The sequence below is a fragment of the Simochromis diagramma genome, unplaced genomic scaffold, assembly GCF_900408965.1.
Source record: "Simochromis diagramma unplaced genomic scaffold, fSimDia1.1 OVJJ01000302.1, whole genome shotgun sequence".
In the NCBI taxonomy this organism is placed as follows: Eukaryota; Metazoa; Chordata; class Actinopteri; order Cichliformes; family Cichlidae; genus Simochromis; species Simochromis diagramma.
The window spans coordinates 1491512-1634641 of NW_024386792.1; the positions used below are offsets into that span (position 1 = coordinate 1491512).

Below are 143130 nucleotides of genomic sequence, written 5' to 3' on the forward strand. Positions count from 1 at the left end.
GAAAACTAAACAAACATGAGTTTGCTGACGCTCATGTGCTGATCTTTAATTTGTTGTTCTACTTGGATTTATGTAATGAATTCAAAAGTGCCTCCAGTGGGGGCGTGAGCTTTTCTGTGCATGCAGAAAAAATGTTAAAGAAATGGGAGGAGCAAGTTTCCAGTTTACACAGCAATGTGATTTATTTATATCAGCATCAGAAATATAAAGTGGAACAGTAATAACACATTTCGCAGCCCTGCGGTCTAGTGATCAGAGGTGGTCATTTTCTTTATGTATTGGAGCTTTTTTTTTGTTTTTTTTCATCATGAAACTTCAGATTTAGAGATGACCGAGCAGAGCAGCAGAGCACCTATTTTCCTCAGCTGTGAAAACAAAAGACAAGTCCTATTCTCAGAGAATCACATCAGAGTACAAATACATCCTTGGGCAACGAATGCTACAGTAAGACAGGCTTGTTGCAGTGGAGTCGGCGTGTGTCAGTAACGAAATACAACAGATAAAAATGACTCACTCCAAACTTTATAAAGTCACGTAACTTTTAAGCAGCGCTACAAAACTTGTAACGTGACGAAGGTGTTGCTGTACAGAGCTGACAGGACACTTTATAATGGAAACTAATGTTACTATGGTAACCATTCCTTAAATGCAGAAGCTGTGGTGACGAGAGCGAACAAGCATTCAAACTCACAAGCAGCTCTGCTGCTGTAAGCTGTTGTCATGTAATGTAAAGGGCACCCATTGTAAAGCTTAAAATGATTGGTTGTGGAAGCATCATCTTTCCATGAGGTCATCAAACAGTTGGAGTTTTCAGTTTGTTTGTTTTTTTAAAGAGTGGACATTTCCATGACTCAGCTTTGGTTAGAAATGAAGTGGACACTTTTCTTTTTTTGTCAGTGTAGTCTGAAAAAGGTTACATTTACAGGAGGGCAATCTTTCAAAGATCTCAAAGGAGTCTAAAAGTGTCAGTTAAGGGTTTTCCAAAATGTTCAAACACATCCACTTGTTTTTTCATACATCAAATACATTTTAATGTAACTGCTCCAGACAGACATTAAGTTCAGAAGTCACTATTTTAGTGCTGAAAATGTGAGATTTCTAATTTATTTAGAAAACAAACAGCTGGTTCAGATGGTTGGACAAAAACAAGCATCGCAAATGATTCCTTTGGTTTGATGGGCTTGAAGATTACTTCTGATTTTTGCTACTGGTGGGATTTAAAATTCCTGAAAACATGTGTTAATAGCAACTATCACAGCCCTAAATAACTCTGATACTGTAACAGGAGGATCTATATTTAGGTGGCGTCAGGCCACACACACAGTGGTTTGTCACACTGGGCCTATTGTGTCATCAGTCCATCAGCTTCATTTGCATGACAGGGAACAGGAAGACACTCGCAGCATGTCCACACCCTGCAGGTCGACCCTTGCTTTTTAAACATCTGTGCGTGCACACATGATTTATTCTCTTACTCTTTATGTTTTTATGAAATATAAACATATGAATGGTCAGAAAACATCTTTACATTATTTACTAAGTGACCAGCAGAGTTTCACTTTGATGTGATGGAAGGCAGTAAAGTTTCTACTCTCCTTTTACAATCAAGGAGCTTCTACTGGTGATTGATCGGCTACATTAAGCTTTAAGGCAATGCACTGTTGAGAGTGTTGTTTCCATCAAGGCAATGGCACAATGTATTCTAAAAGGCAAGTGGTGCAAAGTGGTCGGCGGTGCTGCACTTACATGATGTTTACATTACTTTTTATTTTCTGAAACATGAAGAACTTCCAACATCTGAAAAGCAAAGACCGTCGTTTGTCAGCTCCTGCTGCTGTACTGAAGATTTTTACTGAATCCTTAAAAGCTCATCAAACCATCTGAATTTACAAACAGCTAATACTTCATTTGGAGAAACATTTGGTTTGGTTGCACTACAGAAATAAACTATATTAGTGCACACCTCAGAAATCTCAGTTTGTGTTTCCATGTCCAAGCAGCTCCTGTCAGTGTAATCTGTAGCTGGTAGTTTTGTCCATATAGTGCATATCCTATAACATTATATCATCTTAGCATGTTTATGTTCAATTTGTGTGATGTAGAAGAAAATGTATAACCTCTGCCAGCTGTTTTTGTTCACACTGGTGCAACAAAGTATCTAATCTATTTTGAGTTTGTTATTCGTGAACCATACTTTTGTCCTAGAGTCATTTTTGACTGAACGAAGAGAAAATGCAGTCGCAGCCTGAGAAACTCTCTGAACATCTTATTCTGAGTGTTTTTAAATGCTTGAAATTGTTTCCAAGAATTTAAGGAAAAACCTTCAGTACAGCGAATCTTTCTTTTTTTTTTTAATAATAAATTTATCACTGGGGATAAATTTAAATGAGCCTGTTTCTGCATCGTGATGATACTCATGACAGCAACAAACTAGATCCAGGCTGAATTACAACCACGGGCTTACTGTTGTAATTGAACAAGCCTAGAGAAAATATGAGACGACAATGTTCACAGTAGAAAAATTAGATCAGACTCTAAAAACATGACTGATGATGGCATCAGTGTCTTTGTGTTTCTGTTGCGCTCGGTGGTTTTCTTTCACAGCGTTAGCGTTTTTTTCATGTATTAGCTGAAACAGGAAACATTTCCCACGTGCATGTCTACTCCAAAATATTATGGAGGAGTCCTAACACATTTACAAACTACTGATACAGTACGAGAAGTACCACGGTTGGTATACACACTGGCATAATATGTGTGACTTTTATATATTGTTGTAACATTAATACAGTATACCAGGAATTTCTTAAAAAGTGACATTGCAGTTATTTTTTTGTAAAACTGATCTGATTTTGTCTACATCATCATCATCATGCAGAACCAAATGAACAAGTCTACTTTTTCTGCTGGTGCAAGGCCACTGCGATCGTTCTGAGGTATCAAGCAAAAAGAATCACAAAGCAAACGGAGCACTGTTAGTCTACAGGAAGAAGCAGCAAAGTGAAAAAGACACCGTGACAGCAGCGAGGTGAGGTACAACAAATCTCGTAACCCTGAATGAAACAGACGCTGAAAGTCGGTCTCAAATCTGTCAGAGCTAATTAGCAGCTTTATGTAGTCGTGTCTGACGTCAACAGCGTCACAGACACCAAAACATACTGAACGCAGACAGCTAAGCAGGCAAAGAGGCTGCAGTGTAAAAGCACCAATTCGCCACTTGTCAGTTTAGATTTCTTCCAACCCTTAGAAACAAAAACAAAAAACAAGAAGAGGAAATGAGGAACGTGTGCACTTCATTGCATCTTGCTCTTTGTGATTCATAAACCTGATACAGAGCCAGCTACAGAGGGATTCTTACACAGTGAGAAAGCTTAACATGCTTTTGTTTGATATGTGATATGAGTGGATAACTCTAGACGAGCAGAGCGAACGCGAGTTCACGCCGAAGCAGGTAAAAAAAACAAAAAAACCCAAAAAAAACAAAACAAGTCCTTTCTTCCTGCTTCCTGTTATCCTGCAGTCAGGTTTTTGTTTTGTTTTGTTTTGTTTTTACTTCCAGCTCGGCTTCCTGCTTCTGCTGGATGTCATCAAGTCTCTGGGCTGCACAGACTTTTCAGAGAAGCTGCTAGATTTACGAACGTTCTCACGTGCTACAGGGGGAGGCGGGGTCTCGCTACGGTAGGTGCTGCAGCTTGTTGCCTTCACGCTTTGCACCCGCCGCAGGCTTGTTGCCTGTGGCCGCTCGTCACTGGTGTGACCTGCGTGTGATGCCCGGGTCGGCTTTTGTCGACCCAGGAGGGAGGGGCTGCGAGACGGGGTGGAAGGGACCGACGGAGGGCCCAGCTCTTTCCTGGTCCTGGAAGACGAGGCCACAGTATTGCGGGCGAAGCTGGGGACTCCAGAAGTGTTTTTTGCACTGTGTGTGTGTGAGCTGCTGTTCTCAGGAGATGTCTGAGCTTGAGCTTGAGCCTGAGCTTGAGCTTGAGCGAGGGCTCTCATAGTAGAGCGGCACATCTTCTCCTCGGGCGCCGGCTTGGGAATGTTCCTCACGGGTTTGGCGCTTGGCTTGTGGATTGAAGCTTTCCTAGGCATTGAATCACGTGCCCATCTAGAAACGCTGCCCGTGAGACCACCTCCCTTCTGGGCTTTTGACTCATCAGGAGGCAAACTGGAGTGCCGAGGAGGTCTCGTTGTCTTCTCGCTCCTTCCTCTTGCCGGAGTGCTCTGGTCACGGGGAGGCCGCCGTGTCTCCCCGCTATCGTGAACTGCAGGTTTCTCTGCTCGCCTGCTGCTACCTGTCCTGGTCAGCTTGGTAATAGGGATGACTTTCCGCATACCCTGGTTATCGTTGTTGGCCAGCGTTCGCACACCATGGCCTCCACTGGTTTTGGTTGCTTTGCTGCCTTTGCTCTTTGTAGGCGCTGGCTTTCGGCTGCTTCGTTGTGCATCTTTCCCCGCAGTCTGTTTTCCTTCAGCGGTGTCGCAGCTCTCCGTGTCCCACTCTTCTGTGGTAGTAGATGGAGCCATAGATGCTGCATCCACAGATTTGGGGGCTGAGAGCTCATTAGTTGAAGCAGACTGGTCGTTGGGAGATGTGGATTGCGGGTCTTGCCGACTCTCCTGATCTTTGCTGCGGTCAGCTGTTTGGAAATGAAGTCCTTCTTTTGTAGACGAGGATTCCACCTCAGAGCAATCCAAGGTGACAGAGATGTCCGTTTCTGTGCAGTCCATTATATAAAACATTGGCTTCTTGTTGGATACAGAGGTATCTAGTGGAAGAGGGGTATCACAGGTTGTGGATGAAACTGTGCTGTAGTCCTCTTCGGCTTTCTCTCTCTGAGGAGAGACCCCAGCCTGAGTTGGAGGAACTATTGTATCTTCCCATACTACCTTTAGATTTCCCCCCCTTTCCAAAAATGTATCATGTGAAAGGTTGTCCAGATTCTTGGGTGGTGACTGTCTCCCTATTTCCAGATCCGTCACCACAACGTCCCCCCGGTTGACAAAGTGCATGTGATTGCTGTTATTGTTTGGACTGATTAGGTCAAAAGCCTGAGGACCTCTGACTAAAGTATGCTTCTCCACACTAACACTCATGTGGCCAGTAATTGCTGCGTTGGGAATATGGGCAGGCTTCTGAAAGACACAAAAGGGCCGAGGCAGAGCGCTGCTCTCTGACACAGATGAGTAATTGTTGTTGTTGTTGTCCCCGTTATCGTTTAGCTCAGAGGAAGAAAACTTGGCGTGTGAGACGATCGGCTCAGTTTCTGAATGCGGAGACGTTGCTTTTCTTTCACGGCCCAGTTCCCGGTTATTGTCCTGGCCTAACATCCAGGGGGCCATCCTCCGCTGGATAGGACGGCCTAACCGAGGTAGGCTGTTAAATTTTGAAAAGTCAGAGGCGTTCCCTGTGCTTCCGAACAGCTCCAAGTATCCCTGGAGTTCACGATCTGCTATGGAGGTCATGGTGTGCCGGTGTCGGCGTGCGCTGGCAGAACGTTCCAGCGGGCAGTGTGGACTCTGAGACCTCTGGAAAAACTCCAGGAGGCCCTCCTTGGTGAGCATTTCCACGTCGTTCTCGCTGCTGCTGCGACCAAATCCGCCGGTCTGATCCCCGCTCAACCACGCAAAACGCTTTTCCTCCAGTTCTTTGAGACGACGCTGTCTGGCTGCTTCCTTCAACTCCCGGTCCGTGTTGTCCTGATGGAAACAGAAATGTAAGGAAGGAGAATTTTGAGAATCAGGAACATGAATGATGGTGACATCCAACTCACTTATTTTTGAGTTTAACAGCGGGTCACCATGAACAATTACCACACATGTAGAAGACAAGTAAGAAATGACAACATCATATGAGATTATAATAACCCAGAATTATTGCTTCACTCAAGCAGACCTTAACAGCTTTCTTGAATTTGATGCAGAAGTCCTGAAAGATCCGGAAGCCCTCGTCCAGCTTGAATGTGTCCTTGTCTTCACAAAAGAAATCGATGAGAGTACTTCCCTCTTTACGCAGATCCAACCTGCGTCTCTTTAAGTCCTGAAGTGTCAGTGCTGCACTCTAAGACAAGAGACCGAGCACACATGCACACTTTTTATTCATAACGCATCATCCACTTTTACACAAGTCATTATCTATAGCACTTAAGTCAGCAGCTTCACAAATGTAGAGCGGGCTGGATCCAACTTTCTGTACATGTGTCTGTGTACACAATGTATTACATAACTAACTGCTGCTGCTTCACCTGCAGGAAGGGCTCCAGCTGCTGCAGCAGCTCCTGGTCTCCTTGAACTTTCTCTTCCAGGGATTTGATTCGGACATACAAGGAGGAAAACTCCTCCTCAATGTTTTCCACTGAAATTCTACATGAACACAGAAAGATATTTAAAACACACTTGTACTTGTTATTACATAAAAACTGACGGACAGTTCTGAGTGTAAGCAGTCTTCCTTATATTGCTTAAAAAAACACCCCAAAAAACCAAAAAAACCATGTGACATTAATTTGATGAATGCACTTCCAAACTGTTGAAAATGTAGACCGCAGGGAGAAATGCTTTCAGGGTCTCTATCCTGAGGGCAGGAGGGAGGAGTAATTCTCTGCGGTGCAGTATCTGCACTGACAGCACACAGAGATGACCTTGTGAAGCTGACAGAGCCTGAGACTGTGCTGTGAATATAACTCCTGTTCTACACCTAAATTAGATGTCAGCCTGGTTAATGAGGCTGTGCTTGGCCGTATCAATAAAATACTACGGCAATCGTCGTCTTCAGCGCCTCATTATGTTTCCCATCAGAAAATTTGGCTGTTTAATAAATGTGATGGTGGTTAATTTGGAAATCATTTCATTTTACAGAGGCTTTAAAGAAAACTGATGTCTGCTGTGTAACTGACTGTTACAAACTGACACTTATGCTCTCACAGTCCTTAACTCACCCTGCTTCAGACTGCATGCACTTGGAGAATAAACAGCTTTTATACGAGTCCATTATCACCTCTGCATGACTGCAAAACTGATAATGGACTCCTACATTTCTCACTGGCAAGGATTTGATTCCCTTCGATTACCTGGCTGCACTCTGGACATCTTGAAGCTTCTCAGGAAACTTGAGCAACTTCTCGTCCTTTTTCTTCGCCTCCTGCATGGAGAGAGACATCGCACAGTCAACATCTAAATGTCTGATTTTGTACAAGATAAAGTGGCGTAGTTGTTGTGATGAAGGACCAATATCTGTATGGTGATGTAACTGCTTGGCGAGCAGTTCTTGGCTCTGTGCTGTTTCCTGTCACCATCTGCTGTCCACTTGCTCTCCTGCAGCTTCAGTGGTCAAACAGTTTTCTCATCACTGCTGTAAAACACTGATTTGAATTTCTTTATGACAGACTTTCCTACAGTGTTTGTACAGTAAATGCATCTTTGCTTATTGTGAGGTTAATCCAGCTTTTTTCAGTTCTGCTATTGTCTTGTTAATACAACCATAAACCTGTTAATATAACCATTTATCATTTTTAAGATAAATGCACAGAGTAGAGGTTTGACACAGTGCAAAAAAAACAATTAATTCAACACCTGAGACCTGGTAATCGGCCACCAGTTGGAGATGATTTGAGCTTTGTGACATGCTGGAAGCAGAAGATGGTACACTGTGCTCATAAAGGTAGGATAGTGTCAGCATCAATACTCAGGTAAGCTGTGGTGTTTAACTGTTGCTCAGTTAGCATTATGGAGCCCGAAGTGTGCCAGGAAAATATCCCTCACAGCATTACACCAACAGCCAGAAGCACAGGACAGATACATGCCTTCATGTCGTTTTAGCTGACAGGAGTGGTGCCCAGTGATGCTCTTCTGCTGGTGTAGCCCATCAGCTCCAATGTTCAATGTGCTGTGTGTTCAGAGATGCTCTCCTGCACATCTTGGTTATCTGCCTTTCTATCATCTTAAAGCAGTCTGGCCGTTCTTCTCTGGCCTCTAGCATCCACAAGGCATTTTCACCCTGCTGCTGGTCATCTCCTCTTTTTGCACACCCTTCTCTGTGAACCCGCACTCGACACGTGACCGTGTCTATATACCTAAATGCAATGAATTGCTGCCACGTCATTTGCTGACCTGTGCGAACGGTCGAACAGCTGTACCTACTAAAGTGGCCAGTGAGTGTAAGCGGTAATGTAATTCCATGCTCAAGTGGTTCTGAAACCAGGACTGAATCCACATTACAAACATCTGCAGTGTCTACAGGTGTTTTGTGTGTACGCTACTACAGCGTCACTGACCATGGCCACAAAATGCAGCAGGTTCATCCCCGGCTTGTTGGCTTTGGTGTCAGCCAGTGAAAGGAGGGATGACAGCTTGAATCCCACAGCGTTCCCTGCATAGCCACCCTGAGAACAGAAGGATATTTTACACAGAGAAATGAACAATATCATAGAATCACAGCTGGAAATAACGTGAAACAATAAGACTCTGCCCGAGTGATACAGTGGTCCCTCGTTTAACGCAGGTGTTACGTTCCAAAAATAACCCGCGATAGGTGAAATCTGCGAAGTAGCCAACTTTATTTTTTTTAAATTATTATAGATATTTTAAGGCTGTAAAACCCCTCACTACACACTTTAGACACTTTTCTCAGACAAGCATGAACATTTTAACACTTTTCTCTCTTGTTTAAACAAGTTCAAACCTTCGTAGAAAAACAGGTCCAGTATAGAATGAATTGTTTGTTGGGGGAGAAAACTGACAAACATACAGTGCAGCACTTCAGAGTCACACTGCTAGCGATCGAAGATTTATGTAAATTTGACAAGCTGAACGCATTCTGTACTGTACAGGAGACATGGCACGAGATTGCCTGACAATGGTCTACAGCCAATCAGGATGCAGAACACAATGCGCTGTGAGGAAAAAGAAAAAAGCATGCAAAATTGCACCAAAAAAAATTCTGTGAAACAGCGAGACTGCGAAAGGTGAACCGCGTTATAGCGAAGGACCACTGTACAGCTTTCTTCTCTGAGCAGTGATTTTGTTTTGGTTTCCAACAAATACTGACAAAAGGTTTTATTATTTATTTATTTGGAAAAATACATAAAAAAATAAAATAAAAAACTCAGGACTGAAACGAAACATCTTGCGTGTTCAGAGGCAGCAGAGATGTGTTCGCGTATACGAACGTAACCCGAGAAGCTCTTACCGCGTTCATGATGTTTCCTGCCTGCAGCACCAGATGCAGGATGGCATGAAGCTCCTCACAGCTCATCAGCTCTTTAAGGAGATATCAATATAAACTCAATTAGAGACTCCAGAGAAGATGTATGACAAACCATCTCGTTTTCATTTATCACTACCATACAGGAAATCTATCAGCAGTAATGTGTCCTTGTGTGATTCAGTCATAAACCTAAAATTACTTACAATTACCACTTTAAAGTAAAAGGGTAAATGTTAGCACATTGAAAAGTTTTAATTAAATTTTGTCATAAAAGTTCCAGGTAATTATTCCACACAGTGTTTAAGTGATAGCCCTGCAATGCAGTGAAAAGGTCACAGTACTGTAGATGAGGGTCTTAAGAAAAATCCAATACAGCACAAAGACGCAAGACAGTGTGACTCAGCTAAAATGGCAACCTGGTTCAACCAGTGGCTGAAAATAGAATAATTAAAAAGGTTTCTAGATCATTTTATCAATATGGTGATTTTACAGTAAATCACAAATTCAACAGTACATGTCAGCTTTAGCTCCAGAAGAAAAAAAAAAGAAAAGATATAATATTAGTGTGCACATTCATGAGATAAACTGTAATAACCTTTTGGATCACAGTGATCCCTTATTAAGTGCTACCATTAGGTCACAAGATCCAGCACGTTGTTATATAACCCATACAAAACAAATACTCTTTCCATCAGCTGAGCTTTGTCTCAGTGCTAATAAGTAAAAAAAAAAAAAAACATGATAAATACTACATAATGTGGTCAGTGCCAGACTTGCAGCAACCTCCACCACTGAAATTTTAAGTGTCAAAACTGCAGTTCCTCAAGTGGCCACTTGAGGCTGGAAACATCCCCAAAGAGTCCTACAGTATGTTAAAATATCCACGTTCAAAGCTGAAATAAACATGTTCATGGTACAAGAACTTCTCCCTCTTTATGACAACTGTAAAGAGGGTGGTTTTTTTGTTTTTTTTAAACATGAACAAAATTCCTCCAGAAAAGTTGGGACACTGGTGAATTGCAAATTACAAAAAACCTCATATGTTATTCACAATAGAACACAAAAAACATTGCGTGTATAAACGCAGCCACAGCTTGTTTAACTTTGACTGAAAGGTCTGAGAAAGCACAGCGGCCTTTCTTCATCGTGTTCACGTGTGAGGTTGGAACTCTAACTGTATGGAAGGATGTTGCAAGTGAAGTTTAGCATGCCATTTAACATTACAGTAAATGATAGATTATAGCACGATGCTACCCAAGCTAGCAATACATTTAACAGAGTACAGCTGGCTTAAAAAAAATAAATAAAAAACAAGCGAAATGACCAAACTAGCCAAACTCAGGTCTTTCAAATGGTAGTCCATGGCATAACAGGTCACACTGTGGTGACTATATAAAGTTATTTTTTATTTATTCATTTTTTAATAAATCAACACTGTGAGTAACTAATATGTATAGAGCTGCTCGACTCTTTTAAGTTACATTTCAATGAAACTGCATTTTTTTTGGTCATGAGTGTCCTCACGTCAAGATGAGATCGTCCTGCTTTCTGTGTGTGTGCAAATGTGTTAGAGCCAGTGTGTTATTATTACGTTTAGTCGCAACACGGACGACATCAATCTCATGGCCCATCGCAGCACAACAAGGGAGGAACTCTTCCTGGAGGACCATGGCCTCAATCCGAACCTCGAACCTGTCAGAGACGGAGTTCAGAGTTTAAATCTGAGAAAAGATTAGACTCTCTTGCTCAACACTGAGATCCTTAAGAAAAGACAAATTGTTATTATAATGCAGCAGGCTGAGAGAAATGCCTCCTGCTTCCCCCTGGAGAGTACCTTAACACTCCATCTTGCTGCTGAGTGGCAGTAAAACTTGACGACTTTTAGCACCTTAACATCCTCATAATATTTTCACATCATCATTTCAATTATAGCACGAACCAAAAACGACTTCTGACTAATTTCACTGGACAAATGCTCCATTTCAGCCCAATCAGTCCGCATTAGTTCTCCATAATAATCCCTGCAGGGACTGCATCCTCTGAATGACACTAATACCATTTTAATGCGCTATCACACAGTGCTGCTGGACAAAAAGGAAATTCAAAGGAAGTTACTCAGTCCCCGTTCAGAAAAAATGGAAACATGCTTTCAGTTGAATGAACTGAAAATATTATGTAATAAGACCCTTTATACGTGTGGATGGGCCGTTTTATCATCCTTTTTTACAAAGCTGACAAATGTGCACATTCCCCAGTCGTATTAATATTATTGAAAATGAACACTTGATAGATTAAATACAAGTCAGAGAGCAGCCGTAAACTCTTTAGAGAGTCGGCACAAAATCATGAAACTCTGCACTCAGTTTTGAGTCTTTATCTTCCACTGACTGTCAAACTGCTGACTTGACATTTCTTTTTAATGGAAACTGGATTATATACATGCCCATTGAAACCAACTCACCGTGGCACCTGGATCAAGAGGTACATAAAGGAATCGACCAGTGTCAGCTTGTCTGGATCTCCTTTGAATGCCTGCAGCTTCTTAATCTGCAGAGAAAATAAAGAGGAACAGGAAGCTCAGCAGGGCGCTTTCAATCCACGTAAACTGCCTTTTATCATTAGCTGTGCTCTGTGATTCAAAATCTTAATGCTATTCATACTTGGCTAAAAATCACAGGCAAGTACACAAACACGGACCTCCTCTGCGTCGGGCAGGAGCTTCAGCAGGTCTTTGAGCAGCTCCGCTCCATAAATCTTTCCTTCTCCTTTTCGTATGTCTTCGACAATGGAGCGGTTGGACCTGAAAGACAGTTTGTTTCTGTAAAGTTCAGAGATAAATTGCACAGGTGCTTCCTTTAATGCTTGCCCTCCTCTGTTTACAAAGGCACAAAACACAGCTTTTGCAGAGAGCATTAGGCGTCTCTGCCTGGCTTTCTTATTAGCAATATAAATAAAAGAGAAATCTGTTTTCACAAACCCTTTAGGGCACAACTGGTCTACTTTCATGTTTGAGGCTTTAAAATGACTGAAAAGACAATATTAAGTAAGCTGACACTTAGATGTGATTCAAACACTTTAACAAACGCCAGCCTTCAAAAGGTATCCAATACATGTTTATTTAACTCGTGATATGGCAATTTATTTTATTAGGTTAAATTACCAGGTTTTATTTTCTGAATTTCTTGCAATGTTAGGATGAGAACGTGGAAAAAGGAATTATTTGCTCCATGTGATTATTCAGGTTGAGCGGTTTGACGACAAGTTTGAGCGACGAGGCCGACATGGTTTGGACATGTGCAGACGATGGAAAGGGGATATACTGGACAAAGGGTGTTGAAGATGGAGCTGCCAGGTAGGAGGAACAGACGAAGAACACAGAGGAGACTGATGGATGCTGGTGTGATAGGGGAGGATGTTAGGGGTGGGGTGAGATGCTGTGGAGACCCCGAATCAGGCGGGGAGACAAAGATAGGATTTTTTTTTTTTTAAGTAACGAACCCAGCAAAGGTTCAAAGCCTCGTTGAAGCCTATAAAGAACTTTTCAGTGTAATAAAAAAAAAAAAAATGAGACATTTATTTATCTATTTGTTTTTCACAAAGATAATATTAGACTGTTTGTGGAAATTCCCACAAACCCTTTAATAGCCATGAGAGGATAAACAGCTGGTTCATTGTTCCAACACCAGGAAGGGTACACTTTTTCCCTCCTGATCAACGATGGGAATTTCATTTCCAGTTCTGTGGTGTAGACCTGTGCAGGTAGGCTGATGACTCTGAGTGTGAATCTACTGAAGTTGGAACACCGCCCCCCCCCCCCCCCCCCTTATTTTTTTAAACAAGGGGGGAACCACTTGGTGGTATTTTCAACAAAAAGACAATTTCTAATCAATCACAGTCAGAATGCTTTATTAATTCCTAAGAAAATTATGTGGTTACAGTTGCTCCATGATAACAAGGACAGTAAAAGACTGAACTATTTTAAATACTACAACATATTACAAACATAAGAAATCACTCTAATATATGCAATATACTAATATACATATACTATGTTTTTGGGGCTGTCACATTCTCCAGCACAGCAAGAAATGAAATTTGCTTATACTCTTGTTTATGCCTCAGGCTACCGTCTACTGATATCAGTGACAGGATCCAAATATTTCTAATGTAACAGGTGTATTAAAAAAAGAAAGAAGAAGAAGAAAAAAAAAAAAGCTCTTAGCTGACTGGGGTGGAAATCATTAAATGCTACAACAAGCTGTAAAAGTAATTCACTTTATGTTTGAGGTTTCGAGTTTTCAGCTGTTTTATAGTAAAGTGCTGCGTAAAGTGCATCTTATGACATAATTGGCTCAAATGCATTGCAGCAGAAGATTAATGCATAGTCCTTAAAATAAAAAGCAACAAAAACAAAAGTAAACGCTGACTGTAATGAGGTCACTGCTCCTACTCTGTCTTGACTCAGTGCAATGGCTCGCAGTCAAATGTCATTAAAATCCTGTGGAGAGCCATGCAAATAGACCTTCAGGCAAACAGATACCTAACACACTTTTTGCTCTCTATTCTAGACAAGTTATGCAACGCAATCCCGAGTCTGGTCAAACTCACTTTGAAACTTCCCGAACCAAATAATTTAGAACAATGGATGCCTAAGAAGGCTTATTAGACTACCTGGCACAGATTTGGACCCGTTCCTTAGTTATGAAAGTTAAACTGATTGAAAATGAGAACGTGTCCATGATAATGATAGCATCTGATCTGAACTGTCCTTAGCAACAGCATGAAGAGCTGATGAGAGGCGTGCTTGGAAAAGCCACGAGGGAAAATAAAAGACAATCTCTAATTTAGTTAAAGTCAAACAACCGTTCGTGGGATTTTTTGTTGGTTGGTCACAGTAAACTCTTTGGTTATGGTAAACCTCACTGCTCTTCTAATGATGGTCATTTAATCCTCTACCTTAAGTAGCTCTGTACTTGACAAAATTAAACACTGCCTGTAACATAGAGCAAGAAAGGTTTTACTAAAACTACGTCACCACTGCCACTAAAGTGATGCTCAAAGTTTCAGTGTGTGTGTGTGTGTGTGTGTGTGTGTGTGTGTGTGTGTGTGTGTGTGTGTGTGTGTGTGTGTGTGTGTGAGCGAGCAAATGGAAGCACGATATGTCTTAAAATGATGCATGTTCTGAGTGTAAAAGTCATTACAATGGTTTGTTTTTACACTTATTTACACAACTTCCCAACAAATTTCAGAAATGGGTTTGTACTTTTCATGTCTTACTGACCATTCAAAGCACTTCAGACTAAAAGTCAGATTTTAACTTTGCATTCATACACTGGTTTATTCTATGGCTCAGGGGTCTCAAACTTAAATTATCTGGGGGCCACTGCTGGCACTGTCATGTCATTGGAGGGTCTCTTTAGTGTTCAAGAGGCACAAAAACAAACAAACAAACAAACAAGAAAACACCCATAAATATTTCCAAAAATCTAGCGTTTGCTTTTTTTTTTTTTACTGAATAATACAATATTGTAAAATAAGACAAAACTGAAAAAGTGAGCACAAATCTTTTTTCCTCATTCTTAACTGAAGCCTTTTGGTGAACTTACAAAAACACAGATTTCAAATCAATATACGTCAATATAATCAATGGTAACAGTTGGGAAACTTACTTCTTAAACTGCTTGAGGAAAATGCCCACGTTCATCCCCCTCTTTGAGTCAAGGATGTTGACCTGAGGAAAGGAAAGGAAAAAAAAAAAAAAAAAAAAAAAAAAAAACACACAAGACACTACGATAAAATAAAACTGTTGAAGCTCTAGTTAAAATACAGCCAAACAAACACACCCACTCCTGGGTGTTGTTGGTTGTCTCTATGTGAGGTTCAAACCTCCTTCAGAAGCTTGTACGACTCACACAGAAAACACGTGACTGTGCAGCACATACATTTTTAAAAAATGACCCCTGAGGCCCAATTACTACTTTTAAATAGCAACTGGGCACTTTTGTGGTTTGAACTAAAGATGTCTATGTTACGTTAACCAGTATTGGACATGGTTGGAGACACTGGGAGTGGATGGAGTTCATACTTGCAATAATTTAACATCTCATTCAATAGAAAAATCAAATCTAGTTAATTCATGCCTGAACCTTAATCACCACCTTAATGTCTGCAGTCTAAACTCACCATTAATTGTCAGAAGTTCAGTATTTTAAGCGCCCGTCTTAAACCTTCATGACAGTCACTCACCTCGTCTTTCTTGGTCTCCTTAAAGGAGCGTGATCGGGATATGCGAGTTGATGTTGCAGTTGATGCTGCTGACCCACGGAGGCCCGTCCCCGCATCCTCCTGCTGCCCAAACAGCTCCTCCACAGAGCGAACATCGATCTGGTACTGCTGCTGCCGCACCGCCAGCGTCCAGATGTTCGGCTTCCCGCGCACCTTCTCCTCTGGGATAGGCTTCCAGTAGAAGCTGCGGACCCGGCGCTTTTTCCTCCCATTGTGGTTGGATGATGTGTTTGCCAGGGGCGGAGGGGGCGGCGGTGCCCCAGGAGGTGGGGGCGGGAGGGGAGGAGGGGGCGGCACTTCATTCTGGGTGGTGTCAGAAAGCAAGGTGGGTTGACCGTGCCCAGACATAGAAGAAGGGTCTGAGGTAGTGATGGAGGAAGTGGTGCAGCTGCTCCCCTCGCTGCTACAGCTCTCTGGCTCATTTGTTGTGGATGTACAACTCATAACAAGCATCGCAAGGTTGAGCAGTCAGCATACAGTCTCTGTGCTGACACAAACTAAACAAATATGTGATCTGTATCTCCTGAATTTCCAGAGAACATCAGCTCGCTGCAGCGCTGGTTGGTGTCTCCTAATCTAGTCACTATGAACAGGCTGCATCCTGTGATTCATCTCCGTCACTCAGCTGGTCATCCATCGCCCTAAGTGGGGCCTTTGAAAGACACCTCCCAGAGGTAGTGGGCAGGGGGGGAATGATGGCCATGGAGCTACAAGAGCAACACAAATGACACAGGACAGGATTATACAGAGGTACCCATGCACACCATCGTCATCGACTATCTGGAATTTGAGGAAATTAAACAAGGGCATGACAGAACAAAGACGAGGGGGACCCAGTGAAGGAAACTGCAAATCCTGTTCTTTTCCATTTTTGAAGGGCTTTGAAGTCAAGCTGTGGGGTGTATAATGATTACAGACATGACACACACCCCTTAGGTTCTGTTACACAATTTCTTTTTGTTTTTTTAAAAACAGCCCTCATCTATGCAGCCACCAAGACAATACCGATATGCACTGTATCCCAAAAGTGACGGTTGAAGTCACACCTGAACATGAGACACAAATAACTATTTAAATACATTTTATTCAACATGAAAATACAGTTCATTTTAAAAATCCAGTAAGAGTTCGTCTAAGTCTGAGAAACAAATGGTTAAAAGTGGATTTTGTCAGACAACTCTGCAAGCTAATCTCGGAAAACAGTTTTCACATCAAGTATTTTTTTTAGAAAAAAAAAACCTTGGCTTGTAAACCTCCCATCAGTCCTACATTTTCTGCCAGTTTCTTTGTCTTAAAGACAAATTAGACTCTGTCATCATTAAACTGAGAATCTGTCACATTTGCAGGAGAGCCTGTGTTTAATAAAAGCCTCGCTATATGGCGACAGTGGATTGATAATGAAAATGAGAGGATGCAATATTTCTTTATCTCACCTTAAATTTCTGTAGGACATTCTGCACTGGCTGGTGCACAGCAGTAAGGACATTTTAAGTTTGTTGACGCTGCATCTCTGGAAGTAGAGTATTAGTCATCTCCTATGAAGTTTTAGAATTTACATTGTTTTACAGAGTTAATGTCACCATCACAGCCAATGTCTGTGAGAGACTCCTGTGAGGTATATGGGCTCAGCTCCCTCACTATCTACCCTTCACACTGGACTTCTTACTGGCTGCACCATTTTGTTAATAAATGATGTTCATTTAAAAGTAAACTGGTGTTGTGTTCCTCCTTGCCTTGCAGCCTTTCGAGCCGTAACGGTTATACATTATTATACATTATACATTTATTTATTAATAAATGAATTATTAAAAACACAACTGCTTACCACACACACACAGTACTTTTGAATATAGCACAGATATTTGTGAAACATTAAATTCTTTATACGTCTCGCTCTTGAACACTTTAGAAAATCATCCTCATTGAACACTCTCTGAAATGAGTGATCAAATGATAATTTGTGGACACTAAGAACCACTACTTAGGCCAGAAGGAAGGGAAGTGCTTGAGGTTCCTGAATGGCTGCACTCGCTGCAGCTCTCAGTTGGAGGTAAACTGTGTTAAGTTTCAGGAGAACACATCACTCAGTGCTGGAGCTGACGTGGCTACAGTGATCTGATACTCCTCTTTATAAAAGGGTAGTTGAACAGAGGATCTGACAGAAAACAGCAGATGAACAAGATGTATGGTGGCCATGAGGAGGAGGGTACATTATTTTCTTCAAAGTGCTGGAAACAATGTGATTTCAGAGAAAATGAACTGCTGTGATAACAAATTTCTGGTATCGAAATTTGGTCCATGTGGTCTCCTTCTGCTGGTTTCTAGAATTAACGCTTTGCCTCTTACACAATCGTAACATCTTAAATGGTAGTCTGCCATTGGTTCGCAGCCTTGTCAACATGATACTGATGAGGTTATAACTAATTAATAAAGCCTGCGTCACTAATAGCTTCATGTTGCCAACATTGGCTTGCACGTTCAGGTGCCCTGTCCTCAGAACTGGACCACACCATCAGTCATCTTTAATTCATCAGATGGTGAGAACATCTGACCTCACACCAACTCCCCACAGTCTGCGGTGAGGAGAAATGGCTACTGCTAACACGTGCTGCTTTAGGATCTGTTTACAGTGTTCGCTGTCATATCAGCTTTAAAGAAGCACTTGATTTCTTTCTTGTGAAACATTAGATGAGAAGATCAATAGCTTGCATGTCTGTTAATAACAGGGCTCCAGCTAGGCATCATTAGCTTGATGCTAGAAACGGGACTGCAGAATGATCGAGATTCATTGTAAACCATCATGTGTTCAAAATCCAGACCGTGGAACACCAAAACCTTCTTTAATACACGCTCATCACTCAGCCAGTGTCAAGACAACCTGCTGGAGTTTAAACCATGGATTTACACATAATGGTCTGGTTTGAAGAGTCTTTATTTCTGCTCCAACATTCATGCCAAGGTCATAAACACATGAAAACATGGATCCAACTTACACTGTATGAACAGTTCAGGCTGAAGGTGATTGGGGATATTTTTTGGCCCACCTTGGGCTCATAAACACCAACTGGTCATCATTTAAAACACCACAGCCTACCTGAGTCTTGTTGCTCATCATGTTCATCTCTTTATGACCACAGCGTACCCTTCTTCTAACGGCTGCTTCCAGCTGAATAATAAACCATATCACAAAGCTCAGTTTAACTCAAACTGATTCTTGAACATGAAAACGAGTTCACTGTACTCAAACGGCCTCTATAATCACCACATCTTGATCAGAGCACCTTAGGGATGTGGTGGAAATCTGCAACAACTGCGTGATGCTATCATGTCAACCAAAATCTCTGTGGAACGTTTGCAGCAACTTGTTAAATCTATGCCATGATTCAACTTCTAAAAGCATAAAGAGATCCAACCTGATACTTTCTAGGTGTACGTAGCAAAGTGATTTGTGAGTGTAGGTCAGTCACAACAAATTTAAAGATCAGAGCTCAGGTTCACAGGTTAACAGTGAGCTCTGACTAAAGCTATAAGACACTTATGAGTATTACTGTACACCTGGCAGCAGTGTAGCTAGGAAACAGTTTACTCAAGCTATAAACTGTAAGCTATAAAAACTTGGAAACACCATAAAGACAACAAACATCTGTTATTTCACAACTGACACTTTACAGATTGTTTACTTAATCCCTGCAACACCACTGCATCACATTATGGTGTCTTTATGGACTAGACAAATGAGACATAAAGTGATGCTGACAAGGAAGCTCGGGAGGTGCTTTTCACATAAAAAAGTCTAAGTTATTAAAAAAGATGAATCTTCTGCTGGCACTAACCGTGTGTCTAATAGATTCTAAATATATAAAATATAAAGCCAAGAGATGATGAGCCTTCTATATGGACGGGCTTTTTGTGCTTAATTATTTAAATGAATTAAAGTTTAAAAAGTTTTAATAAAGGTGGACTTTTTTCACCTAAAAGCCAAACTAGCAGTTTTTCATTGGTTCCAGTCATGTGTGTGATATCTCCATGCGCCAAACCATTCCTCTAAAACTGAGTCCAAACGTTCCTGTCAGCTTTAATGTACATTAGTTCTGTGTCTCTAAAGCGAATGACCCAGTGTCAGTGACTGGTTTGTGGCATTTCACATTCATTTAATTAAATTTCACACTGCATGAGGAAAAACCACCAACAATAGGGCAGTAACCAATGTCATCTGTCTAACGTGATTCACAGAGGAGGAAAAACATCAGTCAGTAACACGACACTGGGAAGGCCTGAGGGAATGAAATCAGACGGGCGGTTGCCAGGCTCAACACATCCACCTGCTGCCACGAGCTTCATCTAAAACATCCACCTGCTGTCGACCCGGGGGCAATCTCGCTCCAATCACTCTTCATTGGTGACAGCAAACACCACACCCTCTATGATTAACTGACCATCTACCTCTAACACAAACCAAGCTGACAACAGTCACGTTGTTATGAGCAGTTCGCCTGTCTTCTACAGCAGAAGGCTGTAGATCCTTAGCCTCCCAAAATATATCACTGTTACTGATCCAAAATATATCACTGCTACTGATCCAATGAGAACCACAGAAGCATCTGTACCAACTCTACCGGTTGTCCGAACCTGACAAGTCTGCATGTCTTTTGAGCAAAAATCTCTCCAAATTGGAATTTTCTTGTGTTTTCTTCTATGAGGTGAAATAACAGATAACAAGTTTATGAACTGAAGACACAAAAAAAACAAAAACAAACTTTAACGTGAGATAAGAGAACTCAGGAGAAAAAAAAAATCCCCTCTAGACTTACTAAACTTTTACACTGAGAAGAGAGTTGAACAGAAAAACAAGTTGTTGTGTCTTTTATGCCTTTGGGGACACTCAGTGAGAGGTGAAAGCAAAAATCAGGGAATAAAGAAACACAGAAACTTAACTAGGCTTGACCCAAAGACTGAGCTCACAAACAACAAAACACCAGATGATATCATGAAGTTATACAGTTCTCTCCCTAAAGTTTACCAAAAGAGTGAAGCATAAGTCAAGTGTGAAATGCATTTATATATCATCTTTAAAAGCTACTCCTCACTCCCTCTGTTCCTCCAACATCAAAGTGTGGAGTAGACCAGTAAGCCTTCAGTCACACAGGTATAGAGATGAGTTGGTGATCTCCCTGGCAACCTCTGGTCATTAGAGGAAAATGTGTATTCCCTGACTGGTTGGCGAATGGATGCTGGCTGTCCCTTTGTGACAGCCAGCATCCATTCACCAACCAGTCAGGGGTTGGTGAATGGATGCTTTTGAGGATGGTACACCATCCTCCAAAATAAAAGTCAGGTCATACTACTGCAATCAACAGATTTTAAAAAGGCAAAACTTTTACTTTGAACGCAAATATTCTTTGTTTCCAGTTCATGTCAAACTCTTCAGTTTCACTACAGCAAGTTGTCACTAACTGGTCTCTAGGCCTTTGTGCTTGGCAGCTAATGGAGACTTAAGGATGCGTGCACAGGACAGGCAACCTCTTTATCCAAACCAAAAAAACTGACAGAAATTAATTTAAATTTGAGGTGCCTCCCATCTTTGACATGTGCTGAAGAATGAATTACATCTAATGATAATTAGCTACACCATGCCATGCAGCTTCTTTAAGCTGTTTCAGCTGAAAGCCCATTACTGCATGAATTTATGCAGTAATGGGCTCTTTTGTCTGTTGTGCATTTGCCATTTGTGTATTTCAGCCTTACATAACTCCATGCAAAGCATTTTTTCTCCCTTCTATTCTGTAAGGATTCTAATTGGAGGTAACTGTCACCAAGTTTCCAGGGTGCCACCAAGTACAAAACAAACACAATCCACTCAAACTCTCAAATGAGTGACAGTGAAGGTCAAGGAGCCACCGCATGCTATAATGATCCCCTGTTGCTAGCTTCAAGTTCAATTTCCTGAGGGTGAGCGCGGCCCTGCAGAGCGCAAGTCTTTTACTCACACCGTAGGGGCACAGAGGCGCATTCACATGGGATTTGGTCAATTCTGCTTCGTCATCATTTCCATGGGAACGCTCGTTAGCAGAAGCTGGCTTATGCAGAGCGCAGTAGGGCGATGCTGTCGGACCTCTTTGTTTCCGACTATCTGGATCCTAACTTCACCAAACAGCAGTGGTGATGGGCTGCCAGTGATGGGATTTCAGTAGCAATTACTATCATTATTCCGTCCAGTCTATAAAATGACAAAATAAAAGGTACGGAATGTGCTTACTTTAATCAACAGGCCAAGATGAAAAGACACTGAATTTGAATAAAACAAAAATAGCAGCTTTACTTTATCTTAATGTTTACTGATCTCTCCGAGTGCTTTCTACCTCCGTGAGCAGTCTGGCCTCTTTTCAGAGCACAGGAAACTGCACTGCATGTTAACTCCAGTCTCATGTAAAAAGTAATCCTTACTTTCCTCTGGTGAGAAACAAATTGCATAAAAAAAACCTAAACATGACCCTTCTCTTGCCATCAAACTGGGCAAAGCTATGATAATGCTAGCTTGAAGCTTCGTAGTTGTCTCTGCCACACTTCTTTGCTCTACAACGTCTCAGCCTCTTTTTGGTCCCTGGAGGTAAATTATTAATTAATTTTCAATAGCAAAACAGCAATTAATATAAACAAATATACACACATTGAATTCACTGCTTGTTCTGCGTGCTTCTATAGCAAGCATCTGTTTTTATCTTGTAGCTGAAAAGGACATAGTGTTTATTTTGAAACTCACGATGCTGGCTTATCGCTCTGATTTCCATGCGTCGCTTGCAATAAGGAGGACACAGACCAGAGTGGGAGTTAAGCATGCTGTAGCAACAGCACACAGGAACATAGCTTGCACAAACACACAGTGACGAGGCAACTATTGCTCGGATACCAAGCACAAAAGAGCTGTCAAAACTTCTCGTTTCACACACAGACAATATGAAAAGACACCGTTTAGAACAGAAACAGCCAAGCGACCGCAGCTCTGGATTTTGAAGGTGACTGACTGCAGCAGCATCAGTGATGTAGTCAAGCAATAAAAAAAATAAATAAATAAAAAAACCTTGCTCCGTCTCATAAATCACATGAAGCCACCGGTCTCATCCTCAAACAAAAGGGTGGCATATCAAATAAACTGTGCAGTGTGTCTCGTCTTTATATTAATTGCTCTTCTTGAAGTTTGTTGTAAAGATAAAATATGAAATATCGGATGAATAGCCAGACCTTTGTGACCTCGTGCCTGGTTGCATAACACACAAATGAACCACCTCCCATGTCACCAGAATAAATTAACTGGCATACACTGAACAAGGAACCTATTATTCAGGAAATCCTGGATTTATCAAATATTTTCACAGATTGCCTGCTTGTACCTCAACGTCTACATTTTCTAAGTAAGCCTCAGAATCTGACTGAGTAAATTATTTATACCACCGTGAATAAAGTAAGTTCTCTTCCAGTCTAGCTGCTGCTGTCCTGAGCATCTCAAAGATGCTGACCCAGAGTCAGCTCACCTGGGTAAACTAATGGTTTAGTGACATATTAATAACAAAAGAAGCAACATGTACAGAACTGAAATGCTATTTAATTCATTTACAAGCATTTAGTCTTATTAATCAACCATTATTAAATCAGTTAAAAGAAATAATCACCCCAAAACTGATGTGAATAAGTTGGGTGATGTATGGGTGCCTGAAACAAACAACAACGTGTTACAGAGTCTGCACAGTGGATTAACATAGCTCAAACAGAACGCAGCACTTTCCTCTCAAATCTGAAACAAGCGGTTTGGAGGAGATTATTTCACAGTTCAATTTGTCTAGAGAGTAGTTAGGCCAAGGTACCGCGTGGCACCTCATGCCATGTGAGGCTAAACCCACAACACTGCTGAACTTGGATCGCACCAGTGCAAGTGAATCTGCTTCAGGTCAGAATATTAACCTACTGCTGCTCACCAGTAAGCTTATGTTGCCATTTTATCTACTCCATCCCATCTCTAGATATGCAACTTTACTGACGTGAAGAAGCAGGGAATGGGGAGAATGTTTCTTAAGCCCACAGTGAACCTCAGTCTTCTAAACCGATGAAAAACACCTGCTCAATCCTCAGTGTTGGTTTAATCCTTAAAGGAAACGTCCTGGATGCTCCCATTAACGTGACACAAAGCTGGCATACAATTGACTCATGGTGTAATATCACTGCAATTTTTAACATTCTGCAATATGCTGTGTATTGCAGGAATGCAAATTACGATTTGTCACCTTAAAGTTAAAAATTTCAATATGTATTTTATCTAATAACATAAAATGATCTCAGTCAGATATTTTTTGCTACAAAATGAACGATTTCACTAAAACCTGCCATAAATGTTGCAGTAAGACAGAGTAAGTCTGATATCAGCTTGCAATTGAATGGAGTCAAGTTGGCAATTACATTGAATCTGTTTCTGATAATACAGCAAGACAGCTGTTTGCAGAAAGGTTGCCTGCTATTAGCTGAGGTGAGCCCTCTTATTCATAGTATTCTCAGATAAATATATATTTCATTTTATAAAATATTCATATTTAAAGTCATTGTATTGATGCAATATCGGCACTAGTAAACATCCTTTTTTTCCCCATCCTGTCTCTACTCACATTTGAGCACCAAGAAAAGCTGTTGGTTACAGGTTATTGTAATGTTCATCTTGTGTCTTTCTGTAACCGTACCAAAACCAGCAACAGCTCATTCTTACAAAGGGCACACCTACAGGGACAATGAATTGGTTGTAGTTAGCAAGTGCTATCAGTGTGAATGAACCTGAAACAACAGCTTTGTGGGTTTCTGGGTTATTAAATACAGTCAGGAAAGAACAAAACACTTAGTGAGCTAGTTGTAGCACATAAAGTTCTGATTAATGATCACTTCAAGAGTTATGACATTGTGCTTTGCTGCTACACAGTTAAGTTTAATGAGTCATATAAAGAAGCTGCAAGCTCACATCAATGAATGAGCTCCTTTTTCTAGGAAAAATGGCTCTTGTAATTTCAGAGCTTTTCACTAATACGCTGTATGTTAAAGATGGGGGAAATGCACTTGAAAGCAGATTTTTTTACCAGTGTTTTTTTAAACATAGAACCTTTGCTGACAATCTGTGTCAAATGAAAAATTGATACTAAATATAGTGAAATGTAATTTTTTTCACATAAGCACACTGCAGAGGTCTAACACACAAATGCTACATCCAGAAAATAAACAAAAGATTTCTTTAAGTAGTCTTCAGGAAAAGTTCTCCAGGCTTCTTGAAGGACTTCTGAAGCTCTTATTTGGATGTTGGCTGCCTTTTGTTCTGTTCTCTGTCAATATGTTCACTGCTTCAGTAATGGTGAGGAAGCCAACCCATGACTGATGGCGTTCCACTGTGTGTTTTTATATCCAGGTATGTGTTTACTGTATTGGCAGTGTATTTGGGATGAGCTGTAGCTCAGGAGGTGGAGCAGGTCATCTACTTACCGGAAGGTTAGTGGTTCAATACCTGGCTCTTCCAGTCTGCATGTCAAGTTTCCTTGGGCAAGATACTAACCCCAAATTGCTCTCCGATACATCCATCGGAGTATGACTGTGTATGAATGTTAGCTAGGAAGCACTAAAAGCTTAGAAGAAAGTGCTTGTGTGAATGGGTGAATGTGGCATGTTGTATAGAGCGCTTTGAGTGCTCTGCTAAATAATAATCAGTCCATTTACCATTGTCACGCTGAAAGCTGAAAAAGTTGATGCTTCTCACACAGTATTACATGGTGGATCTAAATCTGATGATACATTTTTGTGTTTTTGTGAAAGGCTGCTAGCAACAAAGTTCTTAAACTATTCTTTGTCTACTATATGTAAACACAACACTTGTCAATCCCTTCGGTTTGGAGCCTTTTTCATGCTTGAATGATTCATAGGTCAGTGTTAAGTGGCTTAATAGCCACAAAAAACATTCCTATGAAAATGTCACATTTAAGAACTGGACTGAAAATTGGTGAAAAAGCTGTCAATGTCCAAAGGAAAACTTCACAAAGCGTGGAGAGCTGTTGCTAAAGACCTTTCTATAAAAAAATAAAATAAAATAAAGTCTGACTCCTTGAAAGCAAAACAGAAAGAAACACGGGTCTTCAAGACTTTTGTACTTCAACACTGGCTATCCGACTTAGGCAGCTGCTTTATTATATCAAATAACAGTAACAGTGAGTTGACCAAAAGTCAGGCAAATGTAATATTATAGTTAAGACACATTATTAAATCATGTTGGTGAAATAGTTTTTGAGCCTGGCACTGAGGAAAAGAAGTGTACTGACCATTTGTTTTTTAGGAATCATGAATGAAATGTTTGATTTGTAAGAGGGACTCTGTTTTATTTTTGTCTTCTAAAAACTACTTAGTCAGTGAATGTGTTTTTCAATCCGGCTTCATTTCCTTTGCCAGCAGCCAAAATAATCTTCTTTGTAATTATTGACAAATCTATCTCAAACAGATCAGTCATGGACAACAATAGAAAAGCCTCCCTGCATGTTTAAAGCCTTTGTTTTCATTGTCTCTGCTGCACTGAGAAACAGCGCTAGCCTGGTGACAGCTAGGAGAAATGATTTTGCACTTTAAAGCTGTAAATGGGTGAAACACAAGGATTGCCAACAGCGTCACGAATTATATTACAGCTTACATCAACTCCAAATCACTTCGTGGCTGAAGACAACAGCCTAGTATAAATATATCTTAACTTTGGATGCCAAACCTCAAATTAACCTTGTAACTGTCTTCCCTTCACTGTGCCTTACTGTGTACCACAAACACCTACAGCAGCCCAAAACACAACATATCCCCCTAGCTTAGCACAAATCTGCTAATAGCAGCCTGCCACTGAAACGAGGTTTTCAGATTTTAAAGATTAAAGCTGCCAGTTGCAGAGCACGCGAGGTGCCTCTGTCAATTACTGTTTAAGCAGGCTTCAGTTAAGACCAATATGAATGAGTATCCTGGCTGTGGAACTGGTGGTACCACACCTGTCAGCTAACCTGCAACTCCGGAGGGAATTCATTTAATCATATAACCAGCAGTAATACCAGTGCTAAATCTCAAACAAACAAAAAAAAATCTGTGCCAATCCTCTTAATAACCAGCCAAGCAGAACATGTTTGGACCAACACCTCATTTAGTATGTGTACCAGAGCGTTCGACACATCAGACTCAAACTTAGCACCATTTCTACTACTGCTGAAATTAATAATGGACTCAGTGATTAATTTGCAGCACTGTTGATATTTCGGATTAAGTATTTGTGCTATTTGTACAAAGGCTTTTTAAAAAGATCTACTTGGGTAATAGATGTTTTCTTGAGCTAAATTTCATCTTCAGGCAATTTAGTGAGTGGACAAAAAGTTAAACTAAAAAAAACAAAAAAACAAACAAAAAAAAAAGATAAGCAGCCATCTCCACGGTTAATTTGTGCAACTTACACCATACCATCATCTATATGAATGACTAAAAGTCTTGGTGACTACTGTAAAACAAGCTGTAAAACAGCACATATTGACTCACAAGTCAAATCTGATTTAAAAACGAGGCTCAAAAAAGCTGTTCTCTCAATTTTATATTTATTCTATACGATTACAGATTCATTAATGTTACACACAAAATCAGCATCTGTCCCCATTGCACCATGGCACTGAACAAATGCTGTGCTCATTCACACGATGGACAGTGATACCCAAGAAAAAGATCTTTGCTACAATAACTGAAACTGTCATGAACCTCAGCTGCCATGCTGGCTTGGATGATGCGAGTCCTTGTTCACCAGTTATAAGTTGATGATTGGGTCTGAGGGAGCAACTTTGGCATTAAAAAAAGTCTACTTCGTATTTCAATATGACTTTCATGTCATTGCTTTACAATATCTCTGGTTATAATTAATAGGACTGGCATGACACCACTGAGATATTTCACTATACCCGAGCCTTTCTCCACATTGACTCACTATAGTAAAAAAAGGACAGCGGCCTCCTTGTGCAATCCCTTCCGATCACAGGGCGATTGCACAGGTCGTCAAGTGGGAGGCAACCCGTCTCCAAACAGTTGGAGTCACTCTTAAACAGATAGGTGAAGATTTGCAAATAAGTGCAGTCTAATTTATAAATGCAGACAAGTTGCTAATGAGGGCAACTTGCCTGCAACATGTCTCTTTGCATCGGTGGACTTAGTTGTTGGTTGTATTCTGCTTTTATTCCAATATAAAACCAAGCTCCAAAGTCATCTTGCAGTTAAACCCCAGCCCTGCAGCAACCACGTCACTATTTATGAAGGAATTTCTGCTTCAAATCTGTGAGGTTCTGGCTGCAGTCTGCATGCAAGTATTTAATTTCTGTTTTTCTGTTAGTTTTGCAATAAATGGCAATGTAGATGCAATGATTTCTTTACAAACAGAACAGACAGTTTGTCAGCTGGTCAGAGCTAACAGAAAAATGGGTGTCGTTCTGTTAAATATAACACAAACTCACTGCCTTTACTGTATCATGCTGATCGTGCTTATGTCATTCCTGAAGGCTCAGAAAACACCATGTACACCACAGTATTTTAGTTCTGTAGTACTTTGTAGGATTTGTATTTTTACTAGAAAATAAAGCCTTAATGATGACAAAGCATGGCCAAAGCTTCCAATTTTCCAGAACAACAACACACATCCTATCACAAAACAAGCCCCGAATCTAACCTAATAAAAAATACAGAAGGAAGAGAAACCCAGGTGAAACCAAAACCTACTCAGGCGGGATAGTGACACTAATGGAGGGATGAGATGGCACGGGATACACCGTCTGTGAGGCTGCAGATTTAAAAAAAAAAAAAAAAAAAAAGGCGAGAAGAGCTTTATTCATCTCGCGTTTGTTCTTTTGTTAACAGGTGTTCAGTGTCTGGCCTGCAGCAGGCAACCGCCTGTCTATCTTCTCTGGCTCTGGGCTCCAGTTGTTGCTTCAGCAATATGAGGCTCGTGCCAAGATCGGCTTTAAGCAAATCTCGCTGCACCGCTTGGCTTCACTGACTGCCACAGAAGCTTAAGCATTAATCACATTATTTTGTGTATGATTTTGGAGGAAACTAGGCCTTAACAAACACATCCTGAGTGAGAATCGGGTGTACAAAAGGTGACAAATAAAGCAGGTGTTCAGGTCACCATAGAGACAACGGTAGGTTTTAACATGAAGGGAATGCAAACATGTTTACACGGCAGTGAGGAAAGTGTTTACCCAGGGGCACCAAGACACTTGAGCTGGCTTCATTAGGATACATTTTAATACCTGGGAAAGACTACCCACAGGTACACATGCATACGGCTGACATTACCCACTCTGAACACTTAGAGGCGCACTGTGAAAGGCGTGGCACTCTTCCTTGCCTTTAATTTCATTTTGAGCTCTTTTCCTGTATTAGACAGCTCATAGCTGACAGATTTGGGCATGTTTGGGACCCAAGTTGCCACCAACTATTCAGCCCCCTCTCCTGCTCCCACACAAATAAATCAAACCCCCTTAAATATCTTCCTCCTCGGGCTGACGTCAGAGCATTGAGTTTTCCATGTTACTCTCTGCCTCCACAGCAACCCGGGGGGCGACCCACCCCCCCTTGACCTGACCCAAGGAGACACCCCCCCTTTTTCCCCTCCCTCTGAAGGGTATTGTTCCCAGCACTTGAATGGACTCCACTAACTCATCTGGGCATGGATAGCAGTGTACAAAAGCCAAGGAAAGCAGGGGCTGAGACAAAACCAGCACTGACTTACATGTTGGATTAGCTTGTGCTGGTGAAACACTTGTTTTTACTCCAGTAGTAACACACTCTATATGCATATAAGCTATAATCAATATATTTGTACTTTGGCACAAAGTTTCAGGAAATGCAAAAGCCCCAAAGGAGCACTACACACTAATCATATTTGTTTACATTTTAATTTTGTGATAGGTTACTTCCTGATTTTAATTAAAAATCATGAGTATTTTACACTCTTGTATAAAGAAACTTTTCAAATAGTTTAAATGGAGAACTTTAACTACTTTTCTTTAAGGAGGAAAAATGAAATGTAATGTAGCAAGCATTTCTAAGTATTTTTTGTTTATTTATTTTTTTAAACTGATGCTGTCAAGTCCTACAGAGAAATACTGAGATACACAGTCATGACGTTTATGCACAGCAAAGCAACAGATTCTGGGCTTGAACTACACCAAATCACCAAAATGATGTAATTTTGGACCTGGACTGCATTGCAGAACACCTCGACTGTCACCTCAGAGAAAACCCCCACAAAGGAGCAGGAAGGTTAAACGCTCATCGCCTCACTAAAATGCTTCCTCACGGTGCAACGACTCTCCACACCTGAGTTACACACCGCACATTCACAAACACATAACACATACACACACAGAGCGTGATGATGCGGCGGTTACCGTCCCGCTTGACTCACCGGACGGACGACAGGGCTCCGACGCCGTTGGTGTTAGCGAATGATACTTTTCAGAGGAGAAAATCTTGCGTGGTCTTCTCGGGCTGTCAGCCCTGTCAGGTGAGCTGCTGGCCGAGCTGCGGGTCAATGCGAAGCTCCACGGCAGCGGCGGCAGACTGTAGCGCTGCTCTCAGCTTCCTCGTACGTGATTGGGCCAGGTGGAACGGGCGCATGCACGTGCCGCTCACCCTCCTCGCGCGCGCTAGCGTGTGAGCACTGGTGCAATCACAAGGCGGCAAACAGCGCTGAAGGTGGGCTAGGTGAGGAGCTGGGTATAAGTGGGTATGTTTAATTAGGCGTGAGCACAGGTGGAGCGTAACATGTATTTATGTAACATTAAACCTCCCCGCGTTTGGCACTGTGTTATTCTTATTTACTTGTAAGTAAAGCCAGGATCAGTGTTGGTGATACTTTTAACCTATAAAGGCAGCTTATGTAGGGGAGATCTGTGTGTCATGATTCATAAGATGAATCATCATTAATTTGTAAACCCTGAACACGTTTTAATGACCACAAAATCACCAGTGGTGATATATACCTATAAAAATAATTAGTTAACACAACAAAACCACGTTTCAGTTTTTGGTGTATTTTGAAACGTGTTTTTTTCTTCTTTTTTCGGGGGGAGACCTGGAGTGTAAAAGTGCCTGTCTCTAAACTCTGGCTCAGCTTCTGTTTTTAGCGTGTTATTTAAATAAAATAGACATGACAGTCAACAAAAAACGGTAGAGACATTTTTCATAGTTCATGTTTAAAACCAGGGTTGGTATCGATACTGTCAACATTTGGATCAATCTGCACACCTGTAACACTATCTTTAATTCAAAGCTTTTGTTATTTAGCTGCCTATGATTTATTTGTTTTTGTTTTTTGTATTTACACTATGAATACTTTAGACCAGGGGTAGGCAACCTTTGAGTGCCATTTAAAATTTCCTCAGAAGTCAGTGTGCCATATGATTGCATTAGCAATAAATTTAATAATGCTCTATATGAACAGTTACGCAATATATAGAACCACTTTATAGAATTATATTTGTTTGCAGATGTTGGCAGCTATCAGCGAATAGTTATCAGCTGTTTTGAAACAAAAAAAGACACTTTTTATCCATAACAAGAACTCCATGACAGCAAATGAACTGTACAACAGAAAATACAAATGCTATTTATGGTCTCCTCACAACAATGATAAGAGAAATAAACTGGGCCAATATGGCATGTTTGTTAATATTCAACCCAACCCTTCAACTCATTCATGTCACCTAAAAGGTAAATCTGTTTCTCCATCACCTGTTCAGCTCTGATGATTCAGTAAGGACATCTCCTGGTTTCATCTGCATGTTTCCCTCTCACCAGATAACCAAACCGACATCATGACCAGCAGGTTTTGCAGCTGTGGCTCCAGCAAACATCAGCTACTAAAAAGAAATATTAAATAAATTCTAAAAACACCTGATCAAACTTAAACGTGCTGCTGTTGTTTAGCGCTACATCCGGCGGTTTCCTCTTTCTGGCGCAAAGTGGGCGATAAACAAACAAGAGGGAAAAGCCGATCAGCTGATCATTGATCAGTTTCACGATTGAAGTAGCAACAGGAGAGAGAGAGAGGGGAGAGAATGAGAGAAGAAGAGGCAGCTGTGCCGAGTAACAGAATAAATCCACCTTTGTGTCTTTTTCCATTCTAGCTGAAGTACGGGACAAACTGTGTCCCTTCTCAGCTCAACATCAAACGCGTAATTTAGGTAATTTACGGGACGGTTGGCAACTCTACTAACTAACCTTATTAATAAAATAAAGTTCACTATCAGTAACATCAAAGCACAAACCCAGCTGTATAGAAACTCCGTCATGCTAGCTAGTACGCAGTATGAGTTATTGTAACTCTGTAAAAAGGCAGCATAACGAAAATAAACTCCACCTAAACTTGGTTTATATCTGACCCAGATAGACTGCAGGTCATAACTTCTTACCTGAAGTTCAGTTCACCTGACACTCAGACCGGCGGCCGCCTCGGGTCTCTCCTCTTGCCTCCCCTTTCTCTCATCCACCTGCTGGCCTCCACCACTTATTAATGTTACTGAATCTGTGGAAGCTCCGCCATAGCCACCACCAAACAACTGAGTTAGTTTTTTACACACCGACCAGCATCTGACCAATCCACCACTTTCATTGTTTATACGGTTACAAAAAATAAATAAATAAAAATCATCGGGCCACCGACCAAATGCCCGGTATGCCCGATGGCCAGTCCACCCTTCGGGTGTCAACTGTGACACGCGTGCCTCGGGTTGCCGACCCCTGCTTTAGACACTTCACACAACACATCTTCTCTAAAGGAAAACTTGAAAAATTAACATGTTGCTAGTTTACCCTAAAAAAAAAAAAACTGCGTTATTTTAGCAAGTCGAAATTTTGAGAAACCTAACTTAAACTTTTCAGAAATAAGCTAATCATTTCAATTTCAATCAATTTGTTTTTTGTTTTTTTACTTCATTAATTATTTGTTATTTCAGCTACTAAACAAGCGGTTCCCATTTCAGGTATTTCAGAAGTGGTGGTGGGGGTGTAAGTTTCTTTAAAGGCGGACTCCCCCATATGTACCTCACAGTGGTTTGATCCACTGCCTGCCATTCCCTAACTCCTCCTAAGTTTGCAAAGGTTGTGTGACACGCTGTTATTATAACGCTCAGTAAAATTAAACGTAGCTACCGTTGGAACCACACAACATTTTACTAGCTTCGTTACGTCACCGATAGGTCCTGTGCTTTAATGTAGATACTTCATTAGTATGGGACTATGTATTTGTGGAAAGAGGCAGGCACATTAAAATTTGTAAATTTGTTATAAGTTATTGAATTTAGATTTTTTTTTTTTTTGGGTGGGTGGGGGGAGGGTGATATTTTGATAAATCTGATATCAAACAATTACAACATTATTTAACTTCCATCCAACCCGACCCTGTCCCAGTAGTCATAGGTAAGAAGTGCATATCATAGCCACCCCTATGGTGGATGTGACATACGTGTTTAGACTGCGGGAGCTCACACAGACTCGAGGAGAATGTGCAAACTTTACACAGTCAGGCCTCAGCTGAAACCCAGAATCTTCTGCACTATTCCATTTAATTCAATCTAAGGGAATTTCCCAATTATTTCAACAGTTTCACATTTCAAATGCTCTCAAAATACCAAGATTCTGTTTAGCTAAAAAAAAAAAAAATTATGTAAAATGCATTTTAAAATGATTAATTAGTTCCTACTTTGTGAAAGTCAAAAACGTGAATGAGATTCCTTTTTTTCCCCCAGCAATGGAAAACATTTACCTCATGCCCCCGACATCCCCAACCCAAGACTTCATTTGTTGGCGTGGGACACTGAAAGGCCTCATTTGTGCCTGCAGATAAAACATGTCACTGATTTTGTGATGAACATCCTCAAAGCTTTTCCCCGAGGATTAACCGGATCCTGCCAAATGTATAATTGTGGGTGTGGTGGGCTCATCATTGTGAAAACCTACAGAGGGATCTGAAAGCACATGGAGTTAAGTAAACGCAGACAAGTCCCAGTGAAATGGCTCCACGCTCTAGAACTGCTGGGTAAACTACATCAATCTGAATCCATATGTCAACAGAATGCAGCAGGCTGATGTATCACAGGAGCCTGTGTGAAAAGGAAAGGTGGAGAAAAAAAAAAAAAAAAAAAACCCCAAAAAGAGCATAAATAACCCGTAAGGATATATTTTCACCGGCAGGTCAAAAGTAGCCTGCTTTTCTTTGTTGGCCCCTGGTGGTGACTTTCGATACAAGCTGCTACCATTACCCCAATTACAGCATCAACACTGAACTCTGGAGACACTTTTTTTTTATTTTTCTTTTTTTAATGTTTTATTTTCCCCCCAAAAAGGTTACACAACATTCAGAATCCTTTTAACTCAACATTTGTTAATGTTTCATTATTACAAAGGTAGATGCCCACTGTGACACGGTGCTACCACAGTAGCACACCATTATGCAGGTCTTTAGGAAAACAACGCCAAAAGGCAGCATTTTTGTCATACTAAAAATCAAATAGAGATTAAAAATATATAGCCATCTATTTTAAGGAACAGATTGTTGTACAAGATTCACGCTCTCACACTGCTATAGCGAGCCACAGGAGAAGTACAAATCCACAAAGTGAGGACCACACTAGCAGACAGAGCGTCCCCTTTGGAATAATCATACTTTCGCACAGCCCATCGAAGGAAACCGTACGCAGCCTATGCAAAAGAATGCTGGTGTTTAAATTTACAAAAGACAATATCTCTCAAGTTAATTGCATTTTGGTTTAAAACGTACATGTCACACACTTCTAACAAGTTTTTGATCTCAATTTCAGAAATGTGCACGTGTGCAATATGGATAAGTATGTTTGAGAACAGCACGTCTTCACTAAGGTACTGGAGTTTTCCTTTTATTTGTGCTGCGTTTAAACGTGTAAAATTGTACAGGATCCATCTCCGAGGGTGGAAGGTGCTCGTTTGCTCCATTCTCTGAACACTGGTAGCGACCGCACCTGCTTTTAACAAGAAGACCAGACAGCATGGATTTGAGGAGAACCAATTCAAGAAATCAAGGCACATCTATTGACATAAGGCTGATCCTTCATTTTATCAACACTTTTACCCATTCAACCGCGAGCCCTGAATGTAGACAAAACAACAACAATAAAACCCCCAGAAGTCCTAAAAACAGAGGGATTGTGTAAACGTCATCTGAACTGCCATCTCTTTGCACGGAGTGTTTCAAACATTTGGGAAAACTTTGGTTTTTGCACAAATGTGGGGATGGACAGCCATCTAGCTCATCCAGAGGAAGAAGTCAGTTACAGTAGCTTAGCATAAAATTCACAATCAGAAACATGGCTGCCTGGTTTTACCTCTGCACAAGCACACCTTGATTTCATACACTTTGGCTTTTTGTATTCATGAACTTTAGAGGTATTAGGAGGCAGGTTCCTTTCTAACCAGTGGAAAGAGTAAAGCTACCCTTGTGTCTAGTTTTTATCCTAAGCTAACCGGCTGCTGGCTTTAAACTGAGAGGACAGAGCAGATCTTACATGAGCCTCGGCAAGAAAGCAAATTCCCAAAATATCAAACTACCACTTTAATCAGAGTTTGTGGGTAAAATTGATCAATTCATTAAAGGATTTGCATTTAAAAAAAAAAAAAGCTTCCTGCTTATCTTTTGCAAAGCATTCATCGGCTGATAAGAGCAGTATAAAGAATGTGAGTAAAACGGCAGTTGTTTTGATCCCATAGCTGCCCCACTTTACAAAGCCAACATGTCCACTGTGCTGGGATACAACAATCATACGCTGGAATACAAAAGGCCATGTAGAGTTTCCAAACGCGTTTACTGCAGCAACATCTGTTTGACACATCTGTCAAACAGTGCAAAAGTGCGTGTTTCAATGATCTGAAATAACCAAGAAGAAGGAAAACGATTTAACAAAGACAAATGGAATGTGGGAGGTTTTTTTTTTCCGTTTTTGCATTATTTTCATTTACAGTTCTCAAAGTTCGAAAAGCAGCGAGAATAGCATTAAAGAGGGAAGAAAGCTCCTGTAGTTTCTCTGTAAATTTGACATGTCCTGTCAAATGGAGCCGAAAAGGAATGATTAGTGCTCTTCCAGCCAAGATGGACTGTCCTCGCCTGGCATTTTCAACTTGATGTGGAACTGCTTGAGTGTCTGTTCCAGCTGCTGTTGATTTCCAGCATAGTATGCAGCGATGGCATTGTGGAACAGGATGAGCTGATTATGCAGAACTTTCACCTGAGACAACAGGAACAAAAAAAGCGACACAATTAGCTGAAAGTTAACACGTGGGCAGTGATATGTAGAGCGAGCTAGCATCTTTTTTTTTTCAACATTATGTTTATTACAGTTTTACATATATACATATATAAAGTACATACACAAACAAATTTACACAAACGAAACACAAGGTACATTCAATGAAAGCACTTGAGTCCATGAGATCTCTGACAGATTTTAAAGAATAATTTTCAGATTGCAGCATATGGTTGTGGTCCTGTACAGGGAATAGCTAGGCTGTCCCTGTCTCACACAGTAAACCAGATAGATCTTTATTCCCAATATACTGGATGTAGCGCCCCCAAATTTTCTGGAAAATTTCTTGTTTATCTTTTAGAGTATATGTAATTTTCTCTAATGGTAAACATAAAGACAATTCTTTGAACCAATGTGAAATACTTGGTTTGCCAAGACTCCTCCACGTTAGAGCTATCACTCTCTTTGCTTGTAGTATTCCCATGTTTATGAAGATTTTTTCAAAATGATCTATGTTACACCCTACAGGACATAATCCCAGTAGGAAAAGTTTGGGATCCAGCACAAGTTTAATTGACAAAATCTCCTTTATCATTGCTCCAACCTCTTCCCAAAACTCCTTTATTTTTGGACATGACCATAAACAGTGGAGCAATGTGCCCTTATCTTCTTCACATCTATTACAGATATCAGGGAATCTGCATATTAAATTTGTTAAGTTTTTCTGGTGTTATGTACACTCTCATCAACCAATTAAATTGTAGCAATTTTAGACGTGTGTTCCCTGTCTGTGTTTGGGCTAGCTTACATGCTCTACTCCATTGTTCCACTGTCAAGTCCTCCTGTAAGTCATACCTCCAAGCTTCAAGCTTAGCAGCAGATGAATCAGGAGAGGATGTCATCATCAAGTTATATAATTCAGATATCATCCCTCTACCAGTGGGGTTTTTGGTTAGGATTTTCTCTAATGTGGACAGCGGGGGAATATGTGTAAAATCATTATGATAAGACCTGATAAAACTCCTAAACTGTAGGTATTTGAAAAAGTGCTTTCGGGGAATATTAAATTTAGAGATTAGTTGTTCAAAACTTAAAAGTCTTCCATCACCCCCGAAAGCATCCTTCACCAGTCCCAGCCCCGAGTCTGCCCACATTTTAAAACCACCGTCCGCCCTACCCGGGGCAAAATAATTGTTGCCCCAAATCGGGCTAAAAACAGAGAGGGGAGATTTTACGTTTAAATATCTTTGAGTGACATGTAAGATATAAATCATGTTTTTAACTATAGGATTAAGCGTAATGTCTTTGAGTTTATTATATTTATCAGAGTATACATATGTAGGAAGTGGAAGCCTAAGAGAGAGAGACTCAATAGTTCTCCATGCGGGGGGCTTTTCTGCAGCATAATAGAACATTATAGTTCTTAACTGGGCTGCCCAGTAATACCAAACCATGTTAGGACATTGCAGCCCTCCTGCATCAAAGGGCAAGTACAAAAGTGATAAGCGAAGTCTGGGACGCTTGTTATTCCATAAAAACTGATTAAACAGTTTTCTTATTTTAAGGAAAAAGTCTGAGGGGGGTGGCAAGGGGATATTCTGAAACAGATACAGAAGCTTAGGGAGCATGTTCATCTTTAGTATATTTATTCTACCAATCAGTGAAATTTGGAGACTCGACCATCTCTCCACTGATTTGGATATGTCAGTCATAATTGGACTATAATTATGATTCACCACCTCTTCCAATTTCGGGACAATCTGAATACCTAGATAAGTAAACTGATTCACATTTCTAAAATGGCAGGTGTATTTAGGTGGATTCATCCTTTCTTCTGAGTTCAAAAGCATTATAGAAGATTTTGATTTATTGATTTTATAACCAGAAATATGTCCAAATTTTCCAATTAGGTCTAAAATGGCTGGAATAGATTTTCCCAGATTTTTAAGAAAGAGGATCACATCGTCAGCATAAAGAGCTATTCGATGGTCGAGCCCTCCGATCTCTATACCCGTGATCACACCGTGTTCTCTTACAGCAATAGCAAGTGGTTCAATTGCAATTAGCGAGCTAGCATCTAACCAACCTTGTTCTCCTCCAGGAACTTCAGCTTAACGGAGACGTCGTTTCGCATCCTCTCATATTTCTCGCGGTAGGTCTGAAACTGCTGCTGAGACACCTCGATCTTCGGCACGGTGTTGGCATCACGCGGCCCCAGATTCAGCTCCTCCAGATCCGTACGGTATGCATCATACTCAACCCTAGGAGTGTTTAAATATATAAACCACATCAGAAAAACGCAAACTGCGTCAACTGAATCAACAATAATTTTTGTACAAAAAAAAAAAAAAAAAAAAAAAAAAAAATGTTTTACATTAGTGCATCGTAAATGTATTATTAAATATTGCCCTGATGTAAAAGCTGTCCTTGAGTCTGTTTGTCCGCAACCTCAACAACCTGAATCTCCGGCAGCAGCTTAAACACAATTCAATTTGTCCACAATTAAAACTGTCCATTTTAATTAAAATGGTAATTCATCAAATTAAACACAACAACTTATATGTCTGAACTTTAGAGAAAGACGTTTCCGTGGGCGTCCAGCCAAAGCCTTGTGTCTCACAATTAAATAAAAGTCTGTTTGGTGCAGAAGTAGAACTAAGCCTGTGTGCGCATTACCTTGCAGCTTCATACTGTTTGATATTGATCATGGTGTCTTCGATTGTTTTGTCCACGAGCGTGTTCACACTGGAGATGAAGAAGTTGATGGCAGCCAGCAGCGTCTCTCCGTTTTTGGACAACAGCTTTTGGGTTTCAGCGTTGTATCCAAACTCCTCCTGAAAAGAACAGGCACAATTATTTGTGTTTATTGCACCAATATATAAAAAACAATGAATCTGGCTAAAATTTAAACACACGGGTTTAAGCTGTGACCTTCCACAAATTTAATCGACTAACACACAAGCTTATTTTGAAAAATGCCCACTTAAGGCATCGTGAAAGTTCAATTAACTTAATTAAAGTTCAGCATTACACAATGCAATAAAGAGCTCTGATTTCACTTTTTTCAAATGACCCCAAACCGCAGCCTCTAAAGATGAATTATCACCACCATAACCAAATACAACAAGCTTCACGCATTCACCAACTTCGGTTTCCACGCCGCCCACGCGGCGGTGTGGCAATAACCCTCAGCCTTTTAGGGCTGAGGGGTAAAAGCTAAATTCAGCTGTGGCAAACTGCTGGCAAACAACCAACTTCTTTGCAACTGATTTCAACCAGTGACCGAAAGCAACCTGAAAAAAGAAGCACTGGTTTCAGACGAGGGAATACACATTGTTCCCTAGCAACCAGTGTATCACATCCAATAATGGTGGACAACTCTTAACCTCCTAGGACCTGGCATCCACATATTTGGACACCACATTTTGGGTTATTTAGACCAAAATACTCAATTTTGCTCTACAAGCGCCTGATATCCACTTACGAGGACATTATACTGCTACTGTTCTATCGAAATTTTAAACAAATATCCTCACATGTGGCTCTCATTTTTCTTAGAAACAAAAATAGGGGCTCAGAGTAGAGCAGCTGCTGCTCCACATCGAAAGGAGCCAGCTGAGGTGGTTCGGGCATCTGGCAAGGATGCCCCCTGGGCGCCTCCTGGGCGAGGTGTTCCAGGCATGTCCCACCGGGAGGAGGCCCCGGGGCAGACCCAGGACACGCTGGAGAGATTATATCTCTCGGCTGGCCTGGGAACGCCTTGGTATTCCCCCGGACAAGCTGGAGGAGGTGGCTGGGGAGAGGGAGGTCTGGACCTCTTTGCTTAGGCTGCTACCCCCGCGACCCGACCTCGGATAAGCGGATGAAGATGGATGGATGGATGGATGGACAAAAATATAGGTTAAAAAAAACAAACAAAAAAAAACTTTGGTAATTCTTTGTTTTTACATTCATCTGGTCCCAATATGCCCAAATATCGAAGAGAAACTAAAAACGCATGCCGTGGAAGAGTTCGGGTCTTAGGAGGTTAACTAATGTGTGCATGCTGTCACATAAGATACCTCTAAATACTAGAAAGTAAAACAACAAATATGACCTAAAAGAATCACAATTTGTTTAATAACTGGGGTTCTGAACCTCTCTTTGTTAACTCAGTCTCTAATGCAGCGGGCATTTGATGTGTTTTTGTACTTCTGCACAAAAAGACATAAGAGGATAATGGCTGATCAAGGTCTATAGAAAATAAATGAATGAATGAATACATAAATAAATATTTCAAGAAAGCAACAGTACTGCTGCAGAAAACCTTTACTGCCCACTGCTACTGTTTACTTCTAACTGGATCTCTAATCATCAGAGCTTCAAACTTCATACAAAAAAATGGCATGAAAACTAAAGGCTACTCAGTTCATATCAGGTCTGACGCTGTCCCATAGCGTTCTGAAAGAGACCAAAGTGAAATGGGATCCAATCTTGCCGATCAAGTTTTCTGATCAGTGTTTTATAAGCTGCAGATTCAACAATACAAAACAGACGCAGCAGGATAGGAGGAGCAAGCAGAAAAACATATTAATGGCTTTCCTGCCTCACTGAAGACATGCAAATTACAGCGCCAATGCAACATAGACAGGTTGTGCTGCTGTAACGTCACAGAAGGACTTATTGTGATGTCAGTAAGATATGGCTCTAGATGATCTATATCTCACTCATAGCAGATATTCATTTAAAAAAACAAATTAATTAAAATCACACACACAAAACCAATCTGCTTGTGTACTGAAAGCATCTTTAAAATTAAACTCATAACCTCTGGACAAGGTTATATGTTGAGCATGAGCTGCTATGGTGATCTAGACACTCTGAAGCAGAACCACCTTCACGACACTGAAAATTTTGGCTTCATGTTTGACATACCTCAAAAACCCAAAGAAAGCTCAGAGCCCTCAGATGGATCACAAGCCAATAGCTTCTGTAGGATTTTTTTTTTTTTTTTTAAACTGTATTAAATTCAGTCTGGCGGTTTTCAGATTTTATGGGGACTCACGTGGAGTTCCGGTGTCTTGAGGCTGAGGTCGGCGAAGGCATCTCCCAGCTGCCTCTGTGTCTGCATGATCTGGGAGAGCTGACTGGCCAGCATCTGAGCCAGCTTGATCACATGCTGGTACTTTCTCTTGTTGTCACGGAGGACTTCGATTTGGGCCTCTAGCTCCAGGTCCACGGTCCGCGAGCCTCGGCCCAGCTTTTCTGACAGGATCTGCCTGGTACACTGTGGAGGACAGCAGGATTGTTGAAACAAAACAAGCAAATAATAGAGAAACAGAAATTTAAACATAAGAACAGGGACAGCTGGGAGTTTCTACTTAAGAGTGGAGTCACAATAACGTCTAAAGTGACAGAATGTCGATCACTCTCCTAACATCCCAGTTTACAAATGGAAGAAGAAGAAGAAGCAGGTTAGAAAAAGGACATAATAATAAATCAATTAAAGAGAGGTTTACTTTATATGTGTTGATGCTCCACTTCCTCACTAGGTCCAGTTTTTCCATCGCTGGATTCTTTAAGTCTTCTGAAAGCACCACCGCTCCGCTCTTTGGCTGTGCTGTCATCGAGCCTGGAGAGTTGAAAGTTATTCACTTAGCAAGGTGATATCTATGAACAGCCCAGCTGAAATTAACTCTACAGCATTAAAATATTGTAAATGACAGGAGCTTCATTTTGTTTTGGGTCTAGAGAAATGCTGAAAGATACGGAGCTCCAGAGCTGATGAAACTGTAGAAGGTGGTCATCATCTGAAGGTAAAAAAAAAAGGTCAGCTACAGTAGCTTTAAGTGATAGTTTTAAAATCAAATGTCAAAGCAGTGAAGAAAGTTTTGATTTATTCCATTTTCTCTCATCTGACCGCCTTTCAAAAACATGATGGCAGCTTTGAGGCTCCGTAAAGACATGCCGGGTGCCACATTACGCGAGGACAAAGGCTGCATGCAGGAAAACCCACTGAGATTAAATTTGCAGGCAGTTTTTTTCTCCAAGCCAAGCAAATGTAAAGGTATCAAGAAGTTAAATCTAGACATTCTGAGATGTAGACCTCAGTAAAAGGACTCTAAAGGGTATTTAAATGCTCACCGATTGCCAGTGCAAAGCATAACACTACTTATGTTAGCCCGGTCTTATGCAAAGGCAAAGTTTGAAGAGCCAACAAACAGGAAGGGAGAGGAAAGGTTTGATTTGCAACGAAGCACAGCCTGTAGGAATAAAGAGCAGGTAAGGACCTGGTGAGAACCAAAGGCGGTAAAGTAGATTGTGGTTAATTTTGCGTAGAAAATGGTGTTGCTTCATCTGATTCATACACCATCGCTTCGAGGTACCTTTCTCAGCCTGACTATCGCTGGAAGAGCGCGCCAGGCGGCTGGCAACAGCCGAGCTGGGAGCTACAGGTGACATGGGAGATGTGGGCAGGCTTGCTGACCCTGGGAGATAGAGTTATCATTAGTGCGTTACCTTTTTTCCAGCACAAGTATAAGGGGGACTTTCTCACTGGTGTTTATTTCCTGTGCCCCCCCCCAAGCTCTCCCCGCGCTGTAGGTGAACGTGCTTGTGAACAAAAGCCTACCTCAGCCAGTGTAAATAACATGGAAAATAGCCATGGCAACATGGCGGTGAATGGGCTCTAGCAGCTCTACGCACTATGGGGAGATTTTTATTTGCATTTGTAACAAGGACATGATGATAAAACGCAGACGGGGCGATACGATGTGAAGATCACAGCAAACTCATTAAATTCAATTAGATGTCCAGCTTTAGAAATTCAAATTTCTACCTTTTATATTTCAGAGAGATTAAAAAAAACAAAAAAACAAAAGTGGGGCAGTGGGAACATGGACAGATGGGTGGTTTGTAAACTCAGAATGTTGCAAACAAAATCCAATAATGTAACAAGCTGACAAAGCCTGACAACACACTGACAGAGATGCTGCTTCATAAAACCTCTGAATATTGAGGAAACGGTCCACAAAGCAACAGGCGTAAAACTGGGGAGAGTACGGCTCACCTTTGTATGGTCCTGATTCAATGATGCCCTCCGTGGTTGAGGCAAAGTTGCTTGATGTAACACAAGTCTCTGAAAGGTTTATGGCCCCTGGGCCACTGGGATAAGAGTCCTATGGGAGGAAACAAAACAAAGATAAAATAGTTTAAGTGGACCTGACAGACACAAACATATAAAAACATATCTGGACTTGATTTCTTAGGGACTGGAAGCTTCCTTCTGCAGTCTGAAACCATCCTCCTGGGGATCCGTAGAGAGATGGCTTTTACTGAAATACAATCTCAAGACTATCAGCTATCCCCTGATAACAGTTTAGCTCTCTCTAAGCATCTTTTAGTTGCCTTCCTGACCAGCAAGCAGAACAGGAAGTCTTTGCGTGGAAGCTACAGATGATTGGTGGGTGTCCCCAAAGGCTTAATCAGAAGAAGGTCTTATGGGTGCGCACATTAACAACTGATTTAGTGAAGCTAAATTTATGAGTCACTTGTGAAATACAGCTATGGTCGAGAAGAGAGAAAACCTCCACTGTGGTTTATCAAGCTGTTTAAATCTTTTATACCATCTAAAGTTTTAATGTAATATATTTTTGCCCACTAACAGTGCAGACACACAAGGTGGCACGCAACAATTTGTGAAACATTCACCACTCCTAACAAATTAACCTCACACTCAAGAAAGCTCGAACAGCCGTGCCCAGGATCAATTCATCTCGTTCAGCACTGAATCGTTGTGTTTAAGTTCAGGAGAGTTATGACCATGTGGTCACCAGCAACCATGACCATAAAAAAAAACAAAACAAAAAACATGGAGCGTTATGGTTTTCCTGTCACCATTACACATATTGAGGCCTTCCTAAAGCGAGAGCCAATCAAAAGGACCACTCCCTCCATGACTATCACCATCTACACCACAGGTCTCCAGCTCCAATCCTCAAGAGCTACTGTGCTGCAGCTTTTAGATGCATCCTTGTTCCAGCAGACCTGAATCAAGTGAATGGCTCATTACCAGGACTTTGCCAAACTTGATGGCATGCTGAAGAGGTAATTCAACCATTTGATTCAGCTGTCAAGGACAGTAGCTCTCGAAGACTGGAGCTGGAGACCCCTGATCTACACTATAGGTATATGAAGCCATATGGTGCGACCTGACATGCACCTCCCCAGATATCTGGCTATCCCGCTTAATACTTGTCACACACTAACAAAGGACTTGGTCACTTGTGTAGACGCTGCAGGCTCTACATTGATTTATCACAGCAGGATTCAAGTGGCATGGAACACATGTATCAAACGTTTTTATCATTTTACGAATAAGTAATAGAAGAATATTTATTTCATTCCTCCATTCACATTCAAGTTAAATCAAGTCAGATGAAACCAGGTAAGAACCTTCCGGCAATTTATCAGTTCCTGCCTCAGCAAGTTATTTTATCAGGATTAAACATTTTAAAGTTCCACACATGCTTGTGGTTACACCATAGACAGTTAAAAAAAAAAAAAAAAAAAAAATCTGAACACAGCTGTCTGACTGGAAAAAGGCCAACGTGGAAGTGCTTAAAAACTTGCACTCTATCTGAAGACCACCAGATGGCGATAGCTGTGGTTGCAAAAAGACTTCCAGTCCTATAGAAGTATATGGGAAAATGGCTCTTTCCCAAACTCTAAACACTTTGTTACTGAACTCACTCGTTAGTCACTCATTCTTGTGTCATACTGACTAAAAAAAAAAAAAAAAAATTGTTAAACTTGGTCATATTATATGTGAAAAAGAAGATTAGCTGGGGTATTTTCTGCTCGCTCATGGGCTTGTCAATCATAAGTTATTAGCCAATGATGAAGTGGTTTCACAGCCAGACCTGCCCCATCTCATCACATCTGATGTCTCGCGACCAAGATGGTAACTGAGGAAACACTCGTTTGAGGTTTCAAAACAGAATTTCAGAGAACCGCAGGTGACATCACGGTAGCTATGTCCATCTTTTATACTGTCTGTGAGCTGAACAGACTTGGCAGTGTGACTGTGAGCTATAAGGAGCAATCAGCTGGAATCACTGCCAACTCTCAGACTGATGAGAAAGAAATGTGTCTGGGGTCTGTATGTGATTGGTGGAAAGTGCTTTTCTTTACTGTACCATTACATCACTGCTTGACTGCCTTAAATTAATTTACCCCCAAACATCTGCCACTTAGAGCTGCTCCAAAGTGTACAGTTGATGCTCTTTTTTTAGAAATCGTGGCAAACTAAATATCAATTGACTGTAAAAGTTGTTAAAAATAGCAAATACATCCCTTTATACAAGTTTCCCTTGTTTTGTGACACATACTCTTCATAGATATTTGCACAGTTTTTAAGGTTTAATGAAACTAAGCTTATCTCTTACCCTGCTGAATACAGACTCGGGGCTCTGCTCTAGTTCTCCATTGCTGGTGACGGGGATCTCCGCCGCTGTGCTTCTGTGGGACTCCTCGGCCATTGTGCTCTCCTGCAATAAGGATGGTTAAATGAAGCAGGTTTTTTCTTAAGGAAAAAAGAGGAGACTGGATATCATAGACTGTAAATAAGAGAGGTATCGTCGAGGGCTTAAAATGAAGCTAGTGCCGAGGAGCTGCGTCCTTCAAATGGGCAGCAGGGGGCGACTCATCGTCTGGTTGAAAATAAGTTTAATATACAGAAGTCAATAGGAAGAAAAAAAAATCCCCCTATTTCTCACTGGATTTATAATTTTAAGTAAACATCTTCCAAGTGTGTTATAGTCTAAATGGCCAACAGCATGTTCATTTTGTAATTTTATGTACTCATAGCCAAGATCCAAGAACACAGCAGTTGTTGCAGGTTATATAGTTGTAAGAGTTTCAAGTGAAGTTTAGTGGGGCTTTTTCTGTAACTTTAGCACTTTTGTTCACATTCAGTGACATATAAATAACATAATTTGACGATTAAACTGCTTTTTTAATATTTAACCTCAACAAATACTTAACATGGTCAGTTTGACTATTCTACATTAACATACCTAAACCATGCTGCATCACCACAACACTGATCAACCCGTCCTCCTCTCATAGTTTTCTTCACTGATTATCAAGACAGGATGAAAAGATTTCATTTACGATTAGATTTAAGATCATTGCTTTGATTGATTTCAGCACCGATCAGGATATGAAGTTTTTGTGCAACAACAACTGGCATCAGCTTTCCACACTCCCCTATTTCACAACATTACTTCTTAAAGCTACACAGAATAGGATGCATCATCAGTGGTCTTCCACATCTCCTAATATCTGCCACTGCAATGCCTTAAACAGACAATACCCAAATTTTGTGGCTATGTCCACGTGAGCATTAGCTCACCCTATCCAGCTGGAATAAGCATCGAACAAAACTCTCAATTCTCACAATAATCATGTGGCAGTACTCATTTTATTCGCCATGAAAAATAGAAATCGTAGCCTTAATCATGATGCAGTGACACATTAGCTTGTTTAGCTCAACCTCGGAGCAAACCGCAGGGTGGAGACAGTTTATGGCTACATCAGTTTGGTTTAAGCTATAATAATCTGCCTGCAATTGGAGGATGAAGATACAGCTGTGCTAGTTTTAGTACTTTTTTATGGCCTAATCACTGTGGACCTGAAAACTGGGACACTGACCTAATCACTATGACATTCTGTATGGAAGCTTTTGTGAGGCCTGTGAATGTTAGTGTGTGGGGGGAAAAGCATTTAAAGTGAGGTGTTTTTATAATCAGTACAGGGGAATTTGCATCTTTGAGCAAGATAGTTTATTTATGAATCTTGACCCCTTTCTAAATAATGCAAGTAGTATCCAGATCAGCTGGTAAGAGGAGCCGGTTCCTGTCTTAACAGGCTGAGTGGTTTCACTGTGAGAACTTAACGGTAAGTTTATATTGACCCCTACAGCATTTTCTCTCTCATCAACCCACACACACACAATACTTCACAATAAGAAAGGGAATGTTTGGTACATTTATCAAAAAATATAACACTGAAATATCCTATGACAGGGTATCTGGGAGCCACTATAGCCTCAACACTATTTGAAAGTCATCCTACAAACTTGGCATGTGTTTTTGGACACACAGCCATTTTTAGGTCTCTTCAGAGATGCCGCCACCACCAAGTTTCAGCGTAGGGGTCGTATTAATGAGGTGATGGTAGGTGTCAGGTTTTTCTCCACACACGTCTTTAGGAATTGTGTAGATATTTCCCTCTTTGGTTCCTCAGGACAGAGGATTTTGCTTCTCCTTGTTAAGATCTGCTTACCGGTATGCGTCTCCCAGCAGGCTCGATCGGTGACTGCTGCACCATTTTCCCCCCCTCTATTCGAACTTTGTTCACAATGGACCAAAACAGACTAGACTGGATTCTTGGATACCTGTTCGACTGAGGCCCTCTGTCTAGAATTACTTCTTTTGACCTGTTTTTACAAAGACTGTTGGTGTTTCCAAACTTCTTCTGTTTGAGAATGATAGAAGCCAACATCCTCTGCACACCTTCTGCCCTCAGGTCTGTGCTTTGACACAATCATAACCAAAGGACTAGTGCCAACTGTCTGAACTTCATGGCTCAGGTTTCACTCTAACATATACCGTCACCTGTGAGAACTTCCAGCTCTAATTATGACTTGTGAATTCGACTGCAGCTTGTAATGCAACTAAATAAGATATACTGGAAGCTGCAGTGAGCCATTTTTACTTACAACAGCTATGGTGTGTAAACCACTTTATACCATTCTCAAATACTTTGCAAAGCCATAGATTTGGCATTTTGCTTTGATCACATTTTGTCTCAAGGGGAACATTTGATGTAAAATAGTTTAGTGTGTTTGAGTGAATGGAAATCAAAATAGTTGATCAAAAACAGAATCGTCTGCTTCACTTATTGATCCACAGTATAACACATTAAAAACAGGATGGGATGTGCGATAAAGACACTGCTTTGCTGGCTGCACCATGTGATCGGCACATTAATACTTAAAGGCCATAGGAAACCTGCAGGCAGGCAGGCAGCACAGATAAGCACTGCTCTGCTTATCCAACTACCAGCTGCAGGTAAGACTGGCTCCACTCAGGTTCAAACCATTTGCCTGAAAAAGGTACATCTCCCATAACAAAGAGAACAAGAACATGTGTAAATAAATTTGCTGACTAGTTCTGTTATTGGTGCTTTTAGCAGCAAATTCTAGCTGTCCCTCCATCCAGATTAATGACTCTTTTTATACAAAAACACCCAAAACAAAACATAAAGAGACGATTCACAGAACAACAAATTATCAGGGGCCTTGAGGCAAAAATGATCACACCCACAGTCTGCAGAAAAACTGGCTAACAGTGTTATTCCACTGGCTGCAAATGAGTCAGGCGTGCGAATGGACAAGGTATGGCATGTCATAGGTTGCCATTCCCTACGGTTCAGTAACCTGGATTCAGATCAAGATGATGTAAGAGGGAGAGATGGATAATAACAATAAGCTTACTGTCCAATTAGCTGTGTCAGCCTTAGAAGGAAAGAGTCACGTCTTGCAAACTACAGAAGAACGTGACACATTAGCGTTGCGCAATGTTGTGCTCAAACTGCAAACAAAAACACCCCACCACCAAAAAAAATAAGCAAAACCTGAAATGTGTCTACGTCAAAAGTATGCAGGGTGACTAAAGGAAAATGGGAAGAACAATTAAAATTTCTGATATGAAATTCTTGGGATGCCACATTCAATGCTGGCGCTGAGCCTGAAACTGAACACAAAACAACAACCTAAGGAGTCACATTCCAGAAACAAGAAATGTGGGATTGCCTGTGAACGTTCAGTCAGGACTCCAAATCTCTCTAGCCAACCATGTGACCGGCATGTGCAGAACTCAAGAGACGTAAGAATGCCCAACTTAGCAAAAAAAGTGGAGGAAACTGTATCATTCGCACATTAACCTTCAGTTAACAGTTAATCGAAATAAGGCAAAATATGCATAGATTCATACTTACCAGCCAGCAGGGGATAACCATGACAAATCAGCACTTTGTAACACATGTATATTTGCAATAATACAAAGTAATAAACAGAAATTCATTTCTTTTCTTAGCAATCACTTTGCTGTAAGCCAAAAGAGCAGAGTGCACGAGGCTTTGAGGATCCTCAAACACATTACAAAGCAACACTTGGTAACTAGTGAGAAAACCAAGCGCACCACCAACAGAGAGAAAACCAGCTAATTTGTAACTCCTGCAAAGCAAGTGGAAGATGAAACAAAGCAAACGTAAAAAGAGGGAAACAAACACAATCACTCTACACAATAACGCAGTTTCTTGTTTTTGATTACTTCTAATAAAGCTCCGCAACAATATTTAACCTGATTATATAGGAAGAATACCGCCACCGCAACAGCAAATAAAGGACAAAATGGCAACATGAGCGAGAGCACAGAGAGGAAGTGCCAGGACAGGTCGATTGTTCAGAGTGAAGGTAAATGTCACCTTTGTTTCAGTGTGAGTATCTCCGCTTTCCTGTGGTGTTTCAGCCGTTTCAACGCTGCGTTTCGTCTCGTGTCCCCTATCGCCTACACGACCAGACGCCAAAGTCTCGCTCTGAATGCCCTCATCATGCGGCTTCTGTCCCTTCCTGTTACTGCTTTCTGCATTCTCTTCATCACTGTTAATGTCAATGTCGTACATCACATCGTCCTCCCTGACACTGCTGCTGTCTACGCTCTCCTGCTTTAACTCCTTGCTCAAACTCTCCTCTGCTTTGCCATCCTCCTCACAATCCATCTGAGGCTCCTCGGATGAGGTCTTCCCCGACTCTGCCTCAAGACTAACTTCAGACATACCTGGAAACAGACAGACAGGCAAGTATGAAAAAGTCCCACGAAGCTGGCCGACTGCTTATAGTGCCCCTACTAACAAAGGGAAATTAGTTAACTGCTGCTTGTAAGGTATTTTAGGACTTCTCAAAGTCTTCTTTGTGTATCTGCATCTCACTGAGTGATCACTTTTTATTAAATACGACACCAGGGAATCACAATAACGGTTTCCTAACTTTATACAAAGTCATGTTTTTGTACAAAGTAAGAATCGTTTAAATTCACATTGTTTAAACGAGTAGTGGGATTTGAGGCTGCACAATACATCCTCTGGGCCACGCCTACAGCACATCCATGTACTATACTTCCTTATCTGCCCCAGTCCAGACCTCTGAATAGTCTGCCTATCAGGCACACGTAAAGACCAATTGTAATTGTGGTGTATGTCCTACAGTTCCAGCACATTAATGTGTCTATCGAATGGCCATGTTTGAACTTTGAGTCGAATGCATGCGAGAGGCATAAACTGGGGTTCTGTTATTGATGAAAGCACTTGCACAACAGGAAAGTGAAGTGGCTCACATATAGACACCATTTTTAAACTACACTCAGGAGCAGCTGTGTAATCCAATCCCTAACCAGAACTCACAACAGGATTTTACAGTTCTATTTATTATTTATTCTAAGGTAAATTTCGATTGAATTTTACCTTGCATTTTAAAGCGTACCTGTAAAACTACAGGTACGTCTACAGGCTGTTAGCAGTCACCTGTGATACTGGAGCAACTACCTCCGACATTAGAGAACTGTTGGATAATTTCCAGATTTTCAGCTCTCTGCCGGAAACAAACTGCACCTTTCACATAATGTTAACCGCGTCAGGTTTATAGCCTTTATGACATTGTGGAAATCGACGTGGATGCTGCTAGTACTACCCGGAACAGAGTCGAGTTTATCAAGGTTACCTGTTGAAGTGCAGTCACGTGACTTGCTACAAGGCTGTTCAAAAGTGATTAAAAAAAAAATACTTGCCAGACCAAATATATAATGCAGCTAATTCATTTCATTTATTGAGATTGCAACATAATAAAAGTGATAAGTATGCATCAACCAAACCGTTCCCTAGCTTTACCCGCTAGTCGGTTAGCTCTGAGCTGCCCACTAATTTGACTTAACGTGAATCTATCGCAGCTGTTGACGTGTAGTTAGCTAGCGTTAAGTAGCTAACAAGCCGACAGGCAGCTAAGGAAAAACTTCCAATGAAAGCACTTAAAGTTGACAGTGTCTTCAAGCTTCGCTGGATGTGCACATCCGTGCAACAATTAAACAGGGAAGAAGAAAACTTTAGTTCACGTTACCTGTGTGCGGATGCGGCTAACTGTTTTAGCTGTGCCCCGTTAGCCGTTGTAGATGCTTATTGAAATCCTCAGCACCGGGCCGCACTGGACGTTTTAGCGCAAAGGGCTGTTAACGCAGACGGTGCATATAGATGTACTAGCAGTTTATCATCGGCTGTCTTTCGCTCTCGGCAAAGACGCCAGACTCGCTGTTTGACTGCCCGGAAAGACTGTTCCACTCTGCTGGGCCTCTGCTGTCAGCTGAAGCAAACTACATCATTTGCGGGATGCGCTCTCCCCCTGCTGTTAAAATGTGTTGTTTGCAGTTTGTGTCGGATGCTTGTAATACGTTTATTATCTATTTTAGATCCGAGTAGAGACATATAATCTAAGGCAAAAGGATACGATAAGAAGAAGACCGATATGTTTGTAAAGCATTCAACGTCAGTGTTTATCTCCGCTAACTACAACTTTCTCCCTGTTATCTGCTTAGAAAGTGATTTCCCATGGCAAACTCAATTTCCCATGAGCGCCTGGGTGGGGACGCACATTTACGTTTCGACGCGATCTGAGCCCTGGTTGAGGCAGTCCAGTCAGAGGCCATATTGGAATATATGAAGTCGGCTTGCACTTTGATGGAACTGAGTGTCTGCCGTTTTGAGAGTCTCTATACTGCTATCCAGGATTTATACGCGAGTGATTGCAACAGGCATTCCACTTGAGACTCTGCTAAGTCTGGACGGCAAGTTGTCTCGCTTCTTTTATTGGGAAAAATGAGTCCAACCGATGCTAAACGGGGGGCTAAACGCAGGAAGAACAAGCGGGGCGGTGGCAGTAGCTGCAGTGCTGTCTGCAATACCAGCGGTGGCAAGGCCGGGGTTGCTTCGGCCCTGGGCTGTGAGGGAACAGCAGCACCTGCCTCTGTCGTCGGCTTTTTGACACCTGGCAGTGCAGGCAGCGGGAATATAGGATCCATCACGGGCATAAACGACGAGGTAAGAGTGTCACACTACTGGATGTCAAAACAGGGGCGAGCAGCTTGGAGCGTTATCAACGACACATCTGATTTGGGCCCGAGACTGATGCGAGGAAGGCAGCTAGCTAACTAACAAGTGCAACGTAGCTGGTAGTTAACCGGCTTAATCACAGCTAATAATAGTTGTTTATTCTTTGTGAAATAATCGCCAGCAGTTAAACAGTCCCCAGTGTAATATAACACACTGTCTTAAACGTCAGGCTAACTTACTAAAGTCTTGGCGAAATCCTGGCACTACCATCGTTAGCTTAAGTTAAGAGGTCGTAGGTGTATCGACAACGATTTAGACACAATCAAGCAGTTGGTTGATCTAATATTCTTCTCTGTGTATGGCTAGCACAGGTATAGATTGGGCTGCTCGAATCAAAGTTATTCGGGAATAACATTAAGATTAACGTAGGTGGCTCAAAAGCTGCTATCACCTAGGTAAACACTGATGCTAGCTTATGCTAACAGTCAAGAGCACTAACAATCTCATCACTGTTTTTGTGTTTTTAAATTCCAAGTTTCCGTCGTTTTTTTTTTCTCTCTCTCTATTTCTCTAGTCTGTAAAGGTTTGAGTTTAACTTGGTCATATTTTCCAGAGGACCAGCTAAAGTACTCGACTACCTCCTCCACGTTAGCCTAATGAGCCCGTATACTTCAATACCACGATAGTGAAACTTAACAGTGAAATCTTAAGATGGTTAGCAAGCTTATTTACAAGATCGGAGATGTTGGTTAGCTTAATGGGTCGCGTAAATAACACTTGAGTGTTTTGTATTCTGCATCGAAGGGAACTATGTCCTGTCTGTGCTTCTGTGTACGTTTATTGTGCTTTTGTAGCTATTCTGGTCTCTCACGTAGAAAGTGTGTGTGTGTGTGTGTGTGTGTGTGTGTGTGTGTGTGTGTGTGTGTGTGTGTGTGTGTGTGTTGTTTGTTTGGGATTAGTGATGTTACAGTATCAGATTTTCCGCTACAAGTGGGCAGAAGAATTCATGGTAACAACAATATCGCTGAAAATAAAGAAAAATACCCCTAGTCATACCAAGCTTCATTTATTTCATCGTAACTTTATTCATTTTAACTTTGTTAATTCACTGCTGCGCTAATAAGGTAAATGATACAAGAAATTTCTTGGCTAAACCATTATGGAAAACCAAATGTGACTACTTGGAGCCACTGCTGTTTTGTGTACTCTTTTTTTTTTGTACACAAAATATCATGAAGCTTAAAGAAAGACCAGTCATTCAGTCAGGCCTGTGCTAAACAGGAGAAACACCTGTGAGTCATAGTGCAGGAGCTAGTGTTAGCTTGAAAAACTGTCAAGACAACGGTAATTAAATTAAAAATTAATTCCTCAAAGTAATACCAGTCTATCTGCACCTATCTCAGTGACTCAGCCTCGTTCTATCTCAGTGTGTGAGAGAGACACAGAGAAAGAAAAACCAATGCTGTTAGCACTAAACACCTTACTTTAGTCATCCATAAAGTAAGCATACACTGTCTAGTACGTGTTTATATACTATATAGTGCAAGGTGACAGTATAGCAGTTACTAAAAAGAAGAGAGCCTTGATATAAACTGGATTCCTAGTTGTTCAGGTCATTTACAATATGTTTATGTGCATGTTTTACTGCAGCATTCATTTTTTATTTTTAAATGTCAGTTATTACTAATGCTTAACAGTACATGCACAGATAGCCAACTTGTTTTTCTCATAGCACCGATTACTACCATGGTGGTTTGTGTCAGCCTGCAGCAGCAACAGTAATTTGTCGTTTAAGTTTACATAACACGAAACTGCTTGAATTGAATCCTTTAGTCTAAATGATCAGTTACGACTACTTTTCTGCCAGTCTGTGCATGGCTAGATAGAGATTATGTTTTGCTATAATTTTTCTGAGTTGACTCCTTAAATGTGCGTACATCATTTTTGGGCACTTTTGTTTATAGGTTTTCTGTGTATCCAGTGTGTACAGGTGTGAACCTATGAGAGGTTTATCAGTATAAATATATATGCAGTCGAATATAAAACCCAGAAAATAATACAGAAAACATTAGAAGCTTTGAGGTGTAATATAGAAACTGTGTCATCACTTAGTGTAATTGATCACTTGCATAAATAGAAAGGGATGAGTTCATTGTAAACTATGAGCTGTTTTGTGTCCATCAGGTCAAAGTGAACAGCGGCGTTACACCACAGTTTACGGAAGGACCGGTGAATGCTGACTTCTCTGGAGTCCTTCAGGTAAAGTACAGTCAAGGGTTTCTGTATCCACTCAATGATACAGAACCTTTGTCGCTCAAAGACATGTCCAGTTTACCAGTATAATACACACCTTGACAATAGAACTGTGTGTACGCTAAATGGTGGAAACCCACTCAAGATTTAAACATTCAGTGTTTCTGTTAATCCAGTCATTTTTAAGTGTGGAACTTATTCATATTCGGTAGAACTTGCCTCAGTTATTCATACATTCAGATGCTCCAGCATTTGTATTTTTTATTTTTTTAACAGTAGGGTTTAAGTGTTGATAACTGCCTTTTTTTTTTCCTGATTACTAATGACGTTATTCCTCAGAATTCAAATCCATACAACACACATCACGAACATGAACTTGAACAAGGAACGAGGAAATATATGTATGAAATGTACTGTTTATCATAGAGAACCCAACTGATTGATCAGTGAGCAGATATTGTCTGCAAATATTTGCTTTTTTCGCTGATCTTTTATAATAATAATAATAATAATACATGGATAAATAATATATAAATGGAAATTAAAAAGGTAAGGAAGAAGGGTGAGAAATGCCTTTCAACTATGTTATGAGAGTTGGCGTTGCATAGTTTGTCCAACAGAGGGCACTTTACAACTCTCCTGTTTGTTGTGTGAAACACTACACACTGATTAGGAGCAGTTGGATACAACACAAATGAGTAAATGATTATTAACTAACATGTGTCACACAATGTTCAGCTACTTTCTTACACCAATTTAAAAAAAAGAAAAAAGAATTTACAATATCGACACCTGAGTTTGAGAATGTGATAATTTAAGAAGGAGGAAACATAGGATTCTGAAATTCATACCATAGCTGTACTAGGAGGCCATATCATGTTTGGATAGATGCTGATATTCCGTTAAGTGTAAAGCTGCCCCGCTCTAACCCAGAGTACTCACTGAGTCACAGTCTCCAGGAGTACACATTTAAAATGTAGCTGAAATAGATGGAAGTCAACCTTCTTCTTAAAATCCCATAGCCATCCCACCCACCGTCACGAGCAGTCAGTGTGTATATCATTAATTGAAGCCTCTAGCTTCTAATTACGTGTTTGTGCCCCTCTGTGGTTCACTCACTGAAAGGACTCTGTGTTAAAGTTCCTGTGATTTAATGAAGTACAGCGGGCCTGTTCAAACAGCTGTTGTACCTGGAGTACATTGGGTCGTGAATGTTAGATTGGTTAGCAGTTCAAGTGATCGCAAACTTGAGTTTTCCTCTAAAATAACATCTGTATTATTATTATTATTGTTATTATTATTATTATTATTATTATTATTAGAAGAAAAAATAACCTGCTTTTATTTATTCCCTTAAGTAATAAATGACAACAGCCACTGCATTTCTATCTAGGGGATTTTAATCAAACACAGTGACTTAATGTAAACTAATATTTTTTTCTTTCCCACCACAGACCCCATTCACATTTGGCCTGAACCAGCGAGCGCCCTACACTGCTGGTGATCGCTGCCTCTTGTGTCGATGTGAGCGTAAAGACACTGTCGTGCCTTCAGAGGCAGGCATCTCAGGCCAGAACGGTACGGCACAGCCTGCCAAGACTCCCAGTGCCCTACAGCTGCCTCTGTGGGTGTGCTCTGACTGCAGGCGCACAGTGGAGAAGGAGGACCGACATACTACTCTAGAGCAGTCTTTAGGGGTAAGTCACATGAGTGTGAAGAGAATTAAAGTTATAAAGAGTTTGTGCATGGAGAGAGAGTGCTGCGTGTCAAGCCTTTGCTCGATTCCGCCGTTCAGTCGGTTTTCTGGCTCAACACGGATGCCACATATCTGCAGTTTAACGTGCACAGCTGCGGTCTTTCAGTGGATGATGCAGCTCCTGCGTTCACCTGGCACTGCTGGTTCTGTGCCAGAACGGCCGAAACAGATGCAGCCACCGTGAGCAGCAGCAGCTGCTGCTGTAAGAACGTAATGATGGAAGCAGAATAATACGATTGCACAAGCTTGAATTGATTCAACGAGGTAGCGACTTCTAGAAGCTTCAGCTTGAAATGTGCACTTTTTCAATTTTTCAGTTACATTAATTAAACAAAAAGTATCTCAGTGGATGAAATGCTTTTGATATATAATAAATGGTACATAAAAATGTAGTTGTGATTATGGCATTAGCTGCATCTGTATCTAAAAATGAAGGAACTAATTATAAAAATCATAATACATAATGATTTAAGTCTTTATTTTAACACGTAGTCACATTTAATACTCCTAATGATTAATTAAGAAAATAAGTGGCAGTGTTGCTGTTGTATTCTTAATTAGTTTTCTCTCTTTCTCCTCTGCACACCCAAGTGTGACTGAAAATATCCTCTCAGGCCTGTGTTGTAAGATGACGTGTGTTTGAGTGTGCTCCAGTTACTCTGTATATAAAGAGCTTCTTTATGACCGACTGCCTGTGGAAAAATCTTGTGATTTGAAATCAGTGTTTTTTTTTTCTCCCCCTATAATACAAAGTGACTTTTTATTTTCCTGGTTGAATGTGTGTAGGAGTGATTATTAGTTGTAATTAATAAAAGCACTTTTGTACAGACAAATTTACAAAGGCAGCGACTCGACTTTGTTTCCGTTCTTGCAAATTCTAAAAGAAATTTTGCTTTTTAGTTGTAGGCAGGTGGTAAGATTGCGCCTACATTTTTGTTCTTCATCCAAAGTCTCAGTCTGAGTTGCTTTTGAAAACTCCCAAGCGTTTGTTTTTTGGAGCTCAGTCCTATGTTTTCTTAGTTGTTGGTGCGTTAGCCTTGGATGGTGGTCTTGGGTTTGGCTTCCTCTTAAATGTATTGTTAAATGCATCCTAACTGCAGGGGCGTGCTCTGCTGACTCACAGCATTATGGTCCTGTAGTCAAGGGGCCCAAGCAACTGGAGAGCTTTTATTTTGAAATAGCTGCAGAAAAGAAAATGTGCACATATATTCTCTATCTAGTCTGCCCCATGCTGTGCTTTTTCTGGTGATGAGTGAATGATGGTGTGACATTATAAGTCAGTTCTCACAGTGGTTGGCTGATCCCGGCCCTGATGCTTGTCAATTGTAACTGTAACTTTTCTCTAAACAAAAAAAGACTGCACTGTGTGCTCATCCCAGTTGTAGTTACTGTCCAACACGTTATAAACGTAAATAGGCTGAGCGTCATGTGGTGCTGGACATATCAGAGCAGTCATTTTCAGGGCCTTGTAGCTGTCACAGTGTCCAGAGCCAGATCCATGAGATGATCAGAGATTATTTTATGACAAGCCACAGCTGAAGAGACTGAAGAGGAATCAACTGAAATGATTAAAAATGCTCTTAAATACAGAGTAGTGATTGACATTCATATTATATGTTAGCACATTATTTTCAGCTTTCTGGACAGCCGTGCGACATGCCCAGTGTCACCATCGGCTCCTGAAAAATGATCAGCATCACAGTAAACTAATAAAAATGTTTCTGGATTTGTTCAATGCCTTATTGTGATGTCTTTGTTTTCCTTCATAATGCCTACAGAGTCAGGACTTTCTTTTGCACATGCCTGTGGGTAATGGAAACTTGGGCCAGGAGGCAGCCACAGGGGACAGACTGACCACTGCTGCGCCTACTCTACCCATGCTTCCTGCCCCGGACCTCACCACGCCGATGCCTGCTGATACAGTGTGCAGCTGCGAAGCTTGCAACGAGAGGCGGTCAGTTCAGGTTGACTCTTTGATTCCTTGCGTTTTTGTTTTTGTTTTGTTTTTTTCACTGATTCTTAATGAATTTGTGGGAATTACAGGGAGATCTCTGCCGAGTCGGAGAGGGAGTCGCAGCAGCTGCAGAACCACTGGTCGGAGCTTCGCTACCTGGTGCGCTACATCTACAGACAGACGGGAACGCCACTTGCAGATGACCACGACCAGCCTCTAGAGAGAGACAAGGAGGGCATGAAGGAGCTGGTGGACAGGTATGACCACGACCAGAAATCCTGCCTCTCTTTCTCAGGTCTTTCTTTCAGGGGCTTTCAGGGATGTGTTTGGCCACTAGAGGTCCCTGTTAACAGGGAGCTTCTCTGAAAACAACCAGAGGCGTGGGAGCCTTTGCGCTGATGTCAACAAACTGAAACTGCTGCCTTGTTTTGTTTTGGGGTTTTTTGTTTGTTTTTCCAGTGTATTTGAACAAGTCCACAGGCCCGTAAAAAGCCTATTGGATTACTTAATATGATGTAATTGAGGAAACTATGTGACTCACATTGGGAGATTTTAAACTGTACAGACAGTGTTGCAAGAGAAAGAAGAGCTTTACGTGCTGGTAGCATCAATAGATGGGGAATTTTTTTTTTCTTTTCCCACATTATGTTTATTGTTTTTCTCCCGCAGACTCTGTGAAAAGGATCCCTATCAGCTCTACCAGCGGTTGGAGCAGCAGGCTCGGGAATACGTCTTGGAAATGAAAGTGCGTCTATTGAAGCACCTTTCTGCAGGTTCCAAGAACACGGGACCACCTGGGACCATAGCTGCAGCCCAAGGTCCTCCTCAAGCCCACCAGTTCATCTCACTTTTGCTGGAGGAATACAACGCCCTCTGTCAAGCTGCACGAACCATCAGCAGCTTCCTGCTCACCCTGGTTCGTCCGAGTGTTGTTCCCCCACATACGATAACACGTTTGACATATTCATCGCATTCTTAACTTTTATTTTATTTCCTTTTTTTTTTTTTTGCTCTTCCCCAGGAAAATGAGCACCTCCAGAAATTTCAGGTGACCTGGGAGCTGCACAACAAACACCTTTTCGAGAATCTGGTTTTCTCCGAACCGATCTTACACAGCAGTTTACCGGCACTCATTGCACAGCTTAGGTAAGACGTCACTTCTATTTAAAGGAAGACTCTATGACTAGACGCTCATCGTGTTGATTTGATTGCTAATAAAGACCCAAATTGCACATTACCTTCTCAGATGCTGCCTTTGAACAAGCTTCCACAGTACTGAGCCATAAGCCAGCAGGCTTATCCCTAATCCCTATTTGTTTTTTTTGCTTTTGTTTTCTTTCCACAGGCATGGCACAGCTTCCCACGATTCATACAGTGAAGATACGTACAGGACGTTATTAGAGAGCTACCAGCAACTGCAGCAGGAGATGGCTTCAGTGGCCGCTCAGTGGCAGGATTGTGAGAAGAGGATTGATGACTATGTGGATGAACAGGTACGCAGGGCAGTAAAAGAATGTCTTGTGTAACGCTCATGTTCAGTACAGAGAATAATAAATTGTGTAACATGTTTCTTTTGTAGATGCTTTTTAAGGTGGAGGGTCAGAATATTACCAACCAAAGAACAGAGCCACACAAGTCTTTAATTAGCAAAAATGTAAGTGAAATGAAAACTCTGTGTGACTGTTTAGATTTTTTTTTTTTTTTTCAGTCTTTGATTTGTGATGCTTCTTAAGTCTTTGTTGATTCTTACTATCTGCCTGTTTCCAGACTTTAAAGACTAAGCAGGGAATGCTGAAAGAGGACTGGGAATTCTTTAAGCAAAGAAGGTTTATAGAAGAACAGGTACGGCACGTGATTATGACGCTGTCATTTTACAATGGAGTTTTACAGTTGTGTCCTTCAAAGCGCTGTAATGGTTTCTGTTTTTGTTTTTTTTTGTAGTTACCCAACAGTAAGAAATCCCCCACCGGAGATAACAACTTCACAGACACAATGAGAATGCTGTCATCTCGTCTGAGTATTCCAGACTGTCCAAACTGCAATTACAGAAGAAGGTGAGCTGTCAGGATTCAGTGGCTTGTCCCTGTCTGGCCTGGGATTACGTTACTCTTAGTCCAGTGAATTTCAGAAATAATTCAAATTATCTTCACAGGGGGAAAAAAAAAGGATAACATGTATAAAATAAGTGAACAGACTGGTTATGTTTAGTTGTGAAGAAATTAAATTAACCCCCATCTACTTGCTGCTATTATTATTATTATTATTATTATTATTATTATTATTATGTGCAAAAGTTTTGAGCCATTTCTTTATATTTTGCTTCCGAGGAGCCAGAATTTATTTTCTTTCTTTTTTTTGTGGGCTCGTGCAATAGTTTAAGTCTTTTTCAGGCTTTTTCAGTGCAGTCCTTGTACCTGACCATTTTCAGAGGTTTCTTTTCTTTCTGTTAGCCACCTAACACTGACCTATGAATCATTCCAGCATAAGAACTCAAAGGATGAAACAGTGTTGTCTACACATAATGCGATTTCTATTAAAAATGATAAGATAACAGTTTGAAGGTCTAAACTGGTGTCTTTGCAAAAACAAAGAGCTATTAGCTGAAAACATGGCACATCTCTACATACTGTGTAGGGTGTCCTGAGAAATTTTGAAAGGGGAAAAAAACGCAGATGAAAAGCGTCTGAAAGTCATGTCCTTACGGAGTAGAAACCAATCCAGCAAAGATCTGACACTGTAACCATTTACTGTTTACTGTAGCCTGGTTAGAAATGATGTTGGTGGAAGGGTGGCTATCAAGAAGCCATTTTTAAGGAAGGGAGAAATGGGGAGCCAAGGCTGAGGTATGCCAAATTACACAAGAGGTGGTCTGAAAATCAGCAGTGACATGAGGTGAGGGTCATGTCACTGGTGTGGCTCAAGACTTTTGTCACTTTGCTATAGAACCTATTTAAAGATGGGAGAGCGAGATGTCAACATGTGATGTATTGAAGACCATTTTCCGGCATTAAAAAAGCCACTTAACTCATTTGACTGTATGGGAATTGTCTTTTTAAAATACTTCATGAAGGAACTTTATTGAGAGAGTCCTGTAATCAGTATCACAATATAAATTTTGTCTCAACTTTTTTCAACAGGTGCACATGTGACGACTGTAGCCTCTCTCACATCCTAACGTGTGGCATAATGGACTCTCCCATCGCTGAAGACCTCCACATCAAACTACCCATGCAAGGGGATCCTCCCCGGGACTTCTTGGCAGGGGTGCACCCTCCTAGCCTCTCTTCCGGCAGTTCAGCATCCGGCTCAAACTCCAGTTCTCCCATCACCATCCAGCAGCATCCGAGACTCATTCTGCCTGAAGGAGACACCAACACTTTGTAAGCCATCTATTAGTATTTTCCCCAATCTTAGCGTTAACATAAAAATAAATGCTATTAAAGTGGAACTGATATTTCGATAAATAGTCTCTTCTTCTTCCTGACTTCTCATTTCTCTCTTGTTGTAGCATTAGCGATGATGACGAAGTGCCTCCGTTGTCCAGTAAGTTTGGGGACATGTACCCTATGAGTGGTTATGAGGACAACAGTATGGTGACTGCTGCTGTGAACGGTCTTCATAACGACATCAACGGGGAAGGTGAAAACGTGGCGCTAAAGACAGGGGTGAGTCCTCTACAGCCCCCAAAAAATGCCCAAGATTAGCTGTGAATTTCCCTGCCAGGTTTCTGGATGATGAAGCTGCAGTTCATTATGAGTGGGTTACGGGTAATTTGGGAAATATTTTGCGCGTGTGTCCTCAAATACTAATTCAGTCTTTGTTCTGCACCTCTCTGTGTCAGTCTCCTCGCATTACCAGCAGCAGCAGCTCATCGGAGGGTGACGAGGAGGAAGCTAATAGCGAGGGTGGTGGGGAGCCCCCAGGGCTGCAGGAACAACTTTCCTCAGGAAAGACCAATAGTCCTCCACCCTCCTACAACCACCAGCAGGTATTTATACAAATACAATGAGCCTTCATTCGTCTTCCTTTAAGGGCCATATGCTCAGACGCACTCATTGTGTGACGAGAGATCTAAAAATAATGATCACAGGACAAGAATGTTCTTTGTTGCTGTGGGTCCCGGGGTTATCGCAGGAGCGTGGTTTTTTAATTTTTTAATTTTTATTTTATTTTTTATTTATTTATTTATTTTTTTACATGAATTTAAATTTTGTTTAAATTATTTTTTTTTGTTATAGATTAGACTGGGTTTGCTCATTTCAGTTTCAATGTGGTTCCAGTAGTTTCAGTATTAATTTGAGTTGCTAGTCCATTATAATATGAGTGGTATTACTATACAAACACTAGACGTGGTCATCTGTGCATCAGTGAAAACCCCCTTATACTATTTGTGTGGATTAAAGATTAGAAGACATGTGCTATTTATTTTATTTGTTCGTTTGTTTTTTAAAGTCTATAACTAAAGCTAATGCCACACTTATCTGGCCACGATCCTTGCCACCTCCAGGTACAGCTGTTACTGACGAAACGAGGTGCTTTATTTGCAGGGCAGGACATCCGTGTATCCGTGCAGTGGCACTGATGAGACCTGAACCACTTTACTAATGTTCATGTGACACAAAAAGCACATCAGTTTAATTCTGATGTAAGAGCGGAGATAAAAACTTGGAAGTGTAGTCACACTAATTTAAAAAAATAATAATAATGAAATCCTCGATGGAGCTGAATTGGAAAAATGAACTCCACTACTACATTCTGATACATGATTTAGCTATTATTACTCTTTTAAATCAACGTGTTTCAAACCTATATTACCCCCACCCTCAGGCAGAGCAGGTCCAGCATGCCTGCGAGTGCCACGTGTGCAACCAGGACCCCAGCTCTTCCACCCTGGGCCCCGCCACGTGTTTGCCCCCTAGTCGGCTCCACGCTGCGCCTCCCCCCCCCGCTGTTGGACACCAATTCTTCACAGACAGCAAGACCCCCCCTGCACACCCCGCCCTCCACTTGTACCCACACATTCACGGCCACTTGCCCCTACACAACTTCTCCCGGCCCCTCCTGCACCCCACACTCTACCCACCAAGCCCACCTCTCACACACAACAAGGTGAGGATAACAAATTTTTAGAGGTAGACGTAAGTTGTATTCTTCCGATCAGTATGTAGAATTCTAGCATTGAGAGTGTCTTTAAGGGGAAAATTGATTCATTTCCTTATCACTGGGGATTTTTCTTTTTTTAAGGTTCCAAGAACAATGCTAAGATTAGTTGTACGCTAGTTTCATTTAGTGTCACTGCAGTTCCTTTTTTCTGCCACAAGGGGACAGACTGAACCTAAACTAGGGGAAGGGGGGAAAAAAGCAAAAAGAACAGAGCAGTCCTGAACTTTGTGTGCCAAACTCAAACCTGTTCATCTCATTATTCCCTTACTAATCACATTTTTTTTCCCACCTTAAGCCTCTGCCCCCCAACCCTATATCAAACCACTCGGCGGCCAAGCAGCCAGCCTTCAGTGCGTCTTTACCAGAGCATGTATACCAGAACTGCTTCGGCGGTGCGGGCAGTGCAGGTGACTGGAACAGCTCTCTGCAGTGCCTCTCGCTCAAGTTTGAGAATTTATGGGACGCTGCTGTGATGAAGAGCTGGAATCCGTCTGTGCTGTTGCCCGAATCGCTTCCAGGTGAGCCGCCCCGGCACGGCACAAATCGCCAATCATGTTGAAATCATTTAAAAAGAATCATTAAGACAATGTCTTCCCTTGTGTTTTGTCCTAACCCAACAGGTGATATGCTTGGACCACCACTTGCTGATGTCCCCCTCCCTCCAACATCATCTATTTGCCCCCAAGGGGAACATCCCTCACTGCCCACGCCTCTGCCCCCTTCCTCGTCTTCTTCCTTGTCATCATCTTTGTCGTCATCCTCCTCGTCCTCATGCTCCTCTTCAGAAGCCAAAGAGCAGAAGAAGACCGGCGGCAAGAAGAAGTGTCTCTACAATTTCCAGGATGCCTTCATGGAGACGAATCGAGTGGTGATGGCTACCTCCGCCTCCACGTCCTCAGTGTCCTGCACTGCTACCACTGTCCAGTCAAGTAATAACCCACCCATCCACCTAGCATCTAAAAGACCCAACTCTTTAGGTAATATAGGAAGTAGGAGTAGTGGTTAGGTTTGTACTGATGGGGCTTTTTTGTTATTAAAATGATGGGACACTCAAACAATTTAACACCTACAGTTAAAAGGGACTCGTTGTGGTCGTCTCCACCGCCGTATTTTATTCTCGTACCCCAGCTCTGTGTTATTCATACATCAAAATATTTTTGGGTGCAGCCCCTCGGTCCATCAATTGTTTGAAACAAACCATTTTAGCTTCCTCTATTTAAACTGCCTTTCTTTTAATTGGCTGAAAAAAGGTGGTTAGACCTACTCAAACAAAACAACCATCTGACGGCTGTGGATGCTGCGCTCACAGGTATCATGTCGGATGTCTTTGGTATTATGCAGAGGCAGAAATGGAAGAAACTGAGCGTTTAGGGGTCTGAAACCGGAGTTTTTGACTCACGGGGAAACTTGTCAGTGTGTATTGTGCATCCTTCATTGTAAGAGTACATATTTAACTAATTGATAAGTCCCCTTGAAAATTTGGGTGTGTCATCAGTTTTGATCACATACAAATTTTGCTGTCACTGATAGCTTTTATTCAGCAGGATAATTATTCATTTTCTCTATTATAGTGGTTTTTTTTTATGGTATTTATTACCTCTTTGACCTTTCCAAATATTAAAGCATATGGGAAGGATGCCTAGTCTTTTATATTTTTCTCAGTGTTAACTGTAGCAAGCATGTTTTACTATGCAAGGTTTGCTACTGTGTCTATGCTTGAATGCACAGTTAAAAATTGACAGAATGGTGAATTCAAATCTTTCTTATGTCCACACATTCATCAATTACTCAGATAACCTGGAGTAAAGTGTAAATTGTTTTATTCTGAAATGTCTGATCGTTGTATTGTGGTGAAATGAATGATGTGGCTTGAGATATAGATAGAGAGAGATATATATATATATATATATATATAGAGAGCGATCGATCTAAGTTTAAACAAGCAAATATAAATATCAGCGTTATAATTCATATTCAAAAGGTCATCAAGCTGAAACTGCGTTGCGCTGGTTTAGAAGAAGTGGTATTGACGTGCGAAGCATGCGTCAGCAACACTTGGCTTGTTTGTTTTCCTGTCTGGAAGCTCTGAACACGATCATGTTGTTTTTGATGATGTGGGGATTTTTTCTTTTGTGTATTCCGTTAATGTAAATATTGTAATTCTGGCCATTTTTCCTCCCTTCTAGATGACGTATTTCACAATCTAGGTAAAGAGGACCACAGGCAACCCACTCCAACCACCCCTAGAAATGGCTCCACAGGACTTACCTCCCTCCCTCCCCTCTCGGGGCCCCCGCTCCCTCCAGCACCCACTGCGCACCTTCCGACAATAGGATCACAACCCTTCCCAAAAATGGCCACTCCAGCTCCAGACTTTGCAGACTCCCACCAGGGTCATTGCCTCCCACCCACAGAACCTCTGGCCACCTCAATGGATGGGCCCATCAGTGCCCCACCCAGCGTCTGCAGGCAAGTTTGCTGTCTGATTTCACAGGAAAGGTTATTTATCTTATTTCTTTTTTGTCGCAGCAATCCAAACTGAATTTAAAGTACTGAAACATGAAAACATTATTTATTTCAGTGATCCTGACTGTGAAGGCCATCGCTGTGAAGGGAATGGGGGGTACGAGCATCCGCCATATGATGGAGAGGAGAGTCAGGACGAGGACAGCTGCTCGGAGCACAGCTCTTCCACCTCCACATCCACCAACCAGAAAGAAGGAAAGTACTGTGACTGCTGCTACTGCGAATTCTTCGGACATGGCGGGGTAAGACATGCATGTTTATGCAAACATATTGACCTCAACCACCAACAAGATGTTAATCTTTTTTTTGTTTTTGTTGTTGTTGTTTTTTCCAAATGATTCTTTTATTTTTATTTTCCTCCTCCGTACCCTCATTGATTGCGACACCCTTTGTTTTATTCACAGCCCCCAGCTGCTCCTACCAGTCGAAACTATGCAGAAATGAGGGAGAAGCTTCGCTTACGTCTGACAAAACGCAAAGAGGAACAGCCGAAACGCGAGGAACAGCAGCCGGTGATAGAAAGAGATGGAGGGGTGGAGGACCACAGGCGGGTGGAGGACCTGTTGCAGTTTATCAACAGTGCTGACAGTAAACCCGCTTCCAGTTCTAAGGCAGCAAAACGAGCAAGGCACAAACAAAAGAAGGTAACTCCCTGCTGATCAGGCCAGAGGCCTTTTTGAAATGAACACACAGCCTCCAGTATTTATCCTTCTTGTTAAAACCACTTTCCTAGAATACTTGGAAATATAGCACTCAGTGGTCTTTATTTTTTATGAGTCAGAGTTGTCAGTACACTAATAGTAAATGTCTGTGTGCTTCAGATGGAAGAGAAGGCCCGTCTGGAGGCGGAGGCCCGCGAAAGGGAGGAGCAGCAGTTGTTGGAGGAACAGCAACGGCGACAGAGGCAGGAAGAGGAAGAAGCGCTTCAAAATGAACTGCTCCGACTGCAGGAGCTGCAGCAACATCGCGCTGCCAAAAAGAAAAAGAAAGAGAAAGCAAAGGAAAATACCGCTCCCCCTCACAACAATCCACAGCCCCTTAAACAGACAGCTCAGAACGTCTTAGATAATCTTCAGAATGGAAAGTCACAGCTGCTTCAAACTCTCATCCGCCTCCCTGACCAGAAGGAACCCAGATTTGACTCACTACCCCGGCCCCATTTACAGCACAGCCCAAACTGCGCTGCTGAAAAGGGGTTTACCGCTGAGACCAACATCCCCAATTCTCCACCTGACCTCCTCAACGGCACCTCCTCTCTACTCGAGGTCAGCAGTAAATCTAAGGGTAAGCAGTCCGCTAAAGTGCCCACCTCTGAGGCTGCTGTAAAGAAAGCCCCAGAGTTACCCAAGAGCTCCGATGCGCCTGCAAAGCTCGCTAATGGCGCTACCACTACAACAGACACCAAAGCAATGCGAACTAGGCCCGTTGAAGCCCTCGCTCCTCTCCCAACCAGTGAACCCCAGAGGGAGGAAAGGAGCAATAACAGAAGTGCCAGCGGTAAAAGGCAGCAACACCAACCTCTAGCCCAAACAAAGGAAGACAGGATAAGCCCCCCTGTGTCAAACCCCTCTCCGTCTCCCCCTCCAACCTCCCAGTCCGAACAGACCCAGCAGAACGGCAAACCTCCGACCGCGGAGTCCCCACAGCCCAAAGGCAAGACCAAGAAGAGCAAGAAGAAGAAGGCGGACAAGATGAACAGCTCGATAGGTTAGTTTTAATCTTCTGTGTGTACAAGTCCGGACTACCCTGTCCTGCTGCTAAAGTCGGAACAACAAAGTGTTCTGCATTGTTTTCATTTGTCTCCTAGATGTTCTGTAATAAGCAAGGTTTGATCACCATGAGCAAGTGCTAGGGAGTATTTCTTAATCCAGCTTTGCTGTGATCCCAAACTCGGACGTGCTGTGAAATGTTAAAGCACCTTGGAAATGTAATCCTGACAGATTAGAACCAGGAAAATGTGTATGAGACCAATGAGAGATGAATTTATCTGTGTATGTATATATGAAAATGTTTTATTTTTATTTTAGATGATGTATTCCTGCCCAAAGACATCGACCTGGATAGCACTGAAATGGATGAAACGGAGAGGGAGGTGGAGTACTTCAAAAGGTGCGTTTGACCAAATTATGGAGGAACACTACTAAAATGTGTTCTTCCCTACCTCAAAGGCCTAATGTCAGCTTTCTTCCTTCTTTTCTCTCGTTTCCAGATTTTGCTTAGACTCTGCCCGGCAGACCCGTCAACGGCTATCCATCAACTGGTCAAACTTTAGCTTGAAGAAAGCTACGTTTGCTGCACATTGAGGGTGTTTAGTGAGTGACTGTCAGGACACAATCAGTACCTTAACAGCTATACAAACCCAACCCCGACCCTCCACTTATCCCTTTACTTCCACCCAACTGTTATCCTCCTGGAACTTCTCCCGCTGTGCCCAAATCACACCCACGCTGCCTTGCTTTGTTCTTGTCACTGTGTGGTTCCAACACAGACCCATCTGGACTGATCCACCTGCAGAAATAAAAAGAAATGAAATGAAATGACACAGAATCACAAAATGCTACTCTACATCTGATTAATTTTTCCTGCCTGCTTGTGTGCTTCTAGTCTGAGTTGGGCATTTCTCTTGACTGAAAAGGAAAAAAAAAGAAAAGAAAAAAAAAAAAGCCATGGTCTGAAATTATTTTCTTATATTGGCTTAACTGTAGTCAAAAGATGCTTATTATGTCTGGAAGGTTTCCTTAAAAAAGAAAAAGAAAAAAGAGAGACAATGGAAACTTAAAAAAAGCGAGAAATGTAATGAATTAAAAGCTGTATTTGACATATTGTGGCTTACTATCCCATCGTTTCCTGTTCCTAGCACGGCCTCTCATCACACGATTGACAAGGGAGCTTGGTTAGCTGGTTTCCACTCTCCCAAACCCTCCCCCCACCCCACCAACTACTTCCACCTTATTTCACAGAAAGGAGGAAGGCGTAATACTTGACATTGTTCTTTTTTTTTTTTTTTTTTTTTTTTTGGTTTTTAAGTTCTGTTTAACAAACTGTTGAGTAAACGTGTACCAGTTACAGTTTATGTTTTCTTTATTTTGACCTGTAGCCAGCTTGTATCAGAATACTTTCAGAATGAAATTGAAAAAGAACAATACTCACACTATCAGTCTGTTATAGAGTGTATATTGTATTAACACTAAAGCCAAACTGGCTACTTTTAACATATTGTTAAGTAATATTAAATCTTGTCTTTCTTTTTTGAAAGATGGAATACAGTAGTATGGCAGGATTATGTGTCTTGTGTCACATCTTATTTCCTACATACGGTAAAAAACCCAAACCAAAATGTCAAAGGACGTACATACATTTACAGCTACAGTTCACGAAATGTGAAGCTACTGTTAGCAGCCGGTTAGCTTAGTGTAAACAAGGAAATGGGGCAGCTTTGCCTCGCTGGGTCCAGCGGTTATAAAAATGCACCTGCCTGGTGAGTACACATTTGGTCAGGACATAGTCATAGTATAATTAGAACGCACACCCTGTCGCTTCTAAGCTTTTATGTTTAAAAATAATAATAAATAAAACAGATTCATAGTGGATCTTAAAATTACATAAATGCAATCTTCGATGAACATGTTACACAGCGTCACTGTTTTAACTATATTTGAGCTAAAATGCAGAAGCAGTTTGTGGAAAAACCTAAGTACACCTCATGACTCAGTAGATGTGGAACCACCCTGGAGCCTGTATGTTGTCAGTCTCTCATTCATTGTGGAACAGTTTTGGACATTCTTTTCTTTACAATGTTGCTTCAGTTCATTCATCCTTACAATGCCTAGAGCCTGAATCACCATCCCTCTACAACCGTGCCAAACACCTCCATTTGACCAAGCCACATTTTTTTTTTCTAATTTTTATGCTGTCGTGAACATTACCACTTAGCACGTTAGCTGAGGTCTGTTAGGAGATGTAGCTCCTGGATTTATTGCAGTTTCTTTGAACTTGGGGTGAATTGGTTTCACTATCCACTCCTGGGAATACTCAAAACTGTCTTGTATGATTTTATACTTATACTCTAGAATGATGGACTTGGACTCACCAGATCAATGAGCAGCAACAGCTGCTTCTTTAAGATATTTGCTTGTGTTCACGCAGACCTGAATGTCTTAAATCAGCAAAAATGTCAAAACTTGTCCTTCTACAGGTGCTCACATTTGCTCAGTTAATCATTGCATTTAATGAACAATTCCTGGCTGCTACTTATTCTCTTAATTCTTATGTTAGCAGTACTTAGTTTTTACATGCTACTTCTGCATTTTGGCTTGCATAGTGTAATATGTGTTCATCTCAGGCTGTATTTATCTGCTATGAACTAGATTATTTCCTGACACATAAAACATTAGAATTTAAAGAGAGCGTGGTTTACTTCTACCATGACTGTAACTCTAACCATTCTCACAAATATTCAAACACATCTGTAGAATAACTTTATCACAACTGTGATCACATTTGGTCTATACGGGTAATCAGTTAACACTATTTCTAGCTTCCCTGCTTAAGGTGAAAACACAATGGACCGTGGCTGAAAATTTTGGCTGACAGACATAAAATCAAACTCAGATAGCAAAAACATTACACAAACCACCCCCTTATAGTGTCTACTGTTACAACTAAGCAAACCAAGAAGATACACCTTTTACTTAAAAGCACCTGTATCCTTAAGTGACTTATAACTTTGAAGTTCTGATTAATATGATTTAAGCAGCCTAAACATCAGCCCGGAAGCACAAAACAATCTCTGTAGTTTCTCGGTCATCTCGGTCAAGGTAGTCGTGAGCATCTTTTCCTCAAGTCTAACTCTTTTCAAGCACCAAAAAATAGCCCCAAACAGTTTTTGTACCAGGCTGTGCTTCTGATTTTACATAACGACTCTTTTATTGGAGCAAACCTCAAATGGCCATTCAAGAAACTATAGGTTTTTAGAACTTTTTGGATTAGCTTAATTTTTCAACTCGGGTTTTATTTATTTATTTATTTTACTAAGCTCATTTTGTGCTAGCACAAAATTTGTGTGACGTTGACAACCAGCAGAAGAAAAACAACCATATATATATATATATATATATAGATAGAGAGAGAGAGAGAGAGAGAGAGAGAGAATAAACAGGACTTTGGCTATGCTACACCATTAGCTAGCTAAAATTCCACATGGCCCTTATACTTTTATTTAACAATAAACATAAAAGATAAAAACTGTGGGCGCAGACCTTTTTTGGCTTCTGAAGTTGGGGCATGCCACACAAACTTTGAAAACCAGCTTGCTAACAAGAGGACTTTTGTCACCAGGTAGGTGGAGTTGCATTAGCAATTTAGCTACCATACTAACTGCATGAGTTAGCATTATAATTATCCTTTATAATAATAATGGATTGGATTTATATAGCGCTTTTCAAGGCACCCAAAGCGCTTTACAATGCCACTATTCATTCACTCTCACATTCATACACTGGTGGAGGCAAGCTACGGTTGTAGCCACAGCTGCCCTGGGGCAGACTGACAGAAGCGAGGCTGCCATATCGCGCCATCGGCCCCTCTGGCCAACACCAGTAGGCAAGTAGGGTAAAGTGTCTTGCCCAAGGACACAACGACCAGGACAGAGAGGCCAGGGATCGAACCGGCGACCTTCCGGTTACAGATGCGATTCCCAACCCCCTGAGCCACGGTCGCTCTTTACTAGACATTAGAAAGAAAAGTCCACAAATTAACCCATTATTTATTACTGTTATTTAAATTTGTTTTAAAAAAGACTAACTGTAGCTTTATATTTGACACCAATGAAAACAGATACTCCTTTTTTTCTAATAAGCACACTCAACAATTAGGGACATTTCTGAAAATTTCTTACAGCTAATGTAAATTAGAAATCTCAAGATGACCATTTCCAAATCCGGAATTTGCGAATCAGTTGTACTTCTGCTAATCCAGGAATTTTACCCATTGTTGCCCTTCTGCCTGTCTGTGGCTATGTTCAAAGTTGCAGGGTGAGTCACACCCTCATAAATGAGTTCCTTTTGGGAAATCCACAAACTTGCAGTCATAGTCAGTCTAGCAGGGCTTTGTAAGTGAGTCAAGTTGATCCCAAGGTTTAGTTTCAGTTATGAGGTACATTAAACAAAAAGACAGCTGCCACCGGGCTACTTTGGACATTTACATGTAACTTAATTTCGTATGTGCTCGTTGTAGAGCTGATTTGAGGCAATTACGAAATCAAGTGAATTCCCTCCGGGTGAAGGGAGCATGAAATGAGGTCATGCTGTGGCTTCTCTAGAAATAGATGAGTTAATACATAGTTTTCAGTGAACACGACTGACAGGACAGGCACACGTATTTGGGTTGTTTTGTTTTTTTTTATGAAAAAGACAAATTTTTGTAAAAGAACCAACTTGGACATTAACCGTAACTAAGCCTTTACTTCTTTCAAATGGCCTCAGTGAATTTCAGGAACTGACCATGAGTTTCAGTAACATTTGTTTATTCCCATTCTTGCCGATAAAGTAAACTGGGATGGATTTTCAAGCAGTGATGGTAAACGCTGGTCGTACAGTACATTCAGAGGTTATATTTAGGACCAAATGGATAATGTGGAAGAGGAAGTGAGGTGCATTTGTGGTCATCACCATGACTTCTTCCTCTTAACTTTCCCATGAGCGACTGCTTCTTAAAACAAAGGAATTTCAGTACGAGCTGTTGTGAATGAGAGCAGGGGGGTAGATGCACTTCATACATAAGCAAAAAAGACTGGTTAGTGAGCACCAGCAGATATGACTCAAAAATATTTCAGTTATGAATGACTGTCTGGCTGTTTATAGCGTGGCCTTGCTCTCAGTCACCGGTGATGTAAGATCGGATCTACCACATTATGTAAATGCTGTGCAAAAGTACGCAAATGTACAGAGGGCAAAAACACCTAGAAAAATACGAGGTGCAAATGTAGGCCGTGATCTAAATATTATGAGAAAATGGTGCAGTGTGTGTTTTGATAAATGCAGAGATAAAGGCCGCTTTCGTCAACATGTTTATGCAATTAATAGAAAAATACAAAAAAATCCCACATGCAGGTAAAAATTACTTACTTGCTTTATGATGTCTCTTACAAAAAAATTGACTTTTGTTGTTGAAGCTGACTTGATGAATAAAGATAAACAAAACTGTGTACGCAGATCAGTCTGACAATGACAGGGGTGAGCGTCAGTGGCTTATTAAAGGCATCAGATCCGCCTCAAAGCTTGTAATCAGAAAGCTGGGCTTTTCATTGTTAAGTGCCTGGAGCACTTTGGGATCACATACATTTCTAAGGAGGGAATCCCCTCTTCCTTACTGCCTTCACAGTCTGCCACAGTGTCGCTTTTGATGGCTGAAACCTTGGACTTCCTCACCAGGGATCCTAAAAAAGAAGAAGAAGTAGGCGCTAATACCAGTGATCTAAGCCTATAAATGTTAAATTAAAATGATTTTCCCAAGTCTACTGTGTTCCATTTCAACTAAACGTATGTGCTTTTCGGGAATTCCCTCGCGATGGCGGGAAATTCCCATTCTTTTAGGATACACAGAAGATTAAAGGTTGTAAACATCTATTCTGTATTTGCTTGGATAAGTGTCAGACTGAAGTCAGGCTGAAGTTCTCCCTCTCTGTTCAAGTAGCTGTGAAAGCTACGTCAGTCATTACATCCTTATGCTTTGAAACCTGTTTCCAACAGGAACTGGTCTACCACTGTAACCTTTCTTTTTTATTCTTTATTTCTTAGAAAAAGTTCCCAGACATTCAGGTGGGGACGTGTGACTTATTTTTTTCCACTCTCAGATTGGTGTGTAGAGCCTCGGCGTGTGTGATAATTCAGTCACTTATAGACCCTGTTGAAAATGTGTAGGTGTTTGGTGGTGGGGGAGAATCCCCAGATGGCAGCTCGTGGTCTTTTTTTGTCCTGTGTGTATTTCTACCAGTCTTCCTGTGGTTGCCTTATAGGCGAGATGCTAAAGTTACCCTTCAAAGCCAAAATTGGAACCAGTTATTCCGTGGGCTTCTAAACTGGAGTCAAGATAGTGTGTTATGTAAATGAAAATGTGTGTAAATGTGTTGGAAACTGATATAGTCACCAGTATCTCCCGCAGTTAGCTGATGAGTAAGGAAACATGTGATGCCGTCTGGTAGCTTTTCAAAACCTTGGGGACTTGGGTGCTGTACCCGCTTTGAAGCGTTAATTTGTTTACAGTAGTAGTCAGTTTCACTGCTTTTTACTTAAAGCGTTTTCCGTAACCACAATAACCTTATTTCTATTGTTGCTAGAATGTCTGCCACAAACTTCAATGCGAAGACTGAAACCAAGCCTAGCCTGGTTCTGTCTAATGATCACAAATGACCCATAAACTCCCTACAAATTAAGTCTTGGATTATTAGGTCATACATACGTTTGTGTTTGTGTCATATATCTCTTGACATGCAAGAATTAAAAAAAAAAACAAAAAAAAACAGAAGCAAAAATGTATTGAGATAAAAAAAAGTTCAACTGAATTGATTGTAATTTTATTGGTATACAGGAAATATTGTGCTTTTCCTCTGTCTTTGTTACAGTGGTGGACAAGGAAAGGTCAAGTGGTCATACTAACCCTCTTAAGTCCCAGTGATCAATGACTACCCCAACCCTGACCCTGATTCTAACCCTTACCCTCCTCTTCTGTCAACTGAACACTCGATGGATGAGGCAACTCTAGCATTAGGAAATCAAAATATCAACTTTTTGCTTTTATTAACCTGTTTCCCAGAGCCTTGGCCATCGTGTAGCAGAGAAAATAATCATCCTAACTGACAGACATTTTTTGCCTCCTCGAGAATCTAAGGTTAGGGGAGAATTAAGGTTATGACCAATGATGATGTACACCCCAATGGGTTAAATGTGGCCAGAGTTTCAAAGTAATTCCAATGAGCTAAAAGCTCAGGCTTTAGACTGCTCTAAATACTCAATTTGCTACAGTTTCTTCTACTCTTGGCTGGCAATATGACATCCTAATGTCTTAATATGATCATCCCAAGCGGACACAGATTTAGTTGACCTTTTCGTTTGTCAGGGACAGCCAATTAGAAGGAGATTAGCTTAAAGGGAGAATGGCCTTAAAAGCAATAAAGATAAAACCAGTTAACAGTGGATGAAAAGCACAACATAAATGAGTAAATAAGTTATGGTGTTAGAAAAATCACTGACAAATGTCTGAGGTAAGACTATGGGACTTTTACTATCTTAAAAATGTCCAGTTATTGCGAGTGAGAAACAGTAGTTGAAAGTTGCACAAAACTAGCTTGCTAAAGAAGCTAAAAAAAAAAAAAAGGGCAAACCCCGCCTGAGAGTACCGAATTGAGAAAGAAGCTGCTTCGTTGTTGAAAGTTTACGTTAAAAGACCTTAGAAAAACATGTTTTCTTTCAAAGGCTCTAATCCAGTCCTAAAATGTGCCCATGGCCTGAACAAAAAAAAAAAACAAAAAAAGAAAAAAAACACACTGCAGCAAAGGTAGGTACGTTTTCGCTCACACAAAAGTACCGCAGCTGTTTGACTGCGTCTGTTCACTTCCTTTTTAAAAACAGGGGATGTCCAGCTTCCTGCACTTACTTCACCAAACCCATGACAAGTGATTCACCAAACAGCACAGTTGGTCCGTGTGTGTCAAACTGATACTTCACCGTGACTGAATGCACGATCTTTCAGACACTGACTGATATGCAGGCATTTGGTTTGGATGTAACTTGAGCCCTTGTATCTGCTCGCTGCTCTCAGTACCCCTGTAGTGTTTGCTTCAGCTACATAACAGCTGGGAATCTGGCTGTCACAGTACAGCGTGCCCATTCAGGCAACACTGGGAAGGGGTTTTCCACCAGGCAGGCACACACACACACACACACACACACACAAAAAACACACGTGACATGCTAAAAAGACATGCACACAGATTAAGAAGTGCCAGAATTTTCGTGGTTAAGCGGCTAGGATCTTGGGTGCTGTCTATCTCGAGAATTAAAAATACCACCCCATCTATAAATCACCATAAGATAACGTGTGTGGGTAAACTGTCTTTTATTACAAAAATAAGGTACTGCCGCCACAGAAACAACACATCTCCACAAATAAGCATACTGCCAGTTGAGATGCAATCTTTACACAAGTCGATCAAAATTTGATCTCCAACATCTGTTTCTGATTCAACCACGTTTTTTTGTTGTTGTTTTTTTATCCCAAACTTTTACCAAAAATATATATATTTAATGGCTTTGGTGGGGTGGGGGAAGGCAACCAAATATTGCAATAAAATGATTTGCCATTTAAACAATAAGAATAAATATGAATAGTTACATAGTTGTAAATCTGTTATTAATATATACTTTACAAAATAGAAACATGTCAAGTTCAATAGCACCACATTATCATCTAGATGCAAAATAAGAAGCTTATGCATCGTGAATCTCTTTCATCGTACGACTCCACGATTAAGTTTTAAACTAAATGTCAAAAAAGTGCAACAGGTTTGTAATTTGACACTGAGGTATATTATATTCCATATATATTGCATCAGTAATCCTCTTCCCCACCACAATAATCTCCCGCAATGCCACAGGAGTACTCTTAGAACCTGACATCGGATAAAAACTAAAAACTAAAAAACTATATATATATATAGTTATATATGCCAATTGTACAGATTTGTTTCTCTATGTACAAAAAAAAGAAAAAAAGGTAAGTCAGTTGTTTGATTTGTAGTCAAGCTTCTCAGAATTGGAATCTCCACTCGGGGTATTTTCTGCAGTGTAGTGCTGGTCTTCAGTGTTCAGTTACTGTCAGTAAGAAATGACTTATTTCCAAATCAGTGTTCTTCCATTTACACTCGGGCACACTCTAAGCAGTGGTTCAGGTACTCTGCAGCTTTTGTGTCGCTGAACGTGGCGAGGCACTGCGGGCACTGCAACTCTGACATGCCTGGGTGTTCGTTCCAGGCAGAGTTTGGGGTTGCCGCCGCAGCTGCAGGTTGCTGGTGCTGCTGGTGCTGCTGCCGCCTCTCAGCAGTGGTCCTCAACAGAGGCTCTGACGTGTCCTTACTTCGCTTTGAGGAGATCCTGTGTCCTATGTGCACGTGACACAAGGGAACCACGTCTCTGCTCTCTCTGCTAGCTCCCTGCTGAAGACAGGGAGGCATGTACACTGTCAGCACAAGCTACACGTACTGGACGGTGGTAACAAGTAAAAGAAAGTCCGTGCTTCTGTCGAGGCACTCATGCACCTAAGTGCAGGGGTGTTGTCTCACCTGTTTGTGCAGCTGCTGTTTTAGCTGAGAAACCTGCTCCTTCAGGGCATCAATCTGGCCCTGCGCTCGCTCCCTGTCCGCACGCTCTGACTTAAAGTCATCGGTATAGATAAGAACCTTAGGAAGCAAAAAAAAAAAAAATTATCTTTCACATTTAGTTATTTGACACTATAACCATGCTTAACAGAACTCAGCCAATCACCAGGCATGAAATCGCACCAACCTGTTGCTCAAGTGTCTGAATTTGCTCCTTGTCTTGTCTTCTGATGTCATCCATTTCTCTAGCAAGCCGTGCACACTCCCTCATTTTCTCCTCCAGTAAACCGTTGAGCCTGGAAATCTCCTGATGAAGCAATCCAGTGTTGGTGGAGCCCATCGCAGGCATCAAGCCCTGCCCGGTGCTGTCCTTCAGCCTCTGACATAAACCTCTTATATAGTCCTCCCTGCTGGAGTCATACTTCTGCCACTGAGTATTCAGGCTTTGTACCTAAAAGGAAATTAAAAAAACAAAACGTCACACCTTCGATCATGCACCATGTTTTATATTCCACCACTGGAGTGTTAATATTGTGTGCAAAAGTAATTGAAATGTGTTTCTTTAAGGACATAATTAGATCACATGTCTATTTTTTTTTCCTGACTGATTTCAGACAACACTAATGAGACTCACGTATGCCACACGCTGCTTTAGCTGTTGATTCTCCTCCTGAAGCTGACGGATTTGGGCATTAACACTACCCATCTCAGAGGACTCCGGCACCTGTAAAAGATTAGAAAACAGAGGTTACAACAGGACCCTGAAAAGTTGAAAACAAACAGCTGTATTATAAAGCTATTTAAAAGAGAAATTACAAAAGCAACTGGTGACTTCTAAAAGCATTTACACACCTCTGCATTCTTTTGCGTAAGGGCCACATCTTCCACTTCTCCTCCTCCCCTTTTGTCTTTCTCCAGTCTCGCCATCAGCTCCTGGCACACCTTAACAGTTGCACCGAGCTGCCTGCGTAGCTGGTCGGCCTCCTCGGCCAGGGAGGTACAGAGGACACTTCTGGTGGCCTCGGCCTGCTCCCTCTCCTGCAAGGCTACCCGTAGCCTTTGGATCTCCCGGTCCTTCTCGTGGTCCGGCTGACATCTGATGGTCTCCAGCTCCAGCTCTTTCTCCCTGAGCTGAGTGTTCAGCCTCTGGATCTCCTGAGGAACAATGATGACAGATTCATGGCATGGCAACAACAGCTTGCAACTGATATGTCAGATATGCTCTATGTTTTGTTCCCTGAACACTTCTGCAGTAGAGACTGTAAAATGAACGCGTCACAGTAGACAGTAGCTTACAGTTCAGGGTAACAAGTTGATATATAGATTAAAAAAAAAAAAATCTATATATGGTTATAAATCACTGATTAGAGCTGTAGGGAGAAACATCGACTATGTGCAATCTTCAGCATGTTTTTACCTCAGCTTGTCGGGCTGCCTTCAAGTCCCCTTCGTTCTTCTTCTGTTTTAGTTTGCATATTTCATTGAGTAAACTCTCCACCAAAGAGTTGGACGGACTGATGAGCACAGACTCCTTATCTCCCACCGTCATGTAGAGCCTCTCGTGTCTCCCCAGCCTGGCTTTTAAATCTGCAATAACACCGTCCTTTACAGAGATCTGTCTGTTCAGAAGGTCTATTTCCTGCCGCGTCTCATGATACAGAGTATTAAGCACGCTGTAACTCCGCATTTTGTCTCTGAGCATGTCGTTATCCGTGTTGTTTATACTGACGTTATCCATTGCGGGTTTTGTAGACTTTGACAGACGCACCAGTCTCTTAAAAATCCAGCATTTGACGCCTCTGCCTCGAGCCCCGTGTCTTTAGAAAAAGACCAACGTCGTCAATTGTCTCAAATTTGGCTCATCAGAGAATAATATCCCCCGAACCGTCTTCGGGGATTTCCTAGGGAACTTCCCCGCGGAGTTTTTTGAGCTTCGTCAAAAAGGAGCCATGCTTGTGTTCAAAAAGGTTCACTGTAGATATCCACAGGTAGAAAAAAAAACATTTTATAGCGTCTTGGCACAACTTGGTAAACAAAGAAACACATATTTTAAATGTAGCTAAAAGTTTAAGCTAGGTCTCTTAAAGGCTGAAAAAAAGAGAGACGATTGCTGCTTTCATTTACGTCGGAAAATCGACTACTCCTAGTTAGAGCGAACAAAAATTAAGTTAAGTTAAAAAAAATGTTTACCGGTGTTTTATTAGTGCCACCATTATTATAAGGATGCATAGCTTTGGTTTAAAAGGGAGAAAAGGGAATGGCTTGCGCTTTAGTCAACTTTATTTTATACAACCCAAATGCTGCTTGCTGTAGGTTTCTACAGAAAGTATAAACTATAATATTGAAAGGAATATCAGATTATACTAAATGAAAAACGCTAATTTCCCAGCGGTAGTTTACCGGGTTTTTACACATTCAGTCCCCTAAAAGTCACATTAGGGCATTTACTCGTAGTGTCATAACAAATTCCCCATGCGCGCCACTCATTTTTGTCAGGCTTTAATTTTTCCCACAGCTTTAAATGCACCGCAATGCATTGTCATTCACAGAATTACGCATTAAGGACCACACCGGTGCCGTATTAATGGCTGGTTTTAGGATGCAGCGGTCTATGACTGAACATTGTCATCCCGTTTTTGTGTGTGTTTGTTTGGTTTTTGTTCTGAAATTTTGGGAAGTGACACAATGTCTCTTACGGTAGCAAATCAAGAATTTACCCAAGCTGTACTGGAAGCAGCTCCAGTTCATGGTGACCTCTTGGTACTGCAAACTGGGAATACTCATGAATAAACGGATCATGATCTTTACTTTTCTTATGCATTTTCTCTTTTTTAAGTGCTACATAAAAAAAGGGTTCACTACAAAAACGTAATTACACATGGATGACAAAGAACACCACTGATTCCAAATTAATTCATTATACTTGTTGTTGCAGTTTGTAGCTGGCTTTATATTTATGCAATTTTGTATAAAATACAGATGTAACACATACTGTTGAATCATGGACTGATGTGCTTTTAGCAGTGAATGTGTGCTTTGGTCTTAGTACGGGTCCCAAGAACCTAGATATTTATGTGGAGGTAATAAATAAATAAATACACCCAATAGAGTACAGTGTGTGTAATCGTTTAGCTGAAACTGTTCCAAGTTTACGTGTGTAACCTTTTTCTCAGACACTTTAAACAAAATGCACAGTAACTAGCATATATAGGTCACACTTACTACATGTGCTCCATTTAGGTTCATCGCTGGACTACAAGAAGAGTGTACTAAGCATTATCGGGTCAAAATGAAACTACTGTCTAGACAGTAGGAGTACCGAGTTAAAGACCAAGAGTGTTCATCAGTTGTATTGGCCAGTGGGGAGTCCCAGGTATTTCTGGGTCAATCACACCAAGAGACATGAAAGGTGTGAAGCTTAATGTCTTTTAATGTCACATGGCAGTCATGTGACGCTTGTTACAATAGCAAGAATTGAGGTGTAAAATGTGTAAAAAATTGTAGGAAGGTGGGAAGAAGTGTCAGGGTGGAAACTAACAGATTCCACAAAAGATTCTGTCTATAAAAAAACCTAATGCTGACCTGAATCATTTCAGTTCTCTATGGCCTTCTTTTACAGTCTCATCCTAGCAACACCACCCCTTCTTATTGATGAGTCACACCTTCATTCATGTGATTGGCAAGTCTCAGAACTCATGTGACAGTAAAATGTCTGGGACTTCCTGAAAGAGTCATCGGTTGACACCTTGTGAACAGGTGGCAAAACACCTTAAACACCATTCATGTTAAGTAGTACAGTAACTTGTAGAATGGAAATATATAAACTTCAGAGTTTCCGCTATGAAAAGAGGCTTTGTTAAGTACTTGTTGCAATGCCGAAACAGTAAGTCCATGGAAAATGAAGCACCAACAGTTATAATAATCATGTAAGCATTATGCCCCCATAACACTTACACGATAACACTTTAAAGTTCAGTAGTTAAATATATCTGTGGTCTGGTGCCTCTTTCCAAGGTTAGTGCTTAAAGCTTCCTCAAGCCGGGTGCAGCACTGACAAAGATTCATTGTCGGCATGAATATTGTGGCACTTTCTCTCAACTTTTCTTTTCCAGGGTGGAATGATTGTACAGCATACATTTCAATGATGCAAAAAACACAAATTGAAAGTATATGTTTGAATTTATTTAGGATTTTCTGTAATCCACACAGGTTAACAATTAGACATATAGGCTCAAATACATGCATATACGCAAACTTAAATGTCCCTTAGTAAGTTACACCTCGGTGCTTTGGGCAGCCATCAACAACTTTCTGGCATAATTCTGGCTGGATATTTGACTGCTCTTATTGGCAGAATTGCCAGAGTTTATCTAAATTGGTTGTTTTCCCGGCACAAACCTGGCTTTTAAGCAAAGTCCACAAATTTTCATAGAGTTGAAGTCAGGGCTTTGTCAAGACCATTCCAGAATCTTAATGTTATCCTGCTTTATCCATTCAAAATCCATTTTTGATGTGTGTTTGGGACCGTAGTCCCAAACTTGGATCCAATTGTCTAAGTTTCAACCATCTAGCTCTTGATTTGAGGGAAAGATGTAGATTTGGAGATAGTCCTCCTCTTTCATTATTCCATCCACTTTGTGCAATGTACCAGTACCACTGGCAGCAAAACAGCCACAGAGCATGATGCTACCCGACCATACTTGACAGTTGGTACAGTATTCTTAGATTTGAAAGCCTCACCTTTACTCCTCCAAACCTCCTCTTATCAGTGTGCCTAAATAGCTCAAACTTTGTCTCATCTGGCCATAAAACCTTTCTCCACAAAGTATTTGGCTCGTCCAAGTGGGCAGCTGCAAATTGCACTCGAGCTTGAAGGTTCTGATTTTGGAGCAGGGGCTTCTTTCTTGGTTGGCACCCTCTCAGTCCACGATGATGTAAAACTCTGTAAATGCTGGTACTCCAACTAGTGTTTCCAGTTCATGGCAGGTTTGGTGGTTCCTGGGTTGTTCTTGAATATCTCAACCAATTTCCTTTCATCTAAGAGTGATGCTCTTCTTCCAGACCTTGGCAAAGTGGTGACACATAAAAATAATTTGTACTTGTGTACAACTGTTTGAACTGGTGCTCTTGGAATTTGCAGTTGGGTAGAAATGGCCCCAAGAGACCTTCCAAACTTGTATTCTCACTTCTTAGATTTTCATTGAGTTTCTTGGACTTTCCCATTTTTCTGAGTATTGGTCAATCCAATTAGTGCCAACAAATAAATCCTTTCTATGCTGGTAAAAAGAAACTGTCAGCGGTTATTAATCATGTATGATCACTAATGAGAAGTTAATAGGCCTTGGCCTAGTCAAGGTAAAAACACTGTGGAATCTTCAGCACCAGTTATTAAAAGATTTAAGTGAGTCCATGTATAATATTTTGCCTGTGGATTAAAGAAAATCAAAATCAATTCAAACTTGTGCACCCAGTTCTTGTTTTTTAAATGGTAAATGGCCTGCATTTGTATAGCGCTTTACTAGTCCCTAAGGACCCCAAAGCGCTCAGTCATTCACACACAGGCAATGGCAAGCTACATTGTAGCCACAGCTGCCCTGGGGCGCACTGACAGAGGCGAGGCTGCCGGACACTGGCGCCACCGGGCCCTCTGACCACCACCAGTAGGCAAACATGGGGTTAGTATCTTGCCCAAGGATATTTGGCATGCAGCCAGGAGGCAGCCTGGGATCGAACCACTGACCTTCTGATTAGTGGCTGACCTGCTCTGCCACCTGAGCTACAGCCAGCATCCATTGTACAGCGTCCATTAAAGATGCACGCTGTACAATCCTTCCATCTTGAAAAAAGAAAAGTTCAACGAAATCATTAAAAAGTCGGTTTTCGTCATTGAATATGATGGTTGGCTGTTGCCTGATAACCTAAAACAGAGGTCTTCAGGTTTTGTTGGTCTTATATGACCACTGATGGTCTTCTGCTCAGTGCAGGAAAGCTGTGTATTTGCTGTGGACTACCATAATCCACCATCATAATAAAATTATATAGTACCGTATATTTTATTTTTGTTACAGCATTCGATGAACTTCCAAGAGTGTGCTTTAACATTTATCGGTTGCTATTTAAAGATGAAGTGAGTCTTTTTCTGTTGTGACCTTTAGCGTTGGCCCACTTTTGGTAGGTCACTTGTGGCTGCTGCTCACTAGGCGAATGAAATAACTTTCTGTGGTATCGACCACGCTATTTGTGATCATGTGTGTGGGTGTGGGTCTCCATTTGTACTTGGACATTTGTGTGTTTACTTTACTTTGAGAACCCTTTTGTGGTTTAGGACCACGCTTTATGTGACAGTTTGCGTTGTGGTGGCAACAGATTCCTTTTGCCTACTGTTACATGTTGCTATGTTTGTTTGATGTGTGGTAGTAACTTGGTTTGTGGCGTTTATGTCGACCTTTTCATGGGTCTTGGGTTATTATTTTCTGTGTTCAGTATAGACCTTTGGTAAGGTATCATGTGCTGGGGCTTTTCCTGTGTCGGCTCAGGAATTTGTTAAGTCACCCGTTGCTTCATTTGGTGATTGGAAAAATTTGGAAAGAACACTTATTTTCCAGTTTCCCCTTCACTTTTTCTCTTTTAGATCTCTGAGATCAAGGGCTAGACCACACTGCTGGTCAGGAGTGGGGAATTAGGTTTCCCAAGTGGCCACATGAGAACTGGGGACGATAAGGTGAACTTAGTTCTGCTCAATATTAGATGAACTGCCCACCCCTGATCTAGAGGGTGTTTGTCCTTTCTCTTTCTTTAATTTATGAGCCGGGACATAAGAGAAAATAGCTCCTCAAGTGAAAATATTAATCTTTTCATCATGAATGTAAGAAGCCTTTAGATTGAGTGATCAAAGATGAAAGAGAAAATCAAAAATAATGAACATTTACTAGTGTCAGTTGTTCTTTTTCTGCCTTTTAAACACCAATTGATTGGAGCTTCAAGTGATTTAAAAAATTACTAAAGGTGTTGAATAAACCTAAATGTGTTCAGAAGCAAATCTTACAATAAGACAATTAATTTAATTTTTAAACTTTTAAATCTTTTATTAGATTTTATTAAATGTATTATTTTTTATTAATTTTACTGCTGTTTTTGTCTTCGTAGCATATTTTGTATTTATCTAACTCTCCTGGTCTGTTAGTGCCTCTATCCTGTCTGTGCTTGTGCCCGATTTGTACCCTGTTTTTGACTTATGTTGACTCTCCATATTACTGTGAAGCACTTTGGTGTGCCTTCGGGTTTTTAAATGTGCTATATAAATAAAATTGTATTGTATTGTATTGTAATTTTATGGATCCTATAAGTGTTAACTTTTTTAATATTTAAATGTTAAAATACAAACTGGCATCATTACACTTGCTGGTCACTGTATTAGGTACAGCTTGGTAGTACCTGGTTGGACCCCTTTTTGCCCCCAGAAATGCTTTAATTCTCCATGACGCAGATTCAACAAGGTGCTGGAAACATTCCTTAGAGATATCAGTCCATATTGACGTGATAGCATTGCTGCAGATTTGTCGGCTGCACACTGAGACTATGATCCGGTGACCGTGGAGACCATTTGAGTACAGTGTGAGAACATGACATGGTATATGGCATAGTTATTCTGCTGGGAGCAGCCATCAAAAGCCTTAAGTAGGCTGTGGCCCAAAGTGTGCCAAGAAACTGCACACCCCCACCACCACTACACAAGCAGCAGCCTCAACCATTGTTTTCATGCTTTCATTATGTTTATGCTAAATCTGGATCCTATCAGCCGAATGTTGCAAAGGAAATTAAAACTCGTCATACCAGGCGACGTTTTTCCAGTCTTCTGTTGCCAGTTTTGGTGAGCCTGGTCAAATTGTAGTCTCAGTTTCCTGTTTTCAGTTGACAGAAGTGGTTCCCACTTCTGCTGATGCAGCCCACCACAGGTGTACATTTGATATGTTGTGCATTCAGAGATGTTCTTCTGTGTACTTTGGTTGTAACAAGTTGCTGTTATTTTTGCTGCATATTTTCTCTTTTTTGGACCATTCTCTGTAAACCCCAGTGATGGCTGTTTTGGAAAACCCCAGCAGATCAGCAGCTTCTGAAATATTCACAAATGCCATGTTCAAACACGCTGAAATCACCTTTCTTCCTCATTCTGATGCTCGGTTTAAACTTCACCAGGTCATCTTGACCATGCCTACGTGCCTAAATATGCTAACGTGCTGCCACGTGATTGGCTGATGAGATGTTTGCATAGAGGAGAATTTGAACAGGTGTACCTAACAAAGTGGCCAGTGAGTGCATATCCAGTGATCTATGATCAGATTTTTAACAGTGAATTCCGCTAGATGGCAGTGTTAAATCAGTATGTTTCTCTATCCTATAGCTGTGGGATCAAGATTATTTTAAAGTAGGAAAACGACCTCTCTCCTGTGCACAGCAATGGGCCGGCTCATTTCAAATATTAACTTTGTATCTTTTAATTGCTGCAAACTTTACACAAGAATAAATGACAGTATTTGATATTTACACTGTAATACATCCAAAATGACTTATGTTTCAAGCACACACACAGACACACAGTTACTTGCATTTACCAAACTACCTGCTCATCAAAACCGTCCAATCATCAATACCAAGAAGCAGTTTGCGTCACTCAGGATGAAGATGCAAAGTTGAATGTTTACATGACACATGAGTGTCTAGGAGTAAAAAAATATTTTTATCATATGGTGGTAGAAAATTATGCAGTTGCTCAAGTACAAAACGTTTACCAAGAATTATTAAAATACTGAACGGGAAGAGAATATAGCCAGCTATCTCTCATTTGAGGAAATGGTAGGAATACAAAACCACAAATATTTGAATGTCGCGCTAAGCACCCCTGGATCACAGCTTTAATCGCTGGGCACTGTGTAAAATAAATCCGCGTTAGCATCTGAGGCAGAAGTGACTTTCTATAAGATGAGAATACTTCGTTAACTTAATCCAAGCAGTACATCACCAGATCTGTTACTGCTGATCTCAAAGCTGTCCAGGTCTGCGTGTTGTTGTTGATTTTAAATGGGACTTTTATAGAAATGACGGCTAAAAAACCAATAATGTTAAAAGATTTAACACCTGATTTGACCTCCTGGAAAAGATGAGAAAAACGTCCTAAAAGTCTGACGAGCTCACTCTGTGAGCTTTACCAGGATGACACATCTGCCAGTGATTAGTAGAGTCAGTCATTTTTAAATCCTGGACTCAAAGCTTTGCTAGTTTTCACTCTCTCCGTGTAAGTTGTGATTCCTCTGGACCTTGGACAGCAGCTGAGTGCAATTAACTGTAACTGATGGGGCCGCAGCAAAGACCATTTGCTGGGGAAGGACGCACAGTTTGAAATTGGCAGCTAGGGGGCACCAATGTTACCGGTGCGTACAAATTGAATGGAAGTCTGTCTGGAAGTCTGATTTTCACAATAAAAACCACAGTTATAGTTTTAGAGTCAAATAAAAGATTTTTGGTTTATTCAAGCGTGTTTATCTATACTTTATACCCCATTTCAACTTCTTCTTCTTCTTTTTAAACATTATCTGTATTCAATGATAAACCAATGAGAGAAACAGTAAGCTGTGCGTCCTCTGGGGCCAGGCAAACGTCTTTGCTGCGCTCTAGAGCAGAAAAACCAGAACTGCGACCACAAAAGAAGGACTCCCTCAACAAAACTTGACCTTCAACCTTAACATGCAGGTACCCACCCCACCTCTTCCTCCCCCTCTTCCCTAGCACTGTAACTTGCGGACGCTGCGTGAAATCCTTTTAAACTCGCGCTGTCCCTTCTGCCAGCGCTTCAGAGAGGTGATGACCAGATGGCCATCCATCTTCTGGCCCATGACCAGGTATGCGGCGTTGATGTCGTCCATCTCCTCGCAGATACACTGCAGCCCGTCCTTCAGCCACAGCGCCGTCTTCCTGAGGTCTCGCTCCGTCACGCCGTTCACCATGTAGATTGCCTTGCTCTTCGTGTCCGGCACTATTTTGGTGTCGCCGTTGATGTAGGCGATCTCCTTCACTTTGATTTTCAGAGCTTTAGTGCATGCAGAACGAAGAGAGAGAGCGAGAGATGAAGGAAATGCTCACTTATGAAAGACGTGGGAAATCCATGCAGAGGTGGAGGCCTAAATGATTCTCCTCTTCATGCTGCCCTGAGACAACTCGGCGAGCTCTCAGGGGCCCCTAAGCTATGCTGACCTTGATGTACTAATGCTCTGATGCATGGGTTGGGGAGACTTACCAAAGTCATTTTTGCAGAGGTTCTCAACAATTTCGTTGTCATTTTCATCAGTTTCCTTGCAAGCATCGCACACCCTGGGCGCTGAAACGGGAATCAAATGAGGCAAATATTAAAAAATGATTTGTGCATTTACTAAATATACGTGACTAGAACACATGCGTCGATTTTAATTTTTTTTTTTTTTTTACATTTTTTTTTAAATAAAGCTGCAAATATGTGTGAATTTTGAGCCAGTGTGCCTCAAAGTGAATTTGGGATTCATGCAGAATGTTTGCGCCTGGTTACCCTCTTTGGTGGCTGGCGCAAAGCTGTCGATGCTTGCAGGCGGTATGCACAGGTCATTGTCGAGTGGGAAGCGCTCGCAGTCCAGCATCTTTGGCCACGGAAAGCCAAAGGCGGACATCACGGGCGCGCAGCCGCGCTTGACGTTTTCACAGAGAGACCTGCACGGCTGTATGGGCTCGTCCAAATCGTCCAGACAGACCGGAGCGAAAAGAGAGCAGAGGAACTTTCTCGTGTCCGGGTGACACTGTTTCTGGACCAGCGGGATCCAAGACGACGCTTGCTGCAGTACTTCGTTCATGGTTTCGTGTCCGAGCAGGTTCGGGAGGCGCATCTCCGTGTACTCTATATCGTGGCAAAGCAGGAGATTTGCAGGGATTGCCTTGCAGTTGTTCTTCTTGTAGAATAGTTCATGCTGGCCGAAGTTATACAGTCCGTGGATTGCTTGCAGGCAGGGCATTGTTATCACCCACAGCACCGCCACGGTCGGAGTCAAAGCTCTCATGCTGTCTGGTGTATGTGAAAGTTTCAGGCTTTGGACGGAGCTTCTGTCAGTGGCAGGCTTCTACTGTGACAGGAGGTTTTCTTCCCGGCATGTCTGGGAGGAGTCTGTATAATATGCGCAAAGACCTCTTCTTCATTCGGCACATTTGGTTTTCCTCCTATCAGGTGAACCATGTGGACAAATTTGTCTTCTCGGTCAAAGATCCCCCCCTCCCCGCGAAATTCTTACTCCTTTGGGGCGTAGAGGCATTTTTGATTTCTAATTATGGCTCGTAGTATTTTATCACCAGTCGCTTTCTTGACAGCTTCCCTCCCCCGAGTTAATCTCTGGTTCTCCATGGAAATTAAAACAAATGCGTCTGACAGGTTCCCCTCATTACGCCCAAATCAACAGACATTCATCCTGAGTGATCCCCCGTTTTCTTTTCTTTTTCTTTTTTTGCAAATAGTTTAGAAATGTCAGTAGGGGCATTTAGCTCAGTTCACTGGAGCGTTAATTTTCCATCATTAGGAGTGGTGAAATCCTCCGGGCAGGTCTGCAGGTTCCATACCACATGGTGAAATATTGTTTGCCCTGGTGTGAGAAGCAGACCTGCACAAAGCACACCCAGGGGTGAAACCAAATCTGCCTCCTCCGGCACTGCAGCTCTGGCTCATGTCCACTCGCAGACCCCCATGAGCTACAGTCACGTCTGCAGACAGCAGCGTGGTTATTCTCAGGCTTGAACTTCCTCTTCACATTCACTTGAATGGAGCTGAAATGAATTAGGACTTTGGCCTTTGGATCAGTTCAGCAAAATCACAGAAACATATTTTCCTCCTTAGGCTACTCCCCCGTGGAGATATGCACATGCTTTTGGCTTTTACTTACCCAAATCCAGATATCTGTTGTGAGATGCCTGCTGCCTGCTGCCTGAGAGCCCTGCAGCAACGTGGCTTTTGTTTCCAGTGGCGAAGACCTGAGGAGCATTAATTAAGTGCCACACACTGATTCTTGTGTTGTCAGTGCTCCTTTCTATTCCTTCGATCATTCCAAAAAGTTATGAGTCACTTGTTCTAAGTAATAGTCAAAAAGGTATTTGAACTGAAAACACAGTTGTAGTTTATTTGCTCTGAATTAAACATGTCATTAAAGTTTATGGGTCCACGTGTGCCAGTTTTGAAAGGGCTCGCTTTGCTGTTTTTCTTTCCATAAGAAAACAAGACAGAATATATAAATGATTTGGTGAACCTGGCACATCTAAAGAGTATCTTAAGAACAGTTTTGCACACTTACATGAAGTGTTAAACCGTTTACCTCCTGCAGATACAGCCGCAGTTATTTCCAAGAATCGTTAGAGGACAGCAGCAGTGGTAGCGAGTTCATGTCCCAATGGTGTATTTCCTGTATTTGAAATAAAATAATTTTCTTTATAATAATTATAGAAAAAAATAGAACAGGGTTGCAATGTTGCATGCCCTCAAAATTAAAGGTGAAATCTAAGGATTTATGTGTTTCTTATTTGGAATAAATCTCCTCCCAAGCCACACTGAAATTCCTCCACTAGTAAGTGTTGCTTAGTAGCTTATGTCACAAAGTGCCATAGACGTCCACTGTTGTCCAGAAAAAACTTTGCGATGCGTCCAGCAGATAACTGAAGCATTCATTCAAAAGTGGAGAGAAGCATCAGCGTGATAGTTCCTCTGGGGTGATGAACTTCTCATTATACATTTGAATTTTCAGCATCATGTCATTTGCTTCTTAGGAAACAGCTGTTTCACTATGCTGGTTAATTTCTTTTTTTACATCTTGATTTATGCTTTTGATTAAAAATAAGTCAAACAATTTCTGCAATTCCAACACTCTTTTTTTAAAACAATGAAACAAAACCTTTGCAGTGGCACATGTTACATATTGCCTCTGTGGCCCAATGACAGCTGCAGCTGCGCAGTGCTGTGGGGGTTGAGGATTACACTTTCACCAGTTTAATAGCACTATGATGGATACATTTAACATTCATCCAGTGCCTGTTTGTTCTCATGCAATTCACCTATTCTTCATAGACAATATCCCACTTAGAGTAAGTGACCTAAATGCTATGTCATTTTTGTAATTTGGTTGAACTAACAAAGCAGGGAGACTTTTGACTTTGAAATTTAACACGATTATTAGCATAAATTTCAGAGACTTGTTTTGTAACCTGTTTCAGATTCTTCTCCTTTTAATTTTCTCTTATCACCAGCAAATTCAATTCAATTCAAGTTTATGTATATATCAAATCGCAACAAGAGTCACCTCAAGGCGCTTTATATTGTAAGGTAAAGACTACAACAATGCAGTAATAATACAGCCCCGCCATGCACAGACACCCCCTTCAGCAAGCACTTTGCAAAAGTGGAAAGGAAAAACTCCCTTTTAACAAGAAGTGACCTACGGAAACACATTAACTTAAAGCCCAAGTGTGATAAGTATGGGTTTGCCCTGTGCTGACAGTAAATTTCAGTTGCAGATGTTAGTAAATCAGTTTGTGCACTTGATTTAAAATTTCTCCTCCCTTTTTTTGCACCTTGGGAAAGGAACTCCCAGAAACACATATGCATCAGGGTCAGTTGTAGTTCCCAGCTCTTATACACACTCTTGTCACTGCGCTCTCTTTGTAAGTATTGACAGTACTTTTTTTTCACCAAAGTGCAGTTTGCGATGGCGCAACGCGTTACTAAATCTACCCCCAGGGCCACTAAACAAGATCAGATTTAAGCAGGCTCATGATGCACATTTGGGCCTCATATGCAAACCGTTATGGGAGTTATGCTGCAGAATCACATATGTAAAATATGTGGGCGAACAGACAGAGGAGTGCATCGTCAGGACTTCATCTCAGCTTTGTAAATTACAAGAACCAAAGTCTTAAATCAAAGATTAACCAGATCCAAAGGGTGGGGGATGGCCTGGATCAAGTCTAACAGTGTTTAAGGGTTTATCTCTCCAAACACAAAGCCTCTATTACAAATGCACTTTCACAGACATTTAAGTTTGGGGGCTCAGCGGAGACGTGAGCTGAGCGTTACCCCAGCAGGTTCTCATTACAACTCTGTGTAAAATCGAGAAGCAGCTCGTCATCCCATCTTTAGCTCAGTAACCTCGCCCCCATGCTTTGACTGTTTTTACTTAACAATGCTCCTCTCATTTCTTTCATTCTTTTTCTTTCATAAAGACTCAAACTACTGACAGATATGATCACAGACTGGGGCAAAGCTCAAAACAAAGTTGGACCCTAGGGGCAAATGTTTCGAGACATCAATTTATTGACTGTTTATAAGACTCGTCTTACTGTGAGGAGCATCAGCAAACTATGATGCAAACGCAGGCCTGCTGTTTTTCATTTGGTATGTTTTGTTTTACCATTTCCACGCAGACAGGCTCATACAGCTTCATACATTAGCTTTCAGTAAATGAAAGGACAGGTCTGCTAATCATTTATATATTTTTGATTGTCAACAAATCTCATTAAAAAGCCATAAACAAAAACAAATTGATCCAAGAATGAAATTTGCAGCCAAAGGCAAATCAAGTTTCCTTCACTGTGTCACTGACATCCATTACTGTCAGTCTGAAACAGGAAACACATGAATGAGGCACAGCGCTGCACCAGGTGACATGTTTTTCATTATAATGAACAGTGGCTCCATGGTGTAAGTCTCCCCCACATATCCAGCTATAGTCAATGCTCACTGATACACCAACTGTGTGTTGAGTTGAGGAAAAAAGTAGTCCATGTCATGCATGCACGCACGCACGCACACACACACACACACGCTCCTGCCTTTATAGCAGAGCTACTGTGACCTTATAACAGCAATCAGCCTCACTGATCTTCTGATTAGGGGCTCCTAACTGTTCCACTCTCTTATTTTAAAACCAAAGGCAACAACGCTTTTGAGGTTGGAGCACTTAAACTTTCAAACTTCCTCAGCCTATCAGATCAGCTCAATCTGTGTGTTTTTATTTAATGACTGCAGAAAACTCATTTTTATAGTTTAGTGTTTCTTTGATCTTTCTCCTGTTAATTTTGACCATAATCTGTATCTAATGTGTGTAAGGTGTGCTGGACTGCATGTGTCTGTATTTAATGTGTGGCTTTTATTTTTTTTTATTTTTGTGATGCACTTTGTAACCACGGGATTTAAAAAGGACTATACAAATAAAGTTATTATTAATAATAATGATAATGAATAATTTTGCAAGCTGGAGTCAAAATTCTTTACTCATTTTTACCGAGATGGTTTTACTTGGTGTTAACTGTGAAACTACAAAATATGTTTAGTCCACTACAAAGCCTTGACTGATAACCTTTACTTATATTCAGAGGCACCAAACTGAGAATCAACTGTACGACTCTGAACATTGTCTTGAAATGCACTAATGAGCGTGTCAACTTGAATCACTCTTTTTCTACACAAACATTTGGGAAGGAATTCATCCCATCCAAGAGGAATTAATCTCGTTAGAGCCCCTTGAGTTATATAGATCGTGCCTGCTTGGCGTAATTGATGTTCCTATTGTACAGGTCTAATTGACTCAGTATGGGGTTTCAGTGCAGCAGCTGGGACACAAATACCAGGCTTTGGCATAACCAAATCCATATTACAGATGCATGCGTTGCACAGAGAAATGGGCAAATACGTGGAGGGTAAGAATATTCATTTGTATTTGTGTGATTTGACCAGTCGTTGTAAGGTGATTAAAGACAGCAATAACTCCACCATTTATGGAAATACATCTGTTTTTATCAGAATGTCAAATTAGTGTGTATGTGTATCCTACTCTTATGTCTGTAGAGTATCACCCAGCAACAGGTGTTAGCTGAGTTCAGCTAACCATAAGATCTGTTCAAAGGTTCAGAGTCTAAAAGCTTGAGGTTGAAGCTGTTGATTAGGAGCAGTACCTTGAAATAGCAAAAAAAAAAAAAAAAAGGAATTACTACCATAGTCGTTGTTATTCCTTTACAGATTAAATAATCTAGATTTTAAAAAAGTTGCTTTCAGCTGTTTCTTTATTCATAAGGCATCAACCACAGCAGGTAGCAACACATGCTATATTTGTCAGATTCTTATGCCAGATGTATGGCCTTCCTGACGCAACCTCACAAATGAGTAAAATGTCAAAATGTTTAACTACTGCTCTACTGAGGAGTAGTATAGAGTCATGTAATTAGTACTACTCACATGCTGGGTAAGAAATAATAACAGTAATAACAACAAAATGTTTATTTTTTACAACAAAAAGCACACAATATATATATTTCTGGATCAGCACGGAGAGCAGGTCTATCTGTAGGGTCTCTCTCTTTGACCGCTGACTCATACTGAAACTGGAAGACTCACACCGTGAAGGGCTCTGATGGAATATTTACAACTTTGCGGTGACAGAACTGCAGTCACTAAAGTGCTTTCTAAATTACATGTACAGAATTTCCATTCATATGGTGGAAAGCATCATAAAGTCCTGCCCCTCTCCAAATCACTCATTCCACAAAAGTTAAAAACCCCTCAAAACTTCACTTTTTTACTCGCAAAACTTGAGTGCAAAATAATTTTTTTCTTATCTTATCTTATCAAAAGCCACCATTTACTTGTCAAATCGGTTACAACGACAAAAGAAAGGAATGAGGTAATTTTAAATAGTGGAAATAATAATGCTTATTATTTTGTCCTTCACAGTTTGAGTCAATTAAGAAATACATCAGCAGCTGACTTTTTTGGGTCTAGCTTCCTAAAGCACCTTGCATAACAATAATACTGTATTGCAGCTTTTTCTGAAATCGAGGCCTTTAAATCGTCATTGTGCTATTGTAGAAAGAAATCGCCTCCAAACAAGTGGTGACCACAGGGCATAGTGTTGCAGAAATGAGTGATAGCCTTCTTTGTTCAGCATCTTTTATGTAATGATGTTTCAAATCTTCAGCACTTTCTCTCTGCACTTCACGCAGTTCATTTTAATTTCTTGTGACTGTGTTTTTTTTAAAAATCTTAGCACATTTAGCTCGCTCTTCAGTACTGTGCCCCAACCTGACTCTAGGTAGCCGCCTGTTGCTTGATAAAAACATCTCAATGAAGAACTTTTTTGTTCCTTAGCTTTTTATTGTGAGCACTTTAAGTGTTTCCGAATGCATATATGTTTAATTGAATTCAATATTTTGATAAAATTACATAATTATAGGATGTTAAGTTGCTTCCTACAGTTCTCCAGTATACAAACTAATTAGTTTGGGTTGTAAAATATAACCTCACATACATTCATCACAGGACTCTGAGAGGCGGAAAACAGACATTTTAGTGATGGTGGCAGTAGGTTAGCAGCTGACCCACACTGACCTCCGGAATACCAGACATGGGCTCAAGTGTAAATAAAGGTATGGCATTCATTCACAGTTGTGACACCACAACAAGGACACATTTCATAGCTGAGAAAAATGAAATTTTACCCAGAATGAGCCTCAGCAGGACTTAAAAATAGCACCTTCTTAGATCTTAAGGATTAGAGAAAGTAAGAAGCAGGCAGAGGCTGCTAATGAAACACTCTTGATTAGCTGATCATCAGTGACTGTGAACACCTTTATAAAAGTATTCAGCGAGTATTCAAACCCTCCTAGAATGAAAAAGACTGTTCACAACATACAAGACAGCTGCCATGGTCTTCCCAGGAGAACTTCAGTCAACATGTTAAACTTGATAAACATTAAAATTCATGACAGTACGAAAAAAAAAAGAAAGTATGGTTTGTTTGGAAGGGTTGCCAGGAGAAAGCCTCTTGTCTTTAAAAAGAACATGGCAGCAGAGCTTAAATTTGCAACGATTTATCTGAACAAACCACAAGACTTTTGGAACAATGTCTTTTAGACAGATAAAAAAAAATGGAGATGTTTGGCCATAATGCACCAAATACAGCATAGCAGCAAGCACAGAGTCAAGCACAGTGGTAGAGGTGAGTCACTGAATCAACTTTTCTGTATACCAAAGTATTCTGGAGTCAAATGTACGGCCATTTGTCTGAAAGCTAAAATGTGGAAACAGGATAATGATCCCGAGCACATCAGCAAATCTACAACAGAATAGCTGAAAAAGTATCAAGGTTTTTGCAATGGTCCAGTCCAGACCTCAACCTGATTGAAATGCTGTAGTGGGACCTCGAGAGAGCTGTGCATTAATGAATGCCTGCAAACCTCAATGAACTGAAGCAACGCTGTAAAGAAGAGTGGGCCAAAAGTCTTCCACAATGATGTGAGAGACTGATAAATTGATTACTTTAAGTTCTTGCATCTAAAGGTAGTTCTACAAGCTACTGAGCTACGCTGTGTACACACCGCTTCTACACTTTAGATTCATTTTTGTTAAATGAATAGTGATACGGTGGAACATGACATGTGCTGTTATTCATCTCAGTATTTAAGTAATTTTCAAACTTGGTAATGACCAGATGTCCTTTTTATTTTGTCCTGATACATAAAACATTACAAGTAAAAAGAGGGTTTACTTTCTTTTTCACGTAACTGTATTTTAATAGTTTTAAAACAAATTACGCCTAAAAGTTTAACTATGTTAAATATGTCTATTTTTAAGCTTATGTATCAGCGATCCTCTATGCCTAAAAGTGGCTCAAAAGCATGAAACAGGATTGGACTTGCTATTTGCTCTTGCAGTTTGAATACAGGGACAAAACCATTAAATTATAAAGATGTGTTAGAAAAACCTACATTGTGCCAACATCCGCCCAACTTTTTTACCCTGCCAAAAACTACAGGGAGTATAAACAAATGATATACATACGAATGTGCTGTAGAATAACAATTGAAAGCAAAACCACGTGAAGCACTTTGGCTGATATTGGTTTGTTTAGTTGATTTTTTAAATTAGTTTTATTATCGACATAATATTCAAACGAACTGTTACTAGAAGTGTGATGGAAAAGTGACTCGGTAACTCAGGTACGTTGGAAAATAAAGGTAACACCTGTAACGCTTTTATTCTATGAATATGTAAGTGCTGTATAAATGGGAAATGGTTCGCAAGACATTTTACACAACACATAAAACAGTATCAGTGAAAAATGTGACAAAGTAATGGCAGGTTTAACAGTGACGCTATGGCACAAGCATCAGGGAAGCAGTCATGCATTGTGTCTGTTTTCTTATGAAGTGAAATGAAGATTTAGATAAGGAGCTTTTCCCTCCTTTGGCATCCAGGTTTTTAAATTATACATTGTAGCCCTCAGTTTCAATGATGGTAGAAAAAATGTAAACATAAAGACCATAAATAGAGAATGAAGAATGCAAACAGAACTTAACAACCTAAATATCTTATGTTAACAATTCATTTCGATTTTAACCATGTTTTCCTCAATTCCACCAATAGTAGACAAATTTAAAAAAAAGTAATAATAAGTTTAGCAACTGAAAAATGTAATAGTAAATACACTTAAAATAAAAAAAATAAAGAAAATTAATATACATAAAAAGGCCAGTAGAGGCTAACTAACCTTATTAGTGTGACGCACATGTACTGTGTGTGAAATACTGATCAACTGCTCAATAATTATGTGTCTGCGTGTAGTTTAATAATTACATTGAATGGCTTTTTTTTTTTGAACTTTTATTGCCAAAAATAACAAGGCAATTCATATCAACAACATGACCTGAGACCAAATCTGCAGCATATAATGGTGAGGGTTATTCAAAAACTTAATTTAAAAGAAAAAACATATATACACATATACATGTACATACATACCAATACCTAAGCACAGACGTTAAGGCTTGAGTGTCCTTTCTAGATATTTTATAATTAGTCTCCATTTTTTCTCAAAGGTTGGCACTTTTAGTTGTAGTTGAGCTGTTATCCGTTCCATCGTATAGACATGTCTAGTTTTCAGAAGCCACTGGGCAACCGTGGATGTTTCTGGTTTGAGCCAGTGAATTGTTATCATTTTTCTTGCAGTCATGAGGAGGAGATGCAGGAGAAAGTGCTGCTCATAGGAGAAACCATCAGGAAAGATATCCAACAAAAAGATCAGAGGATCCATTGGGAGGTTGACTGACAATATGTTTTGTATAATGTTCTTGACATCCATCCAGTACTGTTGTATGTAAACACATACATATGCGTCTGGTCCCCCACAAACCCACACCCTCTCCAACACTTATCACTGACACTACTTTTGGATAGAAAGGTTTTCAGTGGAGTTCAAAAAAATCTTAATTTAGTAGTCAAATTCCTTCCACATTTGACTACCCACCCCTCTATGGCAGCCACAACAGACACGCTCCCATGTGACATCATCCAACATTATATTGAGTTCCATTTCCCATTGTTGTTTTATATGATAGGTATTATCAGACATGTCAATCAGTAGTTTCTGGTAGATCAAAGACACTTGGTTTTTCAATGTACCTGACTTTTCAAGCAGTTTTATAAAATGGTTTTCCAACCCGATTGGTTCTCTTCTAATATTGTCCCAGTCTTTATGCCCTTAACTGTAAGTATCTATAATGGTCCCCTGGGGATAAAGCATATTTAGCCCTTAGCTGGGCAAAACTTTTAAGAGTATTCTTTTCAAACAGCTGATTGACTGCAGTCAATCCTTTCTCCGCCCACCTCTCAAAACTCCGATCTGACAGTGATGGAAGGAACTCAACATTTCCATTTATGGGAACCGCTCGAGACATGGTCAAATTCCCTTTTAACATTTTTAACACTTGGTTCCAAATCTTTACGGTGACCCATGGGTTAGTTATTTTAATCTTTTTCCGGGATTGTGGGTTGAGAAATGGGAGACTCCGAAGGGAGATACCTGGTAATGAATACTCTTCCATAGATACTGCATTTCTGAATCATGAATAATCCAGGCAGCCATTGATTTTAATTGAACTGCCCAATAGTAGATTCTGAAGTTAGGCAACTTGAGGCCCCCTTTTTCCTTTCCAGACATTAACATTTTGAGTCTGACCCTTGGTCGTTTATTCTGCCAGATAAATTTAGATGTAGAATGGCTTTTATTAAAAACTGAAAATGTTAGCCTATCCTCAGAGGTCAGCTGTTTTATATTTCCATCTCCTGGTAATTGTTCATGGTTAATAGCCTCAAAGTGACCATGTCCATTTCACGTTTTGGAGAGACAAATCATGAAATGATGGACACGGTGGACAGGGGTCTATTACACGTTTTGCCGTGGTGCCGGGTTGGGATACCGCTAAATGACTCCAGTAGAGTTTTGATCGTATCTTAATATTAAAACTATAATCTACTAAAAATAGTTTATTTTTGAAAATCGAATATCTTTATAAAACAGTTAAATATATCTCATATGTGTCTGACGGAGGTGCACTGAATGCTCACAAGGTCACAACACAGCAGCTACACTACTATATCAGCTGCTAACCAAGCTACGACAGCTGAAACTTGTGATCACATCCATATAATGCCGTCTTCTAATTTACAAACATGTCTAAGCAATTATTAAAGTGTAGATGGATGTAAAATTTTTGGTTTTCTGGGTTTTTTTTGTTTTTTATCGTTGTTTTTTTAAATCGTTTTTATCGTTAACTCTGTTTCCCCGGGTCTTTCCTTGTGTGTTATGAGTAAATCTTCTTGTTTTGGTACCGCCACTGGTTTTATTTTGTTCTATTTATCCGCGACACCTTAAAGGCCAGTCCGTGAAAATATTGTTGGACATAAACTGGTCCGTGGCGCTAAAAAGGTTGGGGGCCGCTGCACTAGGACACATAGCCAGAGAAAGACTGGATGAACTTCATTATGCATTTAATAATTTAATAGCTCATGTTAAAGGTTCTCTATCAAATAAAGTCTAGTGCTCTTATTTTACAGTTCTGCAAGTTTATTTTGGAGACCCTTTCGACGTTTTCTCCTATATGGATGTAACCTGTAAAAGTCCCAGTCTTGAGTAGTCCAACGGACCCACCAGACAGAATCACCAGGCTGTTTATTTTTCCTCAGTGCACTCCCAGAAGAGAGCATGTTAGCCCTGACTTAGAGTAGCACCCCTACCTTGTGTCCATGTATGTGTGTGTGTTTCAGACTAATGGTGTAAGGAGGCAGATGGAACAAGCCTGAGGCGGTGCATATTAAACCTGCAGAGCCCTGCTGAGACGAAGAGGAAAAGACCCCGAGTTAGCCGAAAATGGGGAGACACACCACTGCACACATTTAAAGACTGGCCTCACATTTGCTAAATGATTGCACCCCTTTAAGGCTGAGGGCTTTTCCAACCTCAAACATCCAGGAAAACAGCCTCCTCATAAGTTCTGCTCCAATTGTTCGACATTCTGGTTGTTTTGTGTTTTCTGCAGTATCACCACTGCCCCAAAAGATGCTACGTGACCAGAGAGAAACCATAGTCATTCCTGTTTTTCACTGTGATTTATACTTAAATGCTATCCACATAATTTCTTGACAGTCCTGGCTAAATTATGGCAATGGCTTCCAGCGTTGCTGCCAAAACATTTCCTTGGCTCTGCCTCATTCTGCCAGAAGTTACGTATGCCCTATCAGATGACACATTCAGCCTATACAAGACTGAAAATAACATTTATTCTAATCTATTCCATGCATAATGTCTACAGCTAAAACTGCAAGCCAAAAGTGACAAACTTGCTCAGCGTCAAGATAATAGTAGTGTTTTGATTGCCCCATTTCTGGAAATAAATGTTATTTTCTGTTGCTTCATCCAGGAATCAGAAAACAAGATATCCAACGGCTTAGGCTCTCCAAATATGCACAATTGCATACAAGTTCAAGTCTTTCAGCATTTAGGAAACCGCCATCTTTATGGACTGCACACAGTCGAATCTATCAGCCAGCATTAGTCTAGTATAATGGCTTGAAACAAAGAGAAACTACATTCACATTTTACTGAGATTTTAAACCTTGGCTTGAAATAATTCCTTCCACTATCAATTTAACTATCAAAAACTCACTCTATGGCTGGGTTTTGTCAGGTCTACTTTGTTTTTTTGCATCACTCCTGCATTAAAACAGTGCAACGGTGGAATAACAGATAATATCTTCGTTATTTCACTGTATACAAATAGACGAAAAAATGTGGCTGTTAATGAACACCTAAAAGAATATATATATGACGGGCTACTGGAATAATTAACAACACTCACAAACACTCAAAATAAAAAATAAGAGTTTTTACGCAGTCCTAATGCTCATCAAAAATATCTTCAGCTTAACTACATTAAATTATCTGCCCTTAAGCTAATTGTCTATGATATCTAAGACTTTTATTTGTAATTATTTGCTCTTTATTTAAAGGCGACTTGAGCAAAATTCCATCGTGGTTACAAATTTTGGTGACCGTTAAGTTATATAGAGGCAATGTACTTTGCACATAGCGTGTGAGACAGACTCAAACAGCGAATGTAACATCGCATTGTGATGAAGAAACAAATATAATATACATTAAAAACAAGAGAATTGGAATTTAAAATCTTTTTAAACAAACATATATATATGTGAGGCAATGTGCGCACAAAGTTTCCTTGAGTGTGGCCGACCTGTTATGGAGGAGACGTATAAATCCTGTTTGGTTCCTATTCTTGCACTTTTGTACTACATCTTCCTTCTATGTAAAGGCTGCACACACACAGTATGTATGTCTTTGTTCGTGTGCTGTATACTAAAATAAAAACACACAGACAGAGTCGCATTCCTTGTACATGCCAGTCAACTAAACATGTTTAACTGCACAGATGCATTATGCTTCTACACTCTCCGTATTATCCGCAAAGTAAAGGGATAAAATGAACTCCACATGGAACATTGTTCCTTCTCTTGTACAGCCCTGGCTACCCCCAAACTCCCACCCCTTCCCCCACCTCATCCACACACACACACACATTTGTGAGGCTTTCTCTAAACAGTGTCTAACCCTAACATTTTCTACACCTAATTTTGACCCTAAAACTAAACCCTCACCTCTTTGAGGAGGTGTGGAAAAGTAAGGACCAGCCACAATTTGTCATTTTCCAAAATGTCCTCACTTTGATGGTGTAAACCTCAAACTGGTCCTCACACACACCAACTCCCACAAACACACAAACATAACACACACACACACACACACTCTCTAACCTTAATGACCACTTCTCCACTTCTTCTTATTGCTCAGCTAAACTAACCATGAATCATATCTTTACCTTATGTAAATGGTTTGGTCCTCATAGGGATTATAGATTCCCATAATGTGATTGTGTAAACATATTCAGTCCCCCACAATAAGGCCTATCTGGACTACACACACACACACACACACATATACTGATTAATTTCCTCTGTCTCACATATCTGTGTCTTTGGGTTTTATTATTTAATACCTCTGCCATTCAAACGTCTCTATGCGGCACAGACACTTATAAGCCCAACAACAAAAACTGATTCTGTTACCCTGAGCTAACCAATGAGTAGTTCTGTAGTCAGAGAATGAACTCATGGTACTTACCACCTGTGTTTATTTCACATGTTTGTTGTGGCTGGATTGTGCGTGTGAGTGTGTATAGAGGATGGTAAAGTGACCCAGAAAACAACTTGGGTAATGCCCACCACAGGGTAAGAAAAAAATCTTTGGCTGTGTTTGTTCCAGTCTGTCGGCCTGTCCTTAATTTATGAACGCTCTGGAGGAAGGATATAGACAAAAAATCCCTCACATCGGCTATCCTTTTTTGAGCTCTACTGACATAAGAAAACAAAACTGGCACCACAGGAGATTGATGTTTGTGCCTGTGTCATTTGCTACCTGTATTATTTTTAAGTTTATCTTCATGTCACTGGGTGAAGGACACCCAAAAAGAATATGGCCCAGTTGGAAAAAAACTTGACCCTTAACATTGTTTGATCCCGTTCATCCTCTTGATGTCTGCAAAGACAAAAATGGACCGACTCTTTTTGGACAAGAAGGAAGGAAAGCTGTCATTGCCGCCTCGTCTACACACCGTCAGACACTGCCATTTGAACCTGAGGCTGGGACATAAATCTCCACCCTCGGGCCAACCTTGACATTCTTTTCCCAGATGGTGCCTCCCCTGCTGTGGACTCTGCTCCATAGGGTCCTGGCATCTCAGATAGATCCATCCATCACAGGACAACCAGACTCTTATACTGGGAACAGGGGCGCACCAGGGAGCACCTGCCCTTAGGTTTTCACCTTGTGGCTAAAACCACCACCCCCAACAGTCTCAGGCGTCCCCCTTCCCCCACTGTTTTCCTGAGAGGTTAGAGGTCATTTGAGGGTGTGAGACAACTTTGCATGTCCAGAGACACTCTTTTAATGTGACATTCACACTTAAGTCTGTGGCTGAATCTATTACAGCTCGTATTACGGGCACGTTAGAAGCTGAGATTTTATTAATGTTAACAGACGGCCACACAGGCTACAGAAGAAACAGAACCTGAGAGATAATCACTGCTGGAGTCAAACTGACTGCATGCAAGGAGACAAAAAACACACATAAATAAAAAAAACAACATGGAAAAGCAGATAACATTTAATTAAATATAAAGGAAAGCTGAAAAGTGCAGGTCATTTTTCTTTAGAAAGAAAAAGAATGATATTTTTTTTCACTCCAAACAGCTTTTGCAACAAAAGAATCATACTCCCACTTTTTGTCCATCTGTTTTATATATCATAGCCAAAAAACATCACTGATTTGATTGGACCCAAATGTGACGCTTGAGGCTCCTTCATACATCCAAAGTCTGACCCTCCCAACAAAGCTCCTTTTCCCTCTCCCCACTGGTCTTGTTCAAGGGGCTCCAATCCTAAATCTGTGTGTGTGTGTGTGTGTGTGTGTGTGTGTGTGTGTGTGTGTGTGTGTGTGTGTGTGTGTGTGTGTGTGACACAACTTCTGTCACAACTCAGTGACAGTCTGTGCAATGTTAAAGTCATCCAAAAACTTCTGGTACTAGTTGCAAATACTCCTGAAAAGTTGGCTTTGGAAATCTTAGTCTAAGGTAGAGTCACATATAGACATTTTATACACATTGCACCGAAAGAACAAAACTAGCAGTGGAGCCAAATAGCAAAACTCCATACATCTCTATGTTGAGTGCATTAATGTTTACACTCTATAGACACTCATCAAGCTACAACAAACAAGAGAAATAAACACAGGTGGTTAGTAGAATGACAAAAATCAGAAATCCAAACAGTTTTTTGATCTGTACTGACAAGAAGCTATATGCTTCAAGCTAACCTTTGTTTTCAGGCAGTGATGTTTACGTGCATGAAACGGTTTTCACTGTTAACAGAATTATTGTGTGGGGATATTTTCAAAAAGCTGCAAATGATCACAACTAGCAGAGCAATAACAGTCGGATTTGTCATACCTCATAAGCTAAGCACTTGCTGTGTGTCGAAATATTGCGAAGTTGATTGCAAAATCAGTGCTGCACCAAAACCCTCCTTATTGTTGCTTTGGTTGCTAGCAGATTGTCGCAGTTTCCTCTAGTTTGCATGGAAGATACTCTGTGCAAACACTTGCTAACTACTAGAGGTCGTAAAGGTTGAAAATTCTTCACAGTAAAAGCTGTGCCTCAGTACTACAGCCAACATGTTTGCCAGGGCGCAGCTTTTACTTTGAAGGTAAATGGACTCTGTTTCTAGTTATCACTTTTTAACAGTTTTAATATTGTTCAGGCAGTATTTAGTGAGTGCTGGGAAACAAGTCTGCGTGCTCCATGAGATTTTTTCCATCCGATCAATCAGGGTATATACATTTTCCCCTAGCAACCTTTGCTTTCCAGAGAGTCACCGACTGGGGACTGTGCCTGGGGCTTTAGCAATCACTTTCCCAGTGCCTGTCATCAACCACTTGTCAACTGGTCAGCAAATACACATTTTTCTGGTGTTGTAAGATGGGCATGAACTGGTTTCTTGGCTCCTACAGTGTCAAAGTCATTGTCACATCCAAAACAACAGGCAAGTTAATGTCACGTGATTGCTAAACCTCAATAGTGTAGTGTTTTAGCTAATCGAAAACTTCAGCCGCCTAAAATCCTTATAATGGAACTGAAAAATATGTGAACCAATACAGAAGCATACCTGAAGATTATGGGTAAGTCTAAAACCAATCAAATCAATTTAAAACATAAAACAATCCATCTATATCTTTTACTCAAAGCTATAAAATACCAGCCTCATTGTGGTGCTCAAGAAGTTTTGAAGATGATCGAACCTTGATGACTTTTATGAATCAATGTAAACTAAATTTCTTTACCAAATGCCTTATGGACATTTCTATATATACTATTTTAGGCTGTAACTGGAAACAGACTGTACTAGAGAAGGGGATTGGAGTCCTCATAACAATCAATGCAAAGTGCAACATTTTCCTCTTAAATAACATAGAGTAAAACTATCACTTATTTTTGAATGGAGAATAGTGCTGCTGTTTGTAAGGAACCATTTCGTATATTTAAGAGGTATGGATGTTTTCTCTAAAGAAAGTTTACTCAGTTCTCCATGCAATCCTGTGAAAACTCCCTTCTTAACATGAATGTGCAGAACAGTTCTAGTCTGTTTCTGCAGTTCTGCAGCGTGAACCCCATTTTCAACCTCTTGTTCCTGGCTCTGCTCAGCTATCCCACATCATGTCTGTATGAATTTTCATCAGGAGCAGGCACAGCAAGGCACTCTGGTGTATATCGTCCCGCACACTTGTCAAACATCTGAAAAGCATCGAAAGGATGTTCCACATGTTTCCGATAAAAACTGAGGTAAATATGGGTACAGAGTGCAGCTTACTTGTTCTGTGATTAATCCTGTATGTAAATAGCATTGCTATCATTTGTTAAGATTATAAATGTCTGTGGTAAAATCTCTGTATTATAAATAAATGCTAAACGGCCCTCATTAATAATTAATCACGATGATTAACTTTTCTTTTGTCACCTATCAAATGCGTTGAAGCCTGTAATTAAATCACAGAACGTGCACTCAGTGTGACAATGTTTATATAATCTTTCAGCAGCACAGCATGGATGAGCTTATAGATTTGTGGAGAAATATATATAATAGATGCTGCACACATGTTAATTGTCTGAATTTAGTGTCCCAGTGTGATTGATGATAGTGAGGACAACGATGTCTATTTTCTTTGGCACAATGTTGACAAAGTCCAAACAAAATCCATGACAAAAACATGTTCTCTCTGCTGCTTTGAGCTTATTAAAGCTCCTAGTAATCAGCAGGGTCAACAATTATAACCATTCTGCAAAAAATGTTTAATCACTCCCTCCCCAATGATTATGGGGTGGCTGTAGCTCAGGTGGCAGAGCAGGTCAGCCACTAATCAGAAGGTCAGTGGTTCGATCCCAGGCTGCCTCCTGGCTGCCAAATATCCTTGGGCAAGATACTAACCCCATGTTTGCCTACTGGTGGTGGTCAGAGGGCCTGGTGGTGCCAGTGTCCGGCAGCCTCGCCTCTGTCAGTGCGCCCCAGGGCAGCTGTGGCTACAATATAGCTTGCCATCGCCTGTGTGTGAATGACTGAATGTAGTGTGAAGCACTTTGGGGTCCTTAGGGACTAGAAAAGCGCTATACAAATGCAGGCCATTTACCATAATACACTAGTGCATCTAGAAAAAAAATAGAATATCGTGAAAGTGTTTTTATTTTTCATTTTTTAACTGAAAAGGTAAACTTTCATATCCTCTATATAAATGTTTAGTGAAATATTTAAAGCCTTGGCTCTATTCTTGTAATAGCTTATGAAAATCACAAACAGCAGTTTGAGTTAAATATTATTTAAACAGTGTAAATATTGTGTGTCTCTCAGTCTAGTTCAGTACACAACTGCAGTCATGGGGAACACTGCTGACTTGACAGCTGGACAGATGACCATCACTGACATCCTCCACAAGGAGGCCATAGAAGGTCATCGCTGAAAAGGCTGGCTGTTTGGAGAGTACTGTAAGTCATATTAATGGAATTCTAACTGCAAGGAAAAGTGTGGTAGGAACAGTAACAAGCTTCACACGCAGTGCATTAAGACGCAGACAGTTTCAGAAAAAGAGGGTAACACCGTCACATCACAAATAGCACAGCAAAGCCACTCCAACAGCAGGAGCATCCTAGCTTGGTTAAAAGTAGACTAGTGGTCACGGGTCCAAAGCTTTCAGATGAAGGTAAGTTTTGCATGCTAAAGCTGCCACCAAAGAAATCTGGGCATCAAGAACATCTTAGCCGTTCCCAATGAGCTGGCCACACATGGTCTCCATGCCACCCCACACTGTTCACCACGAGTGAACTTACTTTTATAAAGATTGATGTTTCTGCATTGTAGATAATTTTTGGATTAGTCTGTGAAAATACTCAAATAACTTCGTTAGTAGCTTTAAATTAGGAGGAAATTAAGAGATTTGGGGATAGCCAAAACAACAATATTTATTCATTCAAAATCTCCGTTTCATATGATATGACTGTGGCAAACAGGCACAAATTGGACGGGACTGTCGCAAATGCTGGAAAAAACACTGATAGACAACAAACCTTGTTTAGATAAACTGTATCATCGTGCCATGCATTGTGCTAATGGAGAACACTCTCTTTATTGTGATTTTGAGCTAATGCTCTCAGGATGATGTTACAGATGCTTCTCAGTAGTAAACACATGTATTAGGGATCATTTGTGCCAAGTCCAAGTAATGGATATAGTCTATATTTGTGTATTATAAAATTACTGTTTCACAATATGCACTAGTTTCAGCAGGTGAACTAGCATTACAAACTTTGTATTTTTTTTTCTTTAAATCCAATGTGTATGGCTAAAAAAAAATAAAGTATCAGAACCCTATGATTGCATTAAACTGGTCCTTGCTCAAACTTCCTGATTAGCTAAACACAAACACAAACATATGTGTGAGGTAAAACACACAAATATGCCTCGCAGCATCCTGTATAGTGTCCTATATACTTGTCCATTAAATCGTGATTGTTTTGCCAAAAGGAGAAAAAAAAAAACCCTAACAGTCATCAACACCTTTAATGATGAGTATGTAAACAGTTTAATTATAACCTCAGCTGTATTCCTGATTGCTCCTCGACGTGAAACAGTTTCTCAGCCAAGTTGAAGTAACCTAAATTCTTTCAGTGCATCATAGGGCCTCAAGCCCCCTGTGATATGAGCCAGAAACCACAATGCAAAACTTGTTTAGAGGCCAGCATATATCTCAACAGAATGCAAATAGAGATAAATATGAAATCCAATCCAGGAGGAGAACACAGCTGGGTTTTATTTGTCAGTGCCTCTTCTTCCAGTTGATCAGGCCGAACGAGCGTTTTTCTTCTTTTCTTCCTTTTCAGTAGGAAAACCTGGTTCAGGAGGAATAGTATTAGCTCGATCTGATCCGACAATAGAGGATCTAGTATAAGCTCATAGTCTTATATAAGTTGCCTTGCGTTGGTAGTTGTGGTGATGCATTTGTCAAAATATATAAACGACAAAAAAACCCTCCATATAATAAAAAACAAAGAGCTTTGTCTCAGGTCCTGAGCTCAAATAAAATTAACCGCACAAAAAGTTTCCTACCCAAAACACAGCTCAAGTTTCTTATAATCACGTATCCAGAGGAGCGCATCAGAATTAGGAACATTTTATGCCACCCTTAAATCATCTTGTAATGAGCAATAAAATGTACTGTGCTTTGCCTTCAGTCTCACCCAAAATACACAATAAACAGACTTTTCTCTTTGTGCGCACCAGGAAACATGTCTGTTTCTGTAGCTGTTGGCAATATATATATATGTTGTTTTTACATGAGGCGATAGGCTTTTAATTTACACTTCAACCATCTGCACGTTACAGTAAAAATTAAAGAGTCACTCATTGAGCTGAATGCATACGTCTGACTTGTAAGAAGGTAAAGTTTGCAGAATTACCACCTTTGTTCAGGGAGCAATGCTCCTGGATCCCAAGACCCAAACATCCACCGTTCAAAACGTGTCAAACGGTGTGACGGGACAAGACGATCGGCTCTTTGAAGGCGAAACTGTTTAGTGCTGCTCTCAGTGACTATACTTCAAGATGTGCTAAATGTTTGTTGCGAAGGAGTGAGCTCAGATGTGTACATAAGAGAAGTGTCTGAAGTGGTTGTGGAGTAGAAGAGAGGAGGAGGTTTTAGAGGCAGCTGTGGCTCTCTCTTTGTTTAAAACAGACTGCCTTCGTTTCCAGACCTCTCGATGGCCGAATCTTTGGAATTTTCAAATAGATCGAGTACTGCGCTTAATGACGCACAGCAGGAAGAAGTCAAGAAGAATCTAATGGCTGTAAAACATATGGCTCTTAAATCAGCCTATAGCAAGTCTTCAATTAACATGTCAAAAGCTGACTTACTTGCCTGACAAACTGCTACTACAGCTTCTATGGGTTATGGTATAACAAAGTCTCCTCTCAAACATAAAACAATAGGTTATTGCACAGAGTCAGTCTGGCCTTTGAAGTTAAACAGAATGAGACTATCATTGCGTCAGAATCTGACTTTCAGGCTTTCAGTTCAGTAAGACGATGTCCCGTTTTCTACACTTTCTAAATTCTCGCTGTCATAACTAATGGCTGTGAAGATAGCAGCACTATTCATCACTGTCTTTTGCTGCTTACCATGACTATGGTAAATATGACATGAAGTGACACAGGGTGGCTGTAGCTCAGGGGATAGAGCGGGACATGCCAAAAATCCTTGGGAAAGATACTAACCCCAAGTTGCTCTCTCCTAACAAATCCATCGTTAGATAGAAAGCACTTACATAGAAAAAAAATGCTTGTATGAATGTGTGAATGAGGCGAGTTGTGTAAAGTGCCTTAAGTGCACAGATAAAATAGAAACGTGCTGCATAAGGACCAGTTTACCCAAGTATCACAAAAAATGTGATGCTCAAAAAGAGTCGTAGTGACGTAAGCCTGCTGAAACTCAAAGAGTGTTACCAGACCGCACAGACGCTAGATAACAATAATAGCAGATAACATGATTAAAATAGACTTTGGCGAATGCTTATTGGAATGCTTTAGCGAGCGAGTTAAACCAAGTAGATTTGTCTTTCACATGCTGGACGCCAAAATTCTAGCCTGCAATTTGTGAGATATTTCTGATTTTTTAGACCACCTTTTCAGCAGGACACCCCGCATTGTAACACACAGTCATAGTCTATGTGCCTCACATTTACTTTTTTGGGATGTGGTCCCCCTGTGTCCACATAAACATTTGTGTAATATTTTAGCACACGGTGGATAAACAATCTGAACAATCTGGTCATGCTGATGATTTAAGCCAGCCTAATATGACGTTAACATTTCTCAAGCATGTGTTCAACATTATTCACAAACCTCTCTTTCTTTCGTGTAAGTACTGAAACATCTTAGTGTGGTTGAGACTTCTTGACCCTTCTTTGTAAACGTACTCATACCTGACTGCCTGAGTGATGGGCAGCGTTTTATAAAGATCCACCGAATAACTCTTAACATTGGTGCAGGGACTGCTGAGCTATGTGCTGAGACACACAAGCTTGCTTTGCCAGATCACCTGATATAGTTAGAGATATCTTTCATCACTGTGGTCCTGAGGCCAGAGACCCACTGAAATCACAAATACAGAAGAGTGGAAAGCTTGTCAAAGCCCTGCGATGTGCAGTAGAGAAGCTGGCTAAGTCAATAAATACTTATACATCTCTCAGTGGCTACATGCAGGGCACACTTGGCCAGTATAGTTCAAGGCTCGACTGTTTATTATCTTCTGTGAAACTATCTGATAAAGACTTTAGCTCTTCTGCTTCCTCGGCTCATATGTTGCCCAAAGGCAGCACACTTGGATTAACAGCAGACCACGTGGAGCCATGTTGAACCACTTTCAGATCATTTAAACAAGACAGGAGAGATGTGAGGTCTCTAAAACTTGAAATAAAAGGGGGAAACATAACAACAACTCATTATTAGGGTTATAATCCATCAGTAAGTATCAGGTTGAAATATACTAGTGATGATATTGGCTTTCCTCTATTTTAATCAATTTGTTTCATAACCTGAATTAATGTTCACATTAGAAAAGCCAGACACTGATGTTTTGAGGTTTAATTACCAGGCAAAGATTTGCTGCTGCAGTATATTTGTAAACCCTGGAAATGGTTGTGTGGACAATTGAAATACTAAAGGACTGGCAAAGTAACTTCAATCATCATTCTGATGCTCAGTTTGAACTTTAGCAGGTCATCTTGACCATGTCTATGTGCCTAAATGGACTGATTTGCTGCCCTTTGATTGGCTGATAGACACATATTTGCATTAAAAAACACTTTAACAGGTGTACCTAACAAAGTGGTTCGAGAGTGTACGCATATTATAGTGTTGGTCTATAAAAAGCATCTACACAGGATGTAAATGTTTACATCGGGATCCTAAAAGTGAAGAATAAGAACAGAATCTGTGATAGCGCTGCACACCACCACAAGTGTTCACATAGTTTGAAAACCTTTATCCCATTTTTCTTATGTAAAGTATTATCAAAGAATTTAACCTCTTGTTGCTGTTCAGATGCAAAATATTGAAGCTGACCATGTGAAAGACCAGATTCATGAAAAGAAAACCATCTGAAGCGTAAAATGCAATATCCTGGGAAAACACATCATAAAAGTTTAATGTATTTGTTGCAAAAATGCCTTTAAAGAGCTGTTTTATTATTGCCCCACCACAAGAATCCTGTCTTTATTACTGGTTCATGTCACTGATTCTCAGTTACAGTGACGAAAAAACATTTTTATCACTGGAAATGAGGAAATACGTACACATGCAAATCAAATTATCCCAAAGAAACTCGGTAGCACAATATGACAAAAAAACCCAAAAGAAACTTTTTTATTACAAATTATTTACTTACAAATGTTTTAGATTAGATTATACATTTCTCTGAAAATTATACCTAAAGTGCTGTTTATTAACAGGGTGGCCAAAGTTTACAGACAGCACACAGAAACAATCATGAATATATATCATGAGAAAATGACAAAAATCTGGAGCTGGTTCATGAATAGAGAAGCAGAAACGGTATAATCTGTACAAACTTTGTACCAGTGAGGAATTCCTGAACTGTATTTTGGTTTTGAGAGATAGCTGCACTAACCCAGCCTTTCTTTTAGCTTTAAAAGTATTAAAGTATTAAATTGAAGGAATAAAATGTATTCTGTTTCTCACTGGGATTTATTGAGAGATTATATGAAAAGGGGAGGCAAAAAGGCCTGGATTCAAAATACCATTTTTTATTATTCCAGGAAGCAGCTAACATAGCTAACCGCAGAAAAATATTGCCTTTCTTTGGTTATTAAAGTTAAATTAACCATGAAAAAGTTTCCATTTAGAAGCTGCAACCAACTGCAATAACAAAGTGTTTCATTTTCTGCTCATATACATGTTTACAATAAAACATTCGGTAATTAATTGCTGACTAGAACATCTGCTCTTTTTCAGACATGTACATAACAAGAATATAATGCAAGACAGGTTTCAGTCCGGGTTTTCCAGATATTAATTTAGTATTTTTACTGAAGTGAGTTACGATTTCGCCCGGAATGCAAACCACTACAATAACTTCAATAGGATATTATTGTGTTGTATTACTGTATCACCCCTTAAAACCCTACAAGTGGACAATGGGGCTATTATGGAAATGATACCAGGAATATATCTGAATATCAGCAAAATCACAACCAAACTGTGCAGTGTCTCCTAAAAAAACTTCAAAAGGTGAATCGTAAATGAAAGTGATGTCACTTAAAATTTTTGGCTATACCTGTATTTCTGCCTCTAAAAGGCTAGCAGTGAGGGGTCCTGATTCAAGTCTGATCCCCCCAACTCCAGTGTCTGAGACAACTGGTGAGGCACTGGGGGTCCTTATAGTGAGCGAAGACAGTGATGGGGAGAAATTAGGTGTCATAGCTGAAGGGGTAAGTCCAGTGTTCCTGGCTAAGGGGGAATAAGCATATTTCCGGTAAGAGGGTCGTCTGGCGATGCTTGGCACACGCCCTGGCTTTCGTGGAGGAACGGTCCTTATGCCCTGCTGTGCTACCCCTGTTATAAGAGGTGGTGGGTACATGAGACAACTCGATTCTGCTGCTAAGTCCTCACGGCCACCTTCAAGTTCCTCATCAGGGAGCATCCCAATATCAGTAAATACGGAGGCTAGAGTCTGGAAACGGGGTTCCCAGTCCAAAAGGTAGTCCCAGCAGTAGCTACCTTGCAACTCCTCGTCTAGAAACACCAGTGAGGAGAGAGAATCTGCAGAAGCCTGGGCTTCAGAAAGGGGGGCGAACCCTTTTATCCCCATGTTCTCCTTTAAATCTCTCATCCTGAGTATTCCAGGAAGTAGTCCCTCGCCTCCTCCTTCCTCTTTGAAGTGGTGGAGACTTTCTGTGCTGGCTATCCCTGAGACTAAACATTTATTGACTGATAAGATGTGCTCTGGTCCTACATCGATAGAACTGCATGAGATATTATCTCCTAGTAAGGCAGAGTCTGGGATCTCTGTGGACTTCTGGGCAGATTCGTTTCTTTTACGGCAGGGGTATTGGTTGATCCACTTGATCTCCTGGTCCTCGGCTGTCTCGCCTTCCGCTGAACCTCGCCCGCTCGAGTCTGATGGATTATATGGGTTTGAGATGTCCATTTTAGTCACCATGATGCTTGGGCGTGTAATGTCATGCAAAGACATGGAACTTTGTGTTTGGTTATTATGTCTCGTGAGCGAGCTTTGGCCATGGCTCAAGTGTGTAGCAATGGCAGCAGCCTTTCTGATGGCTGCATCTTTGAGCTTACATCTGAGAACCAAGCTCACAAAAATGATAAGCAGAAAGAGAAACATGATTAATGAAACAGTCAAACTGAGCATATGAGTATCCAGGGGGACTCCAGTTAGTGCTTCAGCTGAACTAGAGATATTGACAAAAACCAGGCAGGTTGTAGTCCTGGAGCCTGATCTGGGACTAGCTGCAGAAACAACCAGTTCTACCATGTCCTGGCTGCCTGCCCTATGATACACAGGACCAGAAACAAAGATAGCCCCAATTGTTCTGTTAATGGAGAAAAAAGGTGATGAATTCACAAGTGAGTACTCCACCACCCCGTCCACACCTCCATCATGGTCCATTGCCATCACGTAACCGACCGTATCACCAGGCTTGACGTTTTCTGGCAACAGAAAGTGATACTGCTTCTGGGTAAAGACCGGACTAAATTCATCCACTCCCTTGATATTTACTTGGACTCTCACTGTAGCAGCTTTGTCACCTTTATCTCTGGCTTCCACTATAAAACAGTACTCGCTTTCTCGTTCGTAGTCAAAGGTTTGTCTGGTGTGAATGTCGCCTGTCAGGGGATCGATGGCAAAGGCCTCCTTCCTCTCTGGGTTACCGCTGCCATAGTTCATGAAGCAGGAGGACATAACAGAGTAGGTGAGCTGCCCATAAGGGCCTAAGTCATTGTCAACAGCGTGAACAGAACATACATGGGTAAATGCAGGGAGGTTCTCCAGCACAGAACAGTTAACTGTAGGAAACATGAAATATGGGGTATTGTCATTCTCATCCAACACCGTGATGAAGACAATCGTAAATGCCACTTTATGGTTTTCAGATGATTTGCCACCATCCGATGCTCTGATGGTGAGGATGTATTTCGAGTCTTTTTCATAGTCGAGAGAGTTGTTGACTACTAAGAGGCCAGACTGAGGATCAAGCTTAACGTGACCTTTACTGTTCCCAGAAATTATATCATACCGCACAAGGCCATTGGTTCCGAGGTCGGGATCGTGGGCACTGACCTGGACCAGTTTGGTACCTAACTGGCTGTTTTCACTTACTTGTGCATGGTACTCTGTGCTGGAAAACACAGGGACATTGTCATTGCAGTCTGTTACAGTCACCATGACGATGGTAGAGCTGTTCAGTGGAGGCATTCCTCGATCAGAAACGCTCACTGTTAATGCATAGCTCTCAGTAGTTTCACGGTCTAAAGCGTTGCAAAGAACAAGCTTTCCAACATTTTTAATCTGATTCTCAATCTGAACCATTTTTACTTCCAGACAGAATCTTTTCTCCTCATTTCCCCCGGTGATGGTATAGTCCAAATAGCTATTTTCAGGGCTCCAGTCTTGGTCCTCTGCAGAAAGAGTCAGCAGGGTAGTGTCTATAGGCGTGTCCTCCGGGACAGTGAGTGTGTATATGCCCTGGTAAAACGAAGGTTCGTGGTCGTTGGTGTCCAAAATCAGCACGTCTATGGAGGTAACGGTGGAGTGCACAGGATCTCCTCCATCTCTTGCTTCAACTAGGAGATGGATCAGGTTGCTGTTTGTGATGGCCTTTAAGGGCTTGTTAGTAAAAATAGACCCTGCAAAATAGAATATATTCCCATCAGTTAATGAGTTTCTTTAAAGGACCAGTTGATATTGTTGTATTGATAATGGTTCTAACATTCATGACTGTTACTAAAGGCAGTAACAGTCACAAACAGGACTATTAGCATATAATCATAGGCTTAAAATAAAGGCTAAATTAATATAAAGGCTTTATTAACATCTTTGTTTTTCAACAAGGGGATATAACTTTTATCTTTTTACAAAACATGCAAAATATTGAAAAACTCTTCAACTCTTTGGAAGTTTAGTGCTTTGGTTTTGATTTGGCCTGCAGTCTTCCCAGCTATGATCATCTATAACAGAAATATATTGCTGCATCTAATAATGAGTTTTAATATATATATATTGGCAAGCACCGGAACAAAGATAAAACTTCAGGTAGTCGGTAAGGTGACTCAAAATGTTGTGGATCCGAATGTCTGAAACCACATGTAAAAACCGTAGTGTTTTCATGACCAACAAATCTGGTAATAATCAGATATTTTGACAACCCTTAAAACAGAACATAGTGAAACAAGAGCACTGAGAACACAACTCCACCGAAGGCCAGGGGCTAAACTAAAACTTAGATGTTTTTATTACAACATGCTGACGTCAGCCTGCTTTCATTACAATATGACGACATCAGCCTGTTACGGTGTCTTTGTGACATCACAAGGCGTTACATTGAAAACCTAAAAAGTAAGTTGTACAGCTCCCTCCATGCCCTTTCATACGATATATTACTCAAAATGGTTACTTGAAATTATTTTTCAAAGGTCAACTTTGATCTTTGGCGCTAACAACAAAGGTCAAATGTTTAGCCAACCAAGGCAGTCATGCCACCCGAGGTCTAATATGAGGTTGTGGAATTTGAAGACGATCTATAAAAAAATGTGGGTAAAATAAAGTTTTACTGACTTTAGTGTGACCATGAGTTGGAGCTGTTTTTGGTATCTACCCCTCCTCCTCTCGGTAGGGAGAACAATAGAATATTTTTGTAAAGCAAGATTTGTTAGACGAAAAGTAATCAGAAGATCACTACATCAAGCCCGACGGACAGAAAACTTCATCACAGATATAGAAATGACTAAATCAAGTGTAATCTGTAAAGCACCCATAGTGATTTCTAAACAAACTGTTCTTCTCTCAGCTTATGGTAGCAACCGAAATGTGTATACAAGAAAACAAAGACTAGAGATAATGACTCTGCCATGGAAGAAAAATCCACAGTGCAACATGCTGGTGGGAACTTTCAAGGGTTTTTTTGGTTATTTTGGAGTTGGTCACTTTCCCTGAATGGACTTCATCTGACCCAGGAGGAGCAGCACAACACCAGATGCTTCATTTTTCTTTGTGAAGATGGATTAACAGACTTAATGCAGCAGAATAATGATCCCAATGCACACTGGATATTTCAAGAAGCACTCGGAGACTAAGAAAGGTGAACAATCCTGATATGAAAAGAAGCTCTTTTTGAACAGTTCATGTTGAAATAATATATCAACAAGCTAAAGGGGGTCCACCAAATGCAAATAAATACATGGTTATATGGTCATTTAGACCAAAATATTCTTCACTGAATTCAAAGACCTGGCCTTCAGTTTAAGAAATATACAGTTGAAGGATTTGCTCCTCTTAAGATCAGTGTATTGTAACAATCTATCAATTTATTAAGGGTTAAATCAAAACTGCCGTGGTCATTAGACACAGCATTGCAACATTATTTCCATGTGCTGACTGGAAGGGCAATTTTCTTGGTGAAATGCAACAAAGTGTCTGTTCATCCAATTTATTATTCCACTTCAGTGCCACTTAAGGTTTTCTACAGGACGATTGCATTCACTCTGAGGCTCTACTCTAACAGAGACACACCGTACCACAGAAAGCACCATACTCTGCAACATTGCTGCAAATTTCCATTAGTGCATCTCACCACAAAACAGGGCAAATGCATTTCTCTGATATTAAATTTGGGGTTCAAACCTGGTAAAAGCCCGTAAATTACTCTTAAGTGAAAGAGAACTGGCCAGAACTGAGGGGAGCTGGTTTGGTTTCAGCTATGTAGGATTTATCTTCTTTCTTGGGTTTAGGGATTCTTAAAAGGGAGATAATAACACAGGCACGGCTCATCCAAAGCACTCTATCTTGCTGACTTCTAATCGGCTTTTTTTTGCTCTTGTCCAAGAACCTCACCAGCACAAGACTTCAAAAATATATTTCCACATTGCTAAAATGCTACTGGCAGAAGAAAAAGTCCAAGTATCATTTCCTGCTGTATCCTGAGCTGCTCCCAGTTAGGTTTTCAGTGTGCCGTTGGTTAAGGCATGCATGACTTTAACTGTGCAAGTAAAGATACCTTCAATGTAGAGAGCAACTCCTAAATATAGAAATCATACCACTAGACAGTCATAACGTTTGATATGAGTAGAGTATGAGTATAGAGTATAGTAACTCTGGTATACTTAGATACTGCATGTGCCATATACATGTGCGCATAGAGTATAGAGTAATCTTTTGCTGTCAGTGTTCATACATCATGTATGGGAGCACTTTCCCTTTTCATGAGTTGCACCGTTCCTTACCATCCTCTGGCTGGATGTAAAAGCCTTGCAGGGGAGATGAAAGCAGTCTGTAGTTGATCTTGCCATTGAGTTCAGAATCTCTGTCGGTAGCTGACACGGACACGACAAACGTGTCTGCTGAGACCAGCTCTGATAACTCCACCTCCAAGAGAAAAACAAAGAGCAAATCACATCTGCAGAAAGTTTTCTGAATCTACTGAAAGTTTTTACTCTTTACATATTCCACCTCCTTTTCTAACTTTCATTCAATTAGGCCACGGGCTTTTAGGAAAATGATCCAATCCAAACTTTGATGAGTTATTATATATGTGGTGCTGGTATATGGTATATAAGGTGCTGTCCAGAAGAGCGCAGGTCTCTGCTAGAGGGGGGAATATTTATTTTGTATCTATATATCTATATATATGGGGGAATATTTTGAGTACCACATAATTAAGATTATGAATGCTTTCAACCATCTGACTGAAAAATCTTGTATCTGCACCTGGTAGGAGTCCTGGGTGAACACTGGAGCGTTGTCATTGACATCGAGCACTTGAACTTTAACCTCTCCATTGGTCTGGTGAATTGAGTCAGATGCCCAGACCGTCAGAGTGTACTCTGTCTGCTCCTCATAGTCCAGGGCTCGAGTCAGGGTAATGACGCCAGTATACCGGTCGATAGCAAAGGGAATATTGGTGCTGCTGTTGTCTGAGAAGCTGTAGGTGATAGTCGAGCTCAGGTCAACGTCATTTGCAGTCACTTGGGTCACCATGTATCCTGCTGGCAGATCTAGGCAGAGAATAGCAGATTGTAGTTTAAACTACAATGAACTTGGATTTAAATCTTGTCCTACAAAAACTGTAAGTATTGACGTACTGAAGAGATTCTGCCATTCAAAGAAATGGAAGAGCAGTGCATTGACAGGAGTTAGGCTTACTCTCAGTTATAAGTACAGGATCCATGGGGGGAATGGCAGGGCTGTTGTCGTTGACATCTACCACTTGGACCCTAACGGTGGCGGTGCTGCTCAGTGGAGGATTCCCCCTGTCTGCTGCCTGTAGAACCAGCCTGTAATATAGATAGGTAGGAAATTAGCAAATAATACAACTGAGCTTTAGTCAAATTCTCAAATCCATTTTTCAGCTGAGCAGGCCTGTTGACTCAGAGTAAAACAGAGTTTCTTGGTTACACCCACAATCACAAAGATATAATCCTTTTTTATTGTAATCTGGAGGAGGAAAAGTTAGTCAAGTCTTATTCCTTTCTGCCTTTCAAAGAAATGGAAGACCAGTGCAGTGAAGAGGGTTAGGCTTACTGTCAGTTGTAACTACAGGCTCCATGGGTGGCTTAATTCAGATTTATTACGTTGTCTTGGCCCCTTCTTGTAAAAGAGACAAATCAGTACTTTGTAAAAAAAACCAAAAAAAAAAAAAAAAACCCCGCTGCTACCTTGAATCCTGAAAATCTTCACCTGTAGTCATGGTAGAAAAAAGTACGCCCTCTTTCAGTTCTAACATTTTACAAATAAAAATAAAATAAAAATAATCTGGTCCTTAGCAGGTCTTAAGATCAGATAAATACAACCTCAGATGAACAACAACATATTACACCATATCATTAGTTATTTATCAAAACTAAGCCAAACAGTGTGTGAAAAACCTCAGCACACTCCATCATTCAGTAGCTTGTAGCACCACCTTTGGCAGCAACAACCTGAACTAATCATTTTTGTATGACTTTATCAGCCTCTCACATGGTAGTGGAGGAAATTTGGCTCATTCTGCAATGTTTTTTCAGCTTATTGAGGTTTGAGGTACTTTGTTTGTGCACAGCTGTCTTAAGGTCCTGCCACAGCATTTCTATCAGTATGAGGTCTGGACTTTCACTGAGTCATTGCAACGCCTTCATTCTTTTCCCTTTTGCCTTTTGTTTTGTAGATTTGCTGCTGTGCTTGGGATCTATTTCCTGTTACATGACCCAATTTCAGACTTCACCTGTCAGGCACATGGCCTCATATTTGAGTCTAGATGACTTGGTATACGAGGTGCCCAGGTCCCAAATCATCACACCTCCACCACTGTGCTTGACTATTGCTAATATGCTGTGTGTGGTTTTCACCTAACAAGACATTTGATCTTATCTGTCCAGCAGACATTGTTCCAGAAGTTTTGCAGCTCAGGAGGCAGAGTGGGTGTAATATGCCCCGTTTTGTGATTTATCTGATATTGTATTTATCCGAGCTTAAGACCTGCTAAGAACCAGATCATTTTTATTATATCCTAATATGTAAAAGCTTAGAAATGAAAGAAGGTGTATCTTCTTTTCACCAGGACTGTAGGAAGATTGTAAAATGCCACCAAAATAATTGCTGTACTACGCCAGTTAAAATGCTTTAACATGTACAAAGAAGTGAAGTAGAAGAAACATGCAACTGTAGCTGATTCCATTTTGGAAGTAGAATCAATTTTATGTGTGCAATAAAGTTTTACTTAATATTTTTTATTGAGCAGTTTGAGCATACTTGTATGATGGAGTGATCTCGCGGTCCAGTAAAACATTGGTCGCAAGGATTCCTCGTACAGAGTCCAAAATGAAAGCTCCATTAAGGTTACCAGAGAGAATGGAGTATTCAATCTGGCCGTTCATGCCGCTGTCAGCATCGGAGGCAAACACCTGTTCAAAATATGAGAAGCGGTCAGTATTAGAGGGATCACTGCATGCATCTCACATCAACGTTAATACCGAAAGTTTACCTGCATAATGTAGGTATTGTGCACTTGGCCCTCCCAGACAGCTGTCCTGTAGCTGCTGTGTTCAAACTGTGGTGCGTTGTCATTGATGTCCACCAGAGTGATGGAGACCCTGCAGTGAGCTGTCTGCAGCCCACTGTCAGCCAGCACCACCAGCTGGATGTGGGGGTTCACCTCAAAGTCCAGAGAGTAATCCTTCTGCACTCGGATTTCACCTACATAAGACGGTAGCATGAAGGTAATAGCTGCACTCAAAAGGAAGTACAGCTCAGTTAATATCAAGCCAATAAGGTTTATTTTTAAAAACACAAATCATAGAAATCATAATCTTAATTGACATCTTACTTCACGCCCTTCTGTGAACAGGGCCTTTTCCTCTTTGGCCTCTTTTCACCAAATAATAGAAAAGTCATGGTAAAGTAGTGGAAAGAAAAACACAGCTTTCAATCTGACAACAAAGGTGTCGACAGAAGTACTTTTAGGTTCAAGTTTTTGTGGTGAACGTTCAGTCCAACATCAGTATGAGATTGTGTATTTGACTTGGTGTGTCTGCACGGTTACTTTATGTAGACGTGAGTCAAAAAAAGGAATTTGGGGGAAAATATGATAAAATCATACATGGTTTTGAAATATTTATGTATTAAAAAATGCAGAAGGACCAGAAAAGCTGATTTTTTTTGAAAAGGGGTAATTTAGGGATAATACAAAAAACTAACAGAAAACCTAAATTGCGGGATTAGACGGTTTTATTGGTTAAAAAGTTGTATTTAGAAATTAACATTTTAATTACCAGTGTGACGGTTAATGGAGAAAACCTGGTTCTCGTTGCCGCTAAATATGGTGTATGTTATTCTTTGTCTGCTGCTGCTTTGGTCGTTGGCCTCCACCTTTGCAATCCAAGTGCCTTTAGAAAGAAAAAGACCAAAACAATGACTGAGATGTTCAGTGGTATCGGTGAAAACAAGACAAACAGATAAAACGTACCAGCTCTGCTGTTCTCCTTGACACTGGCGTTGTAGACTTTGCTTGTGAACTGCAGTCCTTCGTGTTCTCCCTTCAGATGGATAAAAACCAGGCAGGTAGAGGTCAGAGCAGGATGTCCTCTGTCTGAAACTACAACTTGCAGCTTCCTCCCAGAAAAACCCGCTCTCACTCGTCTTCTCAGCGAAATCTCTCCAGTCTCTGTGTTGATGTCAAACAGATTCTCCTCGTCTGATAACGCATAATGTATTGTCCCATTCTCATCCCTGATCCCCATCTGCTGCTGTCACTGTGGTAACTATCTGGTTCGGCAGCGTCCTCATGGAAACCCACGCGTTGAAGGGAGTCTGCTCACAGACCGGCATGTTGTCGTTCACGTCCTCCACCTGTATGGTGACCAACGCCAAAGAGCTCAGCGGTCCCTGAGTGCACCCATCGGTAGCGACAGCTCTGAGGCTGTACTGAGCTCTGCTCTCTCGGTCCAGAGACCTGGTGGTGCGGATCGCTCCCGTGAAGGCGTCGATTAAAAAGGCCCCTTGGCTGTTATCATCTGTCAGGGAGTAGGTCACTTCCCCGTTAGACCCTTCGTCAGGATCCGACGCACTTACACGCAGGACTTCAGCTCCTGCGGGGAGGCCCTCGCTGATAGAGGCATGATAGCTCTTGCGGGTAAAAGAAGGGATGTTATCGTTCTGGTCCAGCAGCACCAGATGGAGCTGGGTGAAGGAGCTGAGTGGGGTGGGGCCATAGTCACGGGCCTGGATGTTGAGTGTGTAATTCTGCATTTCCTCCCGGTCAAGGACCTGTGTGGTGCTAATGGCTCCGGTGTGACTGTTGATGGTGAACCGACCTCTGTAGTCCTCACCTGCAGACAATCAGAGATGACATCAGTGGAAAGGAAATAAAGGATAATTCCACTTTAACTTTGGCCACTCGACTCAACAATGCACTTTTGATGTCTTGAAAGCAAGCAGTCAGACATTCATCCATTTAGAATTTTGCTTGCTTCGTTTATCTGAAGGTCAGACTAAATGTATGCTGCTAATGGTCTCTCCAAGCAGAAACATTATATGCACACAGCTCAATATTGAACCAAGAAGTTAGTAGATAAGCTGTGCTTGTCCCTTCACTACAGACAGTTTGTGCAAGTCTTTAACTGTTAAATAAATGATATGCTCTAAAATACTGGACTACCCACAAGTTACGCACCTACAAGAGCTGCTCAGACTGCATCAGCACTCAACTAACCTGCTCTGCAACTTTGCCTGAGCTGCCACTTTATGGGAGCCAATAATGGACTTGTTGCAACGGTGGCATTATTAAAGTAGTAGCCTTGAATTCACTGAATGACAGCATGAAGTACAGGTAAAACTTTCAAGTTGCTTGAAATACAAAACAAGGTCTGATCTTCTCACCAACTATGGAGTAGTGAATGGTGCCATTTTCTCCATGATCTGGGTCAGAGGCCTGGGCGGTGTGGATGACCCCAGGAGGAAGGTTTTCCGGGATGCTGATGCGGAAGGATGACTGCATAAACTCTGGGGGGTTGTCGTTGTCATCCAGCACAGAGCACATCACCGTCGTCGTGCTCGAAAGTGGCCGAGCGCTGCTGTCACGAGCCTGGACTGGAGATAGGAACAGAAAGGAAACGACACAGAGGCTTCCTCACCAGTTCTTTTTTAATTATTTACTAAAATATTCAAATGCTTGACACCCACAGGCTTTATAATAAGTACTGATGTTTTAAACAACAAGTGCCTAATACTATTAGCATGTTCTTTAGATCCTTTTTTCTGGTTTTTTTTGGCATGTTTTAAATAGCATCCAAATAGCACCAAAAGCAAAGTGTAGCTATTGTAAACCTGATGTCTTAATGTCTGAATGTCTCAGATATGTCACACGCTGTTATTTTAATAACTCATTCAACACTAGAGTATAATTTTAAAAAGCCATACTGTACACATTATATGTAACAATTTTACTCAGAATTCTTTCTTACAACACAGCAATGAGGCAATTATTGGCTGTGTGTCTGGACACTGTGTGGCCAGATTGGATGTTTAATAGCAGTAAAAACTCCAAAATCAGTCAACGGAAAATAATGAGACACAGCTTTTAACACATGCTGACAAGAATTTTTTTTTATTTCTTTCCAATTCATTTCAGTGTTTCCCAATAAGCCCTGTGAGATTTTGGCGTGGCTTCTAAATATTCAGGCCTTCCTGTTATTATATTTAATTACTGGGACTTTATTTTTAATTATACTGGCAACTGTACAAATATTATGGTAAAACATGTGAAAGCATTTCACCAAACGCTGGTGAATCTGTTGAACGTAATTACTGCACGCACCCATGTGAGAGCGAAAGCAAACTCTCGAAAAGACAGAAGGGTGTAGCGGTGCAGTCAGAAGAGGTTAGATATACTGTAGCTCAGCCCTTTAAAAGTCTTCTGTTTCCTTAACATAAATCAATCTGCTGAATGACGTTGCTTTAACGGAGAAAGTCGACCTTAAATTCTTTACGGCTTTGCCGGTGAAGCGTGACAAAGGAGAAGGTACAGAATGAAAGTATTTGTATAACCCTTCAGATGCAGGCTCTCACCCAATTATCATTGTGAGTGTGTGGCTAAGCAAGCAAGGTCGTGATATGAAAGGAATCAAATTCCTGTGTTTACACAGCTGTTGTCACATTAGCTGGGATGTCTTTGAAACCAGTTTTCCTCAGGACATCTTGATCATAGCCATTAGTGATGCAATAACAGGGCAGCTCAACACAAACATCACCTCCATACAGACTGCCTCATCAGCAGATTGTATCTTCTGCCTGACAGGCTGTAATTGAACAATTACAGAAATTTGCACTGACTTTAAGTACTGTGCAAAAGCCTTGAGCCACCCCTTATTTCTTTATATTTTGTGTCTTGAGCAATAGTTCTCCAGGTCTTTCTGGAGGTTTTTCAAAGTCTTTTTGCTAAACATTGGCTGCTTTTTCATTCTCAGTTTCATTTTCCCTTTGTTTCTAGCACCCTGCCACAAAAACACATCTCATCGTTGGTTATATCCACAAAAAATACCAAACATAACACATTTGACAGGAATAGTAATGTATTTTTGCACCAACAAGATGATTCTTAAAGACCTATTGGCTGAAAACTTAGTGTGCACCACGTTCATATAAAATCTGAGGAAACTGGAGGAAAAAAGAAGAAATGGCAAGAGTAAGAAACTATGTGCAGGAGATGAACAGAATCTAAAAGTCATGTCCTTAACAAATCGGAAAACAATCCAGCAAAGACCTGACAAAGCACCTGAGAGATGTATCTGTCCCTTCAGTTGATCCATCTGCTGTTCACTAAAGCTTCATCAGAAATGGTCTTATTGGCTTTCAAGAAGCCATTCTTAAAGAATAGAAACGGGAGAAAAGGTTGAAGTTACAGAAAAACTAGAATGAAAATCAGGTCTTATGGAGTGATATGAAAATGAATTTGAAATCTTTGGCTCAAATCATCTTAATATGTGGGGAAGAAGTCAGAACAGAGATCCAACACTGAGTGTCTACAGCCATCTGTAAAACACGGTGGAGCCTCAGTCATGGTCTGTGGCTGCATTCCAACCAGTTGTGGACGTAGAAATGTACCGTCAGGTATTGTTCAACTATGCAATATTATCTGAAAAGTATCTGATTGGCAGCAGCTTCAGTTTTCAGCTTGACAATGATACCAAACAGACTGCCAATGCAGTAAAAAACACACCATTAAACACCATCAGTCTTGGATTGGCCTCCCCAGAGCCCGGACCTCAACATTACTGGAGCAGTGTGGTATCATCTTGACAGAGAACTGAAAAAAAGGCAGCCAACATCCAAGGAAGAGCTCTAGATGTCCTTCAACAAGCCTGGAGAATTATTCCTGAAGACTACTTAAAGAAATAGAAGAAAACTTGTCTTGTTTACACGTTTCAACAAACCCCTTCCACCTATTTCCCAAGACTTTTGCCCAATGCTGTACGACTGACTGGTGCGTTTGTCACGACACTTGACAAACACAAGATTTCCTTTTACCACTGTTGTTGTATTAGATTGCTCTGATTTATTACAGAAAAAAATCCATTTTGGTGATGAGTTACTTAGTTTCTGAGCATAATTCTGATGTCTTCAGTGTTATCATTCTGGAAGTCATTAAACATGTGACTTTTACTGCATTGTTTTGCACAACTGCCGATTTTCCCTTGAGTTTGTTAACCCTGAACTTATAATTAAACTTTCTCATTTTTGTTAATAGATACGTGCTTTACTTCTGGCTTTTATTGTTGAAAACTGTTATTTAAAATGTTATTGCTCAGGACTAACAGATGTTTGCTTATGTGTCCTACCTCTGAGAGTAAAATGCTGCTGCTGCTCTCTGTCCAGGTAGGAGGTGGTGGTAATCAGGCCAGTGTACGGGTTGATGCTGAAGAGCTCATAGCCGGGACCCGGCAGCAGACTGTACCACACCACAGCGTTCTCCTCTGAGGAAATGAACACAGGAGGCGAATGTAAATGCTGTCACAGACCTCAAAACAAATGCTCAAGCAAAAAAAAAAAAAGGAAAATCAAGGTTAAAAGAAAAAAGCAAAAATCAACTTGATCATATATCAGATAATGCTGCATAATTACAGAAATCCAGTGATTTACATTACAGATATGCTCCCCGACAAACGATACACGCTAGTTTCTCTATTGAAAAAAACATTTCCAGTTTCAAGTAGATATAAATGGCCTTAACACTGGTGAGACAAAAAATGTGGCTTCTCTAATGAGACTATGGATGTCAAAAACAACACAGTGCATTTTTATGCTCCCGATCTCCAGAAAAACCGATACCTCTAGTCGTTGAATCGTTATCTACCTCACACATTCAACTTTAGTTCAGGTCCATTCATGTTTATTGCTGCTTCTGTTTCAGGCAGCGCTTATCTCAAGGAAAAGAGAACAATGTGGCCACTGAACTTCACAAGGCAGTTAAAACCTCAGCGAAAGCCTGCTGCTTGCAGCTTTTATGGTTCTTGTGATACGAAGCAAACGCAGAGTTCACTTCAACTTTACGTGCAAGCTGTGGTCTTGATGACCATCACAATGATGCACGTTTCACATCACTTTAGTTTCAGAAGATAGAACAAGGCGAGGAATGCGTATAGCATTTAAGGCTATGATTACTAAGATATCTTTTATGCTGATAGCAGTAAAACATTTGAATCACGGGGCATTTGCATGTTTTTGAAATTACGGTCTATTCACACACTTCTATGATGTTTTATAAGAGCATAACTCGATTACTAGACTTCTTCTGCTTAGCTTTGCTTGGTTCACTGATTTAATTTACATTGTTGTTAACTTGGTTTGCTTGGTAGGTGTCAAAACTACAAAACTCTGTCAATGTCTTCTTCATAACTCTTTTGGTGTAAACCGTGTCACTTTTGTCTCTTGTGCATAAACAACCATAAACAATTCCCACTCCGGGTACTAACAAACAAAAGTGTTCCATCAAAACATTTAAGTTTCAGCCAAAGTGCAACCCTGGCACAATGACCAAATCTTACCATCAAACCTCTTTGTAAATAATCAAACTCTTCTTTTGAACACAAAGACAGCACAGTTACTCTTTAAAAAAAAAAATCCCTCTCAAAATCTCAACTCTTGCTTAACAAAGGGAAATCCAGAAGGCTCAGAAGTTTAGCTGTCACACTCATTCACATTGCAGCTCTTCTGTGATTGACTCCAGCACATGGAAACTTAGATACATAGATCATCAGAGACACAAAACAATGGTCATCTCTGGTGAGAGTTTGCAGGGAAAAAAGAAGCACAAATGATAATCAAATAAGACTGGTGGGAGAGCAGGCCGGCCTGCCAGACGAGGCGATTTGAGGAGATGGATGAGAACACACAGCGCCTATTGGCACAGATGGCTTGGATTATGGAAATCATGATGAGAGAGGACCTTTCAGATTTCCCAGAGGAGCTGTCTGCTTGCTGTTCTTGGACAATTCTCACCCCCAAGAATGTTAGTTCACATTGAAACCCCTCCTGTACAGGTCCCCCTGCCGCACGCCCTCCATCTCCAGTATTTAAAAAGAATCCTACTGTCAACAATGAGGAGATGAAACGGGATGTAGAAGGCCCCGTGCGCGATGTGTTAAAACAAACAGTGCTGATGTGTAGATTTGGGAATATGATTAAAGAGTCGGGTGAATGAGATTCGGTGGGATGTGCAATGAGCAGAGCAGACAAACCGAAAAGCATATGAGGAAAACAGCAGGGTGTGGTTTCAATTAAACTGTTAATGGAGTGAAAAAACAGCAGAGCTGAAGTTCGACAAGGAAGCTGAGCTGCATTGCGGCACATGGTACGAGAAAAAAGTAATAAACATGGACTGTTGTACTTTGTCTTGCCAGGAAAAGCTGTAGTTTTGCAATTTGGCTCCTACTTTATTTTGATGCCTTCATCTTTTCATGGTTAGCGGATTTATGGTTTTAGGCTTCATGGACATGTGCTAGTGCTGCCATCTAGGTAGCTCACAGGGAAACTGCCGTCTCCACTTTAATATCAGGGCAATTTCAAACTAAATTTAAATGCTGTTAAATATAATCAAAAATTAGGAATTTTTAAACAGTTGGAGCTCAAAATTAAATGTACACTACCTCAGCATAAATGTCCCATTTCAGCCATTATTTGTTGGTATTACCTCTGACTTATTGCCAGTCAAATGAATTTTTACCTGAATCCTCATCAGTGGCAGAGACCCTGATCACTGGTTCTCCAGGGTCTCTGTTCTCTGCCACAGTGGCGGTGTAAATGGTTTGACTAAACACAGGCGCCTGGTCATTCACATCCCCGACCTCCACTGTCAGAGTCTGGGTGGAGGAGAGTGAGGGCAGGCCTTGGTCCAGCGCACGGACGGTCAGACGGTGAAAACGTTCTGTCTCATAATCCAACGGGGCAGTGAGAAGCAAGAGGCCTGAAAAAGAAGGAAGGAAATAAAAGAAGAATAAATTTTCACATTTAAAAGTGAAATGTTTGATGTTTGAATTCACTGTGAATCAGCAGACGTTCATATGTCTGATATTCATGTGGTGAGTCTGATGAGGTTTTTTTTAGGTAAAATTTTATTTAGAATAAATTTTTCCGCTGTGCAAAAATCACAAATACCTGTCTTCTCCTCCAGTGTGAACAAGCCTTTCTTGTTTCCAGAAATAATAGAGAAGGAAACGATCCCATTTTCACCTTGATCTCCATCTATGGCCACAAAATGATGCAGCAGACTCCCCACCTCTGCGTCCTCCATCGCCTGAGCTGTATCTGCCGATACAAACACCGGCCGGTTATCGTTCACGTCCAGCAGGAAGAGCTGAGCCGTCACCGAAGCCTGTTTACGCTCATTCTTCTCCTTCGCCTGATCTGTGGCTGTTACAGTGAATGCGAAGCTGGGGGTGCTCTCGCGATCTAAAGGTGCCGCTACAGTCAGGCTCCCCGTGAAAGGGTCGATCCGAAAGGGGAAGGGTGATGATGACCCGCTGACTTCAGCGTCAAAGGCGAGCTCATAGCGGAGGGCACTGTTTGGAAAGGTCCCGTCAGCATCTCTGGCATGAAAAGCGTACGCCAGCGATCCGACTGCAGCGTCCTCCCTCAGACCAAACATCACCAGTTTATCAGGGAACCAGGGCGTGTGGTCGTTCACATCCTCCACTATCACACAAATCAGAACAGACACATTCACGATGGGAATGAGGCTGGCGTCCTCAGCACGAACCACGAGGAAGTACTGCATGGCAGCCTCGTAATCCAGCGGCTGGTTGATGTATATGTCACCGAAGGAGCTGTCGATCCCAAAGTGAACACTCCCGTCCCCCTCAGTGATGGAATAGTGAAATCTCCCTTTATCTGAAACACGTGCAGAGCCAATAACAGTCGCAGGCTCCGTGTCCTCCCGCACCAAAAAGCGTCTCACAATTTGGCGATCGGAGTGGCCGTACGGATCTTCTAATCCATGAATCTGAAAAGCACAAAAAAAAGACAAAGTTTTAGTTTGCTATAATTACCTTTTTTCCCTCCGTTTGGATTATGGGAGGAAAGCACTTGTCCAAACCCAGCTTTACTCTTTACAGTTATTAATTTAAAGTTACCATGAAAAGATACAAACAATAAAGCAATAAAATACTGTACTGTATAAAAATGAGTGTAAACTTCCAAAACAGTTAATGCAGTATTTTTGTAAAATCTCTTGAATTAAAGCTGAACGTTCATACTGCAATTAAATAATATGTCACTGTTTTTAAAGGTGTGGCCTAACTGGAGCACAGCCCGTACCTGTACATGAATGACTGCAGTGTCTTCCTGAGAGATGACCCCGCTGTCCCTGGCGGTCACTTTCAGAGTGTAGTACGCTTTTGCATCTTGGTTGAAGAGCTCTGTTGTTGTGATATCTCCAGTTTCGCTGTCAATCTCAAAGTGCTCCAGATCATCATCTTCGAAAGCAGACGAAAAGAGATGCGAACAGAGCGAACTGTTAATAACACAGGTCTGCAACAAAAAAACGGCACGGGATTTTCTGACTGTTTCTTATAGATTTTTACTCACTGAAACTATGAAAAATAATTTTTAAATTCCATCCTCGTCAGGTTTGCTTCCACAACTCTTGTTTTTAGTCTAATTAAGCGTACGATGTCCCTTTTTAAACTGAAGTCTGGTATCCTATACTTGAGTCAAAAAACCATATCCAATAATAATTTCTTACATTAATTTAATATTTCTAAGAGTGAGACTCAAGAGAAATATAAATAGAAAATGTGAGGAATTGAGGACAGGGGGTCGGGGTGCGGTGGGCTTGGCGGCATGAGGAGCTCAGATGATTGTGTCCCAACAGGTTTATTTTGTTCATAGTGAAAGGTAAGGAATCTCAGAAACACTATGCATAGTTAATTGTAATAATAATATTTATTTTTTTCCATCGCTGTTACGCTTTTTTATGTGAACTCACGTGATTACGTGATTGAGGGAAATGGAGATCATTTTTAGATTCAGCACCCTAAAAAACATAAATTTACCAAAAACATCCCATGCAGCTAAAAAAACCCCTTTTTTTCAGACCAAGTCTGTATAATCAGTCAGGACACACGTTTACAGCTCACCTGTGACCAGTGAATGAATAACTGTTCCATTCTCTCCTGCGTCCAAGTCTTTGGCAAACATGTTCGTGACCAAGGATCCTGACTGTAGACCAGCCCATATCTGAAGTGAACACGTAGAGCGCATAACTACATCTGACAACATAACAACACATACACTAAAGATATAGTGTAGAATTTGCACAACTGTATCTAATCTTAGACACTAAGTCATATTTATCTCGAGTTCATTTTTTCATGGCACATATATACGTTTATGTTCACAGTAAATTAGCGCTTGAAGTAATTTATGATATTTTGATATTTGCTCTCCTTAAACTTGCTTTTTAATGTGTGCTGATAATATGTTGTGTAGTGATCATACATGGTCCTTATTAGCATATACACATGCTACAGTATTACTTAGATAAATTATCCCACTTAGATCATTTTTGCCTGGTACTAGGTCTTTGAGAGACAACATGATGACACCAAAATCTATAATATATCAATTTGTGTAGCATGTATTGATACATGTGGTGGATGTTGTGACGGTGTAATAATTTCTAATATTAAATAATGCTGGTATATGGGGAATATTGTCATGTCTTTTTGTATTAACTCGTTGACCTGTCCTTAGTTTTCACTTAGTTTTTCTTTTCCATGTCTTTAACTGCCTGCTTCATGAGCTGCTCTGTGTCTGTCTTCACTATTTCTGTGTCTTCTTCTTATTTCTGTTTTTTCTTAGTGTAAAAGACTTTTTCCTGCCCTTGTGCTTGTCATTTTGGTTAGGTATTAATCAAAACAACATTAAAGTACCTTTACAGACTAACAATTTGTTTTTTGCCTACATGTGAACTTCCTGAGTTTTACCGCTAAAGTAACAAATGCATTTCCTGATGCATCAAAAGGCAACAACAGCTAAATGTTATTGAGAAGCATGTGCAGTTTGGAGCGCAGATGTAACTGTAATTTACCAAGACTGCTTTTGATTGCATCAGTAGTTGCATCACGTTGTGATGAAGACGCATTGTTCTTACCTGCACATTCAGCTCTTTACTGGCTGGCAGGTAAGTGAACTGCGGCGCGTTGTCATTGATGTCGGCGATCAGGATGTGAACGGTGGCGGTGGCATTGAGACGAGGGTGACCCTGATCTGTCACCATCACCTTCAGACTGTGCTGGCTGTACTGTTCCCGGTCCAGTGCCACCCAGTTGATGATTTCACCTGGCAGAAAATGGAGAAAGGTTAATGTCACATAGGTGACCATGGAGCACAAGGTAACTTTAAGGTGGTGTTACTTGATGTGTTTGTACCTGTTTTAGCATTGATTCGGAAGAATTTCCCATCTGAGAGCAGGAGATAGGACAACTGGCCGTTTTTCCCAGAATCCTTATCCACGGCCTTGACGGTTCCCACCAGACCTTGTGGCGATGACCCCTCCAACACAGTGAAGTAGTAAACGTCCCTGCTGAACACCGGGGCGTTGTCATTGATATCCAGCACCAGCACCGTCACTGTGGCCATAGCTGTGGTATTTGACAGTGAAGCCTCCGTAGCCAACACTCGAAAATGATACTTGGACTCTGTCTCATAGTCCAGGTTGGCTGAGAGATACAACCATCCCGTCTTTGGGTGAATCCGAAACGGAACCAGAGGGAAGCCAGGTTCTCCTTCCAAAGAGTAGATGATGCCGGAGTTTGAAATGTGGGCTCCCCGGGTTCGGTGAGCCCTCGCTTGGATGACCCGAGCATCTTTCCTGTAGCCCTCCCCAATCTCCACGTGATAGATCAACGTCTCAAATGCCAGGCTGTCTTCGGCAGTCGTTTGGTCTACGTTTACTGAGAGGGTCAGGGTGGAGCTCAGGGAAGGTTCTCCTTCATCTTTGGCCACAATCTCCAGCTTGTATCCCTGCTGATGATCCATCTCTAAACTCTCATTTAGCGTAACCGTCCCGAGATTGTGATCAATAACAAACACGCCATTTTCCCTGCTCTTCAGGTAATACTGCACCCGACCATTGGCACCGCTGTCATAGTCATGCGCGTGAGCGATGAACAACACGGTTCCCGGTCGAGTGTTTTGTGACACCGTGATGGTGTCACTATGTTTGGGGAAAATGGGGGCGTTGTCATTAACGTCAGCTACAGTGATGTTGACTTGGGTGGTGCTGTAAACGGGAGAGGCGTCGGTGTAGGACTGAAGAACCAGAAGAGCGTACGACTGAGACTCGTGATCCAGGGGCTTGAGGTTAGTGATCAGACCCAACTTTGGATGAACGGAGAACAAACTCTGAGGGTCTCCAGAAGAGATTCGATAAGATACAGATTCCATGGAGTCTGTAGAAAAAACAAAAAAACCACTTTTTTCCCTTTGAAATAGTCATAAAAATTAAAGGGCTTACATAAATTAGACATTTAAAGACATTGTTCTAGATGTCTTGGGATTTAATCAGATGTAACTTTGAATGCACACACACACACACGCTAATACACTTTAAGTAATTAAAGCACAGGCCAGAAGATCCCATTAATCCCCTGCAAGTGTTTGTTGTGCTTCGACTGTAAACTAAAAACTCCTGAAACAAGCAGAGAGCTTAATGGTGCTCGACTCCTGTCAAACAGCCCCAATTCTGCTGTTTCTGCTTTAAGTCGAAGTGTTAATCTCTTAAGTGATTAGACAGCCTTGAATGACTGTCTAGTGTTGTTGGGGCGTTTAGCTGTTGAAGGCATTCGGTGGAAAAACAAGACTATGAGGAGATAATTATGAATCCCTTTACTCTTTGAAAACCATCTACGCAGAGGTTTTTTTAAGATACTGAGAATAAAATTATAAATGACATCCACTCTTCTATTACTTAAACTGTTGCCACCACAACCTGCTGTTATATTTAACAGAAAGCGCCCAATAAACAAGTTTAGAACAACAAGGAAGAAAACGAGCAGGTTGATCTGTAACAGGATTGTTTCTGATGTAGATGCAGTACACTGCACAGCTACTCTTTATTATCTGTCATGTGTTCGTGAGACTCAAAGGGATTAAAGATTAAACTTTAGCTTCTTCATGTCTGAAAGGAGATTTGAGCAACTTTTCTGTTGCAATCATCTGTCGGGATATTAATGCCTTTGTGTAACAGCCACCTATTCTGAATGTGTCTAAATCCAGTTATTATGTTTCAAGAGACCTATGAAGCACGATAATGTCAGTACCTACACTAATCCACCTCATATTAAACAGCTGTATAGGTTTAAAAATATATATATTTCAAGATACAGATGTTAGCTTTGCTTGTTTAGCTTATCTTACCATAAAGCTGATAAAGTTTACGAACCATCCGAACTGAATTTCTTTGAACTGGAGGCCAAAAAGAAACTCAGTGATTTTCAGAGTCCTGCTCACACAAACGTAACTCTCAGCAGCACGTGATTACAGCAGGACGCTGGAGCAGGACTAGCTTGAAGCTTTTACTATAGCTTTATTATGCAAGAACACTTTTACGCTTTGTTCCTTTTGTTTGCACTCGTGACAAAAGCATAAAGAAGAGAGAAACTTATAAAATGTTCAAAATGTTTTTCAGTTTTAAAACTGATGTTTTATTTTGAGGGACTGATTCAGATCCTTTACTGAGAGTGTGAAGCTCTCAGAGTATAATTGGACTGACAAATTACACTATATGAACAAAAGTATTGGGACACACCTCTCTGTTATTGAACTCAGCTGCTTCAGTCCCATTGGAGTATAAAATTTTAGCATCATGGTGCCAAAATGGCTCGATGAATTTGAGAATGTTACTTCAACAATGCAACAAGTAAGTTTGTGGGATTTCGTCCCTCCAACTGATTCCCTGATCACCTATTAGTGGGATTACAGCGAAATGGAAGCATTTAGGAACCTCAGCCTCACAGCCAAGAAGTGGCAGAGCAGGTGAAGTTACAGGTGACCCCAGTGCTTTTTTTTTGTCCATATGGTGTATGTTGTGTCCTCTACAGCAACTCAACAAAATCTTAGTTGTTAAACTTCTCCCGTTGCCGTAGTGATGTTCAGCAGAGGTAGAGTCTGATGACTCTCTCCCAGCTGCTCTAACATCAGTTTGGATAATAATGAGCAGATAATACACGTCTAACCTGTTGGGTTGATGGCCTGCACCGTCCCCACAGGTGTCCCCGGTGGTGCGTCCTCAGGCACTGTGAAAGCGTAACGTGACCTCTGGAACACAGCTGGAGCCTGAGCACTGCGTAAAACATTGATCGTGACCTCTGCAGGTCTGGCTGAGATCGAGCCTCCTCCGTCCTGTGCTGTTATCAAGAGCTTTACATTAGCTGTGCCCAGGTGGGTCAGAGTGGAGGTCAGGAGAAGCATTCCTACAGAAGAAAAATACGACATAAAGAAATTAATTTAAAATGTTTTTATTTTTCCCCAGTTCCTTTCTGCTTTTCAAATGTGTGGAATGAGATTCACAACACTTCACATTTATTATATTGACAGATGGGAAGGACAGAGCTTGTTTTTGTAACCAAAATGCATCTTATAAGTGTAAGAGAATCAATATATGTCTATATAAACAAATGCAGGCAGTAAAGTGTCAGAAAGTTTTCTTTTCCTATAATTTATCCATTTCATGGTGTTAAATTTTGGCTGAGCACGAATCTTATCTTACCAGTTAGCCACCTGGGGATCTAAACCTTTTGGGGCTTTCTGCATCACCCCTGCTGAGCTGTGACATTGACAATCATTTCATGGGGACTTACACAAAGTAAGCAGTCGTTTATCCCTGAATAATGGAGCCTGCCAGTCACACGGTTTACTTAAAGACTACTGATTGGATCAATGTGACAAATCAAGCTTAAGAAGTCAAAATGCTATCCTTTACCAAGACTGAAACCTACACAAAGCTTTATTTATTTCAATATTGGAAAAGCAACAGTTGGTTCACTGGAAATTGTGTCCACACACTTATGTTCAGACTACAACAGAAAGTGTTCTCACATCTTTACGGCCCTACCTGTTTGTTTATCCAGTGAAAACAAAGTGGACATGTCGCCAGGAAGGAGGTCGTAGGTAACCTGGCCAAACCTGCCAGAATCTCTGTCAGTGGCAATAACGCTGACGATCTCTGTGCCAGGCTGCGCGTGGCTGCTGATGCTCACGGTGTACTCCTCAGGGCTGAACACTGGAGCGTTGTCGTTCAAGTCCTCGATCTCAATGTGCACATAGGTTTGAGCACTCAAGCCTCCCTGAGGGAGAGAATTTTATTAGGACCCAGAAATTAGGGACAAATTGTTTAAATGAAATCCACTGTTATATATCTGCGTGTCACTCACTGGATCCTCAGCCTTGATCAGGATGTCGTGGACCGTCTGTCCCGTATCTCGATCAATATCCTGGGAGATGCACAGCTCTCCGGTGTGGGGGTTTATTTGGAAGAGCGGATGTGTGGCCTGTTTGTCGAAGCCATCAGACAGAGAGTAGAGCAGCGTCCCAAACTCAGGGCTGTCTGCATCTGTAGCGACGACCTAAAGAGAAGAGAAATGCAGGCATGAAAACAGGAGGTGCAAAAATGAAAACACCTTAAATCATTTCTTTAACACAAAAGAGAAATTCAATTAAAACCAGTGCTGCAGAATAACTGGGAACAATTTAGTGTAAAACTTATATATTCATATCTAAGGTCATATGTGGGAAAAAAAACATTAAATAATTAATTAAAAACCTATCGTCAGCCTATAATGTGCTATATGTGCTGCATATGGTGTAATTATGATCATCTAAGATGATTTTCTTCACAACTTTAACAGGTAACTGTTACCTTTCTGGTAAAAATGGTGCCCCGATCCTTTATTTTAATAAGCACATGTTAAAAGGGGAAACCCTAAACAATTACACTGTAATGCTAAAAATAAAACAAAGGTAAAACATGTAATATGTTTAATAAAAATATAAAGAATTAAGAGAAACACTTTTGAAAAATGTCCACAGGTAGATTATTTGGTTTAGGTGAGCTTAGATTTTGTACCTGAAACTGCTCGTTGAAAATGAAAATAATAACAAGGCCTTTATTAATAACTCAACAATATAACTGAACTTATATAATGATGATGAAGTGAGGAAGAACACCTCCTTAGTTAGTGATGATTGAATGATTACGACATTTGTGTTCATCGCTGCCCAGTTTTTAAGTGATCTGAGAACGAAAGAGTTCAGTATGAAATGACATGGACGTGATTAATAACTGACTAATTATTATTAATTAATAACTGCATTAACGAATATATTGTTCTTGAATCAAAGCACACACTAGACAGTCTTTGTGGTTCATGCAGTTTGACATGAATTCATTCATGCTTTGTGTTTCAATTCATGTCCCTCATCTTATGAAGCTTGTGTGCACATAACTGCATAATATATACATATATATATATATAGTAAATTATGAAGTGCTCCTACTCAAATACTTTATGTAAAAATTAGCAGTTTTTGGTATGTTTAAGTGTTTATATATTAGAAGAAATATTCCTTGTAAAACAGCACTCCCATACTACAGTAACTGCCAGCTTTTAGATTAAGCTTTGTACTGTGAATCATAATACGCGTCTTCCTTTGACAGTGAGAGTCAACATAATAAAAGCATAAAAAATCCCCACAATCAAAGGGCGAGGACCATCCCTGCAGTATAAAGATTATAGTAAAAACGCGCCTTATATCCTGTGCAGCTCCTTTCATGTCTGCCTGTGGCTGTGACTGCAGACATGTCTCACAGGTAGAGCGCTCATTTTACAGTCATAAAGATGATATCACCTCCCAGTTTGTGAACTCTGATCAAAGGAAGTTTAAAGACACGGGTCAAGGTCTGGACAGTCACGCAAACCCAGTCAGTTTTTTGAAGCTTGCTTCTTAGAATAAAGCATATGTGCTGCGTTTACAAAATCATGCGACAGAGGGGGGTTCCTTATAGATGACTTCCCAGATATTCTGGTTACTTCTGCTCCTGCTAGTTCTCGCATTTATTTTGGATGACATCTTCAGTATTCTGAAGCGTCGTAGCTAAAGTTCAAATCGGGAACTAAGCAACTAAAAGTCAGCCAGATGTTTAGAAGTTTTCAGTCCTTATATATTCATCGAATCTCTTGTTTGCAGAGAATGTGCCCTTAAACAAATGTTCCTTTGTGATGGGATGCACTTTGTGCCAGCCTGCTGGAGTGTGGTACCAGGCAGCACATCTGTCATACTAAAGCCACAGAGCTAAGCTGGAAAGGGTGCATGTTGAGCATCTTTAGGAGGAACACTGACGGCTTTGTGCAAACAGACTGAAGGCTACTTTTGTCTTATAAGATGTAAGACAGACACAGCAAAAGAGCACAAGATGCTGGATATTTACTGTGAATCTTTCAGAAACTACAAAGATATCTTTATTTTTGTTTCTGTGAATCCATGTTAGCTGATATTTTACTGAGATGAGTGCCAAGTTAAGTGAAACGCTCCCCTGGTCTGTGTGTGGATGTGTTCTTGTAAAAAAAATAAATAAATATGCATATGATTTCATATGAGTGTCAGCTCCCCAAATTATAAAATATATATATATATATTTGTTGCCTTGTTAATAAGCTTTTCTGCCTACTTCCTGATTCAGTGCCAATTATTATTATCATTATTATCATCTTGTGGATCCTTCTTGGATAGAAAATGTAATTGGAACCATTCAGAAACAATAATGTGTTGTTCTTTTAGATAAGTCACCAAAATGATGCTGAATATCCTCCAACATACTTGTAAAAAGCAGCTTCCAACATCGCTCTGCTCTAGTATGGACACATTGTACAGCTGCTGCTCGAACACTGGCTCGTTGTCGTTGACGTCTTCCACGAGCACCGTGACTGTCGCTGTGGATGACAGAGCCGGTTCTCCTCCATCCACTGCCACCACCAGGAACCATATCTCCATCTGCGTCTCTCTGTCCAGAGCTGCAGCTGTGGTGACCAGGCCTGACTCCGGGTCGATGTCGATCAGGCTGTCCTGGTTGGACTTCAGAATGGAGTATCGGACCTCTGAGTTTGCACCCTCATCTGCGTCTCGAGCCTGAAACTGGATGAGGGAACTCCCCTGAGGAGCATCTTCAGAAATATTTATGAGATACACATCCTTCTCAAAGACTGGGTAACAGTCATTCATGTCCGACACCTTCAGGAGGAAGACAGTCTCACTACTCAGGGGAGGGTTGCCAAAATCTGATGCCTGCACCTTCAGCTCATACAAATCCTTCTCCTCCCTGTCCAGCTCAGAGTTAACACACAGTGCATACAGAAAGTCATCTGTCTGCTTCAGGGTGAACTTCCCATCACCTCCCTCGAGCGTGACAGTGATTCTCTCCCCCTCGAGGTCGGGGTCCGACACTGAAATCCGGGCTACGTAGTCCCCGACTGCTGCTGATTCCGACACCACAGCATCTCCTGTGTCACTGAGAAACAGTACACTGATGGTGGGGCTGTTATCGTTGATGTTAAGCACTCTGACACCCACGAAAGTGCTGCTGTACTCAGGCTGAACCCCGTTGTCTCTCGCACTGATGATCAACTCATGAAAAGCCTGAGTCTCAAAATCAAGCGGCTTGTTGAGGTAGACCACCCCGGTGGTTTCATTGATGGAGAAAACCTCATTTGGGTCGCTCTGCCTCCTGTTGATCTCATACGTGAGTCTGCCATTGTCACCCAGGTCATAGTCAGTGGCCTGCACCTGACACACAGCAGACATGACTGGAGCATCCTCACGCACTGAGGTGTGATATTCAGTCTGGTTGAACACAGGCAGGTTGTCATTCTCATCCAGGACGTGGATGTTCACCTGAAGAGTCCCAGTCCTGGCTGGGATCCCCCCATCAAAGGCCTCGATTGTCAGCGTGTACAAGTCCTGCGCTTCTCTGTCTAGCTTACTGTTAAGAACTAGATCCAGGTTGAGGTGGTTCTCAGGTCCACTGCGATAATCCAGGTGGAATAAGTCACTCATCTCACTCTCTGTGATCCTGTATCCCTGAGTACCAAACTCGCCCTCATCCTGGTCTTTAGCACCTTCAATCTGAAACCGACTCCCAGGTGGGCTCAGTTCTGATATTTCCAGCTCAACCTGCTCGGAGGGGAACACGGGAGAATGGTCGTTCACATCTTTCACCTCTATTGTCACTTTTATCATCTCACCTGTGAGAGTGGCTGCCACAAATTCATACTTATCCCTGCTCTCTCTGTCCAGGACTACAGCTGTGGAAATGATGCCTGTGTCCGCGTCTATTTCCAAGTCTCTGAAAACATACGAATCTCTGCTTTCTGAGATGAAAAACCCAGTGCTCGGCCTGCTTAGTCCCGCTCCCAGATCTCCAACGATAGTTCTGGCCGGAAGACCCTCTTTAACAGACAGCGTGAGGTTGAAGACCTGTCCCAGCGACTGTGCGCACAGCAGGAACAGGACGAGCGTCTGAAGGAGCGAAGCTGAGGCATCCTTGCACCCCATTCCTCCTTTACGCGTGGCTTTGAGCTCTCGGTTTGTTGAGGTCGATGCCCGCCAGCATATTCTCGAGTCGAAGTCCTCAGTTTTGTCCTCACGTTTGAGCGCACTTTTCCGAACCGAAACGGACGAACGCGTTTTTGCGCGCAGGGCGACTGCGAGCGGTCATTCTCCTTCACCGTACTTCAGTAGCTTGTTGCGTGATACTGGATACAAAAAAATCAGCCATGGCACAGTGCAAATCCCCCTTTGGCTCCTTCACATAACTCGACACCTCTGACTGGCGCCAACTGTGCGCCGTGAACACTCCTCCTGGCAGGCGGCGCGTCCCACGCTGATCGGCTCCATCTGTGGCCCCTGATTGCTTAAGATTTAATTAGGCTGAGAGATTACCTTCCGTGCCTCTTGCTGACACGTGGCCTAGTATAGCTGACCTGTGGAAGAAGTCAGGTGGAAAGTGGAATAAATACGGATATCACACCAGTTGAGCCAAAACAGTGTCCTAAAAGGCCCCTTTGTGGTAATGTGGTTAGTATGAGCTTGAAGTGATTTAATAAAGTGCTCCCGTCTAAGCAGAGGAACATATAAGTGTTAGGGTGCCTCACTCTGCTGGTAAAAAGCAGAAACTGTACCACTCTTTAAAAGGAAAAGAAAGGAAAAATCAAGGCTATCCGGTCACTTAGTCCTAGGGGGGTTGGGGTGACGATGTCTCCTCAGGTCTAAGGATTCTCAATGTAACATCCACACGAGCTTCGCAGCAAAATACTGAAGTTTATCAGGGCCGTTTCTAGCTTTTTGAGGGCCCAATGCGAGATTCTGTTTGGGGATCGCTGTTTATAACACTATAACTGGGGGGTGGGTGGGTGGGGGGTGGAGATGTTAAATTTTTTAAGATGATCCAATGATCCATGGTGATAATTATGTATCTCAAATTCAGATGAAAGATCTAAAAATTGGTACAAGCAATTAAAATCTACATAAAAGTAAATAATGAAGCTTCTTCGCACAGTTTTCCTCCAAAATTTTCCAGATGAACATAAAATTAATGAAACCGCTATTTCAAATCAAAACCTAACTGGCATCCACACCGGTGTGAAAATTACACCATGAGGTGAAAATAAAGTGAAATACCATATTAAAATACAAAGAAACTATAGCATCTATTTTAAAGTTCAAATAAGAAAAGCCCAACAACAATAAGAAGAGTAATACATCCTCTTCAACTTCAGCTTTCTGTTTTTGTTTTTATTTTTTTATTCAAATTCTGGCTCCTCCTCCACAGAAGCAAATATTTCCTTTATCATGGGCATATTTCTGTAGATTTCTTCTTCTTTTCTTAATTTTATGCTTAAAAAATAAACACATTTTGATGCAATCCAGGTTTCACTGCAGCCTGGGCCACCCTTATTCTCCTCGTGAAGATGTGAGGCTGTCAGTCATACAGGGAGTGCAGCATTATTAGGCAAGTTGTATTTTTGAGGAATAATTTTATTATTGAACAACAACCATGTTCTCAATGAACCCAAAAAACTCATTAATATCAAAGCTGAATGTTTTTGGAAGTAGTTTTTAGTTTGTTTTTAGTTTTAGCTATTTTAGGGGGATATCTGTGTGTGCAGGTCACTATTACTGTGCATAATTATTAGGCAACTTAACAAAAAACAAATATATACCCATTTCAATTATTTATTTTTACCAGTGACACCAATATAACATCTCCACATTCACAAATATACATTTCTGACATTCAAAAACAAAACAAAAACAAATCAGCGACCAATATAGCCACCTTTCTTTGCAAGGACACTCAAAAGCCTGCCATCCATGGATTCTGTCAGTGTTTTGATCTGTTCACCATCAACATTGCGTGCAGCAGCAACCACAGCCTCCCAGACACTGTTCAGAGAGGTGTACTGTTTTCCCTCCTTGTAAATCTCACATTTGATGATGGACCACAGGTTCTCAATGGGGTCCAGATCAGGTGAACAAGGAGGCCATGTCATTAGTTTTTCTTCTTTTATACCCTTTCTTGCCAGCCACGCTGTGGAGTACTTGGACGCGTGTGATGGAGCATTGTCCTGCATGAAAATCATGTTTTTCTTGAAGGATGCAGACTTCTTCCTGTACCACTGCTTGAAGAAGGTGTCTTCCAGGAACTGGCAGTAGGACTGGGAGTTGAGCTTGACTCCATCCTCAACCCGAAAAGGCCCCACAAGCTCATCTTTGATGATACCAGCCCAAACCAGTACTCCACCTCCACCTTGCTGGCGTCTGAGTCGGACTGGAGCTCTCTGCCCTTTACCAATCCAGCCACGGGCCCATCCATCTGGCCCATCAAGACTCACTCTCATTTCATCAGTCCATAAAACCTTAGAAAAACCAGTCTTGAGATATTTCTTGGCCCAGTCTTGACGTTTCAGCTTGTGTGTCTTGTTCAGTGGTGGTCGTCTTTCAGCCTTTCTTACCTTGGCCATGTCTCTGAGTATTGCACACCTTGTGCTTTTGGGCACTCCAGTGATGTTGCAGCTCTGAAATATGGCCAAACTGGTGGCAAGTGGCATCTTGGCAGCTGCACGCTTGACTTTTCTCAGTTCATGGGCAGTTATTTTGCGCCTTGGTTTTTCCACACGCTTCTTGCGACCCTGTTGACTATTTTGAATGAAACGCTTGTTGTTCGATGATCACGCTTCAGAAGCTTTGCAATTTTGAGACTGCTGCATCCCTCTGCAAGATATCTCACTATTTTTGACTTTTCTGAGCCTGTCAAGTCCTTCTTTTGACCCATTTTACCAAAGGAAAGGACGTTGCCTAATAATTATGCACACCTGATATAGGGTGTTGATGTCATTAGACCACACCCCTTCTCATTACAGAGATGCACATCACCTAATATGCTTAATTGGTAGTAGGCTTTCGGGCCTATACAGCTTGGAGTAAGACAACATGCATGAAGAGGATGATGTGGACAAAATACTCATTTGCCTAATAATTCTGCACTCCCTGTACATCATACCTGTCAGCAGACTTCATTCACAACAAGACATCCTAATGGTGATTTTTTTTTTTTAAATGATCCACCACAGCTTCCCTGTCGTTGCAGCATAGCTTTGGCAATATCCCACATTTCAGTTTTAACCACACAAGTGTTTCAGTAAACACACAGAAGAGAGCAGCTGGCTCCAAATGAAAACAGGTCATTTAAATATTTTCCCAAATATATGAGGCTGAGCTTGCAGCTTGGGGTCCCCCTAGTGGCTGTGTGGGGGTTGTGCATTTGCAAAGTCCATGAATAGCTGAGAACCAGCCTATTCATTTATGTCCTCTGTAATGGACATTTATTCTTGGTCTATATCTTTCGACTTATTTTAGCTATCCCAATAAGTCCTGCTGTACTAAATAGAGGACATCCTGGGCTTTACATTGATATCTCATGTTCAATGGGAAGATTCTTGCCACAGCTCTCAGGAGCATAAAGCAAGCAAGAGCTCTGAAATGTATAAAAGATGATTACTGCATGGGAGCCTGCTTCCTTCACTGGGGGAAAAAAAACAAAAAACCAATTTTATATACAATTTTACAGTTTTACAATAATGATAGTTAATTTTTCCTGAATATTTCAATGTTTCTGCATAAAAT

At 41.0% G+C, this 143130-nt stretch overlaps 7 protein-coding genes across 12 annotated transcripts; 1 reads left to right on the forward strand and 6 right to left on the reverse strand.

Annotated features, from left to right (window-relative positions):
- Positions 1–285: 285 nt before the first annotated feature.
- Positions 286–30227, reverse strand: fhdc1 (FH2 domain containing 1). Of its 2 annotated transcripts, XM_040023736.1 has the most exons (13): positions 29973–30227; positions 16924–17000; positions 15452–16197; positions 14875–14936; positions 11903–12005; positions 11667–11752; positions 10797–10897; positions 9188–9258; positions 8274–8381; positions 7071–7141; positions 6246–6363; positions 5897–6061; positions 286–5700 (listed from the first exon to the last, which is right to left on the reverse strand). In XM_040023736.1, the coding sequence occupies exons 3-13, from the start codon at positions 15941–15943 to the stop codon at positions 3550–3552; spliced, it is 3528 nt and encodes a 1175-aa protein (XP_039879670.1). In that variant the 5' UTR covers positions 15944–16197; positions 16924–17000; positions 29973–30227; the 3' UTR covers positions 286–3549. The 2 variants fall into 2 exon arrangements, with proteins under 2 accessions (XP_039879670.1, XP_039879669.1); XM_040023735.1 differs by lacking the exon at positions 16924–17000.
- Positions 30228–33887: 3660 nt separating this feature from the next.
- arfip1 (ADP-ribosylation factor interacting protein 1 (arfaptin 1)) lies at positions 33888–51271 on the reverse strand. 3 transcript variants are annotated; one of them, XM_040023739.1, is made up of 10 exons: positions 51056–51271; positions 49372–49724; positions 45267–45368; positions 42890–42998; positions 42207–42308; positions 41340–41452; positions 40886–41107; positions 38518–38675; positions 37928–38102; positions 33888–35823 (listed from the first exon to the last, which is right to left on the reverse strand). In XM_040023739.1, the coding sequence occupies exons 2-10, from the start codon at positions 49720–49722 to the stop codon at positions 35668–35670; spliced, it is 1488 nt and encodes a 495-aa protein (XP_039879673.1). In that variant the 5' UTR covers positions 49723–49724; positions 51056–51271; the 3' UTR covers positions 33888–35667. The 3 variants fall into 3 exon arrangements, with proteins under 3 accessions (XP_039879673.1, XP_039879675.1, XP_039879674.1); XM_040023741.1 differs by lacking the exon at positions 49372–49724 and having other exon boundaries at positions 51056–51270; XM_040023740.1 differs by lacking the exon at positions 42207–42308 and having other exon boundaries at positions 51056–51268.
- Positions 51272–51444: 173 nt separating this feature from the next.
- On the forward strand, positions 51445–68759 carry fam193a (family with sequence similarity 193 member A). Of its 2 annotated transcripts, none has more exons than XM_040023737.1 (23): positions 51445–52029; positions 54226–54300; positions 55749–55991; positions 57829–58004; positions 58094–58261; positions 58674–58920; positions 59026–59150; positions 59350–59497; positions 59584–59658; positions 59772–59846; positions 59946–60058; positions 61142–61384; positions 61513–61669; positions 61846–61992; positions 62832–63113; positions 63463–63685; positions 63788–64144; positions 65354–65636; positions 65749–65935; positions 66098–66337; positions 66515–67400; positions 67721–67802; positions 67903–68759. In XM_040023737.1, exons 1-23 carry the CDS (start codon positions 51808–51810, stop codon positions 67994–67996), a joined length of 4848 nt encoding a protein of 1615 aa, XP_039879671.1. In that variant the 5' UTR covers positions 51445–51807; the 3' UTR covers positions 67997–68759. The 2 variants fall into 2 exon arrangements, with proteins under 2 accessions (XP_039879671.1, XP_039879672.1); XM_040023738.1 differs by having other exon boundaries at positions 63788–64096.
- A 7030-nt stretch (positions 68760–75789) lies between these two features.
- On the reverse strand, positions 75790–79158 carry tnip2 (TNFAIP3 interacting protein 2). Of its 2 annotated transcripts, none has more exons than XM_040023743.1 (6): positions 78482–79158; positions 77917–78219; positions 77699–77788; positions 77252–77515; positions 77029–77145; positions 75790–76899 (listed from the first exon to the last, which is right to left on the reverse strand). In XM_040023743.1, the coding sequence occupies exons 1-6, from the start codon at positions 78800–78802 to the stop codon at positions 76606–76608; spliced, it is 1389 nt and encodes a 462-aa protein (XP_039879677.1). In that variant the 5' UTR covers positions 78803–79158; the 3' UTR covers positions 75790–76605. The 2 variants fall into 2 exon arrangements, with proteins under 2 accessions (XP_039879677.1, XP_039879676.1); XM_040023742.1 differs by having other exon boundaries at positions 75790–76902; positions 78482–79157.
- A 6385-nt stretch (positions 79159–85543) lies between these two features.
- On the reverse strand, positions 85544–88249 carry sfrp2 (secreted frizzled-related protein 2). The gene is made up of 3 exons (XM_040023744.1): positions 87641–88249; positions 87356–87436; positions 85544–87148 (listed from the first exon to the last, which is right to left on the reverse strand). The coding sequence occupies exons 1-3, from the start codon at positions 88140–88142 to the stop codon at positions 86844–86846; spliced, it is 888 nt and encodes a 295-aa protein (XP_039879678.1). The 5' UTR covers positions 88143–88249; the 3' UTR covers positions 85544–86843.
- A 23346-nt stretch (positions 88250–111595) lies between these two features.
- On the reverse strand, positions 111596–121167 carry LOC120728686 (protocadherin-23-like). The gene is made up of 8 exons (XM_040023746.1): positions 120866–121167; positions 120672–120785; positions 119885–120096; positions 119653–119804; positions 118069–118199; positions 117634–117920; positions 117150–117291; positions 111596–114557 (listed from the first exon to the last, which is right to left on the reverse strand). The coding sequence occupies exons 1-8, from the start codon at positions 121137–121139 to the stop codon at positions 111961–111963; spliced, it is 3909 nt and encodes a 1302-aa protein (XP_039879680.1). The 5' UTR covers positions 121140–121167; the 3' UTR covers positions 111596–111960.
- On the reverse strand, positions 121095–140149 carry LOC120728685 (protocadherin-23-like). The gene is made up of 13 exons (XM_040023745.1): positions 137770–140149; positions 135327–135518; positions 135008–135239; positions 134130–134366; positions 131322–132344; positions 131045–131232; positions 130029–130128; positions 129208–129365; positions 128050–128893; positions 127619–127858; positions 125235–125369; positions 122278–122487; positions 121095–121727 (listed from the first exon to the last, which is right to left on the reverse strand). The coding sequence occupies exons 1-13, from the start codon at positions 139498–139500 to the stop codon at positions 121123–121125; spliced, it is 5895 nt and encodes a 1964-aa protein (XP_039879679.1). The 5' UTR covers positions 139501–140149; the 3' UTR covers positions 121095–121122.
- Between the last annotated feature and the right edge of the window lie 2981 nt (positions 140150–143130).

Bases quoted from the DNA above. Each gene is read 5' to 3' on its own strand.
- LOC120728686 (XM_040023746.1), bottom strand. From the start codon at position 121,139: ATGGGGATCAGGGATGAGAATGGGACAATACATTATGCGTTATCAGAC. The intron at 118,200-119,652 runs GTATGCTCAAAC...TCTATATTACAG, and splicing joins GAGATCACTCCATCATACAA to GCTGGTTCTACAGGCAGCAG. The intron at 114,558-117,149 runs GTAAGGAACGGT...TCTATTTTGCAG, and splicing joins TTACATCCAGCCAGAGGATG to GGTCTATTTTTACTAACAAG.
- LOC120728685 (XM_040023745.1), bottom strand. From the start codon at position 139,500: ATGGGGTGCAAGGATGCCTCAGCTTCGCTCCTTCAGACGCTCGTCCTG. The intron at 129,366-130,028 runs GTGAGCTGTAAA...CTGCTTTCGAAG, and splicing joins TATTCATTCACTGGTCACAG to ATGATGATCTGGAGCACTTT. The intron at 128,894-129,207 runs GTACGGGCTGTG...TGTGCTTTTCAG, and splicing joins CTGCAGTCATTCATGTACAG to ATTCATGGATTAGAAGATCC.
- arfip1 (XM_040023739.1), bottom strand. From the start codon at position 49,722: ATGTCTGAAGTTAGTCTTGAGGCAGAGTCGGGGAAGACCTCATCCGAG. The intron at 41,108-41,339 runs GTAAACCTCTCT...TGTCCTCCACAG, and splicing joins GGAGCATCAACACATATAAA to TGTACCAGGCAGATCCTGTC. The intron at 38,103-38,517 runs GTAATGCGCACA...AAACACTCCTAG, and splicing joins AAACAGTATGAAGCTGCAAG to GGTTGAGTATGATGCATACC.
- fhdc1 (XM_040023735.1), bottom strand. From the start codon at position 15,943: ATGCTTGTTATGAGTTGTACATCCACAACAAATGAGCCAGAGAGCTGT. The intron at 10,898-11,666 runs GTGAGTTGGTTT...CGTCTCTGACAG, and splicing joins CTCTTGATCCAGGTGCCACG to GTTCGAGGTTCGGATTGAGG. The intron at 8,382-9,187 runs GTAAGAGCTTCT...TTCTGTTCTCAG, and splicing joins CAGGAAACATCATGAACGCG to GGTGGCTATGCAGGGAACGC.
- tnip2 (XM_040023742.1), bottom strand. From the start codon at position 78,802: ATGGATAACGTCAGTATAAACAACACGGATAACGACATGCTCAGAGAC. The intron at 77,516-77,698 runs GTGAGTCTCATT...ATTTCCTTTTAG, and splicing joins TAAAGCAGCGTGTGGCATAC to GTACAAAGCCTGAATACTCA. The intron at 77,146-77,251 runs GTTGGTGCGATT...TTGCTTCCTAAG, and splicing joins TTCAGACACTTGAGCAACAG to GTTCTTATCTATACCGATGA.
- fam193a (XM_040023737.1), top strand. From the start codon at position 51,808: ATGAGTCCAACCGATGCTAAACGGGGGGCTAAACGCAGGAAGAACAAG. The intron at 60,059-61,141 runs GTGAGCTGTCAG...TTTTTTCAACAG, and splicing joins AACTGCAATTACAGAAGAAG to GTGCACATGTGACGACTGTA. The intron at 61,670-61,845 runs GTGAGTCCTCTA...TCTCTGTGTCAG, and splicing joins ACGTGGCGCTAAAGACAGGG to TCTCCTCGCATTACCAGCAG.
- sfrp2 (XM_040023744.1), bottom strand. From the start codon at position 88,142: ATGAGAGCTTTGACTCCGACCGTGGCGGTGCTGTGGGTGATAACAATG. The intron at 87,437-87,640 runs GTAACCAGGCGC...TTCCCGTTTCAG, and splicing joins TGCGCCAGCCACCAAAGAGG to CGCCCAGGGTGTGCGATGCT. The intron at 87,149-87,355 runs GTAAGTCTCCCC...CATGCACTAAAG, and splicing joins CCTCTGCAAAAATGACTTTG to CTCTGAAAATCAAAGTGAAG.